Genomic DNA, 143,602 nt, shown 5'->3' on the forward strand with positions numbered 1-143,602 from the left:
TATTCTGATTAATAGACCGTTTAATATTCTGTGAGCAGCAGACCGGAGACATTTTAGGATTTTGGAGTAATAAGTATGCGAAAATATTCGAGGTATTTCTTTTATTTATTTTTTGTATTTTATAAGTTTTCAGTCCTCTCAGTCGATGGCTGATAAATATCAATAGTTGATAGAAATTAGCTAAGGAACTTTCTAATATTGATGCTGCTTGTGAGGTCTGCTTCCTGAAGAATTTACATATAATGTAGATGTCCATTGTCCACTTCACACAACTTTATGTATCTAACTGTTACTAGTCTCATACCCCGTTTTCTTATTATCTGCAACTTGCTATATGTAAACTTGTGGCTATCTAACGAGTTTCCTATATAGGAAAAATCAACTACTTGAAAGACAACATTAGGACTTCAGTAACTACATACATTTCTTCAATTATACATAAGGGGCATTGTTATTTCTGCACCTAATGCTTATTTGTTTAGATACCTCAGTACTTAGTTACATATTAAGACTCATCACGAAATGGTTCCTCCCCAAAACTCCAAGTTTTACTATAATTCAACTTTGACATTAACAAAGTATTCCGTTTTACGTTCGCGTAACTTTTAATGGCGGCTGTAAAGCCTGCTTGAAATTAATTTTGTTTTGTCAACCAACGCAGCGTCCCACTTTCTGTTTGAGTTTCAATCTATTTTAATATTCTTTATGTACTTTGCTGGATTCAACATCTTATTAGATGTGTTGTAAATTAGTTTTTGGTACTTTCTCCTTATGCTGCTTCACTACGCTACCAAAGTGTCGGCACTCTTATCAAAGGTTCGTTTACCACCAGAAACAAGTGAAGTTTGTAAAAGCCTCTAAGATATCATATCTTGTTGTATGTTCGGTTTCTCCATTTACCTAGAGGTATAATAGTAACCAAACCTTAAACACCCATTAATTCGCCGATTTGATCAATGGGCGGCAATTTCATGGCTTGCTATAGTTTCGAAATCGTTATTTGTTCAATGGTAGGTACAACCAATCTTAGTAGTTTATTTTGTATCGTGGAGGTTTTGTATAAAGAAAAGTAATTCCCCAGTAATTAAGAGAAAATAGCAAATATAAAGAGCTCCTGGGGTTGGACTTACCATTGACTGAAAAGTATCACTCCAGTCAAGCTTCAAACCGCTTAATGTCGTCATTAAATGAAAGCCACATTAAAAGAAGTGAATAAAAACCACTTCGTTTGTTTAATAATTTTCGTATATTCTTGTAGGATCTCAGCCAAATTGCATCAAATCATCAATGTACAAATATAATTTACTTTTAACGCTACCTTTAAATAAATAAATATAAAATCGTAAATCAATAAAATTGCATTTTCAAATGATAATCTCTTTGTCCAAACCATTTTTAAATAAATATTTGGGCAGTTGACACCAATTACCATAACTCTTGTTATTTCAATTATGATTGTGCTGAAACTATCGTTTGCTATCGTTTGATTACTGGAGTCAAGTCCCCAATTCTATGACATCTTAAAACTACTAGAGGTATAAGTTTATCCACTAAATAGCTTATAAACTTCGTCTGATATTTGGTTAGCGTATCTGTAGCCGTTGAGAAGAAGACGGTCTATTGCCGGGGCTGGCTTGATGGAGTCTCCAGACCTGGAAATGTGAAGATTTTATTACAGCTTCGATTTCAGCAATAGGTACGTTACAATTAGCACGCAAAGGTTGCAACTTCGGGGACATTTTTTTGATCCGCGTGCGAGAAGTAGTTCCTTAGCTAGTATACAATTCTAAGAACAATCATGCACATAACTCATCATATCATTTCTCATTCATAACTCTGTGAAAAAAGAAAACACACTAAACGTAATTGGTATGGATGTAGTATTTAACTTACTTGCACTGAATATTCCAGGGATCGTTGACGAAGTAGATGTGCATCGATATGACTCCATACTTCTCACCCCAATCTCCCAAACAGTCTGGTGCGAAAGGAATCGTCACCTGGAAGTCAACAACGTAAAGTATGAACTAGGAGCTTATTTGTATGTATTTATGATTATCTATTAATGATCATGTATCGTAATAAGGGGACTCTCATATAAACAAGAATGCTTGATTATCTAAAACGTCATGTTGTTTATCCATTCTATCTTCAAGTAATTGTTCCTTACCTGTATACTCTGCTTCGGGTTCGGTATAGACTCGAACCACTCCCTCTGCTTTCGTTTAGTCACTTTACCAATCACTTGGAACCCAGTACCGACCAGATCACCCTGTGTGGTCAGCGCAAACCATGGAAGCAACTCCTCACAGTTCAGATCACGAGTCATGTTGTAGTAATAATGGGTACCTGCAAACATTTCAAAGTAAGTGTTAGTAAATAATAAGCCTTCGACACCGTTCATATCCTTATCACCTTTAGAAGTCTAGAGGTTGTGACATTGGCAGGTACTTTTAGAGGATTATAAAACTGTACTGTTTACTTGATGCTTAACTTATCACTTACTGTAGAACCAAACAGTAAGAAATGTTGAATATTTGTGGTTTACCTCAAGGCATTACCTTGGGTCCATCTTAAGATCCGATAATAGACGAGAGCAATGTTAAAGATTTTCCTAGCTATGGTACCTTGAAAGAATTATAAGAACTTACCCATATTAGGAATGCAGTTCTGTTTCTTGAAGGTGGTACTGTTGAGCTCTGCTTCGGTGCTCGGTATCCTCATCAGTCGTAAGTCATGGCCAGCTACCCAAACACCCCCATCTTGTAATGTGGCTCCATTCTCCACTTGTGGGCCCGCACCCGCCTTCAGAGATTCTAAGGAAAACACATAATCTGCAATCATATATTTATTTGTCTTAGGCCCTCCACTTAATGGAACACCGTTTGTTTATTTATTTTCATCAAAAATGTCATCACTTTTCGAGTAAAAACTATGTAAAAAGAACACTAGCACTTCAAGATTTCAAGCGTATTGCCGATTTCGATGCGAAGCAAACTTTCAGACATTTCTTTCTTAGTTTGTCTCGATCTGTTTCAATATCACTTTTCTTTCATTGGATGCGTGTTCTGTTTAATCATTAATGGGGCATAAAATCTTTCTAATCAAAACTACTTACACTGATCCATCCTAATAGCATTACTTGATGGCAACAGGTGTCCATTAAACATGGATTATTGATGTATTACTAGAGTATCAGTGTTACGACGAGGAATTACGTTACACAAATTGTGTTGATCGTTTTATATCCTCTATCCTTTTAAACAGATTAAACAGGGTTTCGATGTGTATGGATAATTATATTTTACATTATGTTAGCTGAAATCATTACGCGAACTTTCAGGATTAAAATACTACATAATATACAATGCATTTATTTTAATGAGTTGATAAATCCCAATTTCTAATTAATATTTAATTAATAAACCAAAAACGTTATTAATTTCATAATCGAATCTAATTAAAACGGATAATAAATGAACCTATAAGCCACCTAGACAAAAAATTGCCTCGATATTTCTGTTCTGAACCTAATGGCTTTGGAAGACAATGGACACGTATCAGTTACAATTTAACGACCATCACTTTATTATAAGAACAAGAACCTTCGTCTCAGTATGGCGCTCATATTCGACCTGTGTCCAATAGCATGTTGATTGCATTAACTGCTCTAAGTCTCAAGTTACCTGATAAAGGAATAATTCTACAAATTCTGAGTCAGTGTGTCCTCCTGTTTTAACCCCTTGGATGCCATATAAGTCACTTTATCCATCGTCCTCAAGTCCTATCATCAGCCAATGTTTTTTTACGTTATCCTCGCTTATAATGATTCCTCAACGTGTTCTGTATTGCCTGGACCTTAGCTTGAAGCGATCCTAATTAGGGTACATAATGCATCTACCACCTTTCCTGCTACATATTATTATGTAAAAAGCTAACCATTTACCAAAGTCTTCAATACCCTTACTTTCTATACCATTTACCTTCAGAGACAAAGTACTGCGTGGCCGTCCAGTAGTCCTTAGCTGGTTCCCCTTCAGCAGCTGGTGCCGACCATTTGATGAACTTCTTCTCAGGCTTCACCACAGATACGAAGTCTTCCACTGGAATCTAGAACATATTAAACAACATTATAGTCCTTCTTGGCGATCCGATAAAGACCCATGTTTATATTTCAAGATATACAAAATCAAATTCTTCAGCGTGTGAAAGAATCGCTTTCACTAAGTCTTGCGAACGACAAAAATTGTTTTTACTTAGAATCGTCTCAATGATTACTCAGGTACTTAGAGATATTTCAAAATAATTTATAAGTTACAGCTAAATAGATAAAACGAAAGAAAACCAGAACACTAATCAATTTACATATACATAGTTATGTAAACTAATCATAAACTATTGCACTTGCACCGGTCGTTTCAGGTTTTACTACGCATGCGCCGTGATCTTGAATGTTTTAAGCTGTGACGTCACATGCGCGTGCTCAATCTTCAAACAGGTGACTTGCAGGTGACCCATTTAAGGTAATCATGACATTATCTGAAGTTACCTTAATGCTTGCCGTTTAACAAATTGGATGGCACGATTACGGTAGAATGACTATATTTTCTGACTATGCTCCTTTTTTAGAAAACGACCGTGAAGTGAGTGAGAGAGTCTGATGGATGAAATCCAATTATATATCGACATACTACAACAATATATTAATTGAGAGATTTTTAAATATTCTTTCTATTCACTCTTAAAATTGTACATAATTAGCTACTACTGTGATAAATTAAATCAAATATCATCTTAGAATGTACCAAAAATCAAATTATGCTGAAAAAATTGTAACAATTCCACCAAACTGCGATCTGCGAACACTTTTTCAGGTAGGATTTGTACTAACTTATGAGCAATTTATCTGTTTATGTACGTTTTAGATAAAACCTGCAACTATTTCATCATTAAAACTCCCATTTCCAAGTGTAAAACCTTCCAGAACAGCATTCTCACTGGGATTACGTAGTTACATTGTAAGCGTGGGTCCCCGACCCTCCGATTGATCTTGTTCATTCAAATAAATTAGATAAACGCACGGCGCGTCACCAGCTTGAATTGGCCGAGCGTTGTGGACAGCAATCAGGAAGAGATTTGCGGGACCATGCACCAAATGTACTCGTTCGTACATTATAATGTACACTACATTTAGTCCACGACTTTGTCCAAGTAGAATAGCTACTTTGGGCAGCATTACGCTAAGGTTCTATTTTTATAACGTAGGTTTATGATATATGATAGCTTTTTCTTGTCATCCCGTTCTAGTAGCTTAACTTCGGCTCTAAGGTAACTCCGGATCTGAACTGCATCCAGATCAACGCCACCGTTTTTGCAGTTACCAACAAACGCACATTCGCATTTATAACCTTACTAAGGATTAAAGCGTGCTGTGTGTGTGATGATTGTCGCAATTCTGGCAACGGCATAATGGGGTCGACTGATTGATTCGTTTCATTGTCAGGTTTACATGAATGGAGCTTCGATTATAAAGTATGTGGGTAAACAAATTATATATGTACCTACAAGACAACATACTGCATAAATGTAGAAGAAAAAAAAAACTTCAATTTAAAATTAATTACGGTTAAGGTTTAAGACATGCACTGGTGGTAAAAAAGTCAAGTTGTTCGTTCCTTCGCTTTGATGTTTTTTTTTTTGGTAAATTTGATTCAACTGTCATAAAGTTACTGCAGCCAACTTCGACGCACCAAATTATATATTTTTGAAAGACTTGTTAAGAAGGTTTTTATCAAAATTTTACTTACAGCAACCATAAGCCCAGCCACAAAGCCGGCCGTATCGTACAGAGGGCAGACCCCTCTCCCGGGAGGACAGTACATCCTCAGCTCTGGCAGTGGACCTGGTGGCCTCTCCGTCCGTAGCCAACCCTCGTTCTCCACCTCGGCGATGGTGCGAGGGATCTTGAAGAAGTACTCCATGTCCGCTAAGGCGTCCGTCCAACCGAACTTGACTGGGGATACAGGAGAATATTTCGTTAATAAGGGTATATTGAAGCACTATTGAAGCTAGTGCTGTACTAAATAAGATTTCATGATATTTTCTATGTACTTAAGACCCTTTCAATTTGCATAATTTCGAGCGAAACTGTCGCTTATCCTAATCTTAATTTTTACTTCATAGAAGAGAACAATGTCACTGCGTAGGAATCGAACCCAGAGGTTGATTTTATGCTCAACAGTTGATCCTCTAGCCTCAATCAAGAATTGAAGACCAATAGTCTAGGTTCCTTCAAGGAATGTAACGTTAGTTAGTTAGTTGGATCAGAATTTTCTTTATAAAAATAAGTAAGATCATACCTCTGAGACCATCATATTGGATACCTGAAACAGGATAGATAAAAATATTAATACCTAAGTTAAGTAGATACTTCAAATTTTTTTAAAATAGCAATCAATTAGGTGTTTAGCTCATTCAGTTTGAGCCAAAACGAGAAAGGTAACTGTAATCGGGTAAATAAATAATAACGGTTATCTTTTATTTTAATCTATAGTTTTTATCCACTAGCAATAAAAAATCTCGGTTCTTTAGTCTATGGTCAAGAATGTAATAAACAGATGATTAAGATGATTAATCATTCAGAGTAATGCATTTCAATTATGTAGATGATTATGGGATTGCTAAGTAACGGTTAAGGAAAACATCTAAAGAAAAAACTATGCAAAACATCTTAAATGTTCTTGAGATACCAGAACTTACAAGTACGCTCTGATTTTTTAAAACATCCCGAGGGAACTGATTTGAACACCCGGATAAAAAGTAGGTACGTTTTTATTTTCTTATCTATTCTGAATTCTAAGAAACTGAATTAAACCTATGTACTATTGGTGTTTTTACTTTTGTTTACTCATGTATTGATTGTTATAGGTCTATTTATCTTTGACTAATATAGGCAGGTAAAATATTTAGTACTGCACTTCATAGGTACAGTCCTCTATATGAACGTGAAAGTTTTTATTACTATCACAATACATATTTTCGTCATCGAAAATATTTTTTGGTCGCACCGAGAACAACCCGCTCTAACGTCCCCGATAGACCATGAGTGTCATTAACGACTAAATAGAAACCATTATTTAAACAACAAAATCAGAGTATCTTTATTTAAGAGACCAATCCTATATATTCCTATCAAAAAAATTGCATTCAAATATGTATATTTCCAAACTGTACTCTAAAAATACATACCACAGACCGTAGCAACGATAGACAGAATCACAATAACACAATTCATTTTTATCGATAAAAAATGTTTAAACTTAGCGAAATATCGATAGTTCCGTGTGAACGCGAACACCAGTGTTGTGTTACTGATGCCTCCAGTACAATTGGTCGTGATACACAAGATTAGCGCAACAAACTTACATCAGTAGGTTAGTAAATAAATAACGTTAGAATACTGGTTATACAGGAAACGTTAGAAAAAAAACTAACAGAGTTTGTCTACTTTATATTCCGCACTGCTCTAGTAGACTTTGTCCCGAATTTTTTCGCAGGACTTTTTTTAAGAATAAATATTTCGGGCGTTTTGAATTCTTGAATGTTAAACTTGTCATTTTGTTCTCCACATGTGTTTTCAATACTATTTTCTTATATTTGCGTACCACTGCTCACACACATCTCACAGGCCTCCTCTCACACGGAGAAGGTTTGAGATTTCAGACTTTATAGTCCAGGTCTCCTCAAGATGTTTTCCTTCCCGAAGTGTATATATCTAAATAAAAATTTACCTATGTATTCTCTCTAGATTCCACCTCTTTACCACATACCTACATATTATACAGCCACGCAAACGCATGCCCAGAGCGGTGAGTATCAAATCAGAAAATCCTTTCAGCTTGATCCGAGGCCTTTGTCACGGTAAAGATATGGACCAGTAGTAGACGTTTTGAGTTGTGAAGAGACGAGTCAAGTCATGAACCCACATTTAATCAGACATGGTGATGACAGCCCAGGCCTTCTCTGTTTGAGTGAGAAGAATCAGGCAGTGCAGCGGAATATTAAAAAGATGGTGAATGGCCATGAATTATTGATCATATTAATACTGTTAACATACTTTTCACGGTGATTTTGCATGGTGAATTTGTGTATTGTTCGCCCAAAATTCTAATATGTACAACATGTAAAACAAGCAAGTCACTTTCCTCATAAAAGAAGAATTGCTAATTAATCAGATTCTTTTGTTATTAGGAAGGAACCATATGTGTCCACAGTCTGTTGAAGGCATCAATAGACATTATGTAGATAAGGTCAGGAATTTCAAAGATTTTCAAAATAAAGTATAACAAATTATGACATTAGACATTTACTTACCTATACCTACTACTAGTCTATGTATAGGTATTGGATTTCTTTTTTTGTTTAAACGCAATTACTTTAAATATTATAATTCAGGTTGAATGGACTGGACTGAAAACAAAGGGAAAAATGAAAAACCATAGAAATTCTAAAGTGGATTTACTGCATCTATGCTCGGTTGTTATACGATGATTGCCTGCGACATCCGTTGCGTTAAAAAATAAAGTACACAGACTTTGGATTATAAGTACCTACCTTCTATGATAAAACTGCAATCCTTTGTGGCATTCTATTTTAAGTACAGTTATTTTATTCTGTTACAAATATAATAAGAAAACTTTAATATTCATATTCTAATTATGCGTTCAGTATCAGGAATTTGACATTATATTGGGCTAATGTCAATATTCTATCCCTAGTAAACCATTCCACATGTAGATGTAATATTCGGATCGAAGTATATCTTGGACACCAATGACTGTGTTTCGGATGGCACGTTAAACTGTAGGTCCCGGCTATCATTGAACATCCTTGGTAGTCGTTACGGGTGTCGGGTAGTCAGAAGCCAGTAAGTCTGACTCCAGTCTAACCAAGGGGTATTGGGTTGCCCGGCTAACTAGGTTGAGGGGGTCAGATAGGGCAGTAGCTCCTTGTAAAGCACTGGTACTCAGCTACATCCGGTTAGACTGGAAGCCGACCCCAACATAGTTGGGAAAAAGGGTCGGACGATGAGATGGAATATTGGGAAAGGCCGTCAAGCTGTAGCTGTTTCCTGCCTTTTCATTATTATTAATTTCCCGTCCAGGTGGCGCCTAAAACGTGTGACTTTAGGATATTTCTGAAAATAAAACTTTATAGATCCAAGTGCCTAATCTTTCTTAGATTATCTGCTTGTCTATTCCTAACTAGGCTAAGGTCAGCTATCAGACAAACTGGATTCAGCCAGACAGTATACATACATGGCCTACTGCGTCTTTCATTTACAGTCTGTTCATTCATCGGTCTTAAAAAATATTTTTAGGAACTACCAGACTACGGGACTATAAAGTCCTGGATTTTTGGAAAGCTAACTTGCGCGTGGGGCTAAATCTTATACGCCGAAACCCTTTTAAGATTATTATTAACTCGAACACATTTTGTCAATCGTCAAGTCACGTTGTTAAGTGATTGCGAAAAAAAATAGAACATGGAAAAGTCTCCAAAGCCTTGGAAAATAAATTTTATTTGGGATATACCAGATAATAGGAGCAATGGAAATAATAATTCAAATCTGAATAAAGTGACATCATTTAGATACATACATATATTTTAATTGATATTTTACTAGCCGAGTCTCCTCACCCGCGTTTAACTTGAATATAGAACTATACTCAAGTACAGATCTTATCTAGATCATAGACTACTACATAATAATGATTAAAACTATTTTAACTAGAAGTCCCCGTGTCTAAAGAGACGTCAGCCTCGAATTGGTTCACGTTTCGCACTAACCGACTTTTCCTGAAATTCGCAGAGCAAATATCATCTCAATGTCCGTATTTTAATAATTAAGCATACATTATTTACTCAGGTGGAGCATATAAAACAAAACAGCATGAACAGACAAAATAGGTACCTATACGTGGTTTCAATTTCAAAAAAATATCACATAAAAACTGACTTAATTAATGTTAATTTAATTGTTTCTTTGCTTTTTAAATTTCGCCAATTGTGCAAATAACGTAAGAGGAAAATTTGATATTTTTCTCATGTATGCTTAGGTGTTTTCTGCCTATTTTGGGGTCCTAAGAATATGTCGATGATCTCATCATGGTAATTTGCCGTTTTTATATATCCTGGAAGATAAATCCTAGAAAAGACAAACATGTAGTTACATTGTAGAGGTAGATTTGAAACGATGAACGACGCATCTATTTAGTATTGAAGGCAAAATCTGAATTTAATTGAAATAACTGGATGCCTCGTCGGTGTACCAAAATCAGGACTTTGGAAAAGTCACCAGTTTTGAGATACTTCAATCCATTGTACATCAAATCAAGCGATCTTATATTCCACAGAGCGACAAATTGGGCTGCCCACTATCCCATCCTATCGAAGAAAAATCACGGCGAAGCTCAGTAATTTTCGAGTAATTTAAACCATTTTGTTATCTCCAAAATTCGACATTTAAGTATTTGCAGATTTCTCTAAACGTGCTTATTTAACAGGGTCCAGTGGTGCCTGATACCTTTACTCATCATGCTCTTGGGCCCTTATATCGGATCCCTACGGATATACGTCGAATTACAAGTAACCCCCTATCATGGCACAGGACTCTTCTCATATAGATGAGATGAGCGTGCTCCTCAAGGGGAAGTCCAAGTTTTCTCAACATGTTTTCGTTCGGCTTTACTCATAATTGGTGTCCAAGATACACCCACCAGTACAAAGGGGCATAGGAATATAACTTAGAGAAGTTCCATTGTTTCCATACTTACTTGAAAAACTGTCCGATATACGAAAATATAATTTTGAGTATATGAAGAACCCATACCGCATTTGCATACGCTTTGTTCAAACAACGGCTGAACCGTGCCTGAAGCCACATTGCGTGTATATAAACGGCTTGTGACACACCATCAGTACACAGTTTCCAGTTTCCACCATGATCCGGACAATCGCTCTACTATGCCTCGTGGCGGCACCCGCTTTCGGTGGTGAGTATACCAATCCTACTTATATTATCTTTATTTCCATACTAATAATACAATAAAGGGGAATATTTTCTATTTGTACCATAAAGGCTCCGAAACTACTTGACCGATTTGAAAAATAATTTCACTGTTGGAAAGCTAAATTATTCCCGAAAACATATGCTGTATTTTATCCCGTTATGGGACAAAGTTCGCTCAGGGCGGGTAAAATTGCGGGAAAACATGTTGTATTATTAAAATAAACGAGAAAAATAATGTGTGCCTATGGATGTGCGCAAAAAGTTCCTATGTCTGAAACTAATTCAGTATTTATTTGTTGCAGCTTTCACAGCCAATATGAGGGGTAAGTGATGAATCCTTTATATATTTTTCTATTGCTTCATCTTAAGAGTTTGACTTGGCTTGCTTCTAGGTCATATTATGCAAAAGAATGCTTTAAATGTGGTCTGTTTTGGGTTCGACCTTTAGATCAGCTTTACCTAATTTTAATTAATATAATTGTTTTCAGTGAGGTTTGACTTGAACCCGTTTGGCTTCGGTTCCTCATCTTTCGTTGAGATGCCACTTACTATATGGGAAGCTATTGCCAAAAACTGGGTGCAGAAGACCGGCCCTACCCTCCCAAGTGGCTACGAGAACCTGGTCCTTTATGGCCCCGCTGATGACAACACCCTCAACTTATACTACGATGACAACTATCAGATTGCTGCATTCCAAATTGGTGTATGTATTATTTGTTTATTGGACTTTTCTTTAGGGTTCTGTAGGGATCCAATACCGAAAGAAGAAAAGCACAACATTTATTGTCTACTAGGTATTTCATCAGATGGATCCTAACGGCTTTCGGTTCTTAATAGGTTTGCGTATCTATACTCATTTTAAAGCTTGGCACAAATATGTATTTTGCTCATATATTGTTTCATTATATGTATTGATGTTCCAGAAAAATTATAATTTCAAAACACTTTTTACTTGCAGCTGGACAAAGAACAAATAAGCGATTCGGTATACGATTTCGAAAATCAAGGATTCACAAGCTGGACCACTACTTTGTCAAATGGCACATCTAGAGATTATTGGACCATCAGAGCATACTTTTCCACTGCTGGTAATTTTCTTTTGTATCTGTTTTACTTTAGACATCAATTACATCTTAGGGCCTCAGGTCAACTAAAGTAATTCTGTCTGTCTGTGTGTGTGTGTGTGTGTCTGCGATTTAAAAGTGCAGATAATCATAGAGCATGAAAAGCACGTTTCATCCAAGTTCAGAAAGGAGTTCCATAGTTCAGAAAGGCTGTACATAGAATACGCAACACAGAGTAACCTAAATAATCAAGGCAAGACTAACGTATATTGTATTTTTCTTCAGATTATCTTGCGACTGACGCAACAACTCGCAACTCTTCAAGAAATACTGAGACTTTGATCCAGGGTGGTTCCATGGTAGTGACTGGTTTCAACGGAGAATTGTACACGATTTCCTCCGACCCTACCGTACTTGCTGACACAAGCGTCAGTGGGTTCACAGAACAAGCCTGCATGATATATATGGGTGAGTGTTCAGTTTATAAACCCATTGGCATATGGTGACCGTCGTCACAGTCGAGAAAAGTCCAAAATTGACATTCTTAAGCAGTTGTTTGTTGCCTTTTCTCTGCTGCTATTTTTGTGAAAACATTTCCCACGATTTAACTACTGATGTCATCATCATCCTCCGAACCTTTTTCCCATCTATGTTGGGGTCGGCTTCCATTCTAACCGAATGTAGCTGAGTACCAGTGCTTTACAAGTAGCGACTGCCCTATCTGAACTCCTCAACCCAGTTACCCGGGCAACCCAAAACCCTTTGGTTAGACTGGTGTTAGACTTACTGATGTATTTGTATGAAATTCAGGTCACCATTTCTACTACAACATGACTACAAGCTTGGAGTGCGCTGAAGGAAGGCTGTTCCCCTGGTTCCCACTTTCCTACAACGGAGTAGTGATGGGCATTGGCTTCAACTTTATCGGCAAATACGACGTCAGACCCGACAATTTCAATTATTTCGAAAGCCCTGGAGTAGCAGCTGTTAAGGTAAGTAAAAAAAAACGAGTGAAATAGATGATAGAATAACTATAGAATGAAAATTTGAATTTCTTCAAATATAACCGGTCTTTCGAGTTAAGTATCCCCTGTAACTTAATCTACACCTATCTATATCTGGGCAATGACTATGAATGCACTAGAACGCAACTGCGTGTCGTCAGTCTAACCACAAGATATTTTGCAAATGACGGCTGAGCATCTCTTTATATTTGTGCTAGGGTATTCTGATATCATGATGTGTGACCATTGCTTATGTTTATTTGCAGATCATCGTACCAAAAGGCCCGCAATGTTTCTACGAGTTAGCAGAAAACCCCGGCGTGGTCACCATGCACGTTTATTTCATCGAGACCCCCAGACAAGCTCTTTGTGTTTTCGAGGGTTAATCCATCAAAATCAGACTTTTTAGCTGCAGATTATAATGTCTCAGTTTGGCATATTTTCGAAGATTAAACATGTTGTTTCCAAATGTTGTTGTTTTTACTGTAGTGGCAGTTAAGACTTTTGGCAGACCTTAAGAAACTAGCTACTTCTCTTAAACTAGGTACTTCTATTCCATTAATAAAATTGGACAGTAGTTCTTTTCGAAGAAGTGTTTCGGATCTCCATCCTGGATAAAGGTGCCCATCAGATTGTTGCCTGTACTTACAAAAAACTGGATAACGTGGCCTTATAAACCTATACCAAACTGAATATTGTGTACAGTCTATATCTTAAAGGCTTTACCCTCGTATCTTGTCAGTGTTTTCTGTTTTATATGATAGCTAGCTGAATATTTGGCAATCTCAACCAATCAAATCAAAGACCACTCCTGCTTTGAACTCTTTGCCCCAATGTAGTTGTAGTAGTACTGCCAAGCACTTCTGGATCCCACTTCAACATAAAGGACGAAATTGTAAAAACAACCAAAATGAATTACTGTCAAAAAGAACTTCTTCTTATACCTTATCCTAATATAGTGTAACTACTAAAGAAAGCTTACTACATAGTTAGGTAGACGTACCTACCAAAGCAAAACTACCAAGAACTAGAAGATAGAAAGAACAATGAGATTGACTACTTCAATAGGATTAGACATGGTTCGATTTCAAGTCAGGCAAGTACTAATGCAACTTTTCTAAGTTTGTATGTACTTTCTAGTATATCTTAGACACCAATGACTGTGTTTCGGATGGCACGTTAAACTGTAGGTCCCGGCTGTCATTGAACATCCTTGGCAGTCATTACGGGTAGGTAGTCAGAAGCCACTAAGTCTGACAGCAGTCTAACCAAGGCTATTGGGTTGCCCGGGTAACTGGGTTGAGGGGGTCAGATAGGGCAGTCGCTCCTTGTAAAGCACTGGTACTCAGCTACATCCGGTTAGACTGGAAACCGACCCCAACTTAGTTGGGAAAAAGGCTCGGAGGATGATGAATAGGATTAAACATAAGTAACGAAATAAAAAGTTCGTGTTGAATTACTCGGAAACAACGTCCTTTTAAACGCTTTATTACTGAATGTCTCACAATATAAGAAGCTTTATGTCTCACTGACCATAAAGTGTTTTTCCCGTGCATATTTTTTGAAATAATTTTAATACACTTGAATATTTTTCTTGGCCATTGCGAAGGGGTCCACATGTTACTAGTTAATAGGATTGACAGAAATCCTCACTCAGATTCCTTTTCATTGCCAGTAGAAAGTATATAATTTTTTATTCGTTACTGTGGTATTTTTTTAGGCTGAGAGAGGAATTTTAAAGGTGATAAGTTTTTTTCTCATATCGCTTCAGTCTTCATTTTGGCGAATACAAGCAATTCTTTACAAGTCTTGTTATAAATATTATAAATAAGTTTACATGACTTATTAAATTACGTAGTTTTTATATGATCACCATCAACCAGGACCACTTAGTCTGTTTTACTTATAATGTCCAAATCTATAATTTCGTCGTCTTTTAAATATGCTTTATTCAATTTCAAGGCGTTTACTTTGGACTTTTTCACACTAAGTAAGCTTAAAAACTTATCACAGAGTGCTTTTTCCATTTCAATTTTAAGGTTCAAAAATTCTTCGGTGTCTCTCAAGCACTTCTGGTAATCAGATTTGATTGTCTGGAATCTATATTTAAGGGTGTGTACTTTTTGCTTCATGTGTTTATTTAATGCTATCAGCACTTCTATCAGATCCGGATGGGCGTGTTTAGGCGCAGGGTCTAATTCCATCGGGAGAAACCCTTCTATGACAATTGATCCTCGGATTTTACGTTTCCAGTAGAAAAAGCCGCTTTTTAATTCGTAGACATAATCGTCTCTGGGCTGCGAAAGACATTTTTTTACGGCGGCGAAATATGCAACTTCGGACATGTGCAAGTTTCTGCTAAAACCTAAGAGCCGATTCGGCGAAAACCGCCCCTTCCATAGTTTCTCTTTATTGAAAAGATAAACTTCAAATGAATCAGACTGCCACCCTATCATCAGATAGCATATTTCACCTTGGATTGGTAGTTTCGTCACGGTAATTGCTTCGTCTAAATCCATTAGTAATAATTTACCATTTCTTACTTTATAATTTTGTATAGCAGGGCCAGGACAACGCACTCGCGATCTAATGAAACATTTTCCAGATATTTTCCATGCTGACTGATGTTTTGTTAGCTTTATTATTTTGATGACAGTGAACCAACTTTGTCAAAAACCTTTTCGGAAATTGTAGCATTGACAATTCCGTATTTTTTATTACTTCTTGGATAAAACCTCTCCCTTCTTTTAGAGATCCTAAAACGACTTATTCAGGATCTTGACTCGAATACACTTGTATCAATGCGGACATTAAGGGTGAACCTTTTAATACATCGTAGAGTACATAGGAGAGTACATAAGAGAAGTATATAAAAGAGTACAGAGGAGAGTATATAAGAGAGTACATAAGAGATTACATAAAAGAAGTACATAAGAGGAGCACATAAGAGAGTATTTAAGAGAGTACATAAGAGAGAACATAAGAGAATACCTACATAAGAGAATACCTACATAAGAGAAGTATATGTATAAGAGAGTACGTAAGAGGAGTACATAGGAGAGTACATAAGATTAGTACATAAGAGGAGTACACAAGAAGAAGAGCGCATGAGAGAGAAAGGGCTGCCAGATGGCCGGGAAATCCGGGATTGTCCAGGAATTACTAGTCTTGTCCCGTGTCCAGGAATTGCATCTTTTAGTCCCGGATTTTCGAATACCGTCATACACTAGCTTTCTTCATTTTGATAAGAGTAGCAGGCCGCTTCCCTTCCTTTATTACCCCGCTGCATTGCAATTCTTCGTTTTAAAGAGCCCAGATTTAACAAGTCTTTTGAAAGGACTGCAAAAACAGTCTTCAAACGTGCGAATTCTGAATAAAGGCAAAAAATATAGATAGGTATTCTAATTTTTCATATTTTTTTCGTAATCTCCTCGAATTGTCCCGGAATCGAAATACCTGAATCTGGCAACCCTAGAGAGAACACAAGAGAGTTCAAAAGAGGAGTACACAAGAGAGTACATTTTTTTATTTTTATTTATTACTAGCTTTCCGCCCGCGGCTTCGCCCGCGTGGAATTCGGTTATATTGGACACACAGCGCCATCTACAATCCATCCATCAAGCAAACAATATTTTCGTTTTCCCTCGGGAATATCAATTTTTTTCGGGATAAAAAGTACCCTATTATTTAATCCGGACTTCTAACTTTACGTCTGCAAAATTTCAAAGCAATCGGTTCAGTAGTTACGGCGTGAAAGCGGAACAAACAAACAAACAAACAAACAAACAAACTCACTTTCCCATTTATAATATTAGTAAGGATTTTATTTATTTATCTATTCTAATAAATACATAAATACAGAAGTACCACATGGGTAAATTGATGATCAAAAGGTTAAATACATTCAAGTGCCACTCCATTCTTTGTTCATCAATGACACATTTGTATTTTATTTTTATTTTTAATACTATAAGTTTAATTCATATTATTTATCACCCCAAGAATTTTGGTGTGAGTGAGGGTTGTTCCACTACACGAACGAATTCCGAACGATAGTTCTATATCTGTCAAAGTGTCAAACTGCCAGTGTCAGATGTGACATATGAAAAGTGAAATAGAACGTAGCAATTCTAACCTAAAAAATAATCATTGTTTTGTTTTGATTGAATTGAGAGGTTTTATAAAGAATCCTGTAATCTTTAATAAATAATTGAAGTTAAACATGAGTAGCAGCGAAGAATCAGATAATGAATCTATGGTTGACGAGCAGGACGATGGAGAAAGGGTAAGCAACGTTTTAATACTGATAACGAAACGAAAATCACACTAACCACATTTTGTTGAGCTACTGAATACTACATTTATAATTAAACATACATAGTAAGCTAGACGATTCCTCATATTTACCTGCGTAACACTAATTCCGATTGTAAAGCAAGCATATTTATATAAGCATAACAAAATACCAAAATGTATAAAGCAGCTACCATTAAATAAATTAAAATTGTAAGAGTTCCTGTTGACTAAATGTTTTTATACACTTAATGAATACCTTAATGATGCCCACACTTATATTGTGACGTTTCGCTTTGATATTCGCTACTTACAAAATACCTGCCTACTTATGTAAAAAAAATTGTATGCCAATTACGGGCAAAACATGTATGGCTCTAATTTTACGTACCTAATCATCTCAACACCTCATGTTTAACAATACCTCTGTTTTGTAAACATATACCCATGTTTTGAAGAAAATAAATTATCTTTTATCTTTAATGTTGTCTTTTCAACTTTCAGTCAGAAATAAGATCGCAGCTATCGACTTTATCATTTGAAGAATTACAAAAATTAAAAGAGAAAATAGGTGCCAAAGTATATAAAGAGGCTCTGTTTGGTAAGGCTGATAAAAAGAAAGAGAGTGATGGACCAAAAGTTTTCAAAAGAGAAAATAAAAACAGACCTCGAGAAATGAGCTCCAAGAAACCTGTTCGAATGTTGCAGGCTATACCGACAGTTAAGAAAAAGGAGATCCGTGATCCAAGGTATAATATCATTTTATTTAATCCATAAGCTTTAACCCCTTGTATGCCGGTGCGTAGATATACGCGAGACATAATTGATTTTCTATTGTTCTCTAATTAGCGGCATTCAAGAGGTTAATAGCTAGACAAATCTGTCATGTATCTTGCTCTGATTCCTACATAAATCAAAATCAAAAATCATTTATTCAAACCTGGCTTCAAGACAGCACTTTTTTAACATCAGGAATTTACAAAAGACAGCCCCCAAACTCTCACCCTTCACCACTTCCTAAGTGTTTTACATAAGATTTCCTCATTACAAGTAAAACTATTTTTCAAAGTAAATAGTTATTTGACTGTATTATGTATCATAGTGATGGAAAAGTAATAATGAATCAATAATAATCTTTGTTTTAGTACTGAATAGTAATACCATGAACTGGTCTTAAGTACATTATCTGACTGTCTATAACTGATGTACTTTGCTTTTACCAAACTTTTTTCCAAAACCCTTCCAGATTTGACCCTCTATGTGGCGAATTTGACAAGAAGCAGTTCTCCGATAACTATAATTTCCTATCAGACATCCGTATGAAAGACATAAAGGCTATTAGAGCTGAACTGAAGGAGACTACAGATCCGGAGAGACAGATTAAGTTACGGAGACTACTTCAACGATTGAATGATCAACACAAGCATACGAAGAAGAGTAAGATTGAGAGAGAAGCGATGGAGAAGAATAAAGTACACATTGAGCAGGAGTTCAAAGAGGGAAGGCAACCACACTTCAAGAATAAATGTAAGTTTTTAACTTTTCTTCTTCCTCTTATTTTTGTTTATGGCTCCTTTGTTGTTTCTAACTTTTATTTTTTCCCTTTGTGAATGTAGATCTTTTCAATGCTAAATGGTTACTTTTGTCATGAATACATGAGTCTTTGATATTAAATCCAATTATATCAGTTAATCTTCATGTCCCTGACAATTATAATATAACAACTCTAAAATTAGCAACCATTTAATGCGTCTATTAAATTATTTCAACTATAACATTAATATCATAGCCAAATAAATAACAAAATACAAGAAACAGATAAATAAATGAAATACTTATTATTTCTGCAGCTGAACAACGCGTAGAAGCGCTAGTGAAACAGTATGAAGAATTGAAGAAGGAAGGTGCTGGACGTATTCAGCGCCATCTCAAACGAAGACAGCAGAAAGTCAAGAAACGCTCCCACAAAGCTCCCACTGGTGTCAGTTAGAAATAAATATATGAATAGGTATTATAGTCATTACTTTTGTTTTAATCACTGTTTTCATTACTGAAAATATGTTTTTTTTGTACCCAAAATGCTCCCTAATTACTGAACTGATTAAAAAATTCTTTCATGTTTGAAACAATATACCTAGACTATTCCAATATATTTGATCCAGGTATAGGAAGTAGGTACGACAGGAAATGTTCAACCTTTTCAGCACATAAAACAATATACTCAAAGGAATAAAAATATATTTACAACATACAGGTTTTATTAAAATTACAGATTGCATACACCAGCAGTTAAATCTTTATATTATCTGTATCTGATTAAAATACACAAGTGACTGCATAAGGATGCTTGATGAAGTATGTATGCATGGTGACCACTCCTACTTTATCAACTTGGTCGTACATGCACTGGGGTCCATGAGGAACTATGGCCTGGAATTAAATAAATACAGCGAAAATTAAATCTATTCATGTAGGTAGCTTATGCAGCTAAAACCTTTTCGAATCATAAAAAATCATGTTATCAACCAAATGCTTTTGTTATTTTAAGATGAATCATCATGTGCAGTCACTAAACTGCATATTTTCATGCATGGTCTAGGTAGGAACATATCAATAACTTTCAAAAAAGTAGTTGCAAGTTTTTTAGGAACATACAATATTTTTACGTGCTAAAATGAGTTTGAAAGCGCAGGACCGCCACTGCTAAACACAGGCCTCTCTGGATTCCCAACAAATCATCATCATTTCCCGAGCCTTTTCCCAACTATGCTGGGGTTGGTTTTCAGTCTAACTGGATTCCCAACAAATATTCAAAATATAAAAGAATAAGAAATTCATTAGGTACCTCTACAGCAGCCCTGTTGGGTGTTTCGAACCAGTCCCTGTTGCCTTCTGGAACCGCATGTTTGCCGAATGTCAACAAACCAACGCCGATCAACTGGTCGGAGTCAACCAGTGGAAACCAGGGGAACATGGACCCTGGTCCACAACCCAAGTTCTCGTCCATTTTGTAGTAGTAGTGTTGACCTGGAATTAATCATACGTATTTACTTTCGAATTTGAAATCAGACGATTTTTTTGGCAAAATGGCTCGTAGGGGAATTTTCAGTTGTGTTTTACATGAAACGACTGCTTATCTGACTTCCTCAACCTGGTTATCAGTCCTTTCTGGTTTCTGTCTACCCTTGACTATTGCCAAAGATGTGTAAGCTTCCCGAGCCATGTAGTAAAATCTGTATTTTTTTGCCGAGCGCTTTTTATCTTCGTGTAACTTTTACTTACCCATCCAAGGAATACAAGCCATCTTTTTAAAGTCAGACTCATCGCTGGTAATATCAGACACGTTAGTTGAGATCTTGTAAGGTTCGCCGTTGAAGCCGGACACGTAGATGGCTTCGTCTTGTAGCAGCAACTTCGGGTTCCGAGCGGCGATGCGCGCTGCTGCGTCAGTTTGAAGGAATTCTGTAGAAATAACATGATATAATCAATTAGTTACATGACAGAGCATTTATTATAAAATCAACAAATATACAGATATTTTTATTTAATTAAATTAGTTAGATAATTAAGTTCTTAGTTGATTACCTACGCATCACAATACAGCTAGATTTAATGTCTATTTTTTCTGTGACTGTTATTTTGGAAAGAAACTCGTTCGTTCAAAATAACCGATTATGATTTATGATTCTCTGCAGGTAGGTACATTTATTTTTTGCAGTTTAAATCTACCGAATTTGTATGGAAATATTAAGGACGCCTTCTTATTTCTTACTAGCTTCCGCCCGCGGCTTCGCTCGCGTAGAGTTCGGTCATATCGTGTTTCCAAGAGAATTCTTCAAAAGTCCGGGATAAAAACTATCCTATGTTCTTTCTCAAGGTCAACTCTACCTCTGTACCAATTTTTTTTAATTATAATTAATATTTTTTTAATTATATTAGGTACTATAGTACCTAAGTAAACTATGAGTCTTACCCGTAGAAACATAGTATTGCTGAGTCGTCCAGTAGTTTTTAACAGATCCATCTAGTTCAGTGGTCCAGTAAGTGAAGCCCTGGGCTGTCCAGTCATATATATTGTTGGAGAATTGCTCGGTATTCAACTGTAAACAATTACACACTATTTACCTCTACACACTTACTTTAGAGCATGAGTTGCAATTGTAACTGACGTATTAATTTTAAGAATGATAATATCATTATGTAATTTAAAGTCAAATCAATCATTTCATAAGGCCTTCATTAAATAAATGGTTTGACATAATATTATTACACAAGTATACCTAAGTTCATAATCAAATGTATTCGTGTGTACACGAGTGCACGTAGGTAAGGTCGTGTGCAATAAATACGTAAGTATCTACAACGAAACAAATAACTCTGTTGTTGTTGTATTATCGAAAATATTTGATCTCATTAACCTACGTGTATTCTTAACCAATCAATCAACATGCTATCTTTACTCGAGCGGGCAGGATCGAAACCTACCTCAATACATTATAAATTAAGGGCCAATTATTATCTATTTACTTAAAATAACTTTACTTACTTAAAATAAATCTTGCTGACTCTTTCTTTGTCAACAAGATAAAAAGTGTTAGCAATAGATTTAATGAAGCTTTAATTTTAATGAAGCTTTGTGCAACTTACGGATAGATAGGTAGATTTCAATCCACTCCATTCGAATTCAGATGATTTTTTACCGATATGACAAAGCACAAAGAGTTTAATTGGCCTTCCGCGAAGAAGTACCTAGATAAGTATTTAAGTAGGTAGGTACCTAAACACCTAGTTAAATAACTAACAATAGGTACGTACCGCAACTTGCAGTCCCGCAATATAATCAGTGTCGTCAATTAGCACGCATACGGTGTAATCGTTCTTAGGACACCACATGGCGAGGTTAGCATACCCAGCCGGGCCATTAGGTCTCTCTTTCTGCTTCCATCCGGCTGCCACAGCCTTGGTTCCTGATTGTGGCAGCTCTATGAATGCTGAGGTCCCGATCCCGAAGAGGGTTATGTCGAATCGCACTGGAATATTGAAAGTAGTTTTATAGGTAGTCGTTATCCCGAGAATACTGATATCACGTAGATGTTATAAAAGCGGAGATTAGTGTGTGTTTGTTACCTACTTCCTCACGTGCAAATGGCTCAAAAGATTTTAATGAAACTTGGCTGTTAACGCATAGACTAGTTTCCTCTGGAACTCGGGTGAAACCGAGGCAATGTAGGTAAAGTCTCGATGAGTTTTTGGCATAGTAATAAGTTGTATGGAATAAAATGTAGAATTGATATCTTGAGAATTTTGCATGGAGTTTTCAGTGGACCACATTGTTAAACATCCAAAGATGCACTGCAGATTCCCGACTTTTTTACCAAAGTCGATGTTGTAATAAATTCTAAACTAAGTCTTACCCTTCAGGCTTCCCTTCCATGGTCCTGAAAAGACAAACAACATTAATCAGTACCTAACATCTTGTTCTAGATAAAAATCAAAATATGATCTATTAATCGATAAGGCGTTGTTATTCGATAATCTCTTCATTTCTAATTGAAAAACATCGTATTATCATTAAAGCATTAGAAGTACATAACACTGATTTTAGATATGTGCCTTATCAAGATACCTAGATATAAAAAATATCTAATGCTATTTTATCCTTATATAAAATTGCCTACTTTTCTATGATATTTCTAGCGGTTTAACATACCGCATTGCAGGAAAACTTAATTTAGTACACGTGGAAGAATTATTCAAATCAGAGCACTAGTTTCGGAACCTGGGAAACCAAACAATCAAGAATATGTTTTGCCAAAGTAACTGTGTCTGGCTTTCGCACCATACCTAACTACTGAACCGATTTAAATGCTTTTTTTCGCAGATAGTTTAAAGCCTCAGAAAGGACAAAGGCTACTTTTAATCCAGGTGCGGGATGTCCATTGCTACAATCAGAATCATACCTATAACTGCATTGTGAAATGATGATTATATATCGACAGTTATCTTGCTAATCTCTCTTGCCTCTTGAGATGAGATACACAATGTGTAATCTTTTATGAGTCATGTTTATATTCTGCAGCGGTTTAGAAAAACGCTAGTTCAGTCGATTTTATTTTTCTAGACTACTTTATGCATTTAAACTTATCCTACTACTAATATTTTAAAGAGAACAAACTTTACGTTTGTGAATCGTGAGTTGTGTCTAAATTTGTAGGTATCTCTGAATATAGGTAGGTACCTACTGAACTAATTTTAGAAATAATTTTATTATAAAGTCACGTTATTTTGAGTATCATGGAACATTTGGTAAATTATACCCGGGCACGCGAGATAAGTGCTTTCCTTAAGTACCTATGTGAAATGGCGGGAAATAGCTAGTTCGTAAAAAAAATATGAGACAAGTTTATTATTTTTTTAGCTAATATTTAAAAAATAAATGAATACTTTTCTTTATCAATTTAAGAATCAAATTACAGAATAACTTAGTTGTATTTAAACCAGTTGTTAATATTTGCAAAGATGATCAAACATATCATTATACATGTGTTATATCATAATGTAAAAATGTTATACAAAACGTATATCTGAATACCAAAAATATTTTAATGAACTAAAAGTAGGTATATATTGTTTTAACTAATTAACTCACCGCCCAAAGCGGACGCCGTCGCGACCAGGCACAATAGGGCAACTGTTTTAATCATGGCTGGGAACTGATAGGGCTTTTGCGTAAACAACACCTTTTATATACTCTGATACGAAGGTACTACCTAATATTTCACTGTGTTATCGTCACAGCATGACTCCTCTCGCGATAAATATCGGAAACAACAATATACTTTAGTGAGTCAGTCACTAGCCGAAGTTCAACATACAATAAAATCACAAGATGCTGAAGAAATGCATCATGCATCATTACTAGTGAGGAAAAAACGAGTATACTTTAAAATTATTCGGGAACCTCGGTATAACGGGCAGAAATCATTTATAATTAATACGAGTTCATTGATAACAATCTTGAAACAGTAAAAGTTTCAACAGTATTGAAATAGCCGTAATAGCAATTGACTGTCTGGAGTTAATTTTGCACATTTAAAGGTAGTAAATATTATCCTTCCAGAAATTAAGTACCTAAGTGGGTTACCTCGGACTAGGCTACGAAGTCCGAGTCCGAGGGTTACTTCGATCATGATATAGGAACAGATGTTGGTGTATGAGGACTTAACATTATATAACATTATGCTTAGTACTTTTTTGGCATACGTTAAGAAGGTCTTTCACCTTCGCCTGCCTCAAAGGGCACAACACGCCTAGATATTTGTAAATCTGTAACAACATTCCAGGCATTCTGCCTGAAATAAAACTTCAAGTGGTAACACCAACATTTTGTGGTGACAATTGTTTTTTTGTCATCTGTCAAGAAGAGCCATTGTCAAATGTCAATAAACTGTAAACAAAATCGGCAAACAATTTCAGGAATTGTGTTCCATTTTTTTAAATAAAAAATGGATCACAATGCATTCAAAACTACATCAATCACAAAATTCGATATTAAAGGAAAAACTCTGTATGTAAAAGTTCTTTGGAAGCAGAACCAAAATGATTTGTTCCACATAAAGATATTTGACGGCGATGTGACTTGGTCGGGAAGATTTTCTAACGAATTTGCCAAAAAATATAGAGAACGCTTTGAAGAAACAGAAGAACAATATAATAAACGAGTGAAGAAGTGTCTGAAGGGGTCCATTCCGAGTGACTTTACATACGATTTTACTGTTAGTCATGAGGATAGCAATTCCGCTACTTTTACTTGGAAAAAGAGGTTTCAAGACTCTATGCATGGTCTAGCGGTTCTCGTTCATGGTTCTGTTCCTATTCATCAGGACCCAAGCCCAGAATCTAAAGACGTACTACTAGACTTCTTATTGGAAGAAAACAAAGAACTAAGGAGTACAATCGACCGTCTACATGGAAAGAATGAAGCGATCGTGACAGATCTACATAAATGCAAAACTGAATTGGAAAAATTTGTAGATATCAAAACCTCTTTGGAGACCAGCCTCTATGGAAAGTTTGTGCAGTTATTGAATGCTAAAAAGAGGAGGATACAAGTGTTGGAAGACAGCCTTCATAAGTTTTCCGCGCCCAAAGTTGTGATTGCTGAGCAATGACGGTTTAATTGAGCACCTAAGAGAACGTGGAAACAAGTCTATTCTGCTAGTCTAAACAGCAACATGGCGTGTGCTATTAATCCTGACTTACTTGTTCTACTCAGTATCTTGTGTATTTCAATGCATATCTTCATATTATTTGATGATGATTTTGACAATAAATGGTAATTACCAAATTTTTTTGACAAGAAAATTATATGAATGTAACCCAACCAACCAAAAAAAAAAGAGAAATTGAAATAAAACAAACACATAGATAATAATAAATTATATATTTTTGTATAAAAGTTGCGCTTGTTTAATTGAAACTTATTAGTAACTCCTTCCGAAGAGTGTGATGGACTTGGGTTTGTTGGTGCAAGCCGGGTGGATGCACTTGTCACTTGCAGTGAGGGCGCGGGGCTGCTGGAATGGCACACAGAGGGACTTGGCACCCATTGCTGGGGCCTTTACCTCAGTTGTTGGGTCATCATCAGTCCTGCACAAAAGAATTAATTGCAATGACATCACATTTTTATTTTTAATAAGAAAGTGTTAATGTGTTTGACACACACATGAACACTTTCTTACTAGGATGTTCTAACCAACGTTTTGTAGGATGTGAGGCACCATTGCTGTTAGTGTGTTATAGTTTTCTTCTAATAAAAATGAGTTACCAATTATTAGACATGTACTATCTGCTTTCACATGAAATTGAAATATAAAATGTTCTTTTGAATCTAAACCAAAAAGCTATCTAAGTATTATGTAAAGTACTCTGAAAATTCCTACAATTCTGAATGGATGACAAAAATTACTTACCTAGCACTGTCGTTCTTGATGTTATCTTCGCAAGGGATTTCTCCGCAGAAAGGTGCCAGTAGGATATGCTTGCGCTCCAAAGCATCCGTGAAGTCTTCCCATTTGTCAACCATTGACAGTCTACCGTCGCGCTCTTTGGTCGCTCTAAAATAATATTATATTTGTTGCAGTTGATAAATGCAGACAAACAACAAAATTTTTCTTCTTATCCATTGTTATAAAAATACGGCAGATAGAAATCAACTCAAGCTTACAATCTTTTAGACCCAGACTACACACACAACACTAAAACAACCAAAAGAATTTTGCTGTTCAAACATCTTATATGCTTAACTATATGCATAACTCAGTAGCATCCCTGAACAGAGAAATCCTATTAGTTATTTTAAAACCCCTCTCCTGATTGACGTAATGTGGGCCTTAGATGCAGCTACAGCCTGTCTGACGTCCTCAACATAGTTCTAACTTCTAAAAAAACTTACCTAGCCAACATCTCCTGATGAGTTTTCTCGAGCATGTCAAGCAGCAGTTTGCCGGCGTCAGCGCGTTTGAGCGTGGTCTTGTCGCCCGTGAGGCGCCGCACCGCCACCACCTCGCCGCGAGACATGTCTTTGGGACCGAGTTCTACGCGGATTGGTACTCCCTGTTAGAACGGATGTAATATTAGTTATAGTAAGTTATTTATGATTACATTTTATTTCAGCAAGTATTGGAATGTTTATTAAAGATAGAACTGGTACTCCCTGTTGTAAAACATAATATTATTTAGAACTAGCTTTTGCCCGCGGCTTCGCTCCCGTCAACTGACTTCTCTACTTTACCCTATTTTTTTTTCATAAGAACCTTCTCCTGACAATAACAAACACAACAAAAAAAGAATTAGCCAAATTGGTCCAACGTTGTTGAGTTATGCGCTTACCAACACATTTTGCGATTCATTTTTATATGGCTTATTATATTCCTGGTGACTAATAACTTAAAAGTCGACAAATGTTGGCAACAAATAAAATAACTTGCCAGCGATTAAATATTTTCGCGACTATTATAATATTTTAGGTTCAAAATTAAGGGTGTTATAAAAACTAAAAACTAGCAGCTGCGTTTGGGTAGCAAATAAACTATACCAGTCAATTGAAATATTAGGTGAGGAGCTATTTATAATGACTTGGCGACTAATAATGTTATTTGGGTGGCAAAGATAATATGTTACCAACTATTTCGTGCCGACTAAAAACCCAGTTTCAGGCTTCGCTTTGTGGATAGCTCTAAATATTAAAAGGAGTACAATAAAAAGGAATAAGAGTTAATTATTAATATTGTGTATCATAATTTCATGACAACGGCGGAAGGTGCGGTGGTATTATCTCACTTGGCGCACTATGAAGCTGGTAGAATTTAATTTGGATTCATTTTATTTAGCATATTGCCATTTATAACCTTCAATTAAAAATACATTGTATTAAAAATTTAAGTTAGTGACGAAAACGAATCGCTGCAAAACCGACTCCACGTAGTCTTATCTGCCCTACCCCTAGAGTGCAATTCAAAACCGTGTAGGCGCGGAGGGGCGAGGCGGCCTACGAGCTGAGGCGCAGATAGTTTTAACGCTCGCCGCCGCGGCTGAGGCCGGCGGCCGGCCAGCAAGCCGAAGCTGCGGTGGTGAGCGTGAAAACCATCTGCGACTATAAGCTCGCATGGGACCGCCGGAGCTCTGCAGCGCCGGAGCCGTGACAGAAGTCATGCTTGCTGCATGTTGCATGCTTACTTCCATGCTATTCATCTATAATTTTGAAAATAACAGCCGCAAAATATTTTTTCTGCATGCCATTTTAGACTTTATTTAAAGCTATTAAAAATCGCACAATATATTTATAATATGAGCTAGTTTAAATTTATTCTTCATCCAAACAATTTTAAATAGAACCTGATTTGTATTATTTATGAATGCCCATTTTCTATTTTCTTGTCATCATTAAGTTTTCGCTTAGATATTAATTCAGTTGCCAAAAGAAAAACTTGATGCTAGTTTAAATTAAAACGGACCTCATAACTGATATATTAATATGCTACCTTTGACTTATTATGATACTCCTTTTTAGCTGCCAACCTATTATAAATGGTACCCACTCTATTATTTATTAAAACCTATATTCGTTTTACTTAGTCGCCGCGTTAAATACATGCCTTTTTATATTATAGATAAGACATTTGTGATTACATATTATATGGTATGTTTATCGGAGAAGGAAAAAGTATTTTAACATAATGTTAATGTAATATTATAAATCATAGCACTGATTTGTTGTATTTTAGTCCTAAGTTCGCCAACACCATAGCTATGAGTTTTCTTAAAACAACTGTTTAAAAGTAACGATTATCAGGTTAAACAGTTATTTTAAGAACAACTGAAGGGGAATTGGACTGGACAGCAGACCCCCACAACACAGCAGACAGCAGAGTCCGAAATTCATATCAAAATAAGTTACATATTTTATACAGGCTTAAAACTTTAACATTTCAACAAACCTTAAGTTCCCAATGGTTAAACTTCCACCCGGGAGAGTAGTTATCCCTATAATCTCCTTCAGCCCTCAGTCCGGCTGCCACCAGGTCTTTCACCAGCTCCTTGCAAGAGTCCATGAGCTTGTTCCTCTCTTCTGTGGAGCTTGAGGCGGTGATGCCGCAAGGTACTACTATGGCTTGGATCTCTGCTACTCTTGGAGGAAGGACCAGGCCTTTGTCGTCACCGTGGACTAGGACCATTACACCTGGGAAATTTGGATTTTTTTATAATTGCTGCTAACGTTAAAATTAGAAATACCTAATTATAATTTCTAATGTTTAATTTACAACAAATCTGCTATTCTTAAGGCACTAAAAAGTAAATAAAATCCAATATGCTAAAAATAAATATTATGAAAGACGAAAGTAAATAGAGTTAGTTGTTTTGCTTGAGTAGAGACAATAGAATAACGAATCGTGAAATATCGAAATGGAGTATTTTTGCAACAGTTTTATTCGTTGAAAGCCACGCTTGAATCACCCAATGAGTCAAGATATATTTAATAGTGCGTGGCTATTACAAAATAACATAAAACATATGTACTTACCGATAGTTCTAGTGGTGATACCCCATGAGTTCTGGTAGACGTACGCCTTCTCCTGCGTGTCGGGGTCGTCGTACACGATCTCGAACATCTTCGAGAAGTTCTGGCCCAAGTGGTGGCTGGTGGCACCCTGGTAACACATTTCTATTAATTCCGGTAACTTAAACTTCCTACTACTCGTTCCTTAACAATGAACTAATCAGCCAAGCGTTTTCGAAAAATCGCGTAACAAACATAAAACAAATAGAAACCAAAAACCTCATTTCTTTTGAACTTATCTAAAGGCCAGAGAGAGTTTATGACCCCTTCATATCCAAACCTTTTGTAGTAGTAAACTTTTAACTTCTACTATTAAATTTCTTCTATTTTTTATAAATTTTAATACTATTTCTCAGTACACCAGTAAAAAAAGTTTAATAAATAAAACAAAATGGGTACCTGTATAGCCCTCCCGCTGGCCGGTATGTAGGCCTCGACAGTGGTGGTGTAGTCGCCGCCCGCGAATTTCTCCTTCTCAGTCTTGCGGCCACGGATCACCGGGATAGCGAGCAGATCTTCGTATACTCGGGCGTATAGATCTGAAGATAGACAGCATATTAATAAACTAACTTCAGACACCTTTTCTAAGCATTCCTCGATAAGTAGGCTATCTAACAAAAAAAAAACAATAATATATATCGGTCCAAGAGTCCATCCTGGGATCAAAAAACTCTTTAGTATAATTATAATATAATACAGATCCAATGATCTGGTTGTATGTCAATGTTGGTTGTATGTCACATGCATAAAACTGTTTTGTCCGGATAAAAAGTTGTTTAGTTTTACAATCTGCGTACCTTTCAGTAAATCGGTTCAGTAGTTGCGGCATGAAAGTCAAACAAAGTTACTTTAACGTTTATAATATTAGTAAAGATAGTATTACTTACCTAATATCTGCAGCACTTCTTCGGCGGCCTCCTCCTGCAGTCGGAAGGCGGTGTGTCCCTCCTGCCAGAGGAACTCGCGAGTGCGCAGGAACGGCTGCGGCTGCTTGAACTCCCATCTCTGTGACACAAACACATTGAATATTGAATTGTCAATATAAGTTTTTTTTTGCTATATAAACATTATTACATTTTCACTAAACGTTTGTCGATAAATATTTGAATTTAACGGTTACAATTATTATTATAAGGAAAGGCCCCGGTAAAGATGGCGGAATGACCTGGACGCCTACCATTGCGATTGGTGGAACAATCGAAGGATCGAGACGTGTGGAGACGAAATAGGGAGGCCTTTGTCCAGCAAAAAAAGATATGTATTATTATTACTTCCAGCCGAAATGCGTTCACTGCTGGACAGCATTTCGTGTCCCAAGCTGGATCGATCTTGAAAATTAGACTATACTAACAAGCTGGGCATGCATATTGGGATATTTGTAGCTTCGAAGATGCTGCTGCCCATCTTCAAGCATGGCATTTAATATCCCACTTAGTGCTTTGTGGTGGTACAGATATACTTACAACAACGTTATTCCACTGGTTGAGCTTGTAGGGCAGGTCGCGGTGGCTCTGGATCCACTTGGCGTAGGCGGGGTACATGACGGTCTCGGAGGTGGGGCGGATGGCGATGTGCTCGGCCAGCTCCGACGAGCCCGAGTGTGTCACCCACGCTACTTCCGGGGCGAAGTCCGCTATGTGGTCCTTTTCGCGTTCCAAAGCCGCCTGGGGAAGACAATTTAATTATATGCCAAGCCTTTTCTCAATTATGTTGAGTTAGCTTCTATACCCAGATGGAGCTGAGTACCATTAAATTGCAACTACCTATCTGACCTCCTCAACTCAGTTACCCAGGCAACCTGAAACCCCTTGGCAAGATTGGCTGTCAAGGATTCTGACATCTGACTACCCAAAGGACGACCCTGACGACTATCAAAGATGTTCAATTGACAGTCCACCTTCTTTTGAGTAGTCTGGACACGATTGAGGTTAGTATCGTGTAGTATAGTGACGTTCATAAGTGCTTGTGAAAGCCTAAATGAAATAAATTATTTGACTTTTGACTTTGACTTTGACTTATCGGCGTCGATCTACGAGTGTCTCCAAAAACAACAGTTAAGAATTCAAACTTTATTCTTTAACGAGTACATGTTAACTTCTATACTCATAACACTCGCTCTATACGCTCGACTTTGCCTCTTAAAATACAAACAAACATACCTTAGACACAAATATAGGGAAGTATCCGTCTTTAACGCCCAGTTTCCTGAACTCGGCGCTGAGGAAGTTGCGGATGCAGTCCCAGATGCTGTACGACCATGGACGTAGGATATAGCATCCGGATATGTCGTAGTAGTCGATCATCTCCGCTGTAAATTAAAAACAATATGGAATTAGCCGACTAACATAATAGATAGAATTTTCAACTAGGATATATTACAAAAGCAAGTACCTACTTAGAAAGTCAATACATATTCAGTATCTTTTGTAAATGCTCTTAGGCTCTTTTTTCTAACACCAATAAGAACGCTTACACATTAGTGGCAAAATCGCTAATTTAGCTCTTATTGACGGGTTTTTGAGCTGCTATCAATAACATAAATTTCTTATATATTTAGGTACACACGCAAGTAAAACTCACTTGCTTTACTAAATTAAAGTATATTGGTACTTACATTTAGTAATGACTTGTGAGTACCACTCGGGCAGGTCGGTGTCCTTGCTCGCTTCCAGTCCCAGGCGGGTCACCTTCTTCACGCCTGATGACGATTCCTCTTTCGCTGGCTTCGGAGACTGAACAGAAATGGATTTGGTATTATTTTTTAAGTTTATAGAAATGCAGTTTCTTTATTTTTATTGTTTGCTGCAAATTCCCCATAATTTGGCCTTTAAAAAAAAAAATCAACAACATCGTTATGTGTTTTATTTTATTTATTTCATTATGTAGCGTGTATCTTGTCGGGACCTCAGGACCTGAAAGGAATCCGACACAACGCCTTCGACAACTCCGGCAATTGTATTTGAACTTGTAATCAGGACAGTTTATTACTGAATTGAATTATTCCTTTTTTACTTATGTTACCATATAGAATCTACCATAGATAGATTCCTAGTCCGATTTGTAGTCGGTTAGCTCTGATATGTGTAATAATCAAGTATTTAGGTATGGCCTTTTTTTCTACTTAGCAGTTGTTGTAATCAACTTAAATCAACTATTTATGTATGTCTATGTTTTTTACTTTATAACAAATAAATCAATAACATTCTGCTATTTCCCCACCACCCAAAGGTAGACTGGGAGAAAACGCCTAAGACGTTAAGTCCGCCATTGTACTGTTTGTGCAAAAAGTATTATAAATAAATAAATAAAATAAATAAAAAACAATAATTGTTACATCAAACTCATATTACCTGTTCTTTCTTAACCTCTTTCTTCGCCTCTTTAGGTTTGTCCTTCTTCTCTTTAGGTTTGGGATCGCGGGGTTGTACGGGCGGCGCGAACGCGGTACCCGTCTCCGCTTGGTACGCTGCTTTCAGTTCTAGAAGCTTCTTTACTTCTGCGTCTACTGTAGCCTGGAGATGGAGAAATGTAAGATTTTTTAAGTAAATTTTAATGAATTCTATAATACCCGTACTTTTTACTACATACATCATTGTAGTTTTTTTTTATTCCTTTATGAAGTATGTATGGGTAAGTGAGGAAATAATCAGAAAACAACGCGATCAAATTTATATATTTTACTATTTTTTTTTTCATAAATTCTAATAAATCTGTTGCTCAATAATATTCAGAGACAGAGATATGAAGTGTTGAATGGAGAAGTCATGGGTCTAGGGGAAAACATTTTTTTTTTTGTAAATTATCCAGCATTTTAAAAGTTGATTATTATTCGTTTTAATGTTATAAACAAATAACTAGTAGGTACGTATAATGTGAAATAACATACCTTGTCAGCCTTCTTTCCTTTGAGCTCTCTAACTAATTCCCCCTGCTTGGTGATCTGAGCGCCGAGCTCCGTCGCCTTAGCGCTAGCTCCATTCATTGCTGCGGGTTTTGACTCCTGGAGAACAATGATTTAGTTAAATACATATGAAGAAAATAATATATGTAAATGTTTATGTAAATGTTTACTAATACATATTATAAAGCTATTAGCTAGATATTACAGGTGGATTTGGAAAAAGTCTATATATAGCCTACTTTTTATCCGAGGTAAATTCGAAATAGTTATCAAAGAATGCGGGTGAAGGGATTTCGCTGGCGGAAGAAACTAAGCATTTGTTTTGTGATACAAGTTAAAAAGTAGAAACAATTAGAATTTGCTGTATATGCGTATTCTAAGTTTGTAAGTGTTATACTTTAATTACCTTTGATTCGACTTTAACAGGTGCTGCGCTGGGCGTCCAATCAGTACCAGTAATGGCCTTGTACTGAGCCTTGAGATTCAGCAGGTTCTTCACCTATAAGAAATGATATCATAGAAAAATATATAAAAAGTCTTCTGTGTTTGCAGTATTTCAAAATGTCTGATTTTACAATGCAAAAATTATATGTTACTTTTGTAACGAAACATTGCATCAACGTTGAGTTGCTGGTACCACTGCATATTGCAGAGTTAATAATGGCAGTTGACATGTTCTCGCAGGCAACATTCTCGTTATTCACCAACAATGTTGGTCAACTGTTCAATTTTTTACCATAAATATGTGGTTTTCATGTTATGACTATATTCTATACCAAAATGTTTCTATAAGATTAGTATCAACCTCTTTTATTATTTCCTTATAATGATTTGGATGTGATAAAAAAGTGTCAGTCGTTAACCAAAATTGCCTGTCTTAATATTTAACAACTCACCTCGACATCAACAACACTCTTCTCAGCCTTCTCTGCTTTAATTCTGCGCACTTTATCCCCCTGCGCTGCGATCTGCGTCAACAACACGGCGATCTGCTTGTTGTCGTCCGTCTGCGACTGTTGTTGCGCAGGCACCGGTGTTGGAGCTGATGTTAATGGCTTCCAGTCCTGTGAATAATATTGATCGTAAAAAATGTAAATAGGTGTAAAACTATGATAATATAGGTAGATATAATACTATTATACAAATACCAATAGGACAAACATGGACAAGGGCGTAACAAACAAATATGCGTGAGTACTAGAGGCGGTCTTATTGCCAAAAGCAATCTCATAATCAAAAACAATAAAGGTATATGGTAAAAGATTTATCACCTGTAAAAGTAACAATAGCTGAAAAATTGCAATTGACAAATAATACGTATATTTTCGAGAAAAGAAACAATGATGAAAAAAATTCTGCACTATAATAATGTTCTGCGCAGCTGGTTAATCTCCTTAGAAAGAATAGCCACCTTGACCGATAGTATGCCCGTACGCCATTATTATTATTTTAAAAATGCACCGGAAGGAGGGTAAGTTAAACTATTTTCATGCTGTTTCAATATCGATACTGAGTTTTATTTTGCGTAATTAAACTTAATCTAAATCAAATACTCATTTACCTGTCCTGTAGCGGCCTTATACTTGGCCTTCAGGTCCAACAAGGCCTTGACCGCTTCGTCGACTTTAGCTTTCTCAGCCTTAGCGGCCTTCAGCGACCTCACTAGATCTCCTTGCTTCGTGATCTGATCGTTCAAGGAGGCTGCGTCGTTGGAAGCCGCTGGTGATTGTGCTGGGGCGGGCGCTGGAGATGCTCCTGGTTTCCAGTCCTGGGTGCAGTGGATGGTAAAATTAATCTTATGTAGGTAGAAATAATTTAAAAAAAATGAAGACCCATCCTATATTTATTTTGACAACACAATCTGAGAAACAATAAGCAAAGTCTTCAATTTTCATAAAATGATAGGAAGGAACTCAGAGGTAACATAGCATTATGCTATTTCTTCGAAGGATTGAACTGGAAAATGGTACAGTCAACTTCACGTCAGTGGTAACAGTTTTATAGGAAAATCGTACTTATTACTATTGAGTTAAGGTGCATGACAGTTACCACTGATGTGCGGTCTACCGTACAAAGACAGCGTAGACCCTGAGAAAAGAGGTTGACTACTTTTTGTCTGTTCGTGGTAAGTTGTTCCCTCAAGTTGCGGGTCTATAATGAATCAAAAATAAACAGTATCCTACCTGTCCCGTAGCGGCCTTATACTTGGCCTTCAGGTCCAACAGTGCCTTGACCGCTTCATCAACTTTAGCCTTGTCAGCCTTCGCGGCCTTCAGCGACCTCACTAGATCTCCTTGCTTCGTGATCTCCGCGTTGATGGAGGAGGCGTCTCCTGAAGGATTGGGAGCCGCCTTGGCGGCAGGAGCTGCTCCTGGTTTCCAGTCCTGAAATGATGATGATGATGATGTCATCCTAGCCGATTATCGGTAAGGCGACTGTTCTCATGTAAAGAGATTAGCCAACTGCGCAGGACATATTATAGTGCACAAGCATATAGAAGTAATGAAATAATAATGGGACCATAGTGGATGGATAGAGGAAGTAAATTCGCGTGTATGTTGTAAAATACTCTGAGTTTTTTTTATGTCTATTTTATTATATCAAAGTTCGAAGCACATCGTGGGCCATTGAGTGACATGTGAGCAAGAAAATTTGTACTGTTTTACCTGTGTAGTACAAATAAATCGTCAAATTTTCATCAATCAAAATACAAGTAGCTTCACTTTATTTTTTTTACTCTGTTGCATAAAATTAATTTTCGCAGTCATATGATCTAGCAATAGTTATATAGCTACAAACCTGTCCAGTAGCCGCCTTATATTTCGCCTTCAAGTCCAACAAGGCCTTAACAGCCTCATCAACTTTGGCCTTTTCAGCCTTAGCGGCCTTCAGAGACCTGACTAGATCTCCTTGCTTGATGATCTGCTGGTCTAAGGTAGCCGCGTCACCGGATGGGGCTGATGCAGGAGCCGGAGCCGCGCCTGGCTTCCAATCCTGGGATAGAAGGAGAATATAAGTTAAAATAAGAAGATTATTCTGAAGAAACTTAATTACTAGCTTCCGCCACCGGCTTTAGCTGCGTCTTATGGGACCTACTCGGCCCTGCCATATAAAGAATATAATTATTTAAAATGGTCTAAAGTACCATGTTTGCACCTCAATCGAACTTGACTGCAAAATAATGACATAAAGAGCTCTTTGAAAGCTTTCATATGACATAGGTCTCATCATTCCTGAATAGTGGCTTCAGTGTTCATACAAAAGTGCTCTTGATCCGTTTATTTAAGTAAAATAACCATTTACCTGTCCCGTAGCGGCCTTATACTTGGCCTTCAGGTCCAACAAGGCCTTGACCGCCTCATCGACTTTAGCCTTGTCAGCCTTAGCAGCCTTCAGCGACCTCACTAGATCTCCTTGCTTCGTGATCTGATCATTCAGTGAGGCTGCGTCGTTGGAAGCAGCTGGTGCTGCAGCAGCTGGCTGTTTGGCTGCCGACGCTGGTGCTGGTTTGGGCTGTAACAAAAAAAAATATAGTTATAACAAAGCTCTTCGAGACTGGTGGACTCGGTTGAAAGGTCGAGAAGTGTGGAAGCAAGATGGGGAGGCCGCTAAAAATAATAATAAACAAGGCTTTTAAGTAATGTATGTGTGGGATGTGAAACGTTTCCGCGTCGCGAGGTAATTACTAGGCACAGCCAGATAAAACTAGACTAGGTATTTGTGTACTAATTAAATCGGTTCAGTTGTTTTGGCGTGAAATCCGGACAGCAAAGTTAGGTACTTTCGTATTCATAATATTAGTAAGGTTTATAAATATAAAATTAGTACAATTTATATTATTACTGGAGTACACCATGTTCCTAAATCATGTTGAAACGTATTTTATTTACAACTTTGTGTTGAATGAGCAAAGTGATTACTGCGACGAGTGCAGGTTCAATCCACGTTCAGTAAAATAAATTAAACAAAGCTATAGCTGACAATGTAAGAGATTCCTAATACCAGTGAGTCAATAAAAAAGTATTGTTTCCAGTTGAATTATTTGCTTTTACACACCCATTCAAAAATATCGAACTGTTACTAGGCCGACCCCGTTAGTCTTTTTCAAAAAAAGAAAAGACTATCTTCTGCAAAATATTCTTCTGAAGTAATTTCGGCGCCACGTATGGGAATTTACAAAGTTATTTAAGTAATTAAAAACTGTAGGCACAATTTCAAGCCGAAGAAAGAATGCCTAAGTCAAAAATGTTACCTATATTCCTCAGATAGAAGTAATCACATACATTAAAACACCACAGCCATCGCCATATGATTTCAAAGTCCCCGTATGTTAGTCATAAGTGGTCACACATACAACACTTGACCTAAATTCTAATAAACAAATGAACACAGCCAACCAATCACAACACTTAACAAAGATATAGGTCAGTAACTCGTCTTAGTATAAATAAAAAAAAAAACAATAGGACTACATAAAAAATATGGTCAACATATGCACCTCCAACTTAATACTGATGGTTTAAAAGAACAACGTGAGTCGACATACTTTCTAAAAAATTGCGACGTCACGACTGAATCGCTTATTCGCTTTACATTGCGCGTTTACTGCAAAAGAAGTGTAGGAATATGAATGGTAACCAGCAATGTATAATAAGTTTTGAGGAAGAGTTGTTTCGTACGTTACGTTTTTTTTGTACGCCTTTTAGCGTGGCAAAAGGGAATGTATCAACTCTTGAGTGTTGTGTTCCGCAGCTTTACATAAGTTGATTTTAACGCTATGTAATATTGATAAGAAATAAGTTAAAGTTATATGTATTATTTAATACTGATCTCATTTTATTCTGATTATTAGACACAATTTATTGAATTATGTAGGTACAGAAAATATTCATCTGTAACATCTTCAAGCAAAAATACTTCTTCTTTTTTAAGCTGTAGGTAGGTAATAGTGACAAAGCGGTATTTGTGATTTAGGTCGCAAGTTTGATTCCTGTCCCGCACGACGAAAAAATACTCTTTTCATTTGTGTAGGCATACGATTACAGAATATGATGCTTATTTAAAAATAAAACTCAACAAAAGACGATCAAATGACATGACAAAACACAAAAATGTTTGCAATGAAATTATTGAGAAATCATGTCGATGAACTTTGAACAGAAATGCACAAATGCATTTTACCTACAACGTTAAGTATATTTTTCTGAATTAAGGCCATTTCAATTAACACATAGCATAAAGTGATTTTTTTACGTGGGTTAGGTACGCTTAAAACACGTTTTAGTTCAGGATGCGGACGAAGTCGCGGGCAATATCTAGAAGACAGGTAAGTAAGTATTTCAGGCCCTTATTTATTTGAGGTATACCAAAAACTTTTATATGAATACTAACACGCAGTTTTCCCGCGGTCCCGTGGGAACTACTGCCGTACCGGGATAAAATATAACCTATCTTACTTCGGAAGTGTGTAGCTATCCAACTTTCTTGTAGGTATAGAATACCGCTAATCGTACCAGCCAATTAAAAACAGACGTTAAAAGTAATTAAAATACAATAGGTAAGAAAATAATACTTTTTCCTTACTTCTAAACAGTCTAAAAATGCCAATCTTTAAAGCATAACACGACTAACAATATAAAACACATCTGGTAATCATTTACATAGAAGTCGCCACGAACTACCCTTAAAACAATTGAAAACGGGCCATAAATAAATTCCTTTGTGCAAAAAGAGGCGGGGAGAGGGTAGGGACAAAAAAAACTTATTCAGTTTCAGTTTGTTTTAGAACACGTTAGGAGAAGGTTGACGTATTTTTTATTTGTGTTCAAAATCAGTGCTCAAGCAAAAACCTTATTTTTTTCTTGTTTAAACAAGAATATGAACCCATTTGTGAAAAAAAGTCTCGCCAAGATTATTGTAGTGTGTAATTGACCCCCTTCTGAAGATTTAGGTGAATATCCGATTTCATTATATTGTTCAGGCTGAATTGTGCAATCTAATCCAACTAGGTAGATACTTACCTACTTACTATTTTCCTAAACAACCGTTAACCGACTTCGAAAAAGGCAGTTCTCAATGGGGTGTTTTTTTAAATGTAGATTAGAATAAAATTATAAAACAGAATAGGTATAAACCAATTGCAAGAATTAGGTTCCTCCGAACGCGGGTGAAACCGCGCGAAACAGCTAAGAAGGTAATTTACAACATTAGTGGGATTGTAACAATACCTACTCATTACCTACATAAGCATTTCATTATTTCAGTGGCATTCAATAAAATGCACCGTTAACATAATTCAATATCTACCTAATTTAAAGAGGTTAATTAAAAATGTGCTGTGTATATTGTTCAATCAGTAAAAATTATGGTGGCCGTATATCTATCTATACTAATATTATAAAGAGGAAAACTTTGTTTGTTTGGTTGAAAAACTACTAGACCGATTTTAAATATTCTTTCACCATTAGAAAGCCATATTATCTGCGACTTCTGCGAGTAACATAGGCTATATTTTATCCCGGTACGGGCAGTAGCTCCCACGGGACGCGGGTGAAACCGCGGGAAAACGGCTAGTATAATTTTAAAGATATAGGTAGTTGCTCAGTTCATTTCTAATTATGTGAGCATAATTATTTATTACAATGTTACTGTACAACCAATACGTAACGTAACAAAACACACATTATTATGCTCAAAAATAAATCACAACATTTTCAAATCCCGTGCTTTATTAATTCACTCAACCGAGTCCCGGTCATTCGCTATCGGTCATTCGTTTGCATTTTGACATTTCGTTGCGTTCCATATCTCACTCAAATCAATCTCAAACAAATACGTCAGTCGCTGGTTTCGCGCGCTCGGCTCGCCCGCTCGGCGCCTTGCGCATTTTAGGTTAGGTTTTTAACATCCCTTAAAAAAGAAATCCCAAATAAAAACTATCTTTAATCCAGTTGATAAAGTGAACAAATATTAATATAGTCTTCAAATAAGTATACGAGAATATTGTAATAGCTGCTATATCTTCTATCAAACACTAACTTCTTGCATTGGCCGAATGTAAACAAAGAAAAAAGCTGAAAAAACAATTAGTGTCATAAAAAGTGTCAATTGAATAGTTTATTAGAAAATTGGAGATTTTCTAATACGAATATTTCATGTCTTATTGGTAAATAATGTGGAGGAGGGAGTCTTATTTCTCACAGTACGTAAGCCCTAATATAGTAATTGTGCCAACTGTGTCTTTCGGCCCCCCTGTGGCAAATGTTAAAGCCAGCGACCCCATTACAAACCCACCTAATTGTGAACAAACAAATCCAAAGGATTGTAACAGTAGCCTTGTGTCGGAGGAAACGATTTTGTGCAAAGATAACGTGACATCTGTTGATATGAACCCCAGACCGAAAGCTATTGAGAGTACCAGGGCTTCAGATAATGTAAGTAGCTTAACAAAATTCACATGTTTACAAGCCAGTTGAACATTGGGTACCTATTATATTGTTTCGTCGTGTTCGCCGCGTCCGTCAACGTGCTTACTCGCGCGGAAGCTCATCTTTCAGTGTCGCATTTGTTAATTACAATCGTATGTAAAACATCTATTATACTTAAATATAATTAGTAGGTGCCTAAGCTGGGTAAGTACTTATACAATAATTGGGTCAGTGCGTCATCTTAATTGAATGTTTTTTCACGGTTAACCTGTAGCAATACAAAATCAACCAGGTAAGTACCTACTTGCATTATAGAAGCTATAGGTACTCAATAGTTACATGTCTATGTTTGCCTGTCTGTCTAGCTGGTAGCTGTCTAGGGTCGCAGGGTGTGTCGAAAGTCTATCAAAAATTATGTAGGCAGGTACATCGAATAAACGTGGGTAGGTTTTCTGACAAAGCCTCATTCATTTAGGTTTGTATACTAAACAGTAAAATGTAAATATTTAGACTAAGAAGTATTTATCAGTGGTTTGCATTTATATTTATTTATTTATTCGACTTACACGGCTTTAACAGCCTACGATATACATTACAGAATACCTTTTATACAGAAGTTACCCTACCTTCTAGATCTGTTATTTTAAAAAGCTACGCCATAGGTAATAATAAAAATATATAGTTTCTTATTTCTATTAAAATGATAATGATTAGCCAATGGTCGAATTAGGATAGAAAAAAAAACAAATAAAATAAGAAAAAGAACTGCAAAAGTGAGTAAGGGATTTTTTTTACATGCTTTAACGATAAAACGGCTATACCGATTGAGATGAAATCTGGAATTGTGAATAGAGATATTATGTCTGCCTATGCATGGGTAACTTGTACTAAGAACTCGCAGTGTGTGTTTGGGTATAGGTAATAGGAAAAAAGGGAAACTACGCATGCTTTCTACGATTTGTCTGAAAAAGACCTAAGCTTATTGTAAAGTTCGCGTATTGTTATCGGCACGGATATTGAGCTCTGACCTTCACCTGCGCAGAAACGATTTATTGGTTTATTGCCTTATGTGTATAGTGCGCAAAGCGATCCCCACTCTTCCGCCGAGAGCTCAATATCCGTGCCGATAACTATAAAACTTTTTCGTACCTATCTACATATCTACTTTTAGGTAAGGTGCATGGACACATGTGCGTACGTATGCTCACGGAACGACATCGAGTTTTGCGAAAACTATTCCTGAAGTTGATTACAAATATCTGATATCAAGTTCGCATTGCTCAGATGCTTTATGAGTACGCAATAGTAGGTGTATTGAAAATAATATGCACTACAGCCTGTTTTTTTAGGATTCGGTACCCAAAGGGTAAAATGGGACCAATAACTTAGACTTCGCTGTTCGACTGTCCGTCCGTCCGTCCGTCTGTCACTGCTATAACAACAGAAACTCAAACTAGAATGAGATAAATATGTTAGGTTATTGTATATAATATAAAAAATAGTGTATGGGGCTCCCATACAATTTTTTTGCACGTTTTATTAAGGACAATGGTGAAAAACTGCATGCCCGAGTCTGAGCCGCACTTGAGCGGTTTTTTATTTATATTGGCTGATGCGACTTTATGTTGTACCTTATACCTTATCTATGCCAGATCTACTCTTTTGACAGTAATATTTTTTTTTAACATTCCCTCTGCTAAATAATACGAAAGTTCTTAAAGCCTGCCAAAGTATACTGTAAGATTTTCCTGAAAAAGACAATTTTGCGCAACCTCGGTTCTGGAAAAATTCTTATTCATTTTAGAGCTACAAGTAATTTCATTAATGGTTGTCTTTTGAGCGTTTATAAAAATTCCAGACCAGTGTTCTGTTTGACACTAAGAATGGCTACCTATATTATTTGCTTATTAGGTATCAACATAAATTATTATTGTGAATGTAAACCGAAGCATATATTGTGAACATATATTGCGCAGCGTGCAACTAATTTGATTAATGTTTCTATTAAATCTTGCAATGGGAAATGTATTTTTAGTGTTTACCTGCAGTAGTTATGAAGGGTTAATTTTATGCCAAAAATTGTTATTACTTTTTCTTATTCGTTAATTGCATTTAATATTGACTATTTTGTTGCAATTGAACCGATAGCAGGATTGTTCATATTATTATAAAGAATTGTTAACATTTTAAGATTCTGTACCTCAAAATAATAAAAATGAATGCGCTACAAACTGAGGTTCAACGGTTCAGAACCTCAGTTTGTAGCGCATTTATTTTACGAAAATATCTATCTGCAGATCCAGATCTCGCCAGTTAGAATACCAAGACAAAAATCTCCAGAAGTTCCATCATATCATACGAGTCCAAGACTCAAAGAGTTCACAACAGCTCAATATAAGTCACGGAATAGATTAGTCGATTTTACAGGATTCAACAGACTGAAATGGGACCGAGGGCATCTCTCGTCCGAATATAGAGATTCAAGACGAAGAGATACTTACTACGAATCAGATACAATGATGAGTGACAGGGAAACTGATTACCGAAAGAGTTCAGAAAAATATACTACTAAATCGCTCAAAATGATAGATAAAGAACCAACAAAAAGGGTAAAGCCTTCAAGTATTCAGAGTAAAAGGAAAGTTGAAAACATTGCAAAAAGTGATGAAATCGAATCTGATATGACGGAGAAAATGAAAAAATGTTTCAAAGAACTTTGGAAACGGAACCTCGAGAAGTTAAAAGCAAAATCTGCAAAAGAGAAACGTGAAAAGCTGAAACGCAGTAAAGAGCATTCGAAGACTCTCAAACCAGAACCCGTTCGCAGTAAGTCACATCTCGAAGGTGTTACAAAAAATACTACCTCAAAAAACATTAGAAATAAGATATTAGATAAATCAAAGAAAAAACATGACTTGGAAAGAAGTAGGTCTGAAGAATTCAAAAAGTCGAGAAGCGAAACTAATGCTACCCGTACAGCAGACTCAAAAGACAGTAAAATATATTTAAGTCCAATTTCTATGAAAAGGTATCAAGATTTTCAGGAATTTATTCGTCAGAATGATAATAATGACGATGAAAACAAAAATAAAACTAAGCACGATGAAAAAAAGAAACCAGACCGGGTTTATAAAAAGAAAATAAGTACGAAATCTTGTGAAACTATTACAAAGACGAAATCAGATACTAAAACAAAGGTGATTGAACGTAAAGAAGTCGTTAAGAAAGAAACCACGAAAAAGGAGCGTCACACTGAAATTACCAGCACTAGCCAGAATAAAATTGATAGAGTAAAACCGATCAAAAGCGTTGTTCAAACAAACAATCTATCGCAAAAAAGGTTTGCTAACGTGGAAGAAGATCTCAGATTTAGACTTTCTCGTAAAAGATCAAAAAGCGATTATGAGACAAGTTCCACTCAACAATCTGGAGACACTAAAAATGATCAAGAAAAGGAGAAAATAAGACTGAACCAAGACGCTAAGGCTGATTCGAAAATATCAAAAGTAGATAAACCTAAGAAAAAGAAGGTGAAATTAATAATAATTAATATAGAATGTCCAGATTCCGATGACTCTGAGGATCGAAATTCCAGTGAGTCACCTCAGGATTTAAGTTTCCTTGACGACATAAACGTAGATGAGATCGTTGATTCATTAAATGATGGCCAAATACAAGCAGAGCAAAACGTCAACGAACAAAGTTCGGCAGCTAACGCAATGTTACTTATAGAAGACAAGACAAATGAATATGATCATAAAAACGAATTCATTGAAGGAACAGCGGTAGAAAGCGTGGACATTGATGATAAAGAGGAAATTATTGAAATAAAGGAAGACGAAAGGTCTTATGAAGAAGTTATTTCAATCGATTCAGATTCTAATTCAAAAGATGGAGATTTATTTGTTAAGAACGGGTAAGAAGCAGCCTATAAAACATGCACTTAAAATGGAAATTTATTTGTGTTATTAATGATTTTTATTTTCAGATCTAGTGCCAAGAAAAACCTCCAGGAAGAACAAGTGATGAAAACTAGCTCACATATAAATAAAAATATTAAACAAAGGTCAAGTAAAATAACCAAATCAACTATAAAACGGTTCCAAGTAGACGTCCATCAAAATGTGGATAAAAGCAACGAAACCAAAACCAGTGTTTCGGAGGTGATAACAATCGAGGACGATAATATAGATTCTGGAAATACTTCAACGGCAAATAATTCAAAAGATTTTGAATCCAATAAAAGTGAATCCAAAGTCGATCAAATATTGCAACTACTAACAAGATCTACTAAAAGAAGGCTAACTACAGAAATAACAAACAAGTCTCAAAGCAGCGCCAGCACAAGTGGCATCAAAAAATCTAAATCAGATGCAAATCGAGAAAATATGACCGCGCGAAATCATTCGGAAAGCAAAGTCGATAACAATGATATACTAAGTTCATCGCAAAAGGCTTCTACACAAACAAAAATTGATCAACTAGAAGGTACCGTTAACGTTGTTACCAACATTAATGATGTAACAGCACAACAAGTATCGTCTTCCGCTAAAAATATAAAACCCGAAAATATCCAGGTATGTAATTCTAGCGATCCAGTTGAAGCATCTCTTGAAAATATGTTCAATGGCAAGAAAAGAAAAGCTAGTGAGAATCAAATATCAAACGAATCTAATAATACATCGGTTGAGAAGGTAAAGGATAATTTGTATAAATCCAACGAGAGCGTGGAAACATCCCTTTCAAAGATGTTCAGTGACAATAAACAAGTAGACCTCATTAATAAGGTCATCGAAGAACCAAAATTGACAGAAAAATATATGAAGAAAGAAGCTTCTGATAACGCTGACCAAATGCTTGACCTAAATGCTAACATACGAGAAGAACAAATAAACGCAGAACACCCAGAAATAATACCAAAAACAGCAGAAAATAATACCGTACAAAAGTCTACAACAGCGTCAAATTCCGATCCATTATCGCAGAATAATGATAGTAAAACTACTAGAAAAGCAGTAATACAATTTCCAAAATCTCTAGCAAGTGAAAATAAAAGGGGAGTCCACAATGCGGGTACAGAACACAACTTGAGCCAATCTGCTGAAAACCTTAATAAGGCTAAATGTAATATGCATTTAAAAACACTTAAAGAACCCCAAAGAACTCCAACCAAAGGAAATGAAATTAAGACCAAACCTGTTGTAAGACCACCAGAAAATAATAACAAAAACACTGGAAAACTTATACAAAATGATAAAAATGTTGTACAAAAGACATCTACCCCGCAAATGGTAAAACAACATAGCCAAAATCGAAGTAACAAGCCTAAAGAATTAGCAAAACTGAAGGAATCAGTAAAAAACCCGCATGATGTATCATCTAAAAGTTGTGGGAAGGCTATAGCTAAAATAGACATTAAAGCTTCGGATAAGAGGGAGAAAATTAAAAGTAATACAACAGAAAATGTGCCAACGTCAAATCAACAAATATCTGCGAACGATCGCGGTATAAAAGATAAAGGGCTAACTAGCACGAATAAAAAATCCACCAACATAATAGTGAATCTTTTACAAAAACCAATAAATAAAGAATTAAAAAATACTAACAATCAATGTGAGAAAAAGGAACCTTCCAACATCAAAGATGCACAAGCGAAAAACAAATCAGAAACAAATGTTACTAATAAGCCTGAACACTTACAAAAAAAGACAACCGGTACTAATAAACCTGTTGAAAAAACAGCTAATGCAACAAAGAAGATTAATTTAGCTGAAAACCCCTCTGTTAAATCATGTGTGAGCAGGGAATCAGAATCAAATAACTCACATTCTACTGTCAATAAAGCCGTTGCTTCCTCAAACAGTAACAAACAGGACACTAAAAAGAAAATTGAACCCAAAGAAACTGATACTAAAGTCAAAGATAGTGCACCACTGAAAGTTCAAAAGCAAGACGAAGTCAAAAATGATATTCAGCCTAAAAACGCCAATACTGCAAATGAAGAATTGTCGAAAAAGGATAATACGAATAAAGAAATCCCGTCAGGCACAAATTCCAAAAAGAAAATTGAACCCAAAAAAACTGATACTAAAGCCAAAGATAGTGCTCCACTGAAAGTTCAAAAGCAAGACGAAGTTAAAAATGATATTCAGCCCAAAAATGCCAATACTACAAATGAAGAATTGTTGAAAAACGATAATACGAATAAAGAAATCCCGTCAGGCACAAAGTCTGCCATTGTCGGAAAAACAAATAATGATCAAATCACTAAAACAAGAGTTGCAATTGCAGATAGCAAAAATAAATCATTAGAAAATGATAAAAACGACAGTCAAAAGCCGAGCGCGGGTAATAATTTATCAAAAGCAAATAGTACCGCAATTAAAGTCCCTAATAAAACTAGTGAAGTTATTAAACGTAGCGAAAATGTGCCTAATTCGAATAAAAAAGAAGAAGCGAAGGTAAATACTACTGCAGAGGCCAAACAGAAAAAAGATGATATAGGAAAGAAACTCGCAAAAAAAGCTGATAATCTATTTAAAAAGAGAGCAGAAACTGCACTGTGCCAAAACTTAAATACTCGAACTGAGCTGTTACATACGATTCAGAACGGAAGATTCTCCGCAATACACAAGTGCAGCGATACTAATGGTAACATTTACGCCCTTAAAGTTATGAGGTACGCACATTTCTGTTTACAACTAACTTACTTATGCGTGATTGCTATTTTTTTATCCATCAAGAATTCATTTAATATATAATTGAGATCATCGTTAATTATCGCATCGCACACAAGGAAACTTTGTTTTAACAGTTTTTTTTTCACAGGGAACCATTTCACAATATTGGACCAGAAATTGAATATATGTTATTTGGACTGCAAGCACACTGTCCCATGGATATACCTGTTGTGCATTTAATCTGCACCTTTGAAGTGATGAATCAGTATTGTTTGCTAACCGAGTTTTATCCCAAAAACCTTGTCCAAGCACTCCAGGAGAACCAACGAGGCTTTAATATTAATTTAGTACAAATTTTGTCCAAGCAGTTAGTTGACGCTGTGAATATATTGACCGTCAACAATATCGTACATGCGGGTAAATATGTCCTACTCTGAGATAAAACTTACTTTTAAGAATATATTCTAATTGTTGCAATCTTCATTTCCAGACATAAAACCAGGACATATTCTGCTAAACAGTTCAAATGACAAACTAAAACTGTGTGGCTTCGATAGATCCGGTTACTACGATAGTATTAAAATTTATCCGAGCACAGGGACCTGTAGTTATCGGGCCCCTGAGATCATTCTAGGCTTTCCAGAATACCAAAGAATTGACGTATGGTCGACAGCATTAATTATGTTTAAGATGGCGACGAATACTGACCTGTTTTCCGGAATATACAATAACGAGATAATATACCAACATTTATGCACGCTAGGCAGCTTCGACTGCGGAATGGTTGAGGAATCAAAATTCAAACATCGTTTCTTTGACAAGACAAGTTTCAAGCTGAGAACCGGCCCTGCATATGATGTAAGATTTTTTATTATATTTTGATATTACTATCAAATGTCATGATTTCTTTTACTTTACTTTTGATTAAACACGCACAAAAACGTTCACCTTTCTAATATTAGTGCGATATTTGTTCCAGGACATGGTGTTGATCCATATTTTCCAAGAAAGCGACAGGCTGCGCCAACAATTGTTCTCGACGTACGTTAGGGATTGGGAGCAAAGCTGCACTTGGTGGCAGATGACCAACGACCTGGATAAAGTGGAAAGTCTTCACGCACTGTTGGCACAAATGTTGGAGCTGGACCCGAGGCACAGATTGCCAATACAATTTGTTGCCGTCAGCGAATTCCTTAACAACTTCTCATCAAGAAACTTTTAAGTATCAGAAAACTGCTCAATCGATAATGCAGCTATTGTTTTTTTTTTTTTTTTATGTCAGTTCCTAATAATGTTAAGTTAGTATTTAAGTTGATTGTTATATTTTCGTAAGAGTCGCACGAAATGGTCAAACAAATCATAGTTATTATTTAAGTTGTTTTTTTCTTACTTCCAAACTAGATTGTATTTTTTTTTTGTTTAAGTACCTCATATTATAATGAAAAGTGTTTTTCATTATATTATGAGTTCAAACAAATCATAGTTATTTTTTTTTCTTACTTCCAAAGTAGATTGTATTTTTTTCTGTTTACCTCATTATAATTAAAGTTTTAAAAAAATCAAGTGTTTAATAATGATTTCTAGTCCTGTCCAACAAATATTTTGTATATGTCACCGTAAGATTACAAACATCGTTAGATTACAATCTATCTCGAGAGATTGTAAACTGTCGAATTATTGTAAACCGTAACACCTGATTGCAATTTAACGCATTATTTTTCGCTATATTATAATCTATCGATGAGAAATTGTCAAATTGTCAACTGTCCGAAAGCTCTCCCTGATTGGTCAGTCTTTTTGTAAGATCGAGAGCGATGTAGAGCGGTCAAATTGTCAACTGGCGTAGAACGGAATGCATCTTGCGCGCTGATTGGTAGAACGTCAAAAAAGACAATGTTCTTTGTAGTACATATATATCGATGGTTCTTTGCAACTCCCGGTGTCACAGCTCTTTGACGTGCAAAAATAAGTGACGGTTTAATTTTTTATAAAATCAAAAATTGTACTTAATTTTTAAGACTCAAATTACACACAATTAAAAATTGTATTAAAAATTGAAGTTAGTGACGAAAACGAATCGCTGCAAAACCGACTCCACGTAGTCTTGTCTGCCCTACCCCTAGAGTGCAATTCGCGTAGGCGCGGAGGGGCGAGGCGGCCTGCGAGCTGAGGCGCAGGTAGTATCAGCGCTCGCCGCCGCGGCTGAGGCTGGCCGGCGGAGCCGGCCAGCAAGCCGAAGCTGCGGTGGTGAGCGTGAAAACCATCTGCGACGATAAGCTCGCATGGGACCGCCGGAGCCCCGCAGCGCCGGAGCCGTGACAGAAGTTATGCTTGCTGCATGTTGCATGCTTACTTCCATGCTGGGTCAATTAATATGGGATGTGTTATATTTTAAACAAAAAACTCAGTAGGTACGAGTTAAAAAATTAGAAGGTAAATAAATATTTTTATGATGTCATTTAATAGTATTTAAGAAGTTTACTGTTGGAATGCATGCTACAAATTTAGATGCAAAAAAATAACCATCATGCTGAGTTGTATTTAGAGTGCGCTTTATTAATTGTGGCTGACTTAGTAATTTAGAAGGCAACATACATTTTTGGGGGCGAATAATGATATTAAAAAGAAGCCTGTTTAATTAGCACCCCTTTTATTTTATTTTTAAATATTAGTTTGTATTTGAAGACAAAATACCTAACTGTATTTTTATACGAGTTATTTTTATATAAATTTAATACTTGAAGAATTTTTGAAGAGCATTTATTTTATTTAACTGACACCTCTATTTCATTCCTAACTCTACGGGAACTCCATGGGAACAGAACGGCTGGTCGTGATTGGTCGATCTTACAAAAAGACTGACCAATCAGAGAAAGCTTTCGGACAGTTGACAATTTGACAATTTCTCATCGATAGATTATAATATAGCGAAAAATAATGCGTTAAATTGCAATCAGATGTTACGGTTCACAATAATTCGACAGTTTACAATCTCTCGAGATAGATTGTAATCTAACGATGTTTGTAATCTTACGGTAACATATACATTGCAACTGCTTAATAATAGGTCAAAGACATTTTGCTTTTGGAAGGTAGTATGATCAACATTATAGTGCTAGCTACTAGAGAGACAGATTGGAACATGTAGCTTATTAACAAAATCAAAGGATGGAGTCTATGAACTTGCCCAAACTGGTTTCATTAATAAAATGAAATTCAGATAGAACCTACCATGTACATATTATTTAAAATGAGAAATTACTGACAAAAAAAATGAGTTTAAAATGAGAACATATTGACTACCAAACTAAACATTTCCGCTCACAATTATTGTCATATACAATTAATTGTAAACAGAAATATTTGAGCACGTATGCTGACACATCATGCGCTTGCCCTGCATTATTAAAAAAGTAAAACTGGCCATATAAAATATCTAGAAGTCACGATTGACACGAATCTCAATTTCCGTAAACACATTGCTTTATAATTATGCACAAGAGTTCGCAAAAAATTAATTAATACAGTCGCTTTGCTCGTGTGTGGCGAGGGAGGTGCGAGACCTACATTCACGCGGAAGAACGTAGTCTAAAATGAACGATATATTCGTTTCGACTAGTAAGTTAAGTTACATCCTTTTTATCGTCCCACTGCTGGGCTGCGGTCTCCTCTCACACGGAGAAGGATTGAGCGTTAATCACCACACTTGCTCAATGAGGGTTGGTGATTTCAGACTTTAAAGTCCGAGTTTCTTGAGGATGTTTTCCTTCACCTTTTTATCAGTCATTAGAATAGGATAGAATTTATTTGCTTGAAATATGGGTACAATTCGACGTCAAAAATCATCAAATGACCCCTCCCGCTGTGGGTTAGCAGCGGTGAGGGAGTGTCAGACTCTTACTGACTAAAAACCGTCGTGTTCCGTCGTAAGCCTTTTATGTACCACTGCCGCGGTAACACTTTCGAACAATCCCGCAGCCTCGACAATTATAGGTCTTAAATTACAATTACGTTTCTTCAAATCTCGCCTCAAATTCAGCATTCGTCTCTAAGATATACTTAGAAAGTACATAAAAACTTAGAAAAGTTGCATTGATACTCCTGGAATTGAACCCACACACTCATACATAAGAGGTTGGTACTTATCCCACCCACTAGGCCACTACTGGTTTCATCAAGCGACATTGAATGAATTATATTTGAATAGCAGCTGGAAAATCTTTTCTATTTAAGTTTAAGATTAAGTTAAGGTTTGAATAAAATAACAACTGCAAAACTGTATTTTGCATGAAATAACAGCTTTTTTTTAGTAAATAGAAGTAATCTTACCTGTCCCGGCATCTCCTTGGTATGTCCGTCGGGCACATGGAACAGTATGAGCGGGGTGGCTTTGCTCGTGTGCGGAGAGGGAGGTGCGGGCGCCACGTCGACGCGGAAGAAGCCGCGGCGCTGCAACTGTATGACGTCACCTACTTTCAGCTTCAGGAGTTCCGGCTCGCCTAGCATTGGGATTTCCCACTGGAAATAAAAAAATGCATATTATTATTTATTTTTTTTGCCAAAATGCATTGCTTTTAAATTTAAATTATATTATTATTAAATTAAATTATATTATTAAATTTTTAAATTTAAAAATGTAAAATATATGTTTAAAAATAAATAAATGGAAATAAAAATAAGTCGTTTTATGCAAAAAAAGCAAAATCGTCATTATGTTGGTTACGATAATATACGTAGGAGGTGTCGACATACTGGGACTTTTCAAACACTAGACTGTCACAAAAAAAAATACCTGAGTGACAAATAAGCATTTTAAAACTATATTATTAGTAGCTTCCACCAGTGGTTTCACCTGCTTCCCGAGGGAGCAACTTCAAGCACCCGGATAAAAGTAGGTCATTCTGATGTACGAGCTATATTACTACTGAGTTTCATCAAAATCCCTTCCTCCGAGATCTTCATCCTTCAAGAGGTATAAAACACACAAACAAACTTCCGCCTTTCTAATATGTGTGCTTACTGAAAAAAACTGACTGCGATTTTTGCCTCCGCTGCACTATAACTTCGTAAGCAAAATTATAAGTTATAATTCTCACCCTAGTCTGATGTCCAATATACTGCTTGAAATCTTCGTCTTTACCCAACAGAGGCTTCGATATGATATGGTCGAAGTACACGCAGTAGACTTCAACAGTCGGCGACTTCGGTGTATCAGCCAGCCAGGTCAACTTGAGAGTCTTCTTGTAATCCTTGTTGTCAAGGTTGGGGGTCGCGTCTATGCTGGTTACTGTGCCGTTTGCGACTCTGGGAAAAATAAAAAAAATATTGTTTATGATTGTACGAAGAAAATCTGAATATTGGCCCGTGACTTAAAAGAATAAGTTATAAATGCTTTAATAAGACGTCTCTGAATCTGTCTACTGAAAAAATATTCCTAATTCTACGTGTAATTATGGACCTCAATGTATGGTTTATAAATATCGTAAATAGTAATCGTAAGTACATAAATCTTTCGAGAATCTGAAACATGGAACAAACGACATAACTATGAGTTAAAAAGTAGATTTTTTGTAAAACAGACGACCCTCAAAACATTACATAACCTTAAACTATACAAGTAAAATATACAAAAAATATATATACTCACTTATGAATCTTATCAATCATAATATTGCCGTAGTTAATAAAGGTAGCATTCTCTCCTTCCTTCAATGTCTTCGCATCGACCTGATCTATCAGCAGCCTGTTGGACACCCAGACGGACTTGGAGCCCACATCAGGGTTCTTAGGGTGCAGGGCTACGGTCAGGGTACTCTCGGAGACACCCTTAAGGTTCACTGGTACAGGGTTGGATTCTAGCGCCGTGTAGCGGGGAGCGATTGGATCTATCACCTGGAATTTAGTTTGTTAAATTACATGTTTTGTTTAATAACAAAATATACAAAAAAAAAAAATATTATTTAACCTATATTTTCTACTATTGACAAATACATCTGATGAAAGTGGAAAATTGTTTAAATCGATAATTTGAAAAGTGTAATGCTTTCTTTTGTTTGTTATGATTAAGTTATCTACGAAATAATTACGTTTGACGCGGAGAAAATCAATTGAGTTTACAACAGCTGTGGTGCACTGTTACGGGGTGTCCTGCGTGAGCGACGAACGCGACGCGACGCGACGCAACACGGCGCGACGTAATGCGACGCGATGCTATACGCGACAAATGTCCTACGTGGTTTTGGTCATTACTTCTCAAATCAGTTAGAAATACAGTAAAATTTTGCTTGGAATTTCATATTTAAAGTACAGACTTTTAAAAAAATATCGTAAAAGGCACAGAAAGAAAACAAATATAATATTTTTACAAAGAAACACATTTGGTGAGTTCCATAATTTATATAAAAAATTAAGACCATAACGTAATTCGTGGTGTCGCGTCTGGTCGCCCTCAAAACAAGTTCGCGTTACGTCGCGTCTCGCCGCAGACTGTCACATAGGCCGCATGTAGGGAATGCCGTAGAGTTGATCGCGTTCGTCGCGTTTGCAGCGTCGCGTCGCGTCGCGTTCGTCGCTCACACAGGACACCGCGTTAGAGTAAAATAACTTTGCCCCTCCAAAATAAAATTGTACTTTACCTCGCTTCAAACAAAATGTAAAAACTTACCACACTGGGTAAACTCAATTCATCAATGATTATCATCTGATATCAAAGGCGAAAGAATCTTGAGAAAACTGGTTATCGAAACTTACATGATCAAAATTAAATAACACCTTTTCCTTCATTAAGTAGAACAATAAGTATTAAACCTATATAGACTTACCTTCTTGTTGATAGCCCATATCTTGTCCCACTCCATGAAGACGACGGAGCGGCTGGAGCCCTGCGCCGCGATGAACTGCCGCAGCCCCTCCACCGACATGCCGCGACGCAGCACACCCCGGACTGTCGGCATGCGCGGGTCATCCCTGGACAAGGATATGGGGCATTAGGAGTTAATACTTCCATTACATAGTACCATTACATACTATCCAAGGTATATGAGAAGGCAAGGTGAGAAAGAATTGACGATGCTACAGCTACGGCGGCTGTTCTCATGTAAGGAGATTACCCAGCTGCGCAGGATATATTATAGTGCACGAGCATTTGCCCAGACACAGGTGCACTCCCTATTCCTACACTCTCATGCCGATGGGACGTGAGAAATAATTATGACTTACACAAAAAATAGAAACCTTAAAATATATAGTAACAGAATTACAGAACCGATTAAATTGGATTTTAGATTTGGAGCCTTCTCTGATCGCAATAGAATCGTATTTAAATTGAAAAGAAATCGTTCAACAGAAATTTTATAATTTGTACTGAATGCTTACCATCCATCGACCAATCCTTGTTCCACAAACCATGTGAGTTTTCTCTTCGACAGCACTGTGTTTGTCATGCTCAATCTGTAAAGATTTATAAATATCTCTATCATTTATCCACCTGCATACAATTACAAATCAACATATATGTTATTACTCAAACCAATTTCAACCCTATTCTTAGGACTCTAAAATTCAAATTCCCTCACCGACTGTACTCCCAGATGTAAGGCTTGCGAATACCCAGGGCGTCGATGAACCAGTAGAACTGCGGGTCTCGGTCGTGGTACTCCATCGTACGGAGCACGTGCGTCACGCCTTCTATGGAGTCCACTATGGGACACGCGAAGTCGTATGTTGGGTATACTCTGAAAAAGAAAAAAATATGATTAATTAACAAATTAAGATCCTTCTAAATTGTCGCCACCAGAGATCAGCATAATTCTTTCAAAAATCCTAAGAAATTTCTAGCAAGTGTGAATTTGTTTTCCCGATTAAATAAATAAGATGAAATTTATTAACCTACATAGCTTGAATTAGAGAAAAAAATATAGGAATATTCTGATCTGAATCGCAAATCAAGCCTCCAATGAATGATAAATAGTCAGTTTTTGACTACGAAGTAAAAACTAGATTTTTTTGGGCAGTAAAAAAATGGCTTATTTGTTATTGATATCGATATGGTAGGCAGCTATATTACTGAGAAGTTTCATCAAAACTCGGCTTACTCAATATATTTAACCAAATAAATATAATACATACTTATACTGCGTGCCAGTGCGTGGATGCGTCTCTGGCTTGCACCTATAGATGGTGGGGTCTCGCAGACAGCCGTTAGGCGACTGCATGTCGATCTTAGCGCGGACACAGCACTGCACGCCGATGTCACTCGCCTTCTTCATCTCTTCCCATAGCTGCAGGTTCTTTTCTACAGCTGGAGAAATTAATAAAAATTAGGTTTATTATTTATTATTTAATATGAAATATGTAGATATTAATTTTTATTCGTGCTTCTTGTTAAAATGTATGATGTGGGTAATATTTTCACCAATCTCAAGTCATTTCTGTTTACCGATACAATAAAGTAAGAAATTAGTAAAAGATATATTTTCGAAAAGCTTTTAAAATGACTGAATCGAGTTAGATTTGCGGACGTTTGAGTATTTTGAGGAAAACCAGTAGATAGTTTATTATTTTAGTATTTACCTAAATTACTTTTCTAAGCGTAATAATCAAGTAGATAAACAAAGCAAATTCAAAGGAATTTACACACACTTTTACTGAAAGTTACTTATATGATAATTATCTGTGATACAGTAACACCGTTAAATTGTTATGCAACTTTAAACAAAGTTGTACTAGTTCAGTGTAATAGATGTGCAAATTAAATAATTCTGTTTTGAACATTATTGCATCATCTTTCAAAGTAACAAACTATTGCGAAATATTTCATACATAATACAGCCTTGAATTAAAATTAGACTTAGGTACATCCAAAACAACAACACACAAGATTCGTGAGAAGCAATTGTTTTGATTGTAACTCAATAACAATTTATGTCAACTCTCAATTGAAATTCAATGTCTAAAAAAATATACCAATAGAAAGCTATGTTATTTCCATTTTCTCTATATTAAGGCGAGGAATTGGTCAACAATAATTCCATAACCGGCACGCGCATCTAAGGCGCCAAAAGGGGTCGGAGCGTCTGAGCGGGGCGAGGATAACAATACGCGCGCTAGCTTTTAAAAGTAATTTTATTATTTAGAAATGATAATTTGATAAAAATTCCTACTACCATTTTAAAGAGTATGTATATACTCAACTACTAAAAAAGTTAAGAGGCTTAAATCGGTCCCGTATGCCCATAATATGTGAATCTCTTTTTAAAAAGAGGTATGTTTGATATATTTTTCTCTGTTATAAAAGTTACGTAATCATGTTTCTACTTCTAACAAAATAAGGTTTATATCATAAACTTTCAGGTAACCAAGTTGTATTTTGATCCGTTTTGTATTTACTGAGAAAAATTGAAATCCTTGGCGCCAAAAATTCCAATTCGTCCTCTTAATAAAAGTGGCTTTTGCCTAGCAATACGACCATAAATAGATGAATGGTGACGAAAAGGTGCTATTATAACTTTGAGTTATCTGTGTGTATATTTGTGGTGTTCTAGCACCCAAACGAATAGCCCTTTATAAAAGCGCTTCCTTAAGATTATGTTTAGAACAAAACAAAGCCTTTTTCAGTGCACAATACATACAATTATTCCTATTCTTGCTCTCAATCTTCTGTTCCCGTTCATTCTTCATCTGCTCAGCTGGTGTGTCGTCGACAAACGCTTTGCCTTCCTTGATGAGCTTGACGCAGTAGTCCAGCATCAGGTCGAAGTACTGTGATGTGTGCGTGAAGAGATCCGGCTTGATCTCTAGCATTTCCACATCTTCTAATATCACCTGTGAGCAGAATGGGTTGAGTTAACTCAGTTTTGAGAGAATATGGATTACCTATATAGGAAAAGTACGTAGGAGAGTTTGTAAGGAGTCTATAAAGAAGTAAATAAGGTAGTATATTAGAAAGTATATAAGGTAGTGCATAAGAGAGTACCTACATAAGAAAGTATATAGGGGAAGTATAACATAGGGGAAAACATAAATTATGGATTACCTAAAAAGTAGATATGAAAGTAAATTAGGGTTGTGTTGTGTTCCTGCCCTCAGTGCCTCAAATGTTACATCCGCCACTTTAACCGATACTCTTATAAACTTATGCATTTTTAATATAAGCTTACCAACATGCTTGCCCCATATCTTGGTGTAGTTCATTCATCAATAGACACTTTTAGCCTGTGATGACGACATATAGAAGTAGGACGAAGAAAGGTTTACCTTCTCAAATTCAGCGTTCTCCTTAGCAGGGTTGGTGTCATCAAACCTCATGATGAGCTTTCCCTGGAAAGCTAACTGGTAGTACTGGTTCAAGAGAGCCGCTTTAGCATGCCCGATGTGAAGGTAGCTAGAATTCGGAAATCATTATTTTATTTGCAGTGAAATGTCTAGATATTTAAATATATTTTACTAAATAAATGACAACAATTAGATCAAAATAGGCATTAATGTACAATCCACATTTCTGAAATAATTTGTTTCTGGACTAATCTTTTTATATAAAAATAGATACCCCATGCCATTCCTTCTCTGTGTTGGCAGAGGCCCTTGTCTTGCAGTGGTATAATAAAAAGGCTGATGATGAAACTTTGCTAGGAACTCACCCTGAAGCTTCAGGAGGGAATCGTACCACCACTTTGCCCATCTCAGCATGAGGCAGTTCAATGAACTTGCCCTCCTGCTGTCTGCCAGAACCACCATCAGCATTGCTTGGAGATTTCCTGAAAAATTATCATTATGTCATACTTCTTGGAGGATATAAGGAGGTTTATTGAGAAAATATTTTTTGAGTCTTGGCAGTTAAGGAATTGACTGTGGCCATTTTAGATTTGTTACAGGCCAAGGGAGAGTTCGACCTCTTTATTATTGTATAACTGAACCAGGAGATAGGTTAGGACAAAGGAATTTTCAGTCTAAAGCAATTGTAAGACTGTAAAGACATTCGCTTGGCTTCTTTATAAAATAAATAGTAGTAGGTTGATTAAAATGAGGATTGAAGTGAGATGAAAATGTGGATCGATGCAGGGAAGCAGGCATTCATATTGCACCAACCCAATGGTTTTCTGCCTTGAGTACTGGCATACCAGTCAGCCTATGTATAGGCTGATATGAACGCCAAAAGAAAAAAAATGCATTGAGCTATTCTATTTTTAAATGAACTGCAGAGGTGAAAAAATAAGGGTGCATGTGAGCGCTTAAATTAAAGAATATAAGTTGCGAGAGATAATTTTGTGGGGTTAGAAAATGAAAAGATGTTAATTGCCATGAATATTATATTATTTTCCTTTCTACAAGTATACCTTGAAGAAGCCTTGGTAAGATTGTCTAGCACTTCAGAAGGCAGTTCTTTCAGTACTTTGGCCACACTTGGCTGGGCTTCAATCAACTTCATCCACCGAAGTATGTTCTTTGGTGGGTTCTTCTTTGAAATATCCTTGAATTTTGATGATACTGAAACATATTCAACAGTTATAATTATTCTCTAAGGTTTATTAAGTCATTCTGTCGGTATAAGTTACACAAAATTATTAATATCAATATTAAAAAATAATATGTTAAAATTACTGAGACCATAAATAAGATATGAATGACAGCTACAGATAACTTATGTAGATAGCAATAAGACTTACCGAATAAAACGCTAAATACTGCCAGATCAGACACTGATAAAGTTTCACCAACCAGGTAGGTGATCGGACCAAGGCTTCTGTCCAAGTACTCAATGGACTTGGGGATCTCATCTTCCAGAATAAGGCTGAACGAAAGCCAGTGGTTCATTGTCACTTTCTGAAGAGGCTGCGCAGACTTATTAAAGGCATTCTCCAGGATTCTTATCAAATCATTGCTGGTCGCATATGGCACTGGTTTCGAGGAGTTTGGCAACACTATGGAGGATTCCCCACCCCAAGTGACCTGAACATCTTTCGCCGCTGACCTGTAGAACTCCACGGCAAGCAAACCACCTGTAATATTCAAAAGAAAGCTATTTTAAGCCGCCCTCTTTCACCTGATGCAATTCGTTGAAATTTGTATGGAATGATATGTTTTACCTAATGGTGGATTCGATTTATTACACGCGATTTTCATTTTGGAGCAGTTCGTAGAGTTTTGTGGCAATAAACGAATTTATTTCGACAATAGTGCCATGCACTCGCCGACAAACCCACACGAGAGGAAATCGGGGAATTTGTCAAATTGTCGCGTTGACAATATTTGTCACTTTGACATTGACATTCTCTCGGACATTTAGGACATTTTCGCTATTTTTTGGAAACTCATTACAAAATACCACATAAAAAAGTTTTTTTTTTCTATTAATCGAGAAGATTGTTAGAATTATCTAAAAAATTATGATAATTAAATTCTACTCTTAAATAACATAAATATAAAAAAATGCCATGCTAAAAATGTAATGAATTTTTCGGACAGCAAAATAATGCATTGGAATTGGAACGCACTATTTCATTATACATTGCCATTACAAAACCATGGATTTTCGAGACGTGTTTACAAACAAAGAAATGTATATCAAAAAACCTACACAGCGTCTGCAACATATTGCCTGTCCATTCATTCAATATTCAATTTTATTGACTGAAACATTTTTCTCGCAATTTTTGTAATTATCTCAATTCTAATGCCTTTAAAAACTTATGAATAATTTTATTGTGGTCAAAGCAGCTTTAACCTAATAGCTAAGGTAGCAGATAATTGGCGTAAGTCAACATTAAATAATAATATGCAGTGCGCACATATTTTACGGAATATATCAGTTTAATTCTAATAAATACTATTAAAATTGCACAAATTTATCACAACTTACAATGCTTTAGCCATTCGACACTTTATTCCCATAATTAAATCCACTTTTCATAGATATATTTCATGTTACAGATTATGGTGTGAGATTTACACGAATTATTTTTTTTCGGGGTGTTGGAAGGTCGTGGTGGTCACCATGAAGCGCCAGAACGTCCGTACTTTATCCCTGGTTGTGTGTACATTTACATATTTGCTCATCGGCGCTGCAGTATTTGATGCCTTGGAGTCTGAAACTGAGAGTAAGAGATGGGAAGTTTTATCCGGTAAGTCATCAGACGCTGATTAGAAACTTTCCAACTAGTTTATTCTTATAAGAATCAGATTATAGCAACAGAATGAAATATGCCTTTTGGTGATTATGTTGTTACGTGCTGACCTTTTACAAGTACCGCTGAAATGTATGTTTCATACCAAAAAACTCATGTTTTTGTAATAAAATCCCTAAAGAAGATATTTACAGTCAACATTGTACAGATTTTCCTTCTTAGTATTAAAATATAAGTCAATAAGAATTTGATTAGGTGCATAAAAAAAATCCAGGCTTGTCAAAAACCAAATTAACAATAAAACTTTTTCCAGATATGAGAAATGGCTTAATCCGTAGATACAATATAACGCCAGAGGACTACCACATGATAGAAATAGTTATCATAGAGAATAAGCCTCACAAAGCAGGTCCGCAGTGGAAGTTTGCAGGCGCATTCTATTTTGCCACAGTGGTCTTGGCTATGATTGGCTATGGGCATTCTACCCCTGTTACTTATGGCGGGAAAGCATTTTGTATGGCTTATGCTATGGTGAGATAAATTCAATTTATTATAAAAACTATTTTTATACCTATGTAAACATTAACTATATTAACACCACTAAATTACCTCAAACTTAAAATATTTATAGCGCAAGAACATGAATATTCACACCTATTCCTATTTTTTTTTTCAATTATTTTACAATCAATGAAACTCTCTTTCACTTTCTCCACTTATCTTACAAGAGTAACAAGTATGCAAATAGACAGTAAAAAGAATGAGGTAATTGTACTGGTCGCTTATTAGCTATCCAATTGGACTAGAAACAAAATTTTGCACTAAATAGATTACTTTTTTTTCATTATCTACTTTTAGAGACACAATACCCAGATTTTTCAATTTTTTAAAAACCATATGAATAGTAAATCCTGTTTATTCTTCCAGGTTGGAATACCTCTCGGCTTAGTAATGTTCCAGAGTATAGGTGAGAGATTGAATAAGTTTGCGTCAGTTGTCATAAGACGAGCAAAATGCTACCTACGATGTAACACCACAGAGGCCACTGAGATGAATCTCATGTTTGCTACCGGGATGCTGTCATCCATTATTATAACTACAGGTATGAGAATAAATTTCGTAATTCATTTTCTGTCTGGCCTTTTCCCAACTATGTTAGGGTCTCACCGGATGCAGCTGAGTGCCAGTGCTTTACATGGAGCAACCGTAGATCTGACCTCCTTAACCCAGTTACCTGGGCAAATTGGTTCCCCCTAGGTAAGAGTGGTAGTGAGATTTTCTGGCTTGTGACTACCAAAACTGATCAAACATGATCAGACTGTCAAAAATGATCAAATTATAGCCGGGACTCAGCAATTAACAATCCTTTCTAAACTTCGCGTCTATGTTTATTAGATTATCTTTTTTTAACAAAAACAGTTGAACTGAAAACTTAATCCTCTTCTATAGTGAAGTAATTACAAAATTAACAAACGCCTGATAAAAATGTTAATTCAACTTTTATTTCAGGTGCAGCCGTGTTCTCGCGCTACGAAGGCTGGAGCTACTTCGATAGCTTTTATTACTGCTTTGTAACACTCACTACCATCGGCTTCGGGGATTATGTCGCTTTACAAGTAAGTAATGTTTAGTTATTATTATTAGCTGCCTCGTTGGTCGGACCGAAATTGCAAAGAACCGAATAGTCTTTTACTTGGTCATTGAAAAACCCGTGCGTCGGACAGCACGTAAATGTCGGTCCTGCGCCTGATCTCTCTCCGCGAGTGTCGGATTGCTGTCAAGTAATAAGTGTGTATGAGTGCACCTGTGTGTGTTCAAATGGTTGTGCACTATTGTGTCCTGCGCAGCTGGCGATATCTTTATATGAGAAAAGCCGCCGTGGCCGAAATCGGCCTTGGACGACCTTCCTTATGTACTTTATAAATACATTCTTATGTGTATCCTTATATACTCCTTTATTGAAAGTTTAAAATTAAATTAATTAATTTTACTTTAACATTCCAGAATGATCAAGCATTGACCAGCAAGCCAGGTTATGTGGCTCTGAGCTTGGTGTTCATACTCTTTGGACTGGCGGTAGTTGCTGCCAGCATCAACTTGCTTGTTCTAAGATTCATGACTATGTAAGTTAAAAGAAAAAAAAAAACTAAAAAAATTTGGTATAATATATATATTTTTTTAAATTACATAAACTGTATGTCAACTGCTTAATTGTAATTAAGTTTCTATGTAGTTAAGTTTGTAAACTGCATTTTTCCAGGCAAGCAGAAGACGCGGCCCGTGATGAGGAAGATAAAGATGGTTCTAGAACTCTTCTCCCAATAGATGAACATCCCATCATGGGCAGACAGAGGTCTCATGATGATCAGGCATCGGTAAGTACAGCGCCAACAAAGTTGATTCACGAGTACCTGGCTAGGTTATGTTTAGTTCCTAGTCGTACCGCTAGATGTCACTGTGCAATTCACGCTCGTTTCTGAATCGCGGTGTTAAGATTCTCCGCGATTGAATGACCCTCCCCGGTTACATTAGTTCGGTATCGCTTCTCGGCCTTTTGGCTAAGATCAAAGTGTAGTATCTGTTCTTTTCAGCTTAATATCTGAAAGTTCCCTCACTGAGGGACCAGTATATTAAACTGATTTTTGTAAACTGACGGGATGTTCGGGGCTCGCTCCACTCCCGTCACGGGTCGGCCCGGCATTGCAGTGCCGCCGGGATCGGCCCACATAATACCTTGAAAATCTTCGAATTATTTTAAATACCATGAACATCATCATGTCGTCCAAGCCGTATCCGGCGACGGCGACTCCTAAATGTCTAACCCGGGTCGTTGTTATGATAGGCTCTAATCTAAACCTCGGCTCTATCTGTTTAGATTGAAATGCGTCTTTCACTATTTTGGATGTCGGTTGCACAGTACCCATTCTATTTATCACCCCAACTGATTCAGCAGTTTACCATGTAACTAATAAATTCCTTTCCCATTTACAATATTTTACAGTAAGTAAGAATACAAAATCGACATAGAATAAAATCATCTAATTTTTATTTGAGTAGGAGGAGTGTCTTTGTCTTATTACTTTTGCTTTTCTTAGTCTGACGAAACGTAAAATATCAGAATTCTCATAACCTTATCATATTAATTTTATCTTCCAGGTATGTTCCTGCAACTGCCTCGGCAACAAGCAGTGTGAGGGCGGAGCCCTGCTGCAGCCGGCGCCGCGCCCGCACCGCCTGCGGCGCCGCGTCTCACTCGCGTTAGCCCCCGAACTCATCGAGAGAGCTTCTGTCTGAGTGTATCACAGGCTTTAAATGGAAAAAAGGTATAAATAAAGTGAGAACATATTGTATGTATGTTAAAATTACAGTTTGCGCCAAATCAGCTACTGCCTTCACAATTCTAAGAATAAAATACAAACATCCGAATTGAGAACCTCATGAACTGATGACCTCATGACCTGATGCACTGTCTCATGGAATGGCTAAGTTCAGAATTGCAAAGTAATTTTGGTGCGAACTGCACATAATTATGTATTTGGAATCTTTTGAAGCTGCATGTGTATATGGTAAAGCACAAAATAGGTTTTTTTTGTTATTGTTTTTTTAAGAGAATATATTAGTTACTGCTGTTTATTCTGGAAGCTAATATCTATTTAGTCCTTCTTACTTACTATACTTAAAGTGTAGGTATTTTATATATTCCTAGTTCAGTGAGTAGTTCTTTAATTGAGCGGAGGTGAACGCAAGTTATTTAGTAGAATAGGAAGCAAGAAATTGCTTAATTAAGTACATATTATGTGATTTTATTACAAGTGAGTATTACGCCAGTCTTTAAATGTATACTTAAAATGAAATCTTCCTTTAGAGTTGTGGAAATAGATGTTGTCTGTTTTGTGCCAACATTTTAGAATTTAAGTTTAAAGTTATAAGGACATTTTTCGCCTTTTTGTAAAGATTGACTACTTTCGAACAATTCTAAGTCCTTGTATTGGGTTGTAAGTTGAATTTCCACCGTACAGTTCAAAATAAGCTATGTGTGAGTCCCTTTGAGTTCAATAAAGGTATGTCATAGAATGAATGATCGAAAAGAACTAGTCATACTTTTTCTCAGTAGCTTTATGTCACTATTTTTGCATTACGTGTACGAGGGTAGGATTCGAATCTGTTAGCTTACTACATATTTATATCCATAGCTTACAAAGCAATACTCATAACAGTTATACATGTACAAGTCAACTTACCTATTTATTTATTTTAAGTAGATTTAGGTAGGTACATAGGTATTAACCAAAATATGTTTTACAATAAAATGTACAGTCAGCTTCAAAAGCAGCTGAACAAATGACGATATTCAAAACTGCTAAACACCGTGGCGTCGATAACTAACCAAGTTATTCATCGACTTAAGTTTAGGACGTTAAGAAGAAGACTACGTTTTTAAGCACTTTTGTAAATTTTGATTTGTTCAGCTACTTTTGACGTTGACCGTGCGTGCTGATCACATTTTATTAATCAAAAGTCAGAAAAACACAAGATTTATGAAAATAGTCGTAAGTCACATAGACTACCTACTTTATAATGTATAAGGTTATAGTGCCAAGACTTTTATATGAAATCTTTTGATGTAACTTGTAATATTTCAAATATTGTAGAATTGTCTACTGTATGATGCATAATCATCAGTGCACTTGTATTTTAAATGATGATGATACTTGATGTCGCTGAAATTTTCCCACCATATTTCAGCAAATGGCATTGTCCTAAAACCATGAAAGTCCAGAGCTAAAGATACATTTCCTGATAGCAATCTTTTAATAAAAGTAAATAAAGTATGAGCTGTTCTCTGAGTCTCATGGGAATTCCTATCCCAAAAAGTACCTATCTCAGCTATCAGTGTGCCTAACTTCATTTAAATCGGTTCAGTTGTTTTGGCCTGAAAGCGCGACAGAGTTACCTTCACGTTTAATGGTAGCAATAATACATCACTTCGCAAATCTAATTGAACAGTTACAGTACCTGCCTATAGTTTTGCTGAAAAATTGTGGGAACTTAAACTAGTCATAGTACCTAAGTATAACGTCACACGGATTTCCGTTATTTACCAAAGATTTTGTGTATAATTTTAAGTGAAATTGCACTGTTTCGATATTAAACTGTGATATGATTTTGATCTCACATTTATTTAAGTTTATTTTATTGTCGACACGACAGTGAACGCCTTAACACTCGCCATGTTATTTGTAAATTATTATTACATTTGTATTACAATATATTATATGTGTTCGATGTAATTAATAAACGTTTTTGTAATTATTATTGGCTTTCACTTTCGTTAATTTTACTTGTATTTCACCCGCATCCCGTGGGAACTACTTCGTGCAAAATGTAGCATGCAGCCTTCCTTGATATTATAGTCTATCTAAAACTGATGGATTTACATATTATATATTTAGGTGTTTTCTTCAAAATATGGTGAGTGCTAGGCTGTGAATAAGCTAAACATTCTTGGGCATCCACAAAATGTTCCTCGATAACTAATTAAAGTAACATAAGTAAGACATAGTTCATAGAAAAATCTTATCTCATGGCACTGACCTATAATTAGTTGAAATTTCTTGTCCCCTAATTACTGATATATAAAGCAGTTACCATTACTTTACATCTCGTTAGTCAGACTAAAGGATGGCCAAGATGTTCCCAAAGCGGACGTGTGTCTTAATATTTGCGTTCGTTTTTGTCAATGCAAGTTGTGTGTCTGCTATATTTCTGCCGTCCAGTGCCAGCGGGTTAGATGCCGTTAAGAAAGCACCCAGAGGTAAGGAATTCCTTTAGTGGCTCTTGAGTTTTTAATACTTAACTTTAACTTGGGTAGTCTAGAAGTCTTCTCTTTTCAATTTCATTAGCTTGAAATTTCTGAGTGCCTTAGCAAAATAATGTGCAGTCGGTTTAGCGTTGGATGTTGGATACATAAGTACCTATATGATGGTGGAAGACGGTACAGATCGTGATATGAGAGCGGCCAATGGATCGACACCAACTGATCCGCTGGCCACGACTCCTGCAACCCATTAGCACTATGTCCCACAGCCAGATACCTATCTCCATGCCTTATATCTCAATCAATTTACGCCTTACCATACATACTGACTTTTACATTATCATATCAGTACGCATTTAATTTCAGTGAATTTACCATGGCTATGGATAGGCATGTGGTGCAACGGCTGTCCTCAGAAGAGTTGTGAAGATGACGACGCTATCATACACGGATATTGCTGCGGCTGCGCTTACCATATGGGTAAGTGACAAGTATTCTACTTTTTATTTTACTGTAAAATATGATATACTTACTTACAGTTACCGGCACGGATGTCGAGCCCTGACCTTCACCTGCGCAGAAGCGATTTACTGCCTTATGCGTACGGGTGCGCAAAGCGATCCCCACTCTTCCGCCGAGAGCCCGACATCCGTGCCGGTAACTGTACATCCAGTCGACGTGTTATATCATATTATGTACTTGGATGAGATTGACAATCCATGTCTACCCAAAATATGCCTTTCTATTGACCACCTTTTCGTAATGGCCATTGGTCCAATGTCTGTTGGGAGTGAATGTTTGTGTAAATGTGCCTTTTGTAGGTTTTACCAAATTTTTACCAATTCGATTGTTAGGGCCACAGTGTCACTTTTTATTGTACAATTTCTTTATAGCTAATAGTTGTACATTCTTTTTATTCACAGATCGTCTGCCAGTGATCTGCCCAGAATTCCTGCAATGCCCCTTGAATCTACACGGTCTGTGTCACGACTATGAATACATGATGCGCTGCTGTTGCTGACAACTTTGAACATACGGAGAAGGTAATGAGTAAAGGATAACAAAAATAAAACATCTTTACATATAGCATACTGTTTTAATTTCTAAGAAACCCTCAATACAGAATTATAGGGGGTTAGCGGTCTTGATTTAAGTAAACTTAACTCTGACATAATAGTACAAAAATAACGACGAACGAAGTAATAGATCGACAATAGAATCAAATAATTTATAGCATTCAATGTTATAGTCAAATGTTTCATATATTAGCTAAAATTGTTTATATCACCTTTTACATAATCCGCTTAACAATTTATGTGAAAAATAGGACGAATATATTACGAGTGAAATTATTCTAATAGTTGAAACATTTGATGTTAGTAAAAATTTAAAATTATCACAATATTGCTGTGACAGTGATAATATGAATATGTCTTTTAATTAATACTATGATCCCGCTTCGATGGCTACAAGTTTACTATATCTGTCTAATTATCTAAGGCCAATATGCTATATCTACAATTTTGTGTTAGAATTTGCGATCCAATTAAATATCTTTATCAACACAAAATGTTCAATATAGCGTAACCCCAGTACGCTTTATTATAATAAATACAATGTGGTCTATACGCTGATATTGTATGGGGGATCGATGACATTCTAATCAGTATACGTAGATAATAGTAATTCGCCAACACAATAATAAACTTGTTCAGATTGCACTGTGGTACTGTAGTGAATGCAACAATATGATAGCGACAAATGCATCAAATATTGCGGTCATCGCAATAACAAAAATGGTCCCCTTTAGAATCATCAACTTCATTCGTGGCGTAGTTAGTAATACAAAACATTACGTTATCACTTCATTGAGAGCCCCCATACAACATCAGCCATACGCTATACAGAATGAATAATATAAACACCCAGTGCATACAATAAGGTTTATTATTAGTACCTCAAGTGATGAGAAATTAAATTTTAACACAAGCTGGAATCGAACGGAAATTAGCCTACACTTGGTAATGGACAGCTTGAGAGTTAAAACTTATGTACGATCGGTCACTACGCCACGCAAGCATCGGACACAGAGCAAGCGAAGTGCCGGAGCACCAACCACCTCACATTACACCTACGAATTTAAAGTCGACCTTAAATTATCTTAAGCTAGGTGACAACACTATTAACAAAGCCAAATAAACGTCGGCACACTGGTGGTGCCACCGACCCCAGTGACGTAGTGCACGATGCCACAACTTACGATACATACTAAGCTTTCAAATAAAACGTTTATATAATAATAATAACCATAAAAATCTTGTTAATTTCCCTCGCATACGATCTACAGTGGCTCTCTGTTATTGTAACCTGCATCGAAATTCTTATTCTGGAAACAGCACAAAATTAACCTACAATATTCATTATATATAAACATGTATAAACATACACCCTTCCATTTTACCTGTTTGCTTGAACTAACAAGATATCGGACAATAGCAACTTAACAGAAAGTTAGCTTAGGACGCGCGGCGGTGTGGCGCCGCGGCTCTATATAGTATTTATTTATAATTATATAATTATAATGATGCGATCATGAAACGTTTTGTGGTAATTGCATTTCTTGTGTGTAGGGCGGCGGCGCGGCCGCGACTCTCGCTTCCGTACGTCTCGCCGCCAGCCTGCCAGTACACAACATACATAAATTATATTATTATTAAAAATTGAGTGTAAGACAAACATTAATTTTAAGTTACAGTTGAAAAGGTCTCCATATGAACCTAAAACAATTTCCAATGTGGAATTTTATTTGAATCCAAGCTCCGAAACTAAGTTTGCTATAAAAGAAGTCGGATATCTAGAAAAGAAAGGAGAAAAAATACGTGTTACACATTTGAAAAAGGTCAATGAATCAATTCTAAATATAGCTTCGCTAAAAAGGCAGTAAAGTGGGCGGCGTTTAAGAAACGCTACTGCGAATTGACTATCAAGTCAAAAGTCAATTTAATAACAATTTCTATCGTCGCAATAGATCTTCAACGCAGTTTCTTGTTACGAGAATAACATGAGTCATTTCTTAAACTATAGAAAGAGCATATACGTGCAGAGTGTAGATAAGTTGAATATTTAATACATATTTTTGTCAGACATGAGTGTTTGACACACCTAAAAAGCACAGTAACACCGATACAGCTATTTACATAATGATAGTTTATCGGCTTCAAGCACGAGGACTATACTTGAAACTTCACCCAATATTGTGACTAATCTTTAAGCTCAGCCACTTTACATGTCGCAGTTAGTTCATAAGTACATTTGAAAGTGTCCAAAGAACCAGGCATTTGTATGTTTATAAAATATTTTTCTATAAAAAAAATAATTGTGATCTTCACAGACCCAGTATTGCATTGCGAAAAATAATTAACACCACCATGGGAAACAAAGGGCTGAACTGCAACTATGGTGACGTTTCATAAGAGCTTGCAAAGGCCTATTGGAAATAAAAACATTCGACTTTCATACATCGACAATCAGTCATATTTTCAGAGAAGCATCAGTCATTTAGAGAAGTGTCATCCGGCTGGATGCAGGTCGCCTCCAACAGGTATCTGTGGAGATTTAGGGGGGAGGCCTATGTTCAGCAGTGGACGTCCTATGGCTGAGATGACGATGATCAGTCATTTCAGGGTGTACCCACAAAAAAAAAAACAAATCTGATCTCACCTTGGCGACGCATTCAGCAGCAAGAAGACTTGCCGGTATCGATGGGGTGTCCCTGGTCGATCTTGACCTGCCCGCCCACGGGCGCGGCGCCGGTGGACGGCGGACCCACGCGGGTCTTGATCTCGGCCGCCATCGTCATGAACGCTTGCTCCACGTTCGTTGAGTTCTTCGCTGATGTCTCCAGGAATGGGATGCCCAGCTGTTCTGCGTATTGCTGTGGGGAGAATTTGAGCATAAGTAAAGAGAAAATTACGACTAGGTATGAGGTTGTCTTAAGATCTATCCAAGGTAGGCTGGACGCAGGCTTACAATTTGTCTTATTGGGTATAATGTGACCCATGATTAGCAGTGAACGGGTGAGAAGATGGTGATGGTAACAAATTTTGTCGTTTTAATAATTGCGAGAAGAATAAAGTGTCATAAAATTGAGGAACGAAACTACTGTTTCAGCGAGTATTTCAAAAAATCTCGACAAAACTATCACCTATACCATAGGCGGTACCACACTATTCTGTGTCGAACAAGAAACATAAACTTGAAGTAAACGTGTTCGACGTCTAAACATCTATCAGATAATGATTTGCATAACAAACAAATGGATCGCATAGCATCACTTTCAAAACAATGTTTTATCACATAATAATATTAATATTTAGCACGCGTCCGTAACTAATAACAACGTTATTAGACGCAATAGTCTCATCTACTTGGTATATTTAATTATAGAAATTATTCTAATACAAACACAAACAGTTATGTGAAAAACTTAATTGCTCAAATTACAGCAGAATTTAAAGTTAACTACTAACTTTTTTCTACTTTTGCAATAAAAACATAACCCTACTGAATTGTAAATGTATTTTTAGAACTAAACAAAACAATCTATTACCGGTTTGAGAATTATACTTCAGTACGTGTCTTGTCATAATAAGTGGAATTGCGAGCTAGTGAGCTATGTATGAAACCATATATTATTGCATCATACATAATAAACTCTACTATTTGAACCTAACATTACAAGGAATACAATTAAGGAGCTATGTCATTAATATAGTCAATGTTTGAATAATCTTCAAGAATAACTTGAAACATTTATACTTTTCAGTTTCATCATCAGAACTTAGTCAAAATGACTTTCACATAGCTTTGAAACTAAATACCTGATATAAGTAGTAATAAACGGAATGTCAGGGAAAATATCCATCAGGATAGCACCGATTTTACCCTTAAAGACCCTATACCTATACAAATAAGGTTGAATCCAGCCAGTTTCTTTATGAGACCAACTCCTTGCAACTGTACAACTAGCTATTTAAAGACTATGCCAACGTGAGTTGAACATCAACTCACGTTGGCTGTAGTGTAGTCCACGACTTTCTTAGTGGACAGATCGCAATTGTTGCCTTGATATTACCCCAAAAATACCCTATTTCCATAAAAATAAGGTTGAACATCAAACTCACGTTAGCTGTGGTGTAGTCCACGACCTTTTAGTGGACAGATCGCACTTGTTGCCCTAACGTTACCCAAAAAGACCCCAATCCCACAGAAATAAGGTTGAACATCAAACTCACGTTGGCTGTGGTGTAGTCCACGACCTTCTTAGTGGACAGATCGCACTTGTTGCCCTAACGTTACCCAAAAAGACCCCAATCCCACAGAAATAAGGTTGAACATCAAACTCACGTTGGCTGTGGTGTAGTCCACGACCTTCTTAGTGGACAGATCGCACTTGTTGCCCACTAGTAGCTTGTTGACGTTGTCGCACGCGTAACGGTCGATCTCCTCCAGCCATTGCTTCACGTTGCTGAATGAATCCTGGAATTTAACATGTTTTTAGGTTAGTTGTGTGGGTCCTCGAAAGTATGGATTACAGATGAAAGGGATATGTTCTTAGATATAAAAAAAAACAGTTGCAAAAATTGGTTATAGTAAACATTTTGTATTTAATAATTATTCTTCTTACTATTTATTTTGGATTAGCCAGTAACTTGTCAATTTATCCGACTTACGACTTCAACAGCGGTAGGACTAAAAATCAAACTCAAAATATTTATTAAAACTTTGGACAGCAGCTTATTCGCCAAATATAATTGCATATCTCCTTCAATATCATCATCTTCTTTGTGTTCGACAAAATAAAAACAAGGACAAACGCAGCCTATAGACACGTATGTCGTGACGTCACAGCGGAGTCAAAGTTCACAATGACACATACGTCTCAAGTTCAATGAGTAATGCGAAGTTGTAAAGCATTTATCATGTTATTATATTCTTAAGTGTAGTAAGTAATAAGATCTACGCATCAGCTTTCAAGTGTATAAAGCTTTCCATGTCCTTGTATCGGCTTTATGCCAAATGTCTTTTAAAATTTTATTCGTGACCTAGATATTAAAAAATTGAGATATAGTAGCCAAATGACGAAGAGTCATAATAAGTTAGGGAATCTGACTTTATGAAACAATAGTTTGTTATACTGCACAAATAATGTAAGGAAACTTTCATGGTCATTGTCAATGGTCTTGTAATCATCAAAAACCTCAAAAGTTGGATTCCTCCATCATATTAGATACTCTGTTTACAGCAGTTCCACCCGAGTCCTAAGGGAACTACTTCCCACATTTGGATAAAAAGTTGAAAAAAGTCCTTTTTCTAAGACTATCCGTGTATAAATGACATTTAAATCGGTTAAGTAGTTTTGGCGTGAAAGCTCCTCAGATACAGACTTTCGCATTTGTGATACATATTAGTAAGGATAAATAAATAATTCCAGACAAATATGAACAGCTAAAGCTTGCAGTTCCCTTCAAAAGAGGTTAACGTTCGCCATAAGACATTAAAGTCAACCATGCAAGAATTTTATTTCTCAATCAAGTATTATGGTAAAACGCGACCATGGATGTTCGAGTGACGTCAGACCACTAATATAATACGTAATTTAATGTAGCATTGATATCTCTTTAATAAATACGATTTTATATGTGCGATTGAGATTCTTATCTACTATACTTGTTATTCTAAAACATCTTCACTTTTAAAATCTAGTTTTAAATGATAAACAAGTAAATATGTCTGTAGTCTATCAAATTGTTCCATCCTTGTAAGACGCGTCTGCGCAGCAATTATTCATTAGCGAATTAATTATAGTACATGCATTTGAAAGACTGCGCTCGTTATAAATCTCAAACTGCAAGGATGAACTTTTCAACATTCCGTTTTACGAATATGTTTTAGCCACCTTAAGATTCACACTTAAGTATATTAACTGCCGATTAATAAGCTTAAAATAATTATCTTCTCTCATTCAAAATATTCGTTCGAAGAGAAGTTTATTTTTACAAGTTTCTTGGGGTCAAGGTTTTATATCTTACCTGAAGAACAAGATTACTCAAGATTGGCCGATAAAACATCACAAGCAAAGTGCTTAATTTATGCAAAATTGTGCTTAAGTTATGCAAATACTTCTAAAGAAATCGATCGTTAATTTGATACACATAAAAGTTATATGATAAGATACAAGTAAATTAAATGAAAGCTCGAAGCGGTGTGGAGTTTTATCTATAAGTTTATAACCTCGTAAATGAAGTATTTTCATTACATGTGAGAAACCGCGGGAAAGAGCTTCTAATCATTACCTTTCCTCTAATGACACATTTCAATCAATGCCAACGTGAATTGAACCTTACGTTATTTAGAAATAAAATTTATAATGCCAGGCTTAGACTATTATCAAAGGACACTACACGATATTGGTATTAACTTCTAATATAAAAGCCTTAGACTACAAGTTAACCTCAACCTTCTTAGAGAAAGGCTAAACAGAAGAAAAAGGCGTTAGTGTGTACACTAAGCTTATCGTGTCGATACAAAAGGTGTTCTCACTGAACTAGAGTGAAAGTATTGCTGATCTCGATAACCGTAAATAGCAACTGTACAACTATTGGATATTGTATTTGATTATTCTTAATGGCAATAATTTAAGTTCGTCACATTCTTTATAAGGCAGGCGAAATACCACACCTAATTATTTTACAGATGACACGGTGTCAATGACCTTATGACTTTATCGGGCGTTCGGTAATAGTCACCTGATATTTCTCTTAACTAACTTTCTGAGGCTTAATATGAATTTTAAGGGACCAACTTCCCGAATCAGGTAAACATGTTTCCCCTTGATTTCAGTTTATCTCAGTTTCCTATTGACTTAAGCATTATAGCTGTTATTTTCGACTTTTCAATTTCGGCAAGAATTTTCCGGGACCATAACATTTGGCTTGGCACTTGCACTTAAACAGAACAAACAAAGCGCCTGCATTTACTGAAATCGTAGCACGTTTTCAAAATGAGGTCAATTACGAAATGTGGAGTAGATAATTAGGGTCATTTCGCCTGTTCGCGACCATCGCCCAGTTCGCGTCCATTTTGCCGATCTCCTTTAAAAAAACTTCGAAAACAAGATAATTAACACACCAATCAAACGAAAGATCATTACCGCTAATACGTTAATGTATAAGAGGCACGCACAGATAGACAAAAGTTCTGTGCGTCCAACCAATCCTTTTAGAAAAAATAATTAGTCTAGGCTCTTCAACAAGAAAGCGCAAACACGTTGAATTTTAGATAAAAATTAGTGTGCAGCGGCGTGTTTGATGGTAAGTTTTATATTGTTTTATGTGAATTTTAGGATAGATAGCTATTTCTACAGTTTAATGATGAATAAAGGTATAATGTTTTTCATGAATTTGGTAATGTTTTTTATATTTAACGAATAAAATAAGGTGGACGCGAATTACTACATCGTATTTTACAAAACTTCCAGTTTGCGTCCACAATGGACGCGAACTAAAACTATCCTCTATACTAATAAACCAAATTGCGTCCACTGTTTTCGTTAAATACTTGCTTATAAAAAATAATTAAAACATGGGTACTGTTTAATATATTAAGATTAAACAGTATTTTTTTTAATTTTTTTTGTTATTTTAAATTAAAAATCAACATTATCATCATTTAAAATTCACTTTAAAAAAATAAAAATAATTTTTCTCAACATTGGTTTAAGTAACTTAAAATTAGGCAATTAATTTTGCAACTTGAAAAATAAACAGTAATCAGTTCTGTTAATTTTACCCTAAAATCACAGGGAAAGACCCGCGTTGATTATAGTAAGTTTTTGGCCATATTAAATTAACAAAACAATATAACAATTTTGTCTAAACATACAACTAAAAGAATTGTTGAGTCAATAAATTATCAGACAAGGCATATTCTTTGAATATTTTTTTTATCGATTTATTCTTCTCTCGAATATCATTTAATGCTTTCTTTAAGTCTTCTTCTGTGTATGTTGTCTTTTCCTTCTTTTTTCCTGTATCCGAAGAACTTATCTTAAATGAAATTACTTAATATATTAAGATTAAACAGTACATTTTTTTATTAAGATATATACGTGGTTATAATTAAATTATATTTTTTTTATGAAGATATATACGTGGTTCTAATTAAATTATAATTTTTCTATTTTTTTATTAAGATATATATATACGTGGTTATAATTAAATTATAATTAAATATTTAAATTATAATTATAATTTAATTATAACCACGTATATATCTTAATAAAAAAAATTACTGTTTAATCTTATTTTAAGTTACTTAAACCAATGTTGAGAAGAATTATTTTTATTTTTTAAAGTGAATTTTAAATGATGATAATGTTGACTTTTAATAATTAAGTTTATTGTTAAATAAAGAAATTGATCTAATACAATCTTTCTTTATTAATTCTTAAAAAAATCACCCCTATATTCCTTTTCTAAGCTACTGGACGCGAACTGGACCATGGGTGGTCGCGAATTGGATTTTGTGGACGCAAACTGGGTAAAACGCCTAATTTTGAGGTTTATCGATTTAAATAGAAAACGTAAGATATTTCTAATACAACTGAAAGTTAATCTTAAAATAGAGTATATAAGGAATACATTACACAAATTTGACATGGAAATGAGTGCTGGAGCATTTTTATTATCGCCGTCAAACTTGCCAACTGCACTAAATGGTCGCCAACAGGCGAAATGACCCTATCTAGAACAGAAATAGTACTGCAATGGTTCATTGGCAGGAGTTAACTTTGTTTTGATCAAAGGTTACAACGTTTTAGCGTGAAACTTATTAAAGTTTATTGAGATAAAAGGTTAGTATCAAACGAATTTTAAGACATCAATTTAAGACGCTGATACGCAATTAGGTGACTTCTTTTTTTGGACCGTTTACACAATTTCATGTAGCTATGGTTTTTATGAAGGAAAACCTTTTGAGGAAACTTTACTTTAAATAGGTATATGAAATCGCCAATCCGCGTGATCAACGCTCACTCCTCCGCATGAGAAAAGTCCTGTGCCCTGAACTTGGACGGTAAATAAAAGGCTGATGATGACGATTGCTATAAGCATAGCTTACTATTTGTTTGTTACAGCAAGTAGTTCCCCAAACAAGAAAAAAAATAGTAACTGGTAACTGCGCATGACGCATGCTTACGGAGGTATCTGCCCACCAAATCATGTTTAAATTAATCTAAAAAAAAGTTTATTAGGCCGTTGAATCATTACTCTGTCATTGTTTACAAATTGCAAGTGAGCAGGGAGCAGGCAGCTTGGAAGCCTGCCAAGTGACTGGTCGTAACTCATTTGCACAAACTTAACTATAATGGCCATAAAGTGAATTTCATCGTTTATAAATAAATGTTGTGTTTATACAAAGTTATATCTTGAGCAATTTAAAAGTCAAAGTTTAATTACGCCCGCGGTTTCACTTGCGTCCTGTGGGAACTAATCCGCGCGTTCGGATGATAAGTCGCGATAATGGGGTAGGGTCATTTCGCCTGTTGGCGACCATTTAGTGCAGTTGGCAAGTTTGACGGCGATAATAAAAATGCTCCAGCACTCATTTCCATGTCAAATTTGTGTAATGTATTCCTTATATACTCTATTTTAAGATTAACTTTCAGTTGTATTAGAAATATCTTACGTTTTCTATTTAAATCGATAAACCTCAGAATTAGGCGTTTTACCCAGTTTGCGTCCACAAAATCCAATTCGCGTCCACCCATGGTCCAGTTCGCGTCCAGCGGCTTTGAAAAGGAATATAGGGGTGAAATTGTTAAGAATTAATAAAGAAAGATTGTATTTGAACAAATTCTTTATTTAACAATAAACTTAATTATTAAAAATCAACATTATCATCATTTAAAATTCACTTTAAAAAATAAAAATAATTCTTCTCAACATTGGTTTAAGTAACTTAAAATTAGGCAATTAATTTTGCAACTTGAAGAATAAACAGTAATCAGTTCTGTTAATTTTACTCTAAAATCACAGGGAATGCTTAAGATCCGCCTTGATTATACTAAGTTTTTGGCCATATTTTTTTTTTATTAGCCTATGCTGTCCCACTGCTGGGCAAAGGCCTCCCCCATAGCCTTCCATTTTTCTCTGTCCATCGCTATTTGTGGCCAGTCCGAGAGAAAGCTGTCCAAGTCTTCTCTCCAGCGTTTTCTTAGTCTCCCTCTCGGTCACCTTCCATCCTCAGGGATCCAGTGTGTGGTGAAGTTGGCCCACTTGTCCGGGTGCATTCGACTTCAACTTTGCAGACTTATTGCCCACATCGTCTATGCCCGGATCTTGGACCGGATAATGGTGTTGCGTATCCGGTCACTAAGCCGTATGCTGAGCAGGCTACGCTCCATGCTCCTTTGGCATACTTTTAGCCTGGACTTTTGAGATTCGGTCAAAGACCAAGTCTGAGCGCCGTAGGTTAGGATGGGCAGAATACACATGTCGACTAGTTTCCGCTTCAGACATAAAGGGAGTTCTCCCTTCATGGACCAGTAGCTTTTCCAGGCGTTTTCGATCCGTAGATCGATTTCCTTTCATATTAAATTAACAAAACAATTTAATAATTTTGTGTAAACATACAACTAAAAGAATTGTTGAGTCAATAAATTATCAGACAAGGTAGCACAACTATTCTTTGCATATTTTTTATCGATTTATTCTTCTCTCGAATAACATTTAACGCTTTATTTAAATCTTCTTCTGTGTATGTTGTCTTTTCCTTCTTTTTTCCTGTATCGGAAGAACTTATTTTAAATGAAATTACTTATATCAGTTGATAATTTAATTATAACCACGTATATATCTTAAAAAAATGTACTGTTATATATTAATATTAAACAGTATGTTTTAATTATTTTTTATAAGCAAGTATTTAACGAAAACAGTGGACGCAATTTGGTTTATTATTATAGAGGATAGTTTTAGTTCGCGTCCATTGTGGACGCAAAGTGGAAGTTTCGTAAAATTCGATGTAGTAATTCGCGTCCACCTTATTTTACTCGTTAAATATAAAAAACATTACCAAATTCATAATAAACATTATACTTTTATTCATCATTAAACTGTAGAAATAGCTATCTATCCTAAAATTCACATAAAACAATATAAAACTTACCATCAAACACGCCGCTGCACACTAATTTTTATCTAAAATTCTGCGTGTTTTCGCTTTCTTGTTGAAGAGCCTAGACTAATTATTTTTTCTAAAAGGATTGGTTGGACGTACAGAACGTTTGTCTATCTGTGCGTGCCTCTTATACATTAACGTATTAGCGGTAATGACTTTTCGTTTGATTAGTGTGTTAATTGACTTGTTTTCGAGGATTTTTAAAAGGAGATCGGCAAAATGGACGCGAACTGGGCTATGGTCGCGAACAGGCGAAATGACCCTATATAGACTGCGTTTTATTATGTAGGTACCCATAGCTCCTGAGATTAACAAGTTTAACCAAACTAACTTCTTCTTTTTAGGTATATATTTTTTTTTCAGTATAGATCAGTCCTGCGTTTTTCTAATTTTCAAATGTTTGCAAACACAACTTCTAATCCAAAGTATCCAGTACAATACTGATATTTATTCAGCAGTAAGTAAATTGGTCACAGCAATAAACAAGAAATATCAACGATTATCCCATTCTATTTCTTTTTATTACACACCTACTTTACCATCTGTGCTGTGAATTGCTAAACAGGTGACATAGCATTTTTTTTTTATTCTAAGATGCAAATCAACCTGATGCAAAAAGTATTTAGAAAAAAGTTTACTATTCACTATGTGACTAGGGGTCTTGCAAATTCGTGAATACAATATTTCGTGCTATCACTGAATGACACAAAGTATGAGACATTTTCATCATAAATGATATGACTGTTCTTGGATATAAACTTTACAACCACATTGTCTTATTATTCAAACTTTGTACTCTTCACTGCTACATTTTAGACTCGATTTTATACATGAAAACAGTATAAAATAATTGTGTCATTAGCTTCTCTATGTGACCTACAACACTGCATAATAATGTAACTTTCTTTTATTGCTTTAAAAAAATGTATTACTAAAATAAAAACATACATTCTCCCTGATTTTAAACGAGTCCCAAAATAGAGGTCATCAATTCGGATTTTAGTACCTTATACCTATTTTTTTACTAACTTATGTCTTCTGACAAAAGTTGCATCATTAGTAAGTCGAAAAAACTAAAATGTCGTGGGGGAGGCGCGTATCAAACCACCCTTCACACAATACGCGTAAAGCATAACTAAATGTAACACACACACGTTAGTCACCACTAATCTGGGTATTTTAGGTCATTAGCATACATTGATAATAGTTACTTTTATCAGTATTATAAAATTAGCACGCTGTAGTGATCAGTAGTTGTGAGAATGACTGCCTGTAGGGTCAGGGGTTCAAATCGTACTTTGAAACGTGAATGTGGGGACTTCCCTCCGTTAATTTTTTCTTGACAGGAAAAGAAATTAGTTAAAAATGTGTTTTAGAGGTAAACTCTTACATTACATTTCAATACACATGATTATTATACTTGCTTGCTTAGACGCCATAATAAACATAAATGGCCTTTTTTGTTTGAAACATGTATGTATTTTAATTTAGTATGTGCTTTATCAGTGTGACAAACTTTATTTTAATCTGTCCAACAGTTTAGTTTCGGAAAACATGTTTATTCATCCTTGCAAATACTTTTAGCTAGATTTTTATATATTTTTTAATGTAAATGTAATTTTAATATGCATTATGTTAATCTATCTTCTAAAAGTAGTTCATTATAATAAATTGATACTGAAATTGTGTTTATCAATATCAATTTCACTGATATTCCAACAAAAGCATATTGTAGTACTCATAAACTATGTGAAGGTTGTTGTAAAACTTGTAAAATCTATCCAGTCCTAACAATAGAAGTCTTCTAGGCCAAAATAATCAAGTAGAAACCAAACTTTTTACAGAAAAAACTTATTATCGAACATATTGTTTCCACCAATCAAATTAAAACATCAACAATCTGAGCGAATAATAGTTGCCAATTAATTAATATATCACTTTGAGGATATTTTGCATAAGGAAATAGCTGATTAACATTAACAATGTTTGCACTAACACAGCTAAGCAAATAAAAAACAGCCTCCATTTCAGACATTGAAAGTTGAAACTTGATAAGTATGACTTTTCAAACTTCACTTTCAGATAAGATTCACTAACAACTTTCTAGGTTGCGGAACAAATTAAAAGCATATGTTTTTTTGTTTTAGCATCACAACAAAACAACCTAATTGGAATTGAGTTTGGCACTCTTTTTTGTCGAGTAGTTTTATTTTGTAGTCTTTTTCTATTAGTCACATTGATCAAGTATATTTTTGTTATTTGAATTTGATAATGAATTAATGAATATTCAGTAGAACAATGTAAGGTTATCTACTCTTTGTCCTCTATTGATTTATTCACTTCAGATCAACAAAGAAGGTTGAATACCCTCCATACATAACATACACACAACTATTTATAGCCGGTAATGAGTTAATGGATCTTACCTGGTCTGTGCAATCATAAACAATGATAATTCCGTGCGCTCCTCTGTAGTATGATGAAGTGATTGTTCTAAACCGCTCCTGTCCAGCTGTGTCCCATATTTGTAACTTTATTGTCTTGCCATCTAAGTCTACAGTCCTAATTTTAAAGTCCACACCAATAGTACTGATGTAGCTCTCTGTGTAAGTGTCGTCGGCGAACCGGAGCAGCAGACATGACTTGCCAACACCAGAGTCACCAATCAGGAGTAGTTTGAACAAATAGTCGCTGAAAGAGAACACAAACCGAGCGTTAGTACCGTGCACCAGTTACGAGCTGATCAAGGACAACACGAGCGATGCGCATCAATAAACGTAAATGATAAACGAAGGGAGGAGGCGTTGCTTTGTTCCACCTAACAAAGAACTCTCGCTCGTAAAGCATCCACTTTGAGGAACAAGGAAGTTGAGAACTGGTACAATCAGCACTCACTAATGCGCCATTCATGATCCATACGATTACGTTTTCACAAATACTTCGATATTACCTACCTACCACGAATACACAATGACTCACCCTACTTGTAGTAAATTAATTTACTATACAGTCACCATAACTTGTTCATATATTATAGGTACAGAGTTACAAGATACAAATTCCATGCAAAGACAATGAACACGCAAAAAAGATGGGTTTTCTGCACCATCGTTGTTTCTAAATCGCCATGTTACATATTGTAAAAATACTTACTATTCTGGATTCATTTTGTACTATAAATGTATTTTTTCCAAAACTATAATATTATAGAATATGTCGAAAATAGTTATGTTCTTTGTTTCTAGCACAAAACAGCAAAAAAATTAATAATTATACGTAGAATAATGGCCGCCGTCCGAAACACCCACTGACGTAAGTCAGAAATTTAAACAGGAGTGCCACTTGGCAGAAACTAAATTGCGTTCAGAAATTGCAATTTCAAATAAATCGACTAAAACGCAAAACTTTTAGTAAGTAATTATTAATTATGAAAATAATAATTTAAAATATATTTCATATTTATTACGATAATTTTAAACACATTGAAGGATTATTGAAACTGTAGCTAGGTTGTTAGGGTATACTGATATTTTGGACAGAATGGATCAAATTGTTGAAGAAAAAAACTGACTACTTGAAAGTAAATCGTTTTTAGTTGACTAAAGATAATGATACCGACTATACATACTAGACGACTAACGAGTCTTTCTGCTTCCAGCTATGCAGCTCCGTATCATATTGCGCTTTCGCATTCACGATGAGTCCTTTGTAGGTTTTTGCCATGTTCGTGTACCTTCCGAAGGAATCTCGACCTTTACGTTCTATCAATGCCGTTATAACGTAAAAGCATAACTAGTGCCCGTTTTCACCAACGATTTCTTAGTTTCCCTTACTAAGTGTCACTTAGAATAAGGGCGCCCCCAATACTTAAAGGTTTAAGGGTCAATTCCCACTGAAAGAGCAGCGGCCGGCAGCGGCCGTAATTGCAAGGGATTGAGCGCGAGCGCGGCGGGCCGCGCGGCGCCGCACCGCGCCGCGCTCTTACATTTTCCGTGCTTTTACGGCCGCTGCTCTGTCAGTGGGAATTGACCCTTAGGGGACATTTAAACTTTGGTGAAAACGAAATTCGTATTAAGTGTACCGTAAATGCTCTTAGGGGATTCCTAAATTTAGGTATTTGTTGGTGAAAATGGGCATGAGACTGTTTTGTATATGCCAACTGTTGGTTGTTACCAACCGCAAAATTGGTCCTAAGCCCGTTTTAAATAGAAAAGGACTCACTGATAAATAATACCATTTACACTGTTAAAACTTCTTTTATTATTATATACACATTTACTTAACCCAAACAAATCAGGAATACATTCAACTAAAGGTAAACGTGAGATTTAATCTACAACACCTATGTAGAAATTCATAAAATCATTTCTTGCAATATACTTAATGGTATTTTCCATATGTACAAACTTCTGTCTTTATAGCCAGCAATAATCTGAAACAAAGGAACGGAATTTTAGTAAATCAAATCGTTTTGCGGTATTACGTAACTTTTATAGTAATCTGTGTGTATTACCCTCTAATTTTCCTATCAATCGAATAAATCAATATCGATATGAATCGAATCCTTATCATCATATCTTATGAAATCTACTTTACACAGATCAATTTTCTTAAAATCTCAAAATATTAGAAGCCCAAGGAGGATCAAGGGCCATTGCTACCGAAACCTTATCCTACTAATCCTACTAATATTATAAATGTGAAAGTTTGTGAGAATGTAGAGATATATGTTTGTTATTCTTTCACGCAAAAACAACTGCACCGATTTGGTGGAAATTTGGTATGTAGGTAAAACCTGGATTAACACATAGGCTACTTTTATCGACACACCACGAGGGCGTAGCCGCGAGCGGAAGCTAGGTTAACATATTGTAGTTCAACTGTTGTATTGAACTGTGGCACTCACCTTACTCCCTACTACAGCGAGGGACAGCAGCATGAGGCTGGGGCCGCGCAGCTGCGCGAGCGGGCGCGGCTCGCCCTCGCGGTACACGTACACGCAGCCGTCGTAGCAGCCCGCGAACAGCAGCCCGCCCGTCGCCCGCAGGCACACCGCGCCCTTACCGCCTTCGTGGCAACCGGTGTGCATGCCACTCTGTAAAAAAAAGTAAATAGGAGGATGAATTTAACAAAATGGCAAATAACTTTAAAACCACTGATTTGGATGAAACATGTCTAACCACAACTTGAATGCCAGTTTGTGTAAATATGCATACTAATTGGTTCACTTGTCTAAGAGCTACATTGCCATCGATAGACGGATTTTGACGCAGTCAAAATAACAACTAAGCACTACTGACAAAAATATATGAATTTAGATTTGGCATATACTACCCGTGCCGATAAAGAATGGGATTAGAAATCGCGACAGCTGTATTTACCTCTCGCTCATACACTATAGCACATGAGCGAGAGTTGAATACAGCTGTTGCGATTTCTAATCCCATTCTTTATCGGCACGGGTTGTACTGTGTATGTATTATGATACCTATTGAAGTGTTTGAAGTAAGTTGGAATATCCAATTCACTATCTTATGAGGTTCTACTTACAGCATAATCAAATACATGTATCTGATGACTGCTGGTCCCACAGAACACCTTTCCATCTTCAAACAGCAACGTATACACAGTCATCTTAGGTCCAGAGAGCGTTCTTAACAGTAAGCCAGTCTGAGCGTCCTTGACTGTGACATTTTCTGATCGGGCAGCCACGAGGAGCACTTTGCGAGGCCCTTCCTTCATTGCTCGGAGGGCCAGGATAGATTGTTCGGAAAACTTCACCGTACTCACTGGGATTAGCATGTTGTTCTGGAATTGAGAAGAGTGATTTTTGTCATTAGGTCAGTAAAGGCTTCAGATATCTAGGTGTGGTTTTACACTTTTATATAAGTGTGTGACGCTGGATACAGATGGATGTCAAATTCGGTAGAATGGGGATGGATTGCACCATATAATTACAACCACAAAACAAACTGACACCTATTGGTCAAATTGGTGGTTTGATGATAGGTTAAGGTTTGGTTACTGTTATAGATACATGGTGCAACCCAATCTTGAAGATGAACTTTTTTATTTCAAAATTGGACAATTTATTATACACACCATACTTATACTTCCTTATGTCTTTATAGGCAAGTGTAACTAAAACAATTGGGAACAACGGTGCAGAGTGGGCGTTTTGTTCTTTCTAATATTGACCTTCAAAACGTGCTGATTTTCAGCCTCCTCTGAATAAATCACTTTTTATCTTTATCAACCTAGACGGATAGTATTCTTCTAGCTTACCTTGCATTCAAACTGCAAAACAAATCCGGTCCTGGTGCCAACGAACACAGTGTCCCACGCGCGATCCATCGTCTGTATAGGACTGAGCACATTGCACTCCGGACCCTTCTCCAAACCAGTCTGAAACCAAACAAGCATTTTTTTGAGATGTGTTGCAATTACAGGAAGAAATAAGTATTTGTTAACTTAAACATAAGGGGACAATCACTTTTTAGACATATATGTACTAGCCGTCACCACCTACGGTTTCGCCTTTATTTACAACTAGCTTCTGCCAGCGGTTTCACCTGCATCCCATGGGAACTACTTCCCGTACCGGGATAAAAAGCCTATAGCCTTAGCCTATAGCCTTCCTCGATAAATGGGCTATCTAACACTGAAAGAAATTTTCAAATCGGACCCGTAGTTCCTGAGATTAGCGCGTTCAAACAAACAAAACAAACTCATCAGTTTTATAATATTAGTATAGATATTGATAAAACTCGGGTTTATGGTAATAGGACCTCTGCAGGTATGGCGAAAACGGAATGTATGAGAGCTATAGTTTTGTCTTTGCCTAGTGGGTCAAAGAAGACGGGATAATGAATAGAGAAAGTGTTTCGAGTGTGTGGGAGACTTGGTTAATATATTTAAATGTGTGCTGCAACTTAATTTGAACTTGGCTCGAGAGATGTTATCATATCAGCACACCTCCTAACGAGAACGGAAGTTGCTGTCATTTCATTTGATGAATCTGTTCGTCGTCATTTTAAAGTTTATACAATAAATGTCTCAAATGTTTCGAAAAGTAAATATTTCTTTCAGTACCAATATACATAGATGTACTAATACCTATTGATTGTTTATACATAGAACCACCCAATGTCAGTATTTTTAGCTGGCAGGTGATTATAACGATAACTAACCATATATAGAATGATGATATAATGTATCTATGTGTGGACGCTGACTCATCTAGATAACGTCTATGAAAATAGCTTTAAAAAGTTAGAATACAAACTAAACAAAAAAGAAAAATATAGGCAAGGCTATGATTGAATTATCGATTATGTACCTCGAAAATATTCTAATCAGGAACCTATATGATTTGTTCGAAAAATACCTGGCTTAAACGGCTGGTTTGGTTGACCGATCATATCGGAAGGTCAAAACTGGCAAACATGACATACATACATTTGGGCATACATATTTCTTGTTACGCATTGAAAAAGAGACTATCTACCAAACACCCTACTTACATTACAAACTCGAAAGTTTATATTATGTATGGATGTTTGTTCCTCCCTCATATTTTGATGAAACTTGGCAGAAATAAAGCTACGTATTAGAATAAAGTACAGGCCATTTTTAGTGAGGGTTCGGGAAGTAGTTCGATCGAGAAGCTGAAATGCTGGCATAAACTAGTTAAGCATAAATATTTCTAGTTACACAATTAAATATATAAAGTCTTTAAAAAACAGGAAAATAAAGTAAAAAAATATCTTACCTCAAGATCATAATACCGTATCCTGGAATCCAGTGAGCCGGTATACACAGTGGTCCCATATTTCTCCTTCACAATGGTCAGGCAAGTCACCGCTAAGTTGGAGCCTCGTAATGTGTTCAGTAGCTGCCCATCTCCGCTAAAGTGGTACACATTGCCGTCCAAACAAGCTGCTATGAATTCATTCTCTATGCACTGGAATTATAGAATATTTTGGTTTACTATAATGTGTAAGGTAATTTATTATTAAGTCACTATTATTTGAGGTTAATTAATGTTTCTGAAAAAATTGCTTTCGCGACGGACAGAATAAGATCGAACTATCGACAACCGATCGAAATATGAAATCGACTATAACTAAAAGAAGAGACAAGAGAGCATCAAACATTCCAATTTCAAATAATCATTTGTATACCAACCTCTATCGCGAGTACTGCATCAGCGTTCCCAGTGACGGTCACCGAGTCTCTACGCAATTTCTCATCAGTAGAGTAGTCATATGTCTTGCATTCATTTTCCGCTTGAGTTGCCTCTACCGCAAACGCATCGTCCGCCGAGGACTGGCTGTTGTCCAGTATTATCTCCTCGCTTATAGTCTCTCTCTCATGTTCCTCCTTATCTTCATTACTCTTAATTTCACAGATATCACCTATCACTATGTCTTCAGACACGTCTAACATGTCGAATTGGAGATCATTGACTGTCTCTGCTTCTTGATTTCGCTCATGTTTTGCTGTAGGCTCTTGTTTAAACACAGGTTCAGGTTCAGAGAACTCAACGCTGGAAGGTCCAGGTGTGTAAACACGCTCAGATTCATCGTCACACTGGGAATCTTCCTGTATGAACTTTCTAACATCAGTATGAATGAGAACCACTGAGCAGTCCTTCAAACCGAACGCACTTACATCGATAGGCTTGGAAGGTTTCGTTCTCTCTCTCTTGGTCGGTTTTTTCTTTGGTTGATTTCTATGAGGTTTCTTCTTGTTTTTAGTTTGTGGCTCCTCCAGATCGTCTAATGATATAATATCTTCTAGAGGTCTGTCGTCTGTTATTATTTGTTCTATTAGGGATATGTTTGGTGGTTTAGCTTTTTTATTGCTTCGTCTACTTGACGTGGGACTCTCGGAAGTCTTCCTCTCTTGCTGCAGCACTTTTTGACGTAAACTTCTTTTTTCGGCTCTGGTTTCTTCAGTGCAATTTACTTCAACAGATTCGAGAGCTATTTGCTCCAGCTCTTCCACTGGTATGCTAGTGAAATCGTCTACGATTGCATCTGCAGTCATTATATTGTCATGTAACGCTTCATTGTCATCTTCCGCATCTTTACTCTCGTCAGGTGTCACGTTTAGTACAGTCATGCCTAAAGTAGGCATACTGCCTGGGCAAGTATCTTTGGATTCTAAGGAACTGTACAGTTTGAATTTCTCTTGCAGTAAAACTTGGATTTCCATGTCTATTTCTTTCATCCTTTCGAATGCATCTTCTGATCTAGGTTTCGGTTTTTGTAGGTCCACAGGAAGAGTTTGTACCAATTTTGAGACAAACTTCTTTCTGTCTGTTTGAGTAAACCTAGTGGTGGATACGTTGCTTTGATAGGTTTGTGTTTCTTTCGCTATGAGTCTTCTAATGACTTGAGTACCCACATGCTTCAGTTGTCCTGGCTTATAGCGCGCAGGAGTTGCCACTTGTTTGGTCTTGTTTTCCTCCACAGGTTTTGTTGGAGTAACAGCTAAAGCAGTGTTCCTGTGTGCTTGATGGACAGCTGTCGTCTTTTTAGGCACCTCTACAAACATATCAAAAGTCTTAAGCTTAGTTTTAGAGTCTGATTTTAAAGAATTTTGACTGCCAGTATTAATACTATCTTTTGGACTTAACATAGATTGGCTGGATGTACTAGAATGTCTCTTTCTGCTTGATTCTGTTTCTTTATCTTTTGTCTTTTTGGGAGGGTCTTTCCTTTTGACATATTTGTCTGAATAACTTTTATCTGTTGAGTCAACTTTTTTACTATCCTTTGTTTCTTTCGTGCTGTCATCTTTTGGTAAAAATATATTAAAATATTGCTTTGGGGCTTCATTGCACTTTTCTGATGACTTGTTAGAAACAGTATTTGTATTAGAAGTTGCATTCTTATCTGTAGTAGGTTTGACTGGGTCGGAATGTCTGGATTCACTTTTCTTACGTTTCTCTTTACGATGAGATGGTCTTTGATCAATAGATCGTTTTCGTGAGTTTGATGGCGAAGTTTTAATAATATTTGAGCTACCTGCTTTTTCAGTCTCTTTGTCAGTATCTTTAGATTGAGGCACATGCTCTTGTTTTACTTTAATATTCTTCTCTATTTGAACACAGTTATTGGAATTAGAAGGTGTATTCTCTTCATTTTGTACACTAAGTGATTGCAACACTTCTTGTTTTATTTGTAATGCCACATCTCGGATATTGTCTGAACTACTGACAGGAAATAATTGTGAGGGTGACTGAGCAAATATTGGAATTTGCCTGTCATTTTTATTTACATCTTGGGGTGCTTCTTGTTTAATAGGTGCAATATTGGGGGGAGTTCCTCTATTTGAGAGATCATCATTTTCTATAAAATTGTGGTCAACAGCTACATGGTACTGCCTGTCCAGTTCAGCAAATGTGTCTTCATCTTCAGAGATATTATCAGCATTAGTATCAAACAGTGGAAGTGGTTCTTCTTTACTTTTGAAAGGTTCTTCAACAGGCTCTTCCAAACTTTTTCTTTGCCTCTGATTGTCTATACTGTGCCTTCTGTCCTCAATGGGGTCATTTTGTTTTGTTTTCCGTCTCTCAAATAGAGGCATTGCATCCTCATATGGTTCACGTTTCAAATTATAGATCTGAGAAGCTGCACTGTCTGTTACATCCTTCAGATTTGGGTTGCTATAATTTGTTTGTTGTGTCCTACTCTCATCTGGCTCATAGCATGTGTCTTGATATTCATCATAATTGTATTGCTCAAAATATGGATAATTTGACTGATCATCTCTATTATAATGGGCGCTATAGTCATCAGGCATGTCATTCCTTTGCTCAAATTCAGCTATTTGCAATACTTTGCTGAGTTCAGCCATGACCATAGGTTTTATATCTTCAAGCAATACTGTGTCTTGAGGATCAAGAAGACACTGCATCTGTTTCATGAATGTATCTTCATATATTGTGTTATTATCATTATGAATGAAGTCTGTGCTAGAACTGTACAAGGATTTCTCTGCTACAGATCTTAAATGGCGGTTTAAACTATTCTGCGACTCTGTTATTAAACTGCTTATAGCATATTCGAACTTTGATGATGATCCTGGATCATCCATTAATTTATGCATTCTATCCTTATCCATCTTAAACAGTTGATGAACAATATTTGATTTCATTTTATCACAATTTGATTTCACATTGTGTCTTTGTCTCTGTGTTCTCTTTTTAATTGGTTGTTCTGGCTGAATGTGCTGATTAGCATTCTCAATGACTTCTTGCTCACTACTGCTTTGTAGGACAGATGGGTCCTGCGATAACATCTGTGGATCATTACGATTCATTAGTCTTTTCCTCACTATGTCTACGGTATCATCAACTGAACGACTAAATGATGTATCATTATTGTTAGTGCTTGGTCCAGATGTCCCTCCATAATGATCGGAAGCTGGCGGTCTATGACCAGTATAATCTTTAATAGGTTTGTTATTTTTTTCTAGAGCTTCATGTCTATATTGTTTTTGGGGACTTCTATTTTCATAATAATGTTTCTTTAAATCAGGCGGTACATTGGTCCAAGGAGATATTCGTTGCTGAGTGTATGTGTCTGGTGTATGAGGTATATGAACAGCTTGACGATGGTCTATATCTCCCATACTATTAACATGACATGTCTCTGACATATCATCATAATAATTTTGAGGTTCTTTGTATGAACTGCTTAGGTTATTATCTTTTGATCTGAGATGTTGTGCGATATATGGATAGGCATTTTGTCTTGAACGGGGATGGTGCCCTCTTTCTAGCATTCTCTGATCAATTTGGTGATGCCCATCTCTATATTTGTGTCTATCATGTTGATCTAATCTGTCATGGTCATCTGGATGGCTGACATGAGGTGTGTAGGATTGTGAACCTCTTTGGCTCAGTCTAGCACCAGGTGGCGGGAATCTGAAATTTAATCGTATAAAATCTAAGAACGAAATATAATGAAAAAGATTATTTTATTAATAAATTAATTTAAATGTTTAATCATGAAAATCTGTAAGCTTGCGTTATTATTGACGTATAGTCATACATAAACGTTTCTAATGTTTCAGAGTATACGAGATATTGGCGCGTCAGTGATGCAATGCAAACAACGTGACTTATCTTATTAGTATCGACTTACCTGGGGGTTTCAAGTAGAGGATAGATCCTAGGGGGCCTATATCTTGGTGGTCCACTGCCTCTAGGCCTAAAATGCCTTGGATTTTCATTTCGCCACCCTCCGATGCCTGGATGACCTCGCCTCATTATTTCACAACTAACACATATTATGCCACAATAAACACAGATAAGGGTTTCATTTAATTTTGCTGTCCGAAGTATGTATTTTAATACACCGAAATAAGTGATAACCACAAGAAAAACAAGTTTGATCAATTGTCGCGCCGAATAAAAATACATACACGGACATGGAATCCATTTGACATTTACATTTTGAAAATTGCCAGCAAATAAAAACAAAACTATATTTTGGATGCGTTCCAAAATTACGTATTTTAAAGTTGTTCAAGTATAAAGAAATGGTTATCTAATGTAAAAAATCTGGGAATAGAATAAAATTGTGTAATTATTTAACTTAATTCTTATGGTAGACACGTCATCTCCTTTAAGAATTAAGTATATTTAATTGTCTGCTATCTGAATTTCTCGGCTTATTGTTTTTGTTCTGAGGATTTTCCTCAAAATATATATCTCGCTGGGCTGTAGCTATTTTTATCGCTTGTATTTTTCAGTTTGAACAAGTTTTCCCGTGTGTTCTTGGCCTATAATTGCGGCGTCGCTGCGTACTTGCGTACGTGAAGATTTGCGTTGTTTGGTTAGCCTGACTCCCTAGAAGAGGTAGCCAACAAGACTAAAGGCCTATTCAAACCTGAGCGATATTCGCTGCTGCTGTGGGTAGAGGTACATACCGCGCGGGTTTCGCTCAGGTATTTAGTATCAAGTACCGCGGCTAGAGCGACCTGAGCGATATTCACTGCCGCTGTGGGTAGAGTCTGGCCAACGAAAGCTGACCACGAATTAATTTCTAAACTTTTAATATGGCAATATTTTAGAACTGTCAAAATTGTCCCATTGACGTTTCTTAAAAAGTCAGTTTGTTATTTTATTTCATCTTCTTTTCATTGGTTTTGTATAAAATAATGCCGAAAACAATCAAAAGTTCGACGAGAAAGCTTCTATTTACTATGATTGACAAATATAAAGACGTACAAAGAGATTTGAATCAGAAATTTGCAGAGAAAATACGACGACTGGATTCAGTCATTTCACTTTTAGGTTAGTTTTTTGAATTTCCATTGAAACATCTTGATACTTTTGACTTATTTGCAAAAAACGCAATAGTTTTCAGGGTGTATCTACTTTTCAGATAATATTAACGAGGACAAAGACTACGAGGAAACAAAACTTACAATTGCGGAAACAGTAAAGAAATTGAAAACTCTCGAAAATAATGAAATGTCTGCGAGTGAAACACAGTACTTAGAAAAAAATCCATCAAATAAACGTTTTGTAATAACTTTTTTTTTAATTCATCCCTGTGGACTTCAATGCATGCAGAAGTTAAAAAATGGCTATGCTATGACATTTTTTAATAATGTTATTATAGTCGTAATGTTCTGATATGAAACACTGATATAAATATCGCTTATTAGTTTAGAATAATAATAAGTATCAACTCCGTTTAAGCAGCGTATAGCCGGGGTTGTCAGCTCTTGATTTTTTAAAATTGCCGCCTTTTTTCTTGGACAGCTTTCGTTGGCCAGACTCTAGAAGTACATACCGCGCGGGAGCTGCGGCATGCATCTAGAAAATGAACAGTAATATTATCGCATACCCACTGGGTTTTCTCTACCGCAGACGGTAGCGAATACCGCTTAGGTCTGAATAGGCCTTAAAGAATCCACACGGCAATCAAAGCCTCCTCTGTCCAGGGAAGCAAACAGGTCCCACTAGTTGTATACGTACAGTATATACAGTATATATACAGTATATAAGTACGTAGTATAGAGTACGTATATCTCATAGCTACCGTAGAACTGTCCAGCTGAACGTGTGGGAACAAAACGTCCGCAGAGACAGTATTTTCGCGACTTCTACATAGATACAATCTCTCGGTCAGGGTTATATAATGAAGAAATAAAATGCAATTAGAAATTCATTTATTTATTAAAAATCACAATTCATAATTTTCACAATACCTTATTCGGCTGATTTCGTATTTATTACGTTCTATACCGAAAAAGTTTATTAACTCTTAGCATTTCAATTCGCGGCCAAGCACATTATCTGAAATACTAACAGCCTGGAAGAACCTTTTACCGCAAGGTTGTTCCTCAATTTGAAAGATTGAAGAAAAATGCTTTAATGGGTTCTTGGACCAATGGCTCCTCAACTGCGACCAAAGGTCCGGAGGGATGCTCAGGAATGGTGCAGAACCCGTTAAATAAAAATCAGTAAAGAATAAGAGACCCGTGTAGACAGAATTACCTAATAAATTTGCAGTAAAATCAAATGCCAGCAAGTATTGATGTGGGGTCTTCGACTCCAGACTTTATTTTGCGTAGGAATAGCACTGCTTCGCGGCCGTCGATCAGCCTATGGTCGTACGTCAAGGCGAGGTACATCATCGGCCTGATTTCAACCTGTGAAAACAAAATGAAAGCATAAGCATGCATAAGATTGTCGCATAATGTGCGTGTTATTTTTAATTGAATTTAGTCACCTGTTTGGGTACTTTTAAGAACATTGTGGTGTTTGCCTGTAATTGGTTACGCATAACTGTTTTGCATGTATGTACTATCGATTTTTCCTATACGTAATGTAATAACCGTTGGCATCACAAATAAATAAATAAATAAGAGAGAAAATCGTACGAAGCACGTTGATTTATCGGGATTGCAGTCGATTTTTTATTAAAATAGGATTAGGAATTATCGATAATCTTAAATAATTATTGAATGTATATTTCTTATAGTTTTGACTAGTTTTAAGTCACTGATCCTTTACATATCCAGATTCCAGCTAAACTCAAACAAAATAATATCTTCTAAAAACTGGATCCTCAAGCATACGAGTCAAATGCAAAACAATCTAAATCACCTTGCCAGATACAGCGACAGGTCTCTGTATAATAGCATGCATCCCCAAGATGGCCGACTGCGGCAAGTTGATGATGGGCATAGACAGGAGTGACCCGAAGACGCCTCCGTTGCTCAATGTGAACGTACCACCCTGCATGTCTGCTGGTACCAGTTTGCCTGAAAATCATTTAGGATTCGTTAAGTTAAATCTTCGGTCATCGATTTCAAGCAAGAATGGTCAGAAACATCCTGTCTTTTTCAGTAGTTATTCTAGGATAAGGCGTGCATAAGTTGTTAGTTGCCAGAGGTAAGATTGAATTTCTGTTATTTTATGAGAGACATTTCATGGCCCAACTTCTCGCTACCTCTCAAATTATTATTGGATACATAGGTCCTTAACAGTCTACCAATTTCTTAACCCACTTCAAAAAAGGGGGAGGGGCTCTCAAGTTATCTGATTTCATTTATATTATTACCGCTCTTGGCTTTATTAGCCAGTTCGTTCATGGCTAGCTCGATGGCCGGGTAGTCCATGGAATCAACATTACGTAGAATAGGCACGACCAGACCACGGGGAGTTGCTACTGCAATAGAAATGTCGACGTAGTCCCTGCGAACAATTGCATTTTTAACTTATATCATGAAAACAACGTACATATTACATTGCCTATGCCTAATACTTTTGAATGAAGGAGCTCCAAAGATCACCAACCAAAACAGTCTTGTCCAAGATACATTATTTTTTTTTTTAATCTTAAATTCTATCTTCGGAATTCACGACTGTGAAATCCATATTCCAAGATGACCAAAATTGTAATCTAGAAAATTCCAGATTTTATAAAATCTTGATAGGAGATCAAATAAAAACTTTTTGTAGTTACCTATAGACGATATCATTGTCCATGATGACTCCATTAATGACTGGCTGGTCGATGAGGGCGTTGGCCGCCGCTTTGATGAACGGAGACATGAACGAGAGCTTCACGCCGTACTTCTTGACAAATGTCTTCAAATTCGCCTTGCGGAACGCCATTAGTTTGCTGAGGATAATACATTTAAGATGCTAATGCAATTATGCTGTAAGATATTGTTTAAAATGTAAGAAATATTTAAACCATATGCGAGGGATATGGAGATAGGATCCTGTATAATTTTCAAAAGGTTTTGGTACCCGATTAGCGAGAAATGAATCTTGCGACACTGAAGTCCATTATTCCATAACTATTTCGGCGCCTATAACTGCGTAATGACAGCCCATTTGACAGGATGAAGATGATTAAGGACGAGGAAGCTCTTAGAATCAGGACCAAGATGAGATGTTAATGATGATGGCAAAAGAAGATAAGTTTCGATCGTTATCTACGGCTGGACCAATTAAGATGAAAATTAGAGGAGAAGTAGCTTAGAAGAGGAAAAGGACATAGGACAGTTTTTGTCACCATCCTGCTACAGAAAATCTCTAAACGCCAGTGAAACCACGGGCGGAAGCGAGATGGACTATATTTTTTTTAATATAACGATCATCAAATCCAATTACCAAAAATAGAAAAAAATAACATTGGGTCACTATAAAACCATCTACTTTTGGATACTCCTTACCTCATATCACATTCGTTGAAGGTAGTGAGCATGGCGGTGGTGTTCTGCGCGTCCTTCAGTCGCTGAGCAATGCGCAGTCGCATCTTGTTCATCGGCACCGGGTGCTCCGTGCGGGTCCCCGATATTGCCTTGCTGGGATCCAACACTTTCAGAGCCGCCGCCGTCTTGCAAATATTTTTTGGATCATTAATTATTTTATTGTTATGTAAGTTACCTATATACACTATGTTAACAATACTAAGGAAATCCTTGTAAGTGGATTCTCACATATGGATGTACTTTTTATCTCCACAACGACAACTTTGAAGGCATCCGATTAATAAGTAACATGTTTAAGAATTTGAGAAAGAATTTGCTACGGCAAATGCGCCGTACCTATGTTTAAAAAACGCAGAAAAACATGTAGGGAACATTTGAACATTGGAGTGTTCAGCTAGTTTTGTGCTTTTAAAATGTGAAGTGAATTCTGGCGTTTATGTTGTCAAACTACCTATAGACAGTGCAGTAGCTTCAGAAATTTGTACGTGCTCATCGACTTTTGCCACCTTATTATAAAACGTGGTTTTAAGATGTACCCGGTTTAGTCCACTAACTTTGTTCGGGACTTCAACCTGGTACTTCTTTAAAACCACGTTTTATAACAAGGTTGCAAGTCGACAGTACCGGTCCTTTGCTGCCCTTTACGACCGTGGTAGTGACGGTGGTAGGTGCGGCAGCAGAAGGTGCGGGCGCAGCCGCCGGGGCCTTGGGAGCCGGGGCGGCGGCGGCCGGGGCTGCGGCCGGCGCAGGAGCAGCCGCTGCAGGTGCTGGGGCTGCCGCCTTCACAGGTGCTATGCCGGTTACATTCACCTGGAGAAGAAAAGGAAGTGCTGTAGAATTGCAGACTGTGTCTCGAAAGATTTGTGAAAAAGTTGTCCATGGCCACGCTCAACTGAACTGTGTGTATAAAATAAAATTTAAAAATTGGACGAATGCGTGGCTTTTTAGGGAGGACGACGGTACCTAAACGTGTGCCAATTACGAGTATGAAAACTGACAAATACCTTTTGAGCGGTGACGTCCGAATACGTAATAATAATAATGTGAAATCCTGCAGAACATTCCGCTAGTATCAGCAGTTACATTGTAGGACATTTAAAGAGATAGGTACTTGGAAAAAAAGAGAATCTTACTTTAAACAGTGGTTCTCCAGATTTGACGTTTTGTCCCTGTTTGACCAGTAGCTTGGTGAGCGTGCCGTGTCCGGGACACATGACGGGTAAAGCAGTCTTGTCTGTCTCGATCTCCATGACAACCTCGTCCATCGCTAATGCGTCACCTTCCTTCTTTATTAACCTTTAAAAGAATTTAACATGTACAGAATGATCTTCTCCAAAAAAATGTAGGTCCCAATTCGGATGTTTGTATTTTTTTATAAGTAGGTACCTACAAATAGAACTAAGTTGGTTTGAAAGGATCTTATATACGTTTTAGGTGCGTTCTTAGAACTTAGTTGTTCTTGTAACATTTATGTACGTCAACTTCAGGGAAATATTATTTAAGTGTGTATTTATTTCGTGCTTCACCTTCTCCTAAAGAGAAACCAAGATAAACGGGACCTATTAGATCAATAAGGCTTATATGTAGAATGACCCATAATATCATGATGTGCTGGGAAATGGACAGCAACAACAAAAACAACTTATGTAGTTCCTTCTTCTTTGGAAGGCGAAGAACGGTGGAAATGATGATGGTGAATACAATTCTACAATAAAATCTTGTATACTTGACATCTCCGCTGCTGACGGAATCCGGGAAGGTAGGCGCGTTCACAGTTTCTTCCCCGAACAGCACAGGTGTGACGTGGACCTTGCGGTTCCATTTCTGCTGGAATACTGCTGGTGAATTCCTTAGCCTGAAGAAAACAGTAATGAAAATGGTAATCAGCATGAGTTAGGATATTTAAGTGAAGGGTCCCGCTGAACTGATTATTTTCCATGAATAAGTTCGTCCGGATTTGAGGATAGGCAAGGTCTATGCAGATAACGCACAGCTCACTTAGATTTAGAATTACATTTTTCTGGTCATATTTTAGCCCAAATCAGCTGGAATGGCGCGCGTCGGAGGATATCGTGAAATATCGTCTGAGGTCGGTGTGCTAACAGCATATGTTAATATGTAAAAGAAATTCCAAGAACTAAACTTAAACTTACGCAGTTTGATGTTGCTGAAGAGCCTGATGGCATCGTCGCAACAAGTAGGTTTTATTAAGTGGTGAGCCGAGTGCTAACTTCTTCCCCCCAAGGACCTGGAAATAAAGGTTTCATTTTATTACTCCTTCCAATGATATCCTTCCGGATAAGAAGTCCGAAGCCCGACGTTAGCTTGGTTGGGAACTACTTGCAGCAATCTGATAAAAAGTTAAAAGGCCTACATTTTTCATCAATAACTTGGGCTACTCTAGAACTTACAAGATCCTTTTCAAATGGATCAAAAGGATCCGTGGAAAATAGTTACTGACATAATCATCACCATCTCCCGAGCCTTTTTCCCAACTACGTTACCCTCGTCTCTCAGTCTAATCGGATGCAGCTGAGTACCAGTTATTCACAATAATACTATCAAGTAAATGTGCTGTTTTCTACTTACCATTCGCATGGGAATTGCTTTCCTGCTAAACATTGTTTTTTATTTATTAAAACGTTGAAATAAATTCTGCCAGTCTAAATAGTAAATTTTATTACAAAAGAAAATCAACTTTGCTGAATGACATTCTTGTTGAAGTTTCAATTCTTTTCTTTTCTGTTCATTTGATTTTTTGTACGATGCCATAATGTATTGAGGTGCTTTTATAAAAGAGTTTTATAATAAAACTTCGATGCAGGTAAGTTACTTTGCTCAGTATATTAAAAAATTTGCATGCTTAGCATCATATTGATTAAGACTGCCTTGCGACTGTTTACATTTAAAGAACTTAATAGTGTTATAATGCTAAAATGGTGCGAAACAGTTCTCGTCTTTTGCTTCTAGTCAGGGCCGACCCACCCTGTGTGAAATAGGGGTGCGTTATCTGCTCCGACGATGGCGGCGCCACTACCGTTTATTAGATTTATAATCAAATAGGTAGCATAAAAAAAATGTCACATTAAATATGTGCAAATCAAGTATCTAATTTGATATAGGTACGCGTTTCATCTCAATAATATCAAAAAGTTATCCACATACTTACAGACATGGATTGATTGGTACTTTATTAATTCATTCACAAACAAAAAAGAAGTCTTTTATTTTTACAAAAGTGACTACGCACTACTAATATTTTAAATTATGCTATTGCTCAATAGAGGTCGCTGGTAAGTATTACTTCAACTCTGTTTAGCACTACCCCTCACTAGATGACACTCAATGTGTAGTGTCGCTATTCTCCTGGAGATGGCGCAGAGATTTTTCATTTAAAAGTTTGTAGTGGCAAGATTTTTGACAAGGATAAATCCTATGAAAAGCTTTACCACAACTTCTTTTAAGTTTTCGGTATACTTCAATCAATATGTATCTTACTTATCCGTAGTTACATTTCCAGTACAAAGGACAATGTATGAGAATAAAACCCAGGCCCGGCGCAAAAGAAATGTAAAAATATAGGTAAAAATAAGTAATTAAATAGTACATAATAAATTAAATAGTACATCATCGAAATCAGTGGTTATATGTGTGAAATTGCTGTTCGATTTTCACATATGCGCCACATTGCTACTCCAGATTTTAGAGGTAACATAATGTATTATAGCCACTGATTTCGATGATGCCTCCAATGCAGTATTTCATTACTTATTATTCGAGTTACTTTTCTTTTGCGCCGGGCTTGGGTTTTTTTTTGAGCATTGTCCTTTATTGCAATTATTTAGATACATACAATGAGTTATAACAGTTGGTATAAAAAATATCGTTTAAGAAAGAGACATATTGCGCAAGTAAGAGTTTATCAGATTTTTTTTTGTGTCCATTCATCTTATGTACTTCAGACATCTTAAATATTAGTCTCAGGACAAGAGCAAAAATTAAACACAGCAAGTGGTTTTGGATTGTTTAATTTGAGGTGAATATAATGAATGTAAATTGTGAAAAGATACAAGTAAGTTATTTTGCAAACGGTGAGAACAAACAAACAAAAATAAGTGGCTAAGTTTACAAAATGTTTATCATTGCTTCAATGCTACATAAAAACACTTAAATGGAATGTTTTGAATGCACGCACTTTTACAGAAAAATTTCTTCTATCCTAAAAAAAATATATATAATTTCCAATATACCATTAATAATCACTAAATAAATTAAACTAAAATTAAACAATTCCCCTGCAATCGGTAACAAGTCGTAGTGGAATTAATTAATTGCTGCGTAGTGAGGGGACACGAATATGAATGTATAGTGATGCGACTGAAAGCTCTTTGAGCAACATTAGCGGTGCCGGTGACCACTCAAGACGACGTTATACCGGACTCCTTGGATGAGACAGGGTTGCCAGAAGAAAAATAATTACCAAAATAAGAATAAAGGGACCTAAATGAAATTGAAATTGATAGTACCTATGTGACTTTATGTGTTCTTATATAAGAAATGATAATTATCAAAAATCTTACAAGATCAGTAACTATATAACTTTATACTTCTTTATACAGTTGGAAGGTCCAATAGGAATGAATTGTGTTCTTCCTATTTGTTCTTCTAAGTTTAAAAGCCACCATCAACAGGAGATGATTATTCATAAAAGTTTGCGTGGCACTTAAACCTTATTTAGATACAAAGAATTTTGAAAAAAATATCATTTAAATGAAAATAAAAATACAGAATTTTCAAGTTTAAAAACAGAACTGAAACAAAACTATCTCCTAACAATTTCAACCACAAAATAATTAAACCAACCAATTTACACATGACAGCCCTAGTACGAACAAGGGTGTCTCCCTCACCAATTTACTAAGATTCGAGGTACCCGCATCTTTGATTAGGAATCTCCGCGGCCCTCGGAACCTATCGACTGGTCATTTATACGGAGCATTGTTCATGAATACTGAATACTGATTGCGTGTGTTTTCAGTTGCTGTAACGACCGTGGTTTAAAGGGATTTGTGGTCTAGATTTAATAATGGTCTCAATGTCAAATACAAACGGAGATTTTTTAATGAATTTCAAATTATTGAACTCAGGATGAGTTGCGTTCTCTCTTTTTAGTTACCTAACACATAACCTATTACGGTACGAGCACAGAAGCGGTTCCTTATAGAAACAACTGTAGAATCCTATCGATTGTCAAAAATAAGTAAATAGATGCAATAATAAAACTTTGCAAACATACAAATTAAATATATTTTAAGATGTTTGCCTCAAAAGTGATAATATTTTTTAGGAATAAAAGTTTTCTTGACTGCCTCTCAGGATAGAGGAAAACCAAATCACTAGCACATCACAGTCCATCTAAAACCCACAAACAAAACAAACCTTTTTTCCGATCATAAACCTCAAGAAAACTCTAAAAGCAGACGAAGCCACAAACTAAAGCCAGTGTAACACAATTTAGGTGGAACGAAGGAAAGAGCGTCAGCTGGTAGTTAAGTTGCGAAGTCTTAAGTTATTAATACTTCGATGTATTGTTTAGGAGATAGAGCCGCGCGAGCCAGGATTACTAAGTGCTGTGCTGGTGTTGTGAATACAGAGGTAAGTGCACTTTGTCAGTGTTTACGGGGAAATAAGCGGCGTGTACAGAGTGAATGTTAACCAGTTGTGGTTATAGTGCCTTTTAACTGATGTAGAATCGGAATGTTATAAAGTTACTGTTTCGTTTCATGTGGCAATATTGAAATCTGTGAAAAACGAGCTGTAATTAATATTTCAGTCAAAACAAATGTAAATAAAAAGTAAATACAAAACTCGATAACATTACCCTATATTTTTGTTATTCTTATAACTATCACATTCATTTACTGCATGTTACATTATTTATTTCCATTAAACACAATAATCATGAACATAAACGACCAATACATTTATTAGCTACAGACCACTTTTAAGCAAGGCCTTAAAATTAATATTTGCCAGGAATTGTCTTTGAAAATATTCAGTAGCGGCTCTATGATTGTGTCCCGAAGCTTCTGTTGGAGCAAGTTGTGCCATCTCAGGTAATAAGTAAGCTACTGTTTCAGCTTAAATGCTCAGACTTGCCGCTCGCAAACACCGCACCCGATATTATAGTGCTGCGATGGGGACGCGACGGTGTTGTCGATAAATTGGCAGGTTATAACGAGTGAAATATACATACATAAACTAAAATATTAATGAAAAATACATTTTACACATTTAATGTTAAGGCCTAAATAAATATAAACATATAGCGAACGTTCAATCAATATGTCGAGACACCTTTCAATCAATACATCAATTAACTCAACCTATCTGTATGTTATAGGCCTATTCCAAGATGCACCCCAACACCCGGTCCTCTACTATTAAAATCCAGAACATTAACATCTCTTAAATTTCATAAATAGGTCAACAACAAAACACTATCGATATCGACAACGAACTTCCCCCATCACTCAAAAAACTGGTCAGTAAGCGAGTTGTATATTTTCTTGGTCCGTAAGTCCGGTGTTTGGGAAGTTGGCAACTTGTCGAATTATTGAATACTGCTCAGCCTCACAGTTCGACAGATTTATAGTTTGTCTTGGACGTACAATGCGCCATTGTTTAACAAAACTGTTTGTACTGATATAAATTACAACTTCAAGTATTTGACTTCGATGTTACCTACTTGAAAATTCTCTCAATCGATTTATAGTGCCTTAGAATTTCAGAATTATTTCGCTTTGTGATATTTCTAAGTTTACAAATTGGTGAATGAGAACGGCCGCTAAGTAGAGCAGCTACCTAAACATGAGAGACTTGAATTCTACGATATACATTTGAATCTCCTGATTAAAACTAAGCTACGAAGACTAATCAAACAATACAATAAAAGTATACTTCATTACAAAAACCTTACTAATACTTAGTTAGGATATACTTCTTCTATACTTCTTATAACTGCCTGTTTGGCTGTTGCCTCAAAAACGACATAATAAATATTTACTTACCCAGATAGTCTACATTCTGAGTTAAGACCTACACTGATTTTCCACCCTATTTACCAATTTCAAAAAGTATTTAACCACACAATTTCATAAAATTACATAAAAAGTTGAAGTAGGTTAGGTACGCCTCGGTATATCAATACATAAGTATTTCACACTGTAACACTATTTCTCTAAAGAGTAACCATGGAGCTTCTTGTCCGTTCTTCTCCGTAGGACGCAAATTTTGGAATGGGCAGCTAGGATCAAACTTATTTACATTTTTGACATTCATAAGTGCTTGTAAAGTCCTAAATGAAATAAATGATTTGACTTTGACTTTCAGTAGGTACTGAGAGTAGGTAGGCCTTTTAAAGCAGGTAAGTACATTTTATGGTATATTTTTAACCCATTCTGTTTTTCGTTAGGTTGCCGTTTTTTAGATTTTACTCACCCTTGTTCTAATAATACTTACAATGTAGGAGTAAGTACGTTTTAGTACGTACAACCGATGATGTAGGGACTGGCTATTACGGGGCTGTAACCGGGTGAATACGGGGATTTTTCTAAATGTAGCCGTAAATGGTTTTTTCATTCACACATATAGGTACATATGCCATATCTTTGCCCAACAGAATATACTGACTTAGGTTGAGTTGCACTTTTATCTACCTATAATGATATCCAAACCATAACCAGCCCTGAAATTGCCTCTCATTGGTCAAATCAGCAACGACAAATGGTTCGTCTATCGGTTATTGAAGATGCTTAGTCATAAAGTTATCAAAGAAAAATTAATACATAGGTATGTATAAATGACTAAGTATAAGTACAAGCACCTAAATATTAACAATAATAAGGAAACTACTATTACAAATGAGTCTCAAGTGTGCACCGGAATCGGATGAGCCATTGTGACGCGGGAAGTAGCGAAGACTTCCTAGCATAATAAATTCGCGGGTATTTTGGCAACGCAAGAGGCGCCATGGAGGTAAGACTGTTATTGTGTGTCTATGGTATGAAAACTAAATAATTTATGGCCTTCTATGTTTGTACACATGCCAGTTTGAAAGGAAGTCTTGGTGAACTATGGGTTTTAGGTAACATGAGTTTTGTTTTTGTAACCTGATGATAAATTGTGTGGTGCTCACTGCAGGTAATGAAACGTTTAATTAAGATTAAAACTCCACGTTTTTGTATCTAATTGAGTTACAGCCAGTAGTGTAGAACCACCAAACCAAGTTAAATCAAATAAAATTACAATCACTTTAGGATATCGTCAAATTCAATACTTTCGCATCCTACAATGCATAATATAAGATTTTATCTCAATAAATCTTTACTACAGAGAGAGAAAAATCAACACCTATCAACATCAATACCGTAAGCAGTATTCACAAAATAAATCACCATAAATTTTCACAAAGACTTTTCCGCGATTGTTTTGAGCTCAAGATTTGTAACAATAAAAAAGAGAAAAAAAATCCGCGAGCCAGGAAGCGGGTAGCATCGCATAACGAGCGCCCCAAGCTTTGGCGCCGTCGCCGTCTAGAAAGTTCTTAACCTCATTAAACATCGAATAATTCCAAGTCATTTACATAAGGAAAAGATAAAGACAAGACGCGGGGAGACGCCATTTTGTATTTTTCAAATATCGAAGGGGAGAGGGTGCTCGGGCCAACGATTTGCGAATTCGCGCGCGCTCAGCTAACGTTTCATTGCGTAATTTCGAATAGGGCTGTATTTTTTACCGATTCTTCCCCCCTAAGTTTGTGGCGTAAGTTGCCGCGGTAGCATTTTAGAAATTGAATTATTATAAAGTTAATGTTCTGAAGATAATAAAAATGTGATTTGTAGGCTTGGATTCGTCATGGATTTTTTTATTGATTTGAAAAAGTTCTTTAGATATCCAAGTTTCTTTTTATTGCCACTAATAATGAAATTGTTACCTAAGTCATATTTTGTACCTATGTTTGTTTACCTCGTTCAACAACAGACCGTCGGTAAAAATAACAGGATAAGTTCCTATTTTTCCACCACCAGCTAACCTTGGCAACGACTTTATAAATAAGCGGTTCGCTAACCGATAACATTCATATAAAAATCCTCTGAAAGTAAACAAACATTGAAAATATTTACCTATCGACGGCAGGTTACGAACGGGTACAAAAAACAAGTCCTGATACACTTAAAACAAGCTAAAATGTGCCTTATTGTGTAGTGTGAAGGTTGTATGTGTTCGCAAGTTAGTTGTAAGGCGTGCATATGGCGGGTGACAATTCGGGCTATAAATAATTTATGGATTAATAAAAGGTCCGGTCACGTGGTGAGGCCGGCATTTTACCCTACAGCGATCCTCTGATGATAATTAGCGTCGACTGAAATAGGAAATTATGTGGAGTGCCTGATAATATATAGTAGTATGATAGTAGATAGTAATATGAATATTTATATTGCCCTCGGATTGTAGAGAAAAAGTATGAAAAAGTATCAAAAGCTCTATTGCAATCTTCTACTTAGAAAACGAAACTTTCAGTTTCAGTTTGTTAAGAGACATATCTATCTGTATATCGATACAATTGAATAAATTGTATTATACGTAAATAGATAAAGTTTTTGATGTTCTACGCGGCAATTTCCAAGAAAATAATGTCTTTTTTCTTCATCACATCAAAAATTTAATTAGGTATTCGAAGCGACTCTTCACATCTCTGTGTGACTCGAGTATATTCTGGGCCGACCCGTGGACACAAACTTATTTGTCTTAAACGTTTGTCCATTGTATTTAGCAGAAGTACAAGTAGTAATAATATTCTCTTAGGTACATCAATAATTATAATAAAACTTACAAAAAACTTTAGCAGTCGAAGCTACTCTTCCCATCTCTGTGTCTGACACAAGTATATTCTGCGCCGTCCCGTGGACACAAACTAATTTGTCTTACACGTTGGCTCGGTGTACGTAGTAGAAGCCGGTCGCTTTGTAAGTACAAGTAGTCCTCATATTCCCTTAGGTACATCAATAATTATTAACTTACAAAAAACTTTAGCAGTCGAAGCTCTACACATCTCTGTGTCTGACACAAGTATATTCTGCACCGTCCCGTGGACACAAACTAATTTGTCTTACACGTTGGTTCGGTGTACGTCGTAGAATCCACTCTCTTTTTAAGTACGGCTTGTCCTCATATTCCCTTAGGTACATTAATAATTATAATAAACCTTACAAAAAACTTTAGCTGTCGAAGCTCTACACATCTCTGTGTCTGACACAAGTATATTCTGCGCCGTCCCGTGGACACAAACTAATTTGTCTTACACGTTGGCTCGGTGTACGTAGTAGAAGCCAGTCGCTTTGTAAGTACAAGTAGTCTGATCGCTCTTTAGAAGATATGTTGGGAGAATGTGATTTAATAGGAACTTATATTAGGATAGACTTTTCAGAAGTCTGCGAAAGGCGTATTTAAGATAGTTGATATCGACGCGCTTTGATGCAACTGATGCTATTTGACAACTCATCTTTATAAAAAAAGTAACAATTGCATTTTGATACAAAAAGATCAGCACGAATAATAATCCTGAAGTAATCACGTGTCACCAGACTTGTTCGAGAGTCTTCCTCAACCCGTCATTAGGAAATCTTTTTTTTTAGGACAACTAGGATTTTTTTAGAACAGTGTATTTCTCCATTAAATTACTGTTGGGTTATATTTTTGGGTATATTTCAGACATAATATTGCGTCACTCCGTAAATAAAAAAAACCCGCCTTATTAGCTGACGCTCTTATCGTAATAAACTCACTTTTGGCTGCCCAACCTTCCTCAAATAGGTAAAGAAAATTCTTTCAGCAATAAATCTAATCAGTGAGCTAGGGCGGACCGTCTTAGGCGGGCGGACCCCGCGGCCGGAGGGCGTCACTTCCGGCGGAAATGCTGCTCGCTACCACCTTCACGGCGCTAATTGCAATTCCACTGACAGCCTAATGTCATTACCAGGTGACGATTGCTTTGGGAATATCCAGGATTTGTTAATACATAGATTTCGGGTACTTATTTCCAAGTTTACCTGCAACATACACGTCTGTTTTTCTTAAAACAACTTGTTCTTTGATTTCATAGTATTTTAAGAAAACTGACGTTTAGGTTCTCGGTGAAATCGAAGCATGTAAATGTTCCAGAACATCTTTATCTCTTTGAAAGGCTAAGGAAACTACAAAACATCGTAAATATAATTTATATATTTTGCTAAATAGATACGTTGTGCTTTAAAAGTTGCACCGATAACATAAACAAAATGGTGATGTGTCATGAGACTCTTATACTTAAGATACTTAAACTAAAACTTAAAGATTAAATCCTATCGTTCAATTTTCAATGGCGAAAGTACTCCTATGATATCTTGCAAAGGGCATATCAATTTAATCCTCCATCTTAATCGCTAAGGAATTAATACCCCGTTCCATCTTCTTAGCTACACTACACAGATATAAATATGTATATAAACTTATATATAGGTAAGTATATGACATGTTTCCTGCATCCACACGACTCCCGTCCACTTATCAGTTGCCAAGTAGGTGGACTAGATATATTTTATACTGTGGTATAAGTCAAAAGCGAAAGGAATTATATTAAACGTAATTATTCGGAAGTAATTTAAATACCTATTTCAATGAACGCTCTTAGTTATCAGTGGTTTCCCTTTCCGTCTTTTCGTTTGCCCCATATGACTATAAAGATATAAATTGCTTCGCTCCCATAACGAAACTTTAACCACTCAGTGAAGTTGTAGAAGACCTCTATTCCCTATACAACGTTGTTCCTTTAGCTACTGCCCGCTAGTTGCTTATAACTTGTGCCACAGCGCGGAGGGTCCAAGTAAGTTGACTCAGCGCGGCGGGTGAGTCGTGCGCGCGACGTGTATCACATGCATCGATAGATACACGGCAACCTGACCACTGGCCTATACAACGTTGTTCCCTTTAGCAACTGTCCGCTGGTTGCTTATAACTTGTGCCGCAGCTCGGAGGGTCCAAGTAAGTCGTCTCAGCGCGGCGGGTGAGTCACATGCATCGATAGATACACGGCAACCTGACCAGTGCCCTCTATACAACGTTATTCCTTAAGCTACTGCACGCTAGTTGCTTATAACTTGTGCCACAGCTCGGAGGGTCCAAGTAAGTCGTCTCAGCGCGGCGGGTGAGTCGTGCGCGCGACGTGTATCACATGCATCGATAGATACACGGGGGACAACCTGACCACTGCCCTACACAACGTTGTTCCTTTAGCTACTGCCCGCTGGTTGCTTATAACTTGTGCCACAGCGCGGAGGGTCCAAGTAAGTCGTCTCAGCGCGGCGGGTGAGTCGTGCGCGCGACGTGTCGTCACATGCATCGATAGATACACGGGGGACAACCTGACCAGTGCCCTTTATGCTCCGTTATGGACCAATAATTATTATTAATGTTCTCGTAAAGGGTGAAGAACTAGTTTTTATTGTAAATAACTTGTTTCGAAGAGCATCTGCGGAGTCTGATTGATCTGTATCTGTGGGGTATGATCCGTGCTTGAATTTGAAATATTTGTGTTAACGTTCAATCTAATTCTAATTTCTTACGAGCTGTTCCCATCGGTTCTACCGACATCCTGAGCACATCTTATATACTCTATGTCTTTTCTCAAGCGCTATAACAACCTGGATCATCAGTGTCCTATTTTATTTAAATTGGACCGGTAGTTTCATCGTGAAAACAAGATAAACATACAGAGTTACTTTTGCATTTATAATATCAGTAAGGATTAATGCAGAGTTTTTCAACTATTGTTGAATCTTCTCTTACAATATTTTAAATATACTGCAAGTCATGTAGAAGATTTTTGGAATCTGGCAAACTTAAGCATCCAAACACAACTTCCCCCTTTACAGCCGACAGACTGTAACAAATACATCACATTATATACACAAATACTTAACATAACTGTAAATATTGAGATTTATGTGTGCTAAGCAATATCGTTAATCTTTCCCTCCCTTGGCCGCGTTGCGGTTCCGGGTCTAATATCGAAATCGATCAGTTATGGGCAATAGGCATGCGATGCACCCTTTATTATTATCCTATTTAAGTTTATGTTCTTATATGTGTATAAAATTCCTCAGATGAAAAGGGAAAATTGATGGCGTAATGCCAAGGAAAACATCTGAGTCATAAACGTCGTACCTAACTATTTAGCAATTTGTGTTGTAAGGTATATTGAGACTGATAAACCGTTGCTCCTAATTAGGGCAATAAATAAATAGGCCTATGTAGGTACGGATGTAAGCTGCCTGTATCTAAATATTTTAATTTTAAAAAACTATGTGCTTTTTACAGTGGAGGCTATTCCAATTGTAGTACCTACTCTGCAGAAAAACGAACGCCAGCCTACACGCTTAGGAAATATTAAGCTCAAACTTTCACGTCAACAATAACACATCTAAGCGCTATTTCACCACAGATTTTATACAGTATCGATTCTTTTACCCTCTGTTTGACTAAAAAACGCACAAGAACCTTGAGCTTTGCTATACATTTATAATAAACTGCCATTCTTGAAAGACATCAAACAAATTTACCCACTTCGACCCCTTCCAGAAAGGGGCGAAGAAAAAAAAATCGGCCTAGCAAAGACGCAATTACTTCTACGCAAAGATTCATATACTATTACAACACTGGAAAAGTCACAAATTTTCATTGTTTTAAAGTTCAAAATCGCTTGGTTTTTGTTTTTCGTTGGCATCTGTAGGGTTGTTAAAGTGCTTGCTAAAAGCACGCTGTATCAAAGAAATACGTCTAATGAATCTATTGATAGCTCTAGATATGTATGTGTTGCGTATTTTTTAATACACAAACGTTGTTTGCGTGTGTGCGTGCAAGGAGGGGAGATGCTAAGAGATGCTTTCTTCGGACCCTCGTTTCTTATAGGAGTGTATGTCAGACTTGATATTTGCATATTGTTTGTTTTTTAAAGGATATTTTACGTGTTCGCCAAACCTTTTAAGGATTTGAAAACGAGTTAGCTATTACTAATTAGGTATTCTATTTAACTAAGTATTGTTATTACACATGGAATCAAATCGTTAATGATTTATCGTACCTTATAATCGACGAACCATTCTTTATAGTAAGAACGGCTTGCGAAGACCTCTATAAGTATCTCCCTTTATGCCAGTATATAGCTTTAAAAAATAAGTCAAATGCGTGGTGTCAATAAAGGCTCGAAAATAGTTGAACAGTTTAAGATGAAAACACTAAGTTGGCGGTGGATGTACGCTACAAATGTGTGAAGTAGTTCTCTCAAAAAACAGTGATCATATTGGATGAAAACACTTGAAGTCATAATAAATTAAAGTCATAATAATTAAAGGTAGAATTACCTGCACACTGCTGACTATTTAGTCGGCCCTTGGTTTGTTTTTTTTTATTAAATCGTGAGTTCAATCAAAGTTTTTACTCGGTCTTATACCGAACAAATACATAATCGTTGCTACCTGAGTATTTTCATTCATCTTAAAACTGATTTACAGACCATCATTAGGTAAACCAGCACATAGAAAAAGGTATTCTCTACGATTAGCAAAGAGCAATTTTAATCGACCTTCCGAGACACTATCAACTTTTAACTTACACCAATAAAATTCTAACTTCAACACAAAACTTTTTCCAAACTCCGTCTTTCTACCAAAAACTATCAAAACCATACAATCGCTCAACAAATCACTCCCCTTATTTCACTTCAGTCCGCCGATCGTCTCAAAGTTGCACACACACACAACTCACACTATTCGCACACACGCCAACGCACACACGCGCACCGCACCGAGGGGGCGCGCGCCCTTGTGAAACTCCTCCTTTATATTTTCTTGCTTTGTTATGTAAAAAAAAAATAATAGGAGCAAGGGGATCTTAAAATCGATACCCGAATGCGGTATGTACTTATTATTGAATTGAACTTTTTTTTTGGTAGTCTATTGTCGATTATTGGTTTTGGTAAAATGGCGGGCGTTGTAGAACTTTGGGTGAGACAAATAAGTTTTCTCCGCAAGTCCGTACTCTATCCTTCTATACTATAATAATAAAGAGGAAACATTTTATTGTTTGTTTTTACCTTAAAACGAAAACTACAGAACCGATTTGAAAAATTCTTTCACTGATGAAAAGTTAGACTTATTCTGAGAAACATAGGCTATATTTGTTATATTAGGCGCAGGGAAACGGCTAGCTCTAAATAAACTACTATCTAGAATAAAAAAACTGCATTACCTAGGCAAGTATCCAACATACTAAGCTCAATTTCTTATGTTTATGTCCACTGCAAGTGACAATTCATCTGATGATTAATGTTAATTCGGTTACTAATGATGTATTTTATCTATTTTAATAAAGCTGTGTATCAAGTTTTTGTCAAAAAGTTACAATACAATTCATAACGTTGTTGATCTAGTGAGAGCCCACGGCCAAATAAGTAACAACAAAAAAGTATTTAATACATACCTGATTAATCTTCGTTTGGTCATCATTTGGTATTTTTGCGATATTTTTTCATAGTTTTATTAATTAACACTTGAAAAACTTCACACGAGTAAGATTGCGTAATAACATAATTAAAAAAAAGTCTCATGATCGGTCATAGACAATTTTAACTACATCACCGAAAAAAGTTTGCATACGATATGCAAACTTTTTTCATAGACAATTTTTACCCGACTGCCAAAGAAGGAGGGTAATGTTTTAACCCTATCACTGCAAAAAGTTTGTATAGGCTTAAATAAAAACGAAATTAGTGTCTATCCCACAGCAAAATCAACGTCCCGTATCGGGATACTCTCTAAACTGAATTCGGATACAAGCAAACTAGCCGTTGGTGACCTAAATAGCGATCCAGAAAACATAATAAAATAAAAACCGGTCTATCGAGTACTTTGTCTTTTGTGTTCACAAAGAATATCTATACACAGAGGCCACGGATGCTGCGTCCGTCGCGGTTTTCATGCGTATTAACAAAAAAAACTCGTTTTTAAATCGTGAATGAGCTTTTGTCCCGTGATCGGTTATTTTGATTTATTCGATTTTTAGTACGCGAGCGCTGTATGGGAAATAAAAAGAAGATGCGCGTTCAACAGGTACTGGTGCGGGGTAAAGTGTTAGGCGTTAGGATTAGAAATCTTTTTGCTGCGAGTGAATTGGATTGAAGTTTCGGGCGCCTGGTAGGTGTTGTGGGTTTGTGTTGATGTAAGAAGTAGAAATATGCTCACATTCCTACATATTTTAAGTGGTTTTTGTTATTGAAAAAAGGTTTTGTTGATTCAATTGGTAGACTGCACAAGATACTTAATTAATGATGAAAAAAAAAACATGCAATTAGGTTTTAGTAATAAAACAAACAGTTTTAGTATCATAGTTTATTTAATAAACATAAGTTAATTAAAACAATACAAATTGTGTCGTTGTGAAACTTTTTAGAAAGCTTCAAATGCCCTGTTATATTATCACAAACCTTACAATCTAAATAAACTAATTAACACAAATACCTTGATTATAATCTTAAGTACTTATAAAAACTGTGAAATGTAGACCAGATTGTACTCAAAATCAAGTGCTCGGCTCGGAGTTGCCTTAAAAAAAACTTATAGTCTAAAACAGTTTTGTATTGGATTGTACCCAAATACGATTTTTATTCTTTGGCAGGGTGTCAGTCTCTGTGTTTGTGCTTCTACAAAACGCCATATAAATGACAATATTTTATCTGTTACACTCCAATTTACTCTTTCAATTTAGGTTTACAGGTTTTTTGGTGTTCACAACTTATTTCTCTTTTCTCGCAGTTTGTTCTTAGGTTAAAATTTGAATATGAAGAACGTTGCCAAATGTATTTTTCTTTTGTACATACATATTTTGACTGTTAATGTGATTAATATGATGATTAATAAATGAGTAGCGATTATAATAAATTTAAATTGTGACGAAGAAATATGACACAAAGATATGACATCGAATTTCATAGCGTTGAACGTTAGAACATAGATTTTAGCCTTTTTGTAATCACACATGTTGGCGTTTGCTTTCAACAAACAGATTAATTAATTATCTAATATGGAGTAATTAATTCGTTATATATAAATTGTTTCAATTTGATTAGGTAATCCACTAAATTAACCGTATTGCTACCGAATTAGTATATTTAGAATCTGTTTATACTAATAGCCGAATCAACCAAATAGTCCCGTGTTTAGTTTAGTCACAGTCACAATGAGGATTAGATATTATTGTTATAATTATTTTTTACTATAAAGGTAGGATTAATGTATTATATTATTATAACTGTAAATTAGGTGTAATACACCTGATTTGCAGAATAAGGCTATTAAAATATGTCAAATACTTTGTTTATGGGAAAGAAATAAGGAAGGATCATTTTTATAATGATGAATGGGTCGATTTAATCATTTTATTCAATCAATTTATATCGTAAACATCCGCATTTCAGTACTATGAAATCCTTTGTGTTCATGTGGATTTTTTAAATTTTCAGAGCTACTTATCATAAAAAAAGGAATTCAAAGAATATTTAATGCTTTCCGTACTTTTTTTGACGGATTTGAAAAAAAACAAATGTTCCTTATTTATAAGAACGTACTGTAGTGTAAATAAAAATATCAGCACTAGGATATAATAGCGCGTGAATATGACAATAAAATTGTATAATTGTATTTGTATCTATAACGGGCAATCAGGTAAAAGGAATATATGTCAGCGGAGGGCAGAAAGGCTGAAGTGACGACGGTGGGCACGTTTATTCTCGTCTTTTTATATTGACTTACTTATGTAAATAAAACCTATAGGTATACCTACTCCATTTGTATAGGTTGTTAACTAAAGGTATAGGTAAGCTTGATAGGACTTTTTACACAAATGCTTATGTTGAAAAAATACCGTCCTGCTTAAAACAGTAATTGAAATGATTCATTATTTGTATTGTATTTATATTCATTTTTAGACGCATTTTATTGTTAAACTGATTTTTAAACAAAAAGTCATATCAAGATTTAGGAGTATTCAGCAAGTGTAGTTTAGTATAAAATTTAAGTTAAACTTAGACATAAAAGAGGAATTCAACAAAAAAAAATATAAACCTGGCCGAAAAAAGCGGGAACTAGTGAAAGTAAACGTCATATACAAATTAAAAATTCAAATCAGCCAGTCTCATGCAAATCCATACCACAACTATCGGATCACGAAAAAGTTTTTTATTTATAAGTCGACTTCTTTCATTGTATGAAAATTGATAAAATAATATTAATTACAAATTATTCAGAGTATTATATGGCGATGTCCGAGACCGGTACAGCAGCTGCGACCGATGTCTGTTTGCTTGTTATTCTAATAAGCTATTGTGTGCACACTCCATATTTCAGTGGCCAGTTTCAATAGATATTAGTGAATGGATGTTACTAGTTATTTTGTTAGAACGATTTCGAATTTATACGTTTTATGGATTAGGCATGAATATTTTAACATACGTAATTTTATGTAAGTAGTGGTGTTTCTAGGCAGTAATTTGTATGCTATTCTGATTTGGTCTACTTCTACTTGCAAGACTAATAAGATTTGATATTCAAAAAAACAGGCAGAATTTATACACTTTTGACAATATTGTTGCACACTAGACGCATGCAATGATTTATAATTATACATATAACCCATAAAATATCATAAAAAATCAATCATATTTTTTTAATCAAGAGCCCACTATTTATAGAAAGAAATAAAATAATTGTTATCTTTCAAATAAATTAAAGTCGTTGCGCTTATTTTAATACATCTATTCGTCACTAGATGGCGCAAAACGCACGTGGCGCTCCCAGCGGTGATTTGCTGCACTACAATTTTAGGTAGCGACATCTATGGCCGAATAGAACGAACTACCTAGTGTTAGCTACTCGATACTAGATGACAGTACTAGGAGCTTAACATTGGAAAATATTTGGTGGTAAATAAAATGGATTTGAAAAAAGTATTTTGGTTTTCACTTTCAATAGAATGAAGACCTCTGTTTCCGTTGAGGGTTAAAACGTACGGTTTAGGATTTTGTTCTTTTGGACTATGACTGACTAAGGAATGCCAACTTTTAGGTATCGAAGGTGAAACGAATGCTACATAGTTTTTATCTGATATCCATTTTCGTAGCTTAGCAGAAGTATTTTAATATTTTCTAAGAGATTATTTGTTATAATTAAGTCCAATAAGAATTTGGGGCCTTACGTAGGTACTCAACAATTAGAATTTCTCAATCCGTTTCGATGTCCTGATAAACATGTAAGGCTGTAGGCAAGTAATTACGTTAATAAGCTTAAACCCTAGTTAAACTGACCAGCCGCAATTTTCAGCCTATTTCAAGCAAACGGCAGTCAATCTTCCACAGTGTTGGCAGCTGCTCTTCCTTTGAAAAACACAATTTTTCGCGCCAACGGAGCGTTCTAAAGAAAATTACCGAACGGCCCAGTCCAAAATACCTCGACAACCTTACAGTTGCGATCACTCAACAACATCCTAGCACTTATGACCTACACAATAGGGGTTAATTTCCCTTGAATGTAATTTTTTGTGGTTGTTAATTAATTTTGTAGAATATAGGCTTTATCTGGGCAGCCCTGACCTGGTATACACTAACGCGGTTACTGGTCCCTTATTAACGTTAATTTTCAGTTAGTGAGCCTTTAGTGGTGGTGTGCTGATAAAAACTAATACCCTGGCGCCAATCGCTCATGGTTTTCACCAGTGAAACGGTGACATTGTGAATTTATTTATTATTATAATTTTCCACAGGTACCTATAAAATTTGCTACGGCTATGCAGGAATGCATACGAAATAATGGTACGTTTTAGCACGATCATCTCACAAAATTGTACCAAAGACAATTAATTGTGGCGGTATAATATCAGAGAAATATTCTTTGACAGAGTGAAGATTTTGTGAAAAAGATGGTACAGAAATCATAGATTTTTGTTCAGTTTCAAATGGTACCTAACCAAAATACATTGCTTTCAATATCTTCTGTAGAATAGCAAGTAAGTATTGTATGAGAAACTTTTGTCACCAAGTCTTCTCTAGAGCGCAATAAATTTCTTCATGTAAAGAGGATTCTGGCTGGCGGCCAGAACAGTGCCAGGCAAGAAAAAATGGAGTGAAATCTTCATAGCAATAATTTATATACGTAGGAAGTAGAGGTATCAGTCTACATGAAGTTTTCTACAGATTTTATTAAATCAATTCAAAGATTTTAAAATAAAGTACCAAGAATTTTTTTTATTATATCACTAACATAATTGCTTAAGAATTATGTTAAAACACTTTGATTTTACCAAAAAAAAATTAACACGCGATTTTCTAGGTGTTCTTTCTTAGCCGATAGTTGAGGTTTATACTGTGAGGTTTGTATGTAATTTACCCATAGCCTTTATAGATATTTCTTATATGCTACCGTCGCTGTGTTTTCGTGCAGAAATAAATAAAGTCTTACCAAAGGGACCGAGAGATGCAGAAAAATGACTAGTACATAGGTAATACATACAAAGTGCAAAATACAATTCGCATCATTCATTACATACTTTATATTACACAATATCTTAGAACAGTATTCTCTAAGGGTGTAATAAATGAAGTATTAGCATAACCCTTTGTAAATAACGCGGAGTGTGATTAGCATAATGACAACAGTGTCGGAAGACGACCGACATTAATCAGCCTGACTTGAGATGGGGGGGCGCCTGTTTGTATTTTTTGTATTTTTACGTAGATTGCCTTTGGGAAGGAATTGGTGTTTATAATGATTTTTCGTTGCCTGGTTTTTTATTGGATGCTATACTTAGGTATTGTGCTAATACTGATCTTGTTAGTTTTGAAAATTTTGATTTCGGAAAATATACTTAATCTGATCATCTTTGTTTTACTTATTTTGAATGTTTTAATAAAGTGGTCGTAAGCATACGAATTAGAAACATGGCGAAACTGTAAAGTTTCTTAGTTGACCACGAAATTCTAAAAATATGGCAATTTTAATACTGAAGTTAATATCTACGTTTTACATAAATATACCAAATACAAAAGAGTCCGTATCTTTTCTCAAGAATATTCCAGAAAACAAGTAGGTACCTAAATAGCAGCTGTCACATTACTCGCAATAATTATAAAACCCTTCTCTAGATATTTTTAATTCCCTCTTCGCAGAGACAGTTGAATAATTTAAAAATACCCGAGGCAAAACTTTATTCTATTTTCAAATTAAAAATGGAACGTCTCTGCCAATTAGAATCAGACGTTCCACAAAGAACACATTTCCAAGAACGATACTTTTGAATAATAGAATACTGTCTGACAATTTAGAATAGAATTTAAAAAGTTTGCAGAAAAAAGGTGCGAAATGAAAAATGGAAATTGAGTACCTGGCCGCTCTTCAACACGTTTTTGAACTTTGAAATTCGAACTTTAGAAGAACCTACTTATACTTTTTTTACCATTGTCTCATTAGGTATAAAAGCAGAAAATTTTAATAAGTATCTCACAATATTAATTACTGTGATAATAATCCAGTAGTAGCGGCCACGATTGGCGCGAAGTTTTCACACTTGCTTTAAACTTTTTTCTCACATTAGTCCGTTGGCTGTGTGGGTATTTTCCTTTGCCATCGTTAAGTGTCTAACGAGTGGCAATTTGCGCGGGAACTCATAATGGAATTGACTTATTTATTTTTAACGCAATTTGTTGGTTTATTTGTCGTTTAATGGCTAATGAGGATTATTAGTCTGTAATCCAATTGGTACAAATAATCTCACAAGAAGTTGCGGGTTAGAATACTTTTTAAAACTAACTTTATTTCTTATTGGAGCTTTGCGTTGATTGAATTATGATTAAAATAAAAATCAAAATAACGAACAGCGAACAAACAAGCTATCCATGGAACCTTCAACAGTTCTTGTAATTTTCCGTTCTAGTTTAATAATATTTTACGAGGAAAAGTTTTTCGTATGTAAACGTCGGAAGTAATGAAGTGTAATAATATCGAATAATGGAGAACTGTTTCCGTCCAGTACACTATCGACGGTAATAAACATTTAACGGTCCATCTACAGTTATTACAAACTATACAATAACGGATACCTCACAAAAGATAACCCAAACACGCCCTATATTGATAGAGGCCTGAAATTTAATATGAAATATTTCAAACTAGCAACACTAACAACCGAAACGCACACATACACACGCGTACATAACATAAAGGAACGTAAAACTACACTCACACAGATGTAAAAACTACACAAATACATTGAAGCGTAAGAGGGGTGTCTTTGTTACACATTAAGGAAGAAGGGCATGAAGACGGGGTGCGGGGGGCGAGGTGGGGTGTGGGGCCAGGGGTAGCCCCACCCCGGCCTGTTTTGTATTCAGCCCGGTCGTCCGTTTACGATTTCGCGCGGGACACTTGGAGATTTCTATTGCGTTGCGTCACAACGCGACAATTCGGAATTTCTTTATTAGAATTGTGGCTGTCCGCTCTGTTGCCGGGGGACACATTTACTTCTGCAGAGTTCATCTTTGCCGCCGAGTGTTGCTTATTGCCCTTGCTTGTTCATAAAACTGTATACATTTTTTGTTTAATAAAAGTCAGTTAGGATCTGCACAGTATCAATATAAATTGAAGGTGAAATCCTAAACTACTTACTTACTTCCAGTGTATAAATCTTATTTTCAAGCAAAATATTATTTCTGCCTCTTTGTTCCTTCAGCGACCGAAATAAAAAAAAGCAAAAAAAGAACAGAATTTAAAATAAGAACCGTATTATTAACCAATAAACACACACGTTATGATCCATTCAAAAAAAGAACGCATTAAAAATTCAATCCAATAAAAGAGCGTCTAAAGCCGACGTAAATATAAGACTAATTTGAAAAAACGAAGTCTGAGATAAAAACTGTGAATGAAAATAATAAGAGAGAAAAATAATAATAAAAGTGAGCGAGGATTACCGCCGGAGCGGACCTTATAAGAAGACAATTTTATGCAAATCTTTTTCCGCTACTTTAGCATTCGAGGAACAAACGCCGTGCTCGGTCTAGGGCTGACTTCGGAAACCAAGACTTGACAATAGGGTATTACATGCATTTTTGAAATATATCTTAAATAAATTCTTTAGTCTTGATATATCTCTAAAAAATTAAAAATATTTTTTTTTCTCACGTTATGTACGAATATAAATTAATTGTTTTATCATAATTTCAAATTTCGCGCGTATTTCGCGAAAACGCGGCACACAACGGACGCCATGATTGTTTTTTGGTCATGACGTCATTACGCTACTACAGCTGTCAGTAATACATATTTTGATAGGGTCATTTCGCCTGTTGGCGACCATTTAGTGCAGTTGGCAAGTTTGACGGCGATAATAAAAATGCTCCAGCACTCATTTCCATGTCAAATTTGTGTAATGTATTCCTTATATACTCTATTTTAAGATTAACTTTCAGTTGTATAAGAAATATCTTACGTTTTCTATTTAAATCGATAAACCTCAGAATTAGGCGTTTTACCCAGTTTTCGTCCACAAAATCCAATTCGCGTCCACCCATGGTCCAGTTCGCGTCCAGCGGCTTTGAAAAGGAATATAGGGGTGAAATTGTTAAGAATTAATAAAGAAAGATTGTATTTGAACAATTTCTTTATTTAACAATACACTTAATTATTAAAAATCAACATTATCATCATTTAAAATTCACTTTACAAAATAAAAATAATTCTTCTCAACATTGGTTTAAGTAACTTAAAATTAGGCAATTAATTTTGAAACTTGAAGAATAAACAGTAATCAATTCTGTTAATTTTACTCTAAATCACAGGGAATGCTTAAGATCCGCCTTGATTATACTAAGTTTTTGGCCATATTTTTTTTTTTTATTAGCCTATGCTGTCCCACTGCTGGGCAAAGGCCTCCCCCATAGCCTTCCATTTTTCTCGGTCCATCGCTATTTGTGGCCAGTCCGAGAGGAAGCTGTCCAAGTCTTCTCTCCAGCGTTTTCTTAGTCTCCCTCTCGGTCACCTTCCATCCTCAGGGATCCAGTGTGTGGTGATGTTGGCCCACTTGTCCGGGTGCATTCGACTTCAACTTTGCAGACTTATTGCCCAAATCTACTATGCCCGGATCTTGGACCGGATAATGGTGTTGCGTAGGTATCCGGTCACTAAGCCGTATGCTGAGCAGGCTACGCTCCATGCTCCTTTGGCATACTTTTAGCCTGGACTTTTGAGATTCTGTCAAAGACCAAGTCTGAGCGCCGTAGGTTAGGATGGGCAGAATACACATGACTAGTTTCCGCTTCAGACATAAAGGGAGTTCTCCTTCATGGACCAGTAGCTCTTCCAGGCGTTTTCGATCCGTAGATCGATTTCCTTTCATATTAAATTAACAAAACAATTTAATAATTTTGTGTAAACATACAACTAAAAGAATTGTTGAGTCAATAAATTATCAGACAAGGTAGCATATTCTTTGCATATTTTTTATCGATTTATTCTTCTCTCGAATAACATTTAACGCTTTATTTAAATCTTCTTCTGTGTATGTTGTCTTTTCCTTCTTTTTTCCTGTATCGGAAGAACTTATCTTAAATGAAATTACTTATATCAGTTGATAATTTAATTATAACCACGTATATATCTTAATAAAATGTACTGTTTAATATATTAATATTAAACAGTATGTTTTAATTATTTTTTATAAGCAAGTATTTAACGAAAACAGTGGACGCAATTTGGTTTATTATTATAGAGGATAGTTTTAGTTCGCGTCCATTGTGGACGCATAGTGGAAGTTTCGTAAAATTCGATGTAGTAATTCGCGTCCACCTTATTTTACTCGTTAAATATAAAAACATTACCAAATTCATAATAAACATTATACTTTTATTCATCATTAAACTGTAGAAATAGCTATCTATCCTAAAATTCACATAAAACAATATAAAACTTACCATCAAACACGCCGCTGCACACTAATTTTATCTAAAATTCTGCGTGTTTTCGCTTTCTTGTTGAAGAGCCTAGACTAATTATTTTTCTAAAAGATTGGTTGGACGCACAGAACGTTTGTCTATCTGTGCGTGCCTCTTATACATTAACGTATTAGCGGTAATGACTTTTCGTTTGATTAGTGTGTTAATTGACTTGTTTTCGAGGATTTTTAAAAGGAGATCGGCAAAATGGACGCGAACTGGGCTATGGACGCGAACAGGCGAAATGACCCTATGTATTGAAAATTTTAACTGACACTACCGTAATGACGTCATTAGCATGGCGGCGACATTTCGTAGTGTTCAAAGACAGATAAAAAAACCTAAAAACTTTAAACTGCAATAAAAAATATATTTATGTACCTTACGAAGTGAAACTAACATTTCCCGATTGCTTTTCCTCTAAACAATCATTGTAATTCACTTTTAATTTTTTTCTCATCTAGACTAAAATACCCTATTCCATTTATGAATAAAGATTTTTCACAAAAAAGTATTTAAAAATAGTAACCACAGAGTTTCTTGCCCGATCTTCTCAATTAGCTACTTTGTAAGATTAGGTGACTAGAATCAATCGTACTTATCTACATTTTTGACGTTCTTAAGTGTTTGTTAAGACCTAAATGAAATAGAATTGACTATGACATTTAAAAAAACAGGACCATTTTTAAATGGCGACTGTTTTAACAGTTTACAGAATGGTGAATAAAAATAATTAATGAAGAAAAAGACTTCTAGAACCAAATAAATACTCAACTGAGAATTGGGGAGGGTCCCGTCTTTTAATAAAATTAAAAGCTTAGCCGAATACCTATGTTAATTAAAAGGTCTGGTAGAGAACTTAATTGATATTTAAACCTTGTACAAAACTGCAAAGTAATTTTGCAAATTACTTTAGATTTTAGGCTTTAACGCACCGATGTAAACTAAGTAGACTCAAACAACTTTCAATTTCAATCTAGACTTATATTAAATTGTACCTATTTTTTTTGGCAAATCACTTTATCTTTACGAATATTGCAAAAAAAGTAAATCACTTTAACTTTTGCAATGTTATGCTTATTATTTTTTTATTCATAACTTCTGATCACATTAATTTATCAATACCTATTATATAGGCCTTATTTGCCATAATTTGATTGATAGATAAGTCCATCAATCTCATTATTTTACTCATTGATTCGTCAGAACCATCCATAAAATGTTAAGATTTTTTTTCAAAAATGTCGTTTCGCCAGCCCTGAGCTAGGAATGTGTTGAAAATAATTTTTCAGTACCTAGTGTGAAGCGACTCACTCACGGACCAGTGTAAACTTCTCTTTTATTTTTAAAAGACATTTCGTGGTTCGTTCTTTAAATTCTTTACTTTTTACTTTCATAGTGGCCAGTTATTTTTGTTTGGATTGACGTTTCACTTAGGGTAACCTCTTTGGGTTTAGAATGTAGATTTTAGTTTTAATATAGCAAGAAGGTTAGGTTTGAAAGATATTGGAAAAACTCATTTTCCGAACGACTTTTCTAGATATAAGTTGTGAAAAGGGGATTTGTAACACAAGCAATATATAATATGATTAGCGATCTCGTAGGATTACTTATTTTATCAGGTAAGTCACTTACTTATAGATCCGAATTCCATATAATTAGGTAATATAAGTTAATATTTCGATAAGTATATCTAAAATAATAACAAAGTTTCCGTAACCACAAACATAGTAAGTAAATGTCCCTGGATAAGAAACAAAGTAGGAAAGGAATGTCTTTTGTTATGAAAATAATTTTCTCGTGTGGCTTTGTAAAGGATTTTTACAAATGTTCTACGAATTCTTTTATTTAAAAGAATCCCAGTGTCTGGACCGCGATTTTATAGGAGGTATTATTTTAAGAATGTAAAATAAATCGCAACAGGCATTTAATTTTTATATGTACATAATACGTATCTACTTAATTAAATATGTTCTTAACTTGTAACTTCTTTTCATTTACTTTACGTAATCCACAACTTTTCAACTATTCTCAAACACCTCTTTTTTACCATATCCATCTTTAACCATAGACACATTAAATTGACATATTTTTTTCTAATAAACCCGGTAATGGCGGCTCGATTAAGGCTCACATTAGCATTCAACCCTCCACCGCTGCACTTCTTTAATTCTCGCACGGAACATATAAACGGGTTCGACAGCACGTGACTCGAATATGGGGTTTAAGAAATTCTACACATATTTTTTGTTTTCTGTGTTATCGTAGAAATATATAGTGAAAGATATGTGTAATAAATGCATCCTTGTACCTAAGTAAGAAATGGTTCAAAACATATTTATATTTTTTGTTCTATTTGATTAATTTAGGATCTCACCTAAATTATAAAATAGAGGTAGGAAAAGGCTAGTCCGATGACGATTTTAATTTCAAATATTTTCTAATTTGTAGTTATGCCCTGTGTGGCAGATCAAGCGTGAACATATTTTATTAAGAATCTGCAAGATGAGTAACGATTTGATTATGATTTTGAAAATTAACATTTTTAAAAATCGGTTATGCAAATTTAATTTTTACCATTTATGTAAAAAATATAGTGCCAGAATATAGTATAATAAAGTCTAATTTATATGACCAAAATGATCAAACTGGCGCAAAACAATACTTTACAAAACACGTACAAGTATGGAGATAACGTTTGTTCTAATGAAAAGCGCCGCTAGTTCTGATTGCGACCCCTCTAACTGTCTTAAAGTTAGCACATACACCCCAACCCACTAAGGAACATAGAGCAGCTAGTGTAACCTGGCCTTTGTGTCGCTTTATGCTCATCGCAGACCATCGACAATATGGCCGACTTTCGGCGGGAGAAATGACATTACGTGACGTAATTTTTTTTTACGTACGTTTCTGGACCCCTTTTTGTATTTACTTAAAACCCCATAAAGAAATATAAAAGTCCTTTAAAGAATCATCTTTTTAAAGAATTGTTACTTTGATACCTATAACAAATTATGTATTTCAAAGCTAAGTCCAAAAAATTGACTGTCTGACTGTTCGTAATAAGCTCAAACAATGCTACATGGATTTGCATGGGGTTTTCATGAAAAGCCTGAAGAATTAATTAGCCTAATGCGTGGAATATCAACATCTTGCATTGATTGACACTACAGCCTTTTATTTCTTATTTAAGGAAGCCAGTCTATCCTGAGTCTATCCTAAGCGACCAACCTGCCGAGTACCTACACAGGACAAATACGGTAAGTTTGGCCGGAGTTGCAGAGGTCAGGTTACCCTGGTCGGGAGGTAGGAGGTACGTAAGGAACGCCAGAAGAAACGCCCGGTGGGCCACGGGGTACCGCAACCGAAACTGGTGTCTGCATGTATTTTAGAACTGCGATTGTTTTGCAATTGTTGTGTGACGGTCGCTATCTTATTTAGTGTTAAGTTTTTTGGTATAGAAATCTATTGAAATGATTATTATGTTTGTATTCTTGCCCATTTTAAAGGTCTTTTTGCTTCAAAAAAGAGCAGTTATGTTATCGCAAACGACGATATTATGTTCTTGAAGTAACAAGAAAAATGCTCTAAAGGAAGGCTGCGGAATTAAATTGTGTTTTGTAGCCAAACTGTATCATTATAATGTAACTTAAACCATATATTCACAGTGTCTAATGTCAGATTTTACCCATGTAACCCAAGCCTGTAAGATGCCTGAACCAACTTCAATTTTTTTTTGTTTAAGCAACTGACGAGCAATTGCTACCAATCGCAGTTACACAATGCAACCTCGCTTCTCTAGAAGGAAGCATCCTTAAAGTGTGGGTTATATCGATCGCCGCCCACCGGGCACTTCTTAGTGCCAGTTCGTGGTACCATTAATTATGGCGGACAACGGACGTGCTGCGAGTTGCTGAGGACATGTTCCGACGACGAGTTGCTGTTACATGACACGTTATGTACCTATATAAAATTTGGTTGACTGTTTTCGATTTTTTTGATGGGTATGAAATTTTGTTGTTTAAAGGTTTTACGCAGAGGTTTTTTGCAGAAAATGGATTTGTCAGTGGTTTGTGTTTCTCTAGGGCTAAGGAGTATATTCTTTGTTTATTCGTTACGTTACCCATATTATACTGAATCTGATAGGTAAGTACTTAGGATGTCGACTGTAAGAATACTAAACTTCTCTTTGAATTTAAAATTGTATCTTGTGGAAAGCAATTGATTGGTGGTCGAAACGATTTTCTAAGACAGCTTTGAGTATTGTACAGAATTTACATCGACGTTCTATTAATTGTGTCTTTGAAGTTAATAGTTAAACAACCTACTTTTTCTCTGACCACATAAAGCATCCCCAATAAAACATTCAAATGAAATCACTCCCATTTCAAACGCAGAACGCAAACATTTGAACAGAGCAATCGAAACCAGTACCATAGATAGAATCTTATACTTTTTTCAAGCACAAGCTGACACAAACGAGCGGTTATCATCGGCATCTCGAGTGGGTGATTAACTCGGTCGGTACACACATTAATCAAGTCGAGAATGTAAGGCGAGAGCGGACGAAAGTACTGGCTGGCTAGCGGTTGTATTCTCGTTAGCTTCATCGATTATGTTTTTTTTTTTATTTGTTTGTTGAAGGTTGGTAGTTTTTGCGTTCTAATTTTGAAGTTGTTTTTTGTATTGGGAATAGTGGCGGAATATTATCTTCTATGCTTGCGATTGTAAAGCAATGGTTCCAATTTTCTGGATTGCCACCACACTTTTAGTGGTATTTTCATTTGAAGCTTTGATACTCATTTTCTTAGAATTTAATTTACGGGCACAAAGAATCTAAGTTTACATTTGGATTTTGAACATAATACAGGTAGGTAAGTATATATATTTGGAATTTTACGAAGTACAATAGAACCATTTTTATCAATTAAAGGTACGAAATATTGAAGGAACTTTATTCGTACAAAGCACGAGTGAAGTAGTTTTTCTACTCGAATATTTTTTTGCACCTAAATTAAATTATTTTACAAAAAACCCTAGTTCAAAATAAATCAGAATAAGCCTTCGTATTGGGTGACATCCCTCGATCTAGGGCTGCCTCTCAGGTGTCGCTGTTAATAGGGTTGCCCGTAATGTAAGATGGCTGTGGGTTGCCAGTCATTATTTATGATAAGTAGTCATTGTCTACATTGGAGTCATTTTATATTAAAAAAGAAAAACATAGAATTTCGTGCATATTTAAGCGGTCAAAATTACAGCTTAATACTGAATACTTTTTTTTGATAATTTAGTAAAATCTTAATTTTTTTTCTTTAAATAATTCATGGAGTTCTAAACCAGAGCAAACCATAAAAAAAACAGATAACAAACTGTTCAAGGTCATACTTGACAGGCGACAAAGTTATTACATTAATTACAGATGAAAAGATACTATAATTTTCTTCATTAAATTATGTGCCCACGTCTTTGTAACTTTACTGAAACCTTTAAAGTTATATTTCGTCTATGCATATAGAAAGCAGAAATGTAATTTATTTTGTACCTCTTTTTTTCAAATATCGGAATTTAAAATAAAAGATATTTAAATTTTGTGACCTACCTAAGTTTTCTTGAAAAAATCTTTCTTTAGCTGCTATCCTCTAAATAAATAGTTTTCTATTCTTTTATCGAGTCAAAGTTTAAAGCCTCTATCTTTTCAAAGAAAATACTTTTTGTTACATTGTTTTTCCCTAACGCATTTCGGAATTAACACATAAATAATTTTACCTGACTGTAATTCTATTTGTTGAATAGTCACTACAACTCTACTATAATCGCTACTCACTCTAAAACACCTACATATATGTATAACAAACTAAAACATATTACCCACATATTCTATTCAACGGCTTCACGAAAATCACCAAAGAACTCACTACACATACACGTAAATACCCACTCTCATACAACATATACCTAACTATAGCTACCCTTAATTCTACATTAAAGACGATCCTTAGAATTGGGCGCTCCTTATGGACGCTGGCGGGGGTGAAGGCGGGTCGCGGAGGGTGAGGGGGCAGGGGGGCAAGACACTCGATCAATACCGACCCGACTTTCAAACTGCTTTCACCCTAACGAAAGTCGCCCGGACTCTGCTCGACCGGACCACGGAGGAGATATATGGAGTTGGTAATACCGCTAGTGTAATTTTTAAAGATTATAATGGTAATTTATAGTTAGAGATTGTAGTATGGTTACAATGTTTCGAAACGTGATTGTTTTTGAGCTTGTTGGAGGACTCCACACATGGTATAATAACAAAACCTTTAGTAGTTGTGATGTCTCTAGAATCCAATATGGCGGTTTCAGATTTTCTGCAGTTGCATCTTGTTGATCTTGTATGGTACTTATGGTTTTGGTTTAGTTGAAGAATACGTTGGTCACATTGTGTTGACGTCTGGTAGCTGTGTTTTGAATCTTCTTGAAGCTTCACATGTCAATGTTATGTACCTGAAACAAAAGAGAACATATAAGTTTGTATAATTGTATTACATTTTAGGTATACAGATAAAAATTATAAACATAATCTGAATGAGGATTTGGGTTATATGCTACCGAAAATTGGAATATTTTCCGTTTTGTCGTTTGTATTATGTTAAAGCTGGCTACTACCCTAGGTTTCACCCGCGTCCCTAGACAACTCCTTTCCGCACTTTTTACTTTTAACTTTTTGAAACAACTCTTGGAAGAGGAACAAACGTTCATACATACAAACATTCACGTTTATACTGTTGATAAGATAAAAAAAAACTGGAATTAGATTAAAATATATTTCGTGTTTGTTACGTTTATAAAATATGACCTAAAAATTAATGTTTTTTTTTTTAAATACAATTCAAAAATAATTTGTTTCTAAAATTTGGGCTTATTTGCACAGTATTTATGAGTTTTCAGTCCAGATGTAAAATTGCTCGTTAGGTACGTTTTCGTAGTTTCTTACAAATCTTTTGAACTGATTAGATATTTGCTACAGAGTTCTCTAGTGTGTACCCAGTACATCATTGTATAGTAATTTCTTCAAGGGTAAAATAAAACTAAAACAAAAATCTCCATCTCCCAACTACCAGCTCTATAAACATCCGCGCATGTCTTCAGTTCGCTGTCTTCACGTACACCCCACCCCTGCGCGAACATTTCGTTGTACCCCCCCCCCCTCGCACCGCCCACATGGTCTTATCGGCCTTAGTGGACCCACGTATAATTTAATTATATACATATAGCTACACTGGCCTTGCCCGCTATGGATTAAAGATAACACCCTAATAATTATTAAGGAGAATGAAGACGGTGGAAATTTGTTTTGTTCGTAGCTGCTGCTGTAGTTTTTCATTTATTGTAAAAGTGGATGAATACTTTACAAAATATTATTAATGATAAAAACATTGATTAATTGTTATAAGAATTAAAAACAACACTACTGAAAGATAAACACGTTCAAGCAAGATATTTCACACAAACGTATAGATTGTATTGAAATTACATTATTGCTTATGATATTGAAATAAGATACTAATAACGACGATAACGAATAAAGATTTTATCCCACAAGATGAAGTATAAAAAGATTCAATTTTCAAAAGTGTATCTCCATAAAGTTGTAAGAACGGGTTGTATGAGAATCAACCCTTTGAATGCTGCGGCGTCGTGAGAAATGCAGAGATGTGGGGTCTCCGTGACCCGGGGTCACTACTGGCCACGGAGATGAGCTTGTATGTAAGTATGTATGTGTGTATGGAGTAAGATTTTCTGTGTTAAAACGTGTTTTCTTTACGTTTTCGTGGGAATGGTTTTGATATGGAATTAAATTAACGTTGCATCTGTTAAGAGACATTCTTGAATAAAGTCTTGCATATTAAGTTGGAGAACCGAGAATGGAGTTTCAATGATTGAAGTGCAATCAACTTGTTAACAATTAATTTTATACCATTTATAGATTACTCTTTGATTTAGAGCAAATTAATTAACCAAAAGAGGTATGCCACATGCGACATAGTAAAATTACAAAATGTTGAACATCGCATTGAAAAATATTACCTATCTAAAATCACGGATTTAGTGTTTAATGCTGCATCTACGTATAAAACGTCTTCTCGTGAAAAGTGACTATAGTAGCGTTATGGTTTATAACTTTTGACTAATTAAATCATATTAAAAAGCGTTTTTTCTTTCATTTTTTTTTCGTAATTTTAACTACTTACAAAAAAAGTATTTTAATTCACTTGTTCATGATAGTACGTCGTGAGAAACGTCCGTCAACCGTCAAGGCAAGCTGACCCAGGTCAAAGCCGCGACCCGCGGGTCACAGCAACCGGCCAGCGCGTGAAGGGTTAAAAATGTATGTATGGATATAATACAACTCATTGATGAAAAAGTTTAAGAGTTTTTGTATAGGCGATTTGTTTTTAACATCAATACACATTAGTAATTAATGCATAGTATTTTGATACTATTGTCATTATTTTTAGGAATATTGTTGTTTTCAAACTTATAAAACTGTAGCAAAATATGGCACAGAGATGGCGAGATAGTTGGTATTAGTAATTATTACACGAACATTGAGCATGAAGATTTCTAATATAATATAAAGTAGCGGCATGATCTATAAAAATAGCGGCAAGATTTATTTTGTTCGTATTTTCTGTCGTTTTCCTACATATTTATTCCAGGACGTGTAATGGTACCTACAATTAATAAAATTGATTGACCTCTAAGATAGGTTGACGAAGATTTCTTAACTTAAGAATTTTTAGTAATTTTAAAGTGGTTATTTTCCATAATACCGTGGCTAGTGACCATCAAACAGCAGGCAGGGTTGCCGCGACCACGGGTCACAACCGCGACCCAGGGGTCATAGCAACCAGTAGCCTTGTGAAGGGTTAGAAATGCTTGCTCAGATATTTGAGAAAGGGAAACGTTTACGTCATCAAACTTTAGTATTTTCTTGAACCTAATAATTTTAAATTGGTTTAATTTATTTAGGGTAAAATTTTCAGTCATCAGTTAACTTCTATCTGAGATTAAAAATGGCGGTTTGACATATCTGCTTCGCAGAAGTTGCCAAAACGTCCAACATATTCTTCGGATAGAAGGTTTCTGGAGATTGCAAAATCTTCGATTAAATAATAGTCATAATAATGCTTTTATGTAGTAGGTACATTTTGACTATTACAATTTTTAACCGTTAGTCTGACCTCTAAGTGACTATTTTGACCCAGAGATCACAGCAACCAGTGCGTAGGGAAGGGTTAAAAACGTGTATTATAAACCTGTTACTATTTTATTGATATCGTGGGATAAAAATGATTTTAACAGATTTCATCTGAACAGTTTCTCATGTCATCAATTTGAAGATTTGGGAAAGATCATGTAGAAAAATATTACGAGTTTAATACGATACGTTTAACATCGTTTTTCATCAGTATAGTTACTCAAACAAACAATGTATTTTACCCAACAATGCTCAGAAGATATACTACTGCATATCTAATAAATAAGCAACTTCGTATATCAACCAAATGTCGAGTAGCCACCGAATCTAGGAACTCGCTAACTAGCCAAACCGTCGCCCGTTCATTACAAACTTATCCAATAAATAATCTTAATATTTGTAGCGAGCAAATTGCGTGCGATAAATAAGAGATATCATACTATAATAGCAGAGTGTAGACGATAAATTTAGGCACAATTAGACTTAATCGTTGAGTAGAAAGCGAGCAGCATCTTCCGTGGAGAATACGATCAATAGCGGGTGCTGACAACCTTTGGGTACCGTTGTAAGTTAAGTTGAAATAGTGAGCAAGCAAAATGGTTACATGGTTTTGTTAATGTTTATGTATTTCGATATTTACTTTACAGGAAAAAACATCTTTATACAGGTCATTAAGGAAGAAGGAAAATATCTGCAGGTTAACTGAATTTATTTTATGACAAAACTATCTAAAAAAAGCATTCCGTTTCAAATTTTTATGGTTTGACATGACTTTGAAAAGTTTATTTACAAAAAAAAAAACAACTATACACGCGGTGGAATTGAGACGACTTTTTTGAAGTCGGTTAATAACCGTGCAGAATAATGGTGTATTTGTTTGAGTGTCCATGGAGTTCTTGCCGGCTCTTCTTCACGACACCATCTTTTTGGAACCGTGCAACTAGTGTGACGTTTCATGAGTCTGCAGAGGCCTATTTGAAATAAAAACATTTGACTTTGAAAGCGTGTTTTTTTACAAAATCTCGTAACAGTGACTACTATTTCCATCCAAAGGTTGCATACAACTGCCCAGTGGTTTATTCCCGCTATATTACATGGTTTACGGCAGTCCACTCGGTAGGAGCGCCTGTAATAAAATCCAGTCGACGACGCCGCTCACTTTATGAATATTGTTCTACAGTCGCGATAAGGCGGGTAACACTAAGTTTTGTCTGATTGCTTTTAGTTCTAGTTTTGTAGGATAGTAAGACTGTTTTTTTGATATTTTGGGTTTTTAATATAAAGAGGAAGATTTAAGGAGAAGCTTTTTTGAGATGTCTAGAGCATGTTGATTAGTTCATATATTTTTTCGGGTTGAAAAATTGTCTTGTAATGGAATCTGACCAACTGATTATTATTTACAGTCTTATTTACTTTATTTATTTCGTTGAGGTGCATAACAAAAAAACAAACAATTTTTAAGATTGTGTTTTCAATTCCAGATTGATAAAATTGGTATTTGGTTTACACAACCGATGATCAAAGATACACGTAGAACAAGAATGCTTAAGGCGCCGTTTAAAGACTACAAAACAAAGAAATGTCATATACTTTTAGTTTTTTATCTTGTTACTTCCTTCTCTTACACTGAATCAACAGCCTAACAGATAAGACTCGTCAATCTAGAGAGCTTCTAGTTCTAGTGTCAGTTTGTAGGTCAGGCGGCGCAATCAATCAGTATAACAGCTACAGTTATCTGAGGGTGAGCAAGCCTTCACACCATATCTAACCGTTTCAAAGTCTATCTAAGTATTACTTTCTCAGTATATCTTGGATACCAATAAGCAAGTAAAGATGAAAAATAGGTTTTAAAGGCTAGCGCGGTGATTATGAGATGCTGACTCAGTAAAGGTGAAAACTGGACTTTAAATACGTAAATCATAAATAATACAAGGGTGGTCATTTCGTTCATACTTCTCTATGTGAGCAGATGCTTGTGCCCCGCAGTGGGAAAAAAGGGCTGATGATAATGAAGATTTAACTATTGAGTCAGTAATTTCAATGGCGTATAAAGTGAACCTGTAGTCGGTCTGAAATGAAGGTGAAGAATTAATTTTAGAATTCATATTTACGGCGCTAGCTAAGAAGAGCCCTGAATATGTAAATAAGGGTAACAGCTGTTCAACAAAGATAACATATCCCTCATTAAAATCATAACAAAGTAATAAACAACTAATATTCTTTATTATCATAGTAAGTATATAAAGCGAGCATGTACTCGTTACGATAATAGAAACTATTAACTGTTAGGCACTTAAATATTCCAGTAGGGATAGCTAGGTACTGAACTAAAACATTAGCGAAGAGTACCGGCCCGGAAAAGCAGATTTATATTACTATACCCAACCAAGATCATAAAACTATACAGCGCCCGACCCGAGTATTAATATTGTGCCATTTATCATGACCCTACCCCCCCTCGCCCCCATCTTTTGTGTAAGAAATACACCCGAAACAACCGAGAGAACAAGTTTCGACAACGAAAACTATTCAAACGTTCCCAGCTAACAGCACAACTTGTTCGGGGATGTTCTTAACTCGGGTGCTTCAGCGGTCGTTCGAGGAAAATTGGAAATGGCGAGGCGAGCGCGCGAATATAGCCTCTAAGACGCACTACTCTTAGTTCAAATTCGTACGATCGATATCGATAGTCGAATTTTAAACGGACTCGAATATAATCGACTCTGTTTGTTATGCATTAAAGTTTGATTTGGGTTGTGTTACTTTTGCGAGCAGTTGGCCGGAAGGGTAGAGTCGTAAGGAAGTTCGGCGATTATGTTTAGTCAGCGCTGGCTGTGTAATGGAAAGGAAGTAGGAATTGGGGCCTGTAAGATGTGGTCGTATAAGGCGGCCATTCCTGTTTCGCCCTGCGAGGGGTGGGGAGGAGGGGGTAAGGGACGATTTGTTTGTTTCTAAGGTCCGTTCTATTCCGCAGCTGCGGGTAGGATTTAAATTTCGCACTGGGCCCGCCTTTTGTTCGTAACCTTCTCAGTTGCTTGATGAGATGCCTCTTTACAACTCTAAATTGAAGTGTGTTTCGTAAATGTTTTGAATTTGGAAGTTTCGGACCCGTACCGTACCGTCGTAACGTTTTGGAATACAAACTCTTTCTTGAAAACCTTTTTTTTATATCTTTAGTGCTGGTTATTATTCGGTTGTATGGTCGTAGCCTAAGCGAAAGTTGTGAAGTAATATTATAGTTGGCTATACGGTAACCGCGAGTGAGAATATAATAGCTTGTATGAAGTAAGTTAGTTATGTGCCAGTACATGAAGACTTGGACTTATTTATGTATAGCGAGGGTGAACGGGGCTAAAAGTTAATAAATAATAAAAGAAGTAGCATTATAGGTACAAATATTAAGGTTATTATATGAAACTGATATACCTACTAATGTAGACATCTCAGTCTACTTTCAAATTCGTTTCAGGAAGTTCTCTGTAATAGTTCATTTTCTTCAACACATCAATAACTATGTATAACAAGGGCAAAAAAACTGTTTACAATTAGTAAGATGCCATATCTTGAAATGATTACCTATTTACTAAATACAAATAAACAGTACAAAAACTCTCGCTAATTAATTGCTAAAGCTACTGCTCTTTCACAAATTATATTATTAGTTTCTGTATATCATTTTAATTGTTTACAGTTAGTAACTATTTCTAAATCACCTAACTAAGTTATAGTTACACGTGTAGGCATAAGTTACAATTTAGTAAAATATCTATTTTGCACATACCTAACAAACAAATATTAACTTTCGGTAAAAAAACAAAATTGTACTTTTGTTGTCCGTCTTTTATCTCTATATTTTTCCAAAGTTATCAACAAACTAAGTATAATGTTCCCCTATTCAAAAAACACCCAAACCACAAAGACATACGTCCCAAAATCGTACAACCCATTTCGAAATACAAAACGTCGCGCAAATTCCTTGGGCCATTAAAATAAGCAACCTCACAGATGGGCCCTAAGATTAGATTGACGGTGGGAACTAATATCAAGGGGTGGGCCCCCCGGCTCAATTTTAAGGCGGGGCCCACCCCCCGGGGGGTAAGAACTGATCACGAGGGCCCCAGAAACTTGGGGGTGCTAAGAACATTATTAAATTGGATGATGAGTATGTATTTTGTGTGTGTGTGTGTGTGTTAAGATGAGTTCGCCATGTTTGGGTCGATAGTTGAGAGGGTAGGATGATTTTGTACCTCTAGTTTAATATTGAAACTATTAGTCGTGTTTTGCTGTAAAATGATGGGTATATGTCTGATTTTCTGTAGTTACTTATCACGTAGCTTATATTTGATAAACATGATGATATAAGGAGTTTTCAAACAAATATTCTATGCAAAAAAAAGTACTGAGGGTTACAACTTCTACCAATTAAAATTGACTTAATGTTTTGTGTTTTATACTCCTAAAAAACATCTAAATTATCAAACGTCTTTTGCAATATAAAACCATACCATTGGCTTTATCGACTAAGACTTAATGCTTATTGCTAACTGGTTCATTCATCTAATTTTGATAATTTCAACAAAAGAATTCAGTCTCCTCAACAAAGCCAAACTTCTTTATTCAATCTTACGCTCAAATTATCCAAAATCAAAACTAACACCATGTCCTCAGTCCTTATCGTTCCCATTCAAGGCCGTTTCAGTTTTCAAATCACACTCCCACTACCCAAACCCAATCCTGCATAAACAAAGTGTTCAAAGGGAGAAAGGACAAATGACCCAATTTCCTTGAGTGTTCCTGAGTCCAACCTTCACTCGCCCGTGACGGTACAACCGACCCCACACAACTTTTGTTGGCCTACTTGTGAAAAAATGTGGAAAATTTTCTTGAATGTTTCGATACATAGGCGTTCGGATTGGTTGAATGAAAGAAAAAGAAAGTTTCTTTTTTTAATTTATGAGTGGCTAAAGGTATATAATATAAAAAGTTTTTAAATCTGATCAGTGGTTTTTGAGCCTAGCGCGTTGAAGAAAACCAACTCTCCTCTTTATATTGATATGCAATATAAATTACAAATGAATATTTTGTAAGGAACACACCGTTAAGTTTCAAATTTCACCGTATCTCTCCTTTCACCAAACTGACAACCCAACACAACGTACTTGAAATCAGAATAATTAATTAAATTATCTCACGCAAGGTTTCAAATTCAGACCGTTGCCTTCTAAGGGTTAAGGGTCTCGGGAGCCCTAAAGAATGGACGCAATCTTGTGGTAATTCTACCCTCCCGGCCTGCCTACAAACTATCGCGTTTTATGAACGTATACGTAGTTATATGGGTGTATACGTGAGTATGTATGAGTGTATACGTAAGTACGTATATCAATGTTTGTTTAAATTTCAGAGGCTTTGTTGTGAAGGAGCAAATTATTGCGATTCGGTGAGCTTTGGTTACCTATTTTGTTTTGAAGTTATTAATACTGTAGATATGTGGGATAGTTCTGAAATGAAATGAAAAGAGTGGACATTATTATACTTGTTATATTGCTATGTTTCAAAACTGAACCTGCTGTTTCTCTAACAGGTTAAATATATTTTTTGTTAAATATGATTGTAAATATTTTATTGAAGACAAATAGAAGAAGAAAACATCCTGCACCGATCCAATATAAAATTGGATGATGATGATAACTTTAGTTTGTCTCTGAGCCGTTGTAGGTATGTATAAAGATAAATATAGATATCTCGTTTTATGCGGATCTATACAACAATTCAATATTGAAAATAAGTATCCAATGTAATCTATCATTTATTAGGAAAACGCCCTCCATTTTTTTTGTTTCAATACGACCTCATCTTAAATACGAAATTCGTGTAATAAAACACAAGTGAACCCGCGTCAATAAATAGTGCGTGCGTACCTACAAGTTGTTGTAAGCTTACACAGGGTGTTTGCACAGGAGCGCGCTCATTAAAACTTGCATGGCTTCGATACGCCCTGTATAACGCCTATTCATATTTATTAGTGTATCGATTATTTTAAGCAAGTAGTGGCTAAATGTTTGATTATATACAGACTTCTAACGAAGAACTGGCTCGTTTTATTTAAGTCAGGTAAGATAACTAAAATAAAATTATATAGCAGTACCAAGCTTTTTTGTGTCTTGTGATGTCATGTCTCGGAGATGCCAAGCGTTTATGACGTGCAGGTAAAATAAGATTCCTTTGTTTGACTTGAGTAAGTATACACGTAGATGCAAATGATAGCGAGATGCTGTGATAGTTGAGTTTACTCATGTTTAGCTGTAAGTCAATGTCAATTATGAAACTCACTACTTAGAGGAAGTCAAAGTTTTCCTAGATCTTTAAATTCTCATTATCCATTCTAAAATCATTTGATAACAATCACACATTACAGTGATCACCCAAATGACAATCAACTACAAAAAAACAAAATACTACACACGAAAATACAAATACAAAACACGTATACAACGTACATACCTATCTTACACAACCCTGTAACTTCAGCTGGTGAAATATTAGCCAAAGTTCGGGCCGCAGTTAAGAGTTCCGATGAAATATGTCTTAGGGGGGAAAGGGGGTTTAAGGAGCCTTAAGCCCCGGCAGGTCGATGGGAACTTATTAAGGGGGAGGGAGGACGGTAGTTTGGGGTTGAGTCCTTGAAGAGACATGTTTTGATGATTATTAGGTAGGTTTGTACGGGGTTTTATGTAGAGGTACCTATGTGTCTATGTTGTGTTGTTTTTTGAGACTGATTTTGTGGTGTAATATTTTGTTAACATGTCTAGGTATATGCTTATGTTATTGTACAGGTTTATATACTAGGTACATTTGAAATAAAGGTCACCGATAAATTATTTGTAAAATCAATTCATTTGTTTTGCTTTTTTTTAAATAAAAACCATTTTAAGTTTCTATTCAGTTAATAGGAATTTGAAAGAAGGTGATATAAATCATATTTATTCGTGCCATTTTATGGTCTACATAATACTTTAAACGTTAAAATCTTTTCTAGGTAAGATCAGGCTGGATGAATACGTAGATTTTTCTTTGTACCTGTATAACATATGGAATACTAATAAAGAATTGAATATTGAGTAGATCATCATCTGCCTAGCCTCTTTTTTGTTACTAATAAAAATCGTTGTTCTTAAACATCTATTCCCAATAAACCGCTTTCAATATTAACCCGTATTTCCATCAAAAGTATGAGCAGTAGTGTAACCTAATCATTATTAGTTGTAGTGCAGAACTGGCTAAGTAAAGTCGTTAGTGGCTGCGGCAAATTGTCGGTCAGTTCCCGCGCGCAAATAAATGTACAACGCTCGCTAAATATGTACAGGTTTAAGAAACACTTTGTTTATCACTTTACTTTATAGTTTAGAGTTTAGTTTAATAGGTTTTTTTATGTAGAATTGTGTCAGGGTTTCAGTATGTATCTATACACGAACCATTGAGACATATCATAGACGTGATTGAATATTTTTACGTTAAATAGCTGAGGTTCACGACTTTTACTAGTTAACAGTCATCATTATCATGATCCTGTCCTTATCTCTCTTTTGTATTGCATCGACGCATCATGTTTTCTTTTTTCATACTATTCTTTTTGTATTTATCTCACAAGTAACATTATTTTTAGTCATAGCGACTTTCGGCTTTTTAGTCTTCCCCTTGCTAATACAAGTTTGCAGTAACAAATCATAATGTATAAAACATAAGAAAAAAACAAAAAATAGGTATGAGTACTTTCTATCCCAAAAGAAAAATTATTACCTCAGAGCAAATTGACATTCAATTGACATTCAACGGTCTACTGGTCTGTTAAGCTTTCTTCTCGACATAATGTTAAATTCAATCTGGATATTATGGACAAAGTAACGCGAAATTGTAGCTTCAGATACGGGAAAAACCAAGGGAAACACGTAGTATTTTATAGTAGCATGATTGAGTGTAGTCATTATTAGTTCTTAGAACGTTTCGTGGAAGAGAAGTCGTTGGTAGCCATGGTAATTTGTTTCTAGTTTCCAAGCGCCTGTAGTTTTACCCTAATCGATCGTGTTTTGGGTAAAAGTTTGTATTTTTATCAGTTCCGTTTAATTTCACACAAAAATATTTTACTATTAAAGGTTTGGTAAAAATTAATTAATTATTCTATAATATTTTGACATTAAAGTTACTATTAAACGTCGAGGTTAAAGTTACACCATATTTCGGGAAATGATATTTGATATGGTGAATTTGGTGAATTAAGCGCATCAAAGTAAAAGCATCATTTATTAATTATTTTATTGCCACATACATTAATAAATTCTATTGCCTGTTTTTTATAAAGAGCTGTCTTTTATATGTAGATCTAAAATATCTGAAAAACATTAATAATAATTATGTAATTTTACAGATATACGAATCGGTGGCCAAATCATACTCGAGCATCGGTTTTTTTTTTTATATCATGAAGTTTTCCACTAACCGATTACACTATCTATAGTCCAAACCATAAAATTTCAATGTGCCGTCTAGATTTGAACAAAACAACTTTACATACATTTAGTTAATTGAGGCCGTAAGCCCTACCCAACCTATTTATAGTACGAAAAGTAAAGGTGCCCACCCAGAATGTTTACAAAGCATTTGCTTAATAACTGAAACTTCGGGGTAGGGTCGAATTCTCCTAATACCTACGCGCGCCGCTGTGTGGGTGCGAACTATCGTTAAGCTGTGGGTGTGTGCGTGTTTACGGGTTGCCATGGCGACGTATCTTTAAGATCTCCCTCTCTGCCCCGTCTCAGTTTTGTCCTTTCTCCTTTGCACGCGTTTCTTGTCGGGAGGCGTGAAATTGTACGGTGGGCAAATTAATAAGGGTTTTTGGTAATTTTGGATTTTGTTTTGTTGTATTATTGATGGATTGATGCTTAAATTATACTGCTTTAGTTGAACGGCAAATGTCTTTCATGAAATTGTTATTAGGAACAAATCTATTTATTTAAAAGTTACTACTATTAGAACAATTAAACACGAGCCTAGAATGTTTTTGAATATACGATTAATCTTATGCTATAAGTACCGATCAGGTTCGTAAGTATTAAATTGGACGTTTCAGGACATAAAAAGAGTCACGGCGCAAAATAAAAAAAAGTATTTACTTGGTAGTTATTTCTTTGATCATCTAACTGCCAAAAGGTATAAGGTGAACCTTTAGTAGTATTTGATACCAAGTTTTCTCAGAGAAAACCAAGAAAATCTTCCAAAAAAAACTTAACACTTTTCTGTCCACTGTCCCTTCGGGTTAACCGGTCCGCGCGGGGGGTTCAAACTCCACTAATGGAGTGGCGACCTGCCCCCCCCCTCCCCCCCCTCACGATCCCACAAGCCATAAAATTGTAAATTAGTGATGAGCCGGCTGGCTCGCGTCGTATATCGATTTATTGGTACTTTAGTGCTGGGAAACGTATCGAAGAATTTGATGGGTAAGATGGGCAGGCAGGCTTGGTGTATTTTTAATTTGGGCAGTTGTTTTCGGTTCTAGCGGTAGTTTTTTAATTGCATATTTTCTATACTGGTTTGAAAATTATTTAGAAGTTTTTGTACTTAAAATGTAATTATTTTGGGTTACAAAAAATAGGCAAAGTTATGACAGATAATAAAGTAGATTAAATGAAAGAAGGAAAATTAAAACTTACCCAGTATCAGGGTATTTAAGCAACATGTTAAAACCAAACATGTTAGTCACGATGTCACCTCTCCAGCATCACTCAAACAACTAAGAGATGAACTCAAAAAATCCAACAGTCGAACATTATTATAAATATTAATAAGTGTCCGGTTGTATCCGGTCAAGGAGTTATGTTAATAGGCCTTACTATTGTGCAGAAACTGGTTATTACCGGACAAATTAAGGGTGCTGAGTAAGAGGCAAACTTAATTGCTGACAACCCCTGCTAGAATACTCGTCCCTTATGACAACTACATAGGGTTGCAATTCGTATGTTTTTTGTTTTCTGAAGGGTGGATATAAGTTGGTGAAATAGAAAGGTGTGTGCATACATTAAGTTCGATGCAGCATCCCCTTGTTAGAATATGCGAGATTTGAACTGTTGGTCTTTTTGACCCTGAGCCATTTTAGTGTTTTATACCAGTGTCGTGGGATTCTTATACGCATCTCATCCTGTGGGAATTTAATGGTCTGTCTGGATGTAGGGAGAATATTTTTAATCGTTTTTGAACTTATTGTGACGGTTACGTACCTATAGTAAGAAGGCAATTGATAATTTCAGTTATATGTTCAGATCCAAATCTTAAGAATGATTTTTATCTCTAGCGAGATGACTCATGATCCTCGGAGCACAACTTCCCGCTAAAAAGTAGCCATCTCCTTTCTCAGGCTTTAGAATACCTGTTTACCAAATAAAATTTAAATCTATCTGTAGTTTTGGCGAGAAAGTACGAAAGGCACACACAATTACATGCATTCATGATAATCGTTTTAAGACTAACGATCATTTAAATCTATATTACTATAGTATTTCCCAGCATCTTAAAACCCACCAAGTAAACCATTCTACAAGTCCTTTTCACTAACATGCAAGCGTATTTGTCTACAATTTGAGACGTACTTAGCGTTTACAGCAAATGTTTGTGCAGCGTTCCGTTGCACTCAAACATGGCTTTGATTTGTAATTTACTATATGTTTAGGTACTTAGGAATTACGTGTTTCAGATGTAGGCAAGTATCAATCTTTGTGTTGTGGAAAAAGATGAAATGTAGGTCAAAATGTGAGACCATATGTGTAAAGAAAATTAAGTGTTATTATTAAAGATGGAGGTTTTTAATTTTATATTATAGGTAATATACGTAATTTAATGTAAATAAAAAATTTCCCTAAAAGTTCGACCTTTTTTAGTCCTCTAATAACTTACATTTTACTTGCTCAAGAAATTGATCTGCTTTGTTGTTGTAGACCCGTGCAAGTTGGTACGTCGAGTACCTATACCTATTCCTTTTGAGTGTAGATAAAAAAAAAAACTATTCATCAATTGATTAACTATTTGTTATTATTGTATATAGGTATGTGGATTGGTTTTTTAGCCGTATTTTATTTAAACAGAGTTTTAAATAATATGTTTTATCAAGATTATATTTAGCTAAGTGCATACAGAAGTATAGCTCCGTCATATAAGTAAACTACATATAAGTGCACTCTGCATAAAGACAGACAGAGACCCGAGGGCCCCTCCCTCCTCTGTTCGAGTTCATTTCCTGCTGCAAATCGTCTTGCACCCGCTGCTCAAATGTTGTCTGTACTTGTAGTGCATTTTCAAGTTACAGCTGGTGTATTTTATGTTGGTACTAGAAATATATATAGCTAGGTTTTAATGTGGAAAATAAGTCAAATTACTTTGAATGGTAAATGGTAGTTACACATCAATTATTGTGGTGTAACATTTTGGCACGAGAGAATTCTTTAAATGTACTGAAAACACCTGGATTTCGATCGAATATTCATGATATTTAAATGGGTATTTTTATAATAATTATGAAAGTTCAAAAGAAAGACAATTCATACCAAATTATTTAATACGATTTTATCATCACAACCTTCTCGATTTGGTAAATAAGTATCTTCGAGATGTGTTGGCACCTTATAGTAATTGAATTAGCTTTTTTATGTAATGCAATACGAAATCAACGAAAGCGTCAAGCGTCTAATTGCTCATATAAGATTTCATCGTATCCTTATCTTTATGTATTTTCTTCCTTGTAAAACAACACACCTAAAATGTTATATCCGGCACGTATCTCAAACAGTACCTAACATAATCTATTTAGTTACTTTCAGGCGCCCGAAGCGACGGTACTAACTCCAAATGACTTAGATACACAGCCGGAATTAGTAACAATGTAATCACCATAACGATACTTTACAATCGCCGCGTGCAAATTACTTCTTGTGTTTTCAAGTTATAAGCGAGAAGCGGTTATAATAAAGCATTCATTGTTGTTCTCAGACAACCAAAATAAGTATAACGGGCCTATGCTCAAAATAGGATTCTTCCAAAGGAAGGGATCTCTTTACAAAATAGGTTGTGAATTGCCTTCAAAATTAGTACGAACCCAACGAATATTTGTAAATAAATTAATATACCATATATATGTAAATCAACTGCAAGCATGTGTTCTCGGACAAACCTAGCAATTTAGCAAAGTTTTTAAGAAATTTTCGCACGTAATTTGGTACATCTCAGTGCCACACATTGCCGCACACCAGTGAAACCTAGCTTAGAGCCCCCACAAACTGCAATATGGAGTACTTTTGACCCGGGTACACGAAGCAGTTTATTCGGGGACACTAGCCAAAGCGCTGCATGCCCTACTAGAAGCAAGACCTTTTACAAATGAGATAGAAATGGACATCAAGAGCAAAAGATAATTACATTTAAGTACCTTATTAATATTAAGTATCAGTCAAGAGCGATTAGGCTTAACATAAGCGTGATCCATCTTCAGCCACATAAAAACGGTATCAGTTCGCTGTCTCCTATGACGAATACCACACAAATTCCGGCTTGGCGCCTAAGGCGGTATTCAGATAAGCACTTTGTGTGCACATGTGCGTGCGACATCCTTTACGTGCGTAGTTTGACTATCGCTTGATCGAGCGATAACCGCTCAGCTTACAGGTATTTAAGTTTACCGACGATTTTATTGCAGCGCTTAAAGCGCTTGACGTTTTATTGCGTCTCGCTTTGGTTTATTGTGGTAGGTATTGGCAACTAAGTATGTAGTGGGTTTGTGTGATTCAGAATAGATATGTATTAATATATGGAGAGTAAGGTTGAGATTGGCCGGCCAAGTGATAGCCAGCGAAACAAGTCGCGGACGATTCGTGTGCCGTAGTGTAAGTTTCTTATATTGTTATATTAAGTAAGTTATGTTGAAAGTCTTATGTTATAGTTAACTTACGTTTTTATGGTTATAATCAAATCTATCAGCTGCAGTCCAGTGATGAACGTAGCCAGTGAATACTAACTATCTCAGCTTTGAGCAGCTCGCATCCATCATATTTATGGTATTTTAAGGCAATTGTAATATGATATTAAACGTATTAAATACATGTACTGTACAATACGGACCCTATCACATCCAAAAACGAACCATCACCCAATAAACATAAGGACCATTTTTCCCCACACTTAAAACACTCCTCAAAGATACAACCCACGCACTTCACGCCCAAGCAAGCGCATACAGTAAGCGATAGTTATTTGTATCTATAGTTAAAAATACGCCGAGTTAAGACAACCCTACGCGTTCACGCTATACACGCAATAAGGTCGCACGCAGCGCACGCAACTGTGTCATGAGGCGTGAACGACGTAAGTAACACGACGTATATCTACTATAACAATAAAACTTTCTGTTAATTTATAAGTTAATCAATTGTCTAAAACTAGCAGAAAGTACGCGGTATATAGAAGGAACGCATTAGAAGTAAGACGTAACCTACCATGTGTGCCATGAGGCGAGGACGACGTAAGTAACACATCGTATATCTATTATCTCTCTCTCTCTCTCTATATACATATAAAAGACATTCGTGTGAGCTACACTGCCTATAACTCGTTAGTTTAGATTAATGGAAGCAGTTATCTCGGGACGCGGGTGAAACCGCTGACGGAAGCTTGTATAAATATATATTTTTTTAGTAT

At 35.9% G+C, this 143,602-nt stretch overlaps 11 protein-coding genes, 1 long non-coding RNA gene and 1 other non-coding gene across 15 annotated transcripts; 6 read left to right on the top strand and 7 right to left on the bottom strand.

Moving 5' to 3' along the window:
- Positions 1-1,485: 1,485 nt before the first annotated feature.
- On the bottom strand, positions 1,486-7,407 carry LOC110383327 (uncharacterized). 2 transcript variants are annotated; one of them, XM_049848878.2, is made up of 8 exons: positions 7,249-7,407; positions 6,360-6,383; positions 5,808-6,013; positions 3,984-4,110; positions 2,652-2,834; positions 2,171-2,349; positions 1,894-2,000; positions 1,486-1,652 (listed from the first exon to the last, which is right to left on the bottom strand). In XM_049848878.2, exons 1-8 carry the CDS (start codon positions 7,292-7,294, stop codon positions 1,544-1,546), a joined length of 981 nt encoding a protein of 326 aa, XP_049704835.2. In that variant the 5' UTR covers positions 7,295-7,407; the 3' UTR covers positions 1,486-1,543. The 2 variants fall into 2 exon arrangements, with proteins under 2 accessions (XP_049704835.2, XP_049704836.2); XM_049848879.2 differs by having other exon boundaries at positions 1,489-1,652; positions 2,652-2,816; positions 7,249-7,406.
- Positions 7,408-10,918: 3,511 nt separating this feature from the next.
- LOC110382134 (uncharacterized) lies at positions 10,919-13,608 on the top strand. The gene is made up of 7 exons (XM_049848877.2): positions 10,919-11,054; positions 11,374-11,394; positions 11,560-11,774; positions 12,030-12,159; positions 12,421-12,603; positions 12,946-13,127; positions 13,406-13,608. The coding sequence occupies exons 1-7, from the start codon at positions 11,003-11,005 to the stop codon at positions 13,523-13,525; spliced, it is 903 nt and encodes a 300-aa protein (XP_049704834.2). The 5' UTR covers positions 10,919-11,002; the 3' UTR covers positions 13,526-13,608.
- Positions 12,676-13,060, bottom strand: LOC135118281 (uncharacterized). The gene is made up of 2 exons (XR_010277473.1): positions 12,919-13,060; positions 12,676-12,743 (listed from the first exon to the last, which is right to left on the bottom strand). It is a non-coding gene; the product is annotated as an uncharacterized LOC135118281 (long non-coding RNA).
- Positions 13,609-17,248: 3,640 nt separating the features above from the next.
- On the top strand, positions 17,249-19,443 carry LOC110382133 (ribosomal RNA processing protein 36 homolog). The gene is made up of 4 exons (XM_064039771.1): positions 17,249-17,424; positions 17,937-18,181; positions 18,679-18,959; positions 19,283-19,443. Exons 1-4 carry the CDS (start codon positions 17,362-17,364, stop codon positions 19,420-19,422), a joined length of 729 nt encoding a protein of 242 aa, XP_063895841.1. The 5' UTR covers positions 17,249-17,361; the 3' UTR covers positions 19,423-19,443.
- Positions 19,444-19,653: 210 nt separating this feature from the next.
- LOC110382140 (uncharacterized) lies at positions 19,654-24,285 on the bottom strand. Its single transcript, XM_021342631.3, has 7 exons — positions 24,082-24,285; positions 22,847-22,870; positions 22,248-22,462; positions 21,406-21,532; positions 20,715-20,894; positions 20,278-20,459; positions 19,654-19,862 (listed from the first exon to the last, which is right to left on the bottom strand). Exons 1-7 carry the CDS (start codon positions 24,134-24,136, stop codon positions 19,749-19,751), a joined length of 897 nt encoding a protein of 298 aa, XP_021198306.3. The 5' UTR covers positions 24,137-24,285; the 3' UTR covers positions 19,654-19,748.
- Positions 24,286-25,856: 1,571 nt separating this feature from the next.
- Positions 25,857-59,801, bottom strand: LOC110382137 (bifunctional glutamate/proline--tRNA ligase). Of its 2 annotated transcripts, XM_064039940.1 has the most exons (31): positions 59,642-59,801; positions 59,222-59,554; positions 58,892-59,042; positions 58,196-58,312; positions 57,813-57,939; positions 57,188-57,380; positions 55,686-55,857; positions 55,133-55,291; positions 54,933-55,007; positions 54,380-54,524; positions 53,206-53,450; positions 52,655-52,862; positions 51,888-52,076; positions 36,755-36,964; positions 36,251-36,445; positions 35,635-35,835; positions 35,013-35,219; positions 34,348-34,515; positions 33,858-33,950; positions 33,437-33,550; positions 32,901-33,062; positions 32,165-32,282; positions 31,710-31,858; positions 31,014-31,214; positions 30,438-30,555; positions 29,950-30,089; positions 29,515-29,641; positions 28,931-29,172; positions 26,887-27,047; positions 26,405-26,548; positions 25,857-26,081 (listed from the first exon to the last, which is right to left on the bottom strand). In XM_064039940.1, the coding sequence occupies exons 1-31, from the start codon at positions 59,676-59,678 to the stop codon at positions 25,916-25,918; spliced, it is 5,067 nt and encodes a 1,688-aa protein (XP_063896010.1). In that variant the 5' UTR covers positions 59,679-59,801; the 3' UTR covers positions 25,857-25,915. The 2 variants fall into 2 exon arrangements, with proteins under 2 accessions (XP_063896010.1, XP_063896011.1); XM_064039941.1 differs by lacking the exon at positions 36,251-36,445.
- Positions 40,297-48,982, top strand: LOC110382138 (biorientation of chromosomes in cell division protein 1-like 1). The gene is made up of 6 exons (XM_064039939.1): positions 40,297-40,884; positions 43,176-44,794; positions 44,867-47,557; positions 47,707-47,975; positions 48,049-48,416; positions 48,538-48,982. The coding sequence occupies exons 1-6, from the start codon at positions 40,624-40,626 to the stop codon at positions 48,778-48,780; spliced, it is 5,451 nt and encodes a 1,816-aa protein (XP_063896009.1). The 5' UTR covers positions 40,297-40,623; the 3' UTR covers positions 48,781-48,982.
- A 285-nt stretch (positions 59,802-60,086) lies between the features above and the next one.
- Positions 60,087-65,992, top strand: LOC110382136 (potassium channel subfamily K member 9). The gene is made up of 8 exons (XM_021342626.3): positions 60,087-60,307; positions 60,486-60,676; positions 60,993-61,210; positions 61,607-61,781; positions 62,189-62,295; positions 62,684-62,802; positions 62,940-63,054; positions 63,836-65,992. The coding sequence occupies exons 2-8, from the start codon at positions 60,550-60,552 to the stop codon at positions 63,971-63,973; spliced, it is 999 nt and encodes a 332-aa protein (XP_021198301.1). The 5' UTR covers positions 60,087-60,307; positions 60,486-60,549; the 3' UTR covers positions 63,974-65,992.
- LOC126056300 (U2 spliceosomal RNA) lies at positions 63,218-63,410 on the top strand. Its single transcript, XR_007511981.1, has one exon. It is a non-coding gene; the product is annotated as a U2 spliceosomal RNA (small nuclear RNA).
- A 369-nt stretch (positions 65,993-66,361) lies between the features above and the next one.
- Positions 66,362-67,518, top strand: LOC110382129 (uncharacterized). The gene is made up of 3 exons (XM_064039854.1): positions 66,362-66,494; positions 66,864-66,977; positions 67,421-67,518. The coding sequence occupies exons 1-3, from the start codon at positions 66,362-66,364 to the stop codon at positions 67,516-67,518; spliced, it is 345 nt and encodes a 114-aa protein (XP_063895924.1).
- A 61-nt stretch (positions 67,519-67,579) lies between these two features.
- Rab1 lies at positions 67,580-82,062 on the bottom strand. The gene is made up of 5 exons (XM_021342623.3): positions 81,891-82,062; positions 81,164-81,428; positions 71,904-72,035; positions 70,218-70,431; positions 67,580-69,175 (listed from the first exon to the last, which is right to left on the bottom strand). The coding sequence occupies exons 1-4, from the start codon at positions 81,902-81,904 to the stop codon at positions 70,231-70,233; spliced, it is 612 nt and encodes a 203-aa protein (XP_021198298.1). The 5' UTR covers positions 81,905-82,062; the 3' UTR covers positions 67,580-69,175; positions 70,218-70,230.
- Positions 82,063-82,979: 917 nt separating this feature from the next.
- Positions 82,980-91,223, bottom strand: LOC110382130 (uncharacterized). The gene is made up of 7 exons (XM_049848700.2): positions 90,896-91,223; positions 86,925-90,675; positions 86,509-86,700; positions 85,023-85,142; positions 84,288-84,545; positions 83,644-83,832; positions 82,980-83,169 (listed from the first exon to the last, which is right to left on the bottom strand). Exons 1-7 carry the CDS (start codon positions 91,171-91,173, stop codon positions 83,092-83,094), a joined length of 4,866 nt encoding a protein of 1,621 aa, XP_049704657.2. The 5' UTR covers positions 91,174-91,223; the 3' UTR covers positions 82,980-83,091.
- A 1,698-nt stretch (positions 91,224-92,921) lies between these two features.
- Positions 92,922-98,240, bottom strand: LOC110382131 (dihydrolipoyllysine-residue succinyltransferase component of 2-oxoglutarate dehydrogenase complex, mitochondrial). The gene is made up of 10 exons (XM_049848702.2): positions 98,082-98,240; positions 97,646-97,740; positions 97,219-97,347; positions 96,626-96,788; positions 96,117-96,302; positions 95,454-95,617; positions 94,736-94,894; positions 94,331-94,464; positions 93,874-94,031; positions 92,922-93,416 (listed from the first exon to the last, which is right to left on the bottom strand). Exons 1-10 carry the CDS (start codon positions 98,112-98,114, stop codon positions 93,282-93,284), a joined length of 1,356 nt encoding a protein of 451 aa, XP_049704659.2. The 5' UTR covers positions 98,115-98,240; the 3' UTR covers positions 92,922-93,281.
- Positions 98,241-143,602: the final 45,362 nt, after the last annotated feature.

Source organism: Helicoverpa armigera, chromosome 20, assembly GCF_030705265.1.
Source record: "Helicoverpa armigera isolate CAAS_96S chromosome 20, ASM3070526v1, whole genome shotgun sequence".
Taxonomy (NCBI): Eukaryota; Metazoa; Arthropoda; class Insecta; order Lepidoptera; family Noctuidae; genus Helicoverpa; species Helicoverpa armigera.

Bases quoted from the DNA above. Each gene is read 5' to 3' on its own strand.
- LOC110382129 (XM_064039854.1), top strand. From the start codon at position 66,362: ATGGCCAAGATGTTCCCAAAGCGGACGTGTGTCTTAATATTTGCGTTC. The intron at 66,495-66,863 runs GTAAGGAATTCC...ATTTAATTTCAG, and splicing joins CGTTAAGAAAGCACCCAGAG to TGAATTTACCATGGCTATGG. The intron at 66,978-67,420 runs GTAAGTGACAAG...TTTTATTCACAG, and splicing joins CGGCTGCGCTTACCATATGG to ATCGTCTGCCAGTGATCTGC.
- LOC110382130 (XM_049848700.2), bottom strand. From the start codon at position 91,173: ATGTATTTTTATTCGGCGCGACAATTGATCAAACTTGTTTTTCTTGTG. The intron at 86,701-86,924 runs GTTGGTATACAA...CTATAATTCCAG, and splicing joins ATGCAGTACTCGCGATAGAG to TGCATAGAGAATGAATTCAT. The intron at 85,143-86,508 runs GTAAGATATTTT...GTTTGGTTTCAG, and splicing joins TACGGTATTATGATCTTGAG to ACTGGTTTGGAGAAGGGTCC.
- LOC110382137 (XM_064039940.1), bottom strand. From the start codon at position 59,678: ATGAAAATCGCGTGTAATAAATCGAATCCACCATTAG. The intron at 55,858-57,187 runs GTATGTATTGTG...TAATTTCTCCAG, and splicing joins GAGCAAGAATAGGAATAATT to CTGTAGAAAAGAACCTGCAG. The intron at 33,063-33,436 runs GTATGTTATTTC...CTCCATCTCCAG, and splicing joins AAGGAAAGAAGGCTGACAAG to GCTACAGTAGACGCAGAAGT.
- LOC110382140 (XM_021342631.3), bottom strand. From the start codon at position 24,136: ATGATTAAAACAGTTGCCCTATTGTGCCTGGTCGCGACGGCGTCCGCT. The intron at 22,871-24,081 runs GTGAGTTAATTA...TTGTCTTTTCAG, and splicing joins GACGGCGTCCGCTTTGGGCG to GACCATGGAAGGGAAGCCTG. The intron at 20,460-20,714 runs GTAAGTAAAAGT...GATTAATTCCAG, and splicing joins GGCTTGTATTCCTTGGATGG to GTCAACACTACTACTACAAA.
- Rab1 (XM_021342623.3), bottom strand. The intron at 72,036-81,163 runs GTAAGATCCATT...GTTAAATTCCAG, and splicing joins TTTATGATTGCACAGACCAG to GATTCATTCAGCAACGTGAA. The intron at 70,432-71,903 runs GTGAGTTTGATG...TTCTCCCCACAG, and splicing joins TGGACTACACCACAGCCAAC to CAATACGCAGAACAGCTGGG.
- LOC110382136 (XM_021342626.3), top strand. From the start codon at position 60,550: ATGAAGCGCCAGAACGTCCGTACTTTATCCCTGGTTGTGTGTACATTT. The intron at 61,211-61,606 runs GTGAGATAAATT...TTATTCTTCCAG, and splicing joins TTTGTATGGCTTATGCTATG to GTTGGAATACCTCTCGGCTT. The intron at 62,803-62,939 runs GTAAGTTAAAAG...GCATTTTTCCAG, and splicing joins GTTCTAAGATTCATGACTAT to GCAAGCAGAAGACGCGGCCC.
- LOC110382131 (XM_049848702.2), bottom strand. From the start codon at position 98,114: ATGTTTAGCAGGAAAGCAATTCCCATGCGAATG. The intron at 97,348-97,645 runs GTAAGTTTAAGT...TGTTTTCTTCAG, and splicing joins CTTCAGCAACATCAAACTGC to GCTAAGGAATTCACCAGCAG. The intron at 96,789-97,218 runs GTATACAAGATT...ATTCTTTTAAAG, and splicing joins GTCAGCAGCGGAGATGTCAA to GTTAATAAAGAAGGAAGGTG.
- LOC110383327 (XM_049848878.2), bottom strand. From the start codon at position 7,294: ATGAATTGTGTTATTGTGATTCTGTCTATCGTTGCTACGGTCTGTG. The intron at 6,384-7,248 runs GTATGTATTTTT...ATCCTGTTTCAG, and splicing joins TATCGTTGCTACGGTCTGTG to GTATCCAATATGATGGTCTC. The intron at 4,111-5,807 runs GTAAGTAAAATT...AATATGTTCTAG, and splicing joins TGGCTGGGCTTATGGTTGCT to ATTCCAGTGGAAGACTTCGT.
- LOC110382133 (XM_064039771.1), top strand. From the start codon at position 17,362: ATGAGTAGCAGCGAAGAATCAGATAATGAATCTATGGTTGACGAGCAG. The intron at 18,182-18,678 runs GTATAATATCAT...AAACCCTTCCAG, and splicing joins AAGGAGATCCGTGATCCAAG to ATTTGACCCTCTATGTGGCG. The intron at 18,960-19,282 runs GTAAGTTTTTAA...TTATTTCTGCAG, and splicing joins ACCACACTTCAAGAATAAAT to CTGAACAACGCGTAGAAGCG.
- LOC110382138 (XM_064039939.1), top strand. From the start codon at position 40,624: ATGTGGAGGAGGGAGTCTTATTTCTCACAGTACGTAAGCCCTAATATA. The intron at 40,885-43,175 runs GTAAGTAGCTTA...ATCTATCTGCAG, and splicing joins GTACCAGGGCTTCAGATAAT to ATCCAGATCTCGCCAGTTAG. The intron at 47,558-47,706 runs GTACGCACATTT...TTTTTTTCACAG, and splicing joins TACGCCCTTAAAGTTATGAG to GGAACCATTTCACAATATTG.
- LOC110382134 (XM_049848877.2), top strand. From the start codon at position 11,003: ATGATCCGGACAATCGCTCTACTATGCCTCGTGGCGGCACCCGCTTTC. The intron at 11,775-12,029 runs GTATGTATTATT...TTTTACTTGCAG, and splicing joins TTGCTGCATTCCAAATTGGT to CTGGACAAAGAACAAATAAG. The intron at 12,160-12,420 runs GTAATTTTCTTT...ATTTTTCTTCAG, and splicing joins AGCATACTTTTCCACTGCTG to ATTATCTTGCGACTGACGCA.